At 49.0% G+C, this 135,349-nt stretch overlaps 7 protein-coding genes across 30 annotated transcripts in view; 2 read left to right on the top strand and 5 right to left on the bottom strand.

Annotated features, from left to right (window-relative positions):
- KCNA3 (potassium voltage-gated channel subfamily A member 3) overlaps nucleotides 1–39 on the bottom strand; it is a 4,301-nt gene extending 4,262 nt beyond the window's left edge. The window contains exon 1 of the mRNA XM_023942316.2: nucleotides 1–39. This exon is cut by the window's left edge and continues 4,262 nt beyond it. The gene's annotated coding sequence lies outside the window, so the exon portion shown is untranslated.
- Nucleotides 40–36,262: 36,223 nt separating this feature from the next.
- LOC111939878 (omega-hydroxyceramide transacylase-like) lies at nucleotides 36,263–47,442 on the top strand. 9 transcript variants are annotated; one of them, XM_086861810.1, is made up of 9 exons: nucleotides 36,284–37,039; nucleotides 37,857–37,970; nucleotides 41,939–42,035; nucleotides 42,680–42,900; nucleotides 43,564–43,629; nucleotides 44,118–44,327; nucleotides 44,399–44,459; nucleotides 44,898–45,110; nucleotides 46,988–47,442. In XM_086861810.1, the coding sequence occupies exons 3-9, from the start codon at nucleotides 41,957–41,959 to the stop codon at nucleotides 47,107–47,109; spliced, it is 972 nt and encodes a 323-aa protein (XP_086717936.1). In that variant the 5' UTR covers nucleotides 36,284–37,039; nucleotides 37,857–37,970; nucleotides 41,939–41,956; the 3' UTR covers nucleotides 47,110–47,442. The 9 variants fall into 9 exon arrangements, with proteins under 9 accessions (XP_023798094.2, XP_023798096.2, XP_086717937.1 ...); XM_086861809.1 differs by having other exon boundaries at nucleotides 36,300–37,039; nucleotides 37,780–37,984; XM_023942326.2 differs by having other exon boundaries at nucleotides 36,263–37,970.
- Nucleotides 47,443–47,530: 88 nt separating this feature from the next.
- On the bottom strand, nucleotides 47,531–57,800 carry PNPLA1 (patatin like domain 1, omega-hydroxyceramide transacylase). Its single transcript, XM_023942323.2, has 9 exons — nucleotides 57,296–57,800; nucleotides 54,255–54,487; nucleotides 53,148–53,213; nucleotides 51,606–51,818; nucleotides 51,134–51,194; nucleotides 50,914–51,054; nucleotides 50,584–50,677; nucleotides 50,194–50,307; nucleotides 47,531–49,671 (listed from the first exon to the last, which is right to left on the bottom strand). Exons 1-9 carry the CDS (start codon nucleotides 57,495–57,497, stop codon nucleotides 49,668–49,670), a joined length of 1,128 nt encoding a protein of 375 aa, XP_023798091.1. The 5' UTR covers nucleotides 57,498–57,800; the 3' UTR covers nucleotides 47,531–49,667.
- A 3,786-nt stretch (nucleotides 57,801–61,586) lies between these two features.
- On the bottom strand, nucleotides 61,587–66,022 carry BNIP5 (BCL2 interacting protein 5). Of its 2 annotated transcripts, none has more exons than XM_023942321.2 (6): nucleotides 65,802–66,022; nucleotides 64,038–64,774; nucleotides 63,323–63,457; nucleotides 62,793–62,854; nucleotides 62,283–62,540; nucleotides 61,587–62,080 (listed from the first exon to the last, which is right to left on the bottom strand). In XM_023942321.2, the coding sequence occupies exons 1-6, from the start codon at nucleotides 65,831–65,833 to the stop codon at nucleotides 62,036–62,038; spliced, it is 1,269 nt and encodes a 422-aa protein (XP_023798089.2). In that variant the 5' UTR covers nucleotides 65,834–66,022; the 3' UTR covers nucleotides 61,587–62,035. The 2 variants fall into 2 exon arrangements, with proteins under 2 accessions (XP_023798089.2, XP_023798088.2); XM_023942320.2 differs by having other exon boundaries at nucleotides 61,587–62,083; nucleotides 65,802–65,866.
- A 3,864-nt stretch (nucleotides 66,023–69,886) lies between these two features.
- Nucleotides 69,887–75,975, bottom strand: ETV7 (ETS variant transcription factor 7). Its single transcript, XM_086861998.1, has 8 exons — nucleotides 75,888–75,975; nucleotides 74,026–74,143; nucleotides 73,592–73,756; nucleotides 73,233–73,340; nucleotides 72,165–72,353; nucleotides 71,760–71,902; nucleotides 71,306–71,406; nucleotides 69,887–70,863 (listed from the first exon to the last, which is right to left on the bottom strand). The coding sequence occupies exons 1-8, from the start codon at nucleotides 75,891–75,893 to the stop codon at nucleotides 70,749–70,751; spliced, it is 945 nt and encodes a 314-aa protein (XP_086718124.1). The 5' UTR covers nucleotides 75,894–75,975; the 3' UTR covers nucleotides 69,887–70,748.
- Nucleotides 75,976–77,660: 1,685 nt separating this feature from the next.
- Nucleotides 77,661–107,344, top strand: KCTD20 (potassium channel tetramerization domain containing 20). 15 transcript variants are annotated; one of them, XM_086862250.1, is made up of 11 exons: nucleotides 77,721–77,801; nucleotides 82,251–82,322; nucleotides 97,904–98,000; nucleotides 98,296–98,492; nucleotides 99,140–99,174; nucleotides 99,277–99,419; nucleotides 100,425–100,527; nucleotides 101,025–101,145; nucleotides 102,075–102,272; nucleotides 102,704–102,814; nucleotides 104,210–107,344. In XM_086862250.1, exons 4-11 carry the CDS (start codon nucleotides 98,345–98,347, stop codon nucleotides 104,500–104,502), a joined length of 1,152 nt encoding a protein of 383 aa, XP_086718376.1. In that variant the 5' UTR covers nucleotides 77,721–77,801; nucleotides 82,251–82,322; nucleotides 97,904–98,000; nucleotides 98,296–98,344; the 3' UTR covers nucleotides 104,503–107,344. The 15 variants fall into 15 exon arrangements, with proteins under 15 accessions (XP_086718366.1, XP_086718373.1, XP_086718368.1 ...); XM_086862248.1 differs by lacking the exon at nucleotides 97,904–98,000 and having other exon boundaries at nucleotides 77,735–77,801; XM_086862243.1 differs by having other exon boundaries at nucleotides 77,742–77,801; nucleotides 99,140–99,419.
- Nucleotides 107,345–108,181: 837 nt separating this feature from the next.
- STK38 (serine/threonine kinase 38) lies at nucleotides 108,182–123,613 on the bottom strand. Its single transcript, XM_086862254.1, has 14 exons — nucleotides 123,434–123,613; nucleotides 121,507–121,639; nucleotides 118,954–119,005; nucleotides 118,687–118,809; nucleotides 118,075–118,158; nucleotides 117,244–117,367; nucleotides 116,698–116,852; nucleotides 115,012–115,114; nucleotides 114,394–114,455; nucleotides 113,728–113,845; nucleotides 113,246–113,369; nucleotides 112,454–112,549; nucleotides 112,111–112,205; nucleotides 108,182–111,297 (listed from the first exon to the last, which is right to left on the bottom strand). The coding sequence occupies exons 2-14, from the start codon at nucleotides 121,635–121,637 to the stop codon at nucleotides 111,167–111,169; spliced, it is 1,398 nt and encodes a 465-aa protein (XP_086718380.1). The 5' UTR covers nucleotides 121,638–121,639; nucleotides 123,434–123,613; the 3' UTR covers nucleotides 108,182–111,166.
- Between the last annotated feature and the right edge of the window lie 11,736 nt (nucleotides 123,614–135,349).

Raw genomic sequence — 135,349 nt, 5'->3', positions numbered from 1 at the left:
GGAGCAACAGCCGCCCAACTCCTCCAGCGGCTGCCGCTGCTCTGAAGAGCTGAGGCTCTTCTCAAAAAATCCGCCCCCAGCCCTGGCACCGCCTCACTCAGTCACCGCTCCCGGAGACACCCACCAGCCCCCCGGCCCTGCCCCGCAGCCCCCCGCCAGCTGCGGGCACCTCCTGCCCTGCCCTGCCCGGGGGAACCGCATCCATCCATCCCGCAGGCAGCGCCGAGGGGCTCCAGCCTCCTCCCGGGAGCATCCTTCGCTGCTCAGCGGGCTGCAAGCAGGGAGAGGGGGTTTTCCTCACACAACCGCTGCCTAGAAAGACTTTTTCTGCCCTTCCCCAGGTGGAATGCTATTTTGGCTCTGAATTTTGGGGTTTGCCTGTTGGTTTTCAGCCACGGTTTCACACGGTGGGAGGCTGTGGGCAGTGGAAAGCCGACAGCGTGGCCAGAACCAACAGTTGTTTTGAATCAGCGTCTGGGTTAGGCTGGGGATTGTTTTTCTCTGTCTAGGAGAGCGTGTGTGTGTGTGTCCATGAGTGTGTGTGCACACGTGTGTGTGTGTGTGTGTGCTTCCCCCACCAAAATAAACCCAGAAGCGAAGCTGAGCCAGCCTCTACCAAGGAGCTTCCAGGCTGAACCGAAACCTGCATTTCAGACTTTCCATCAAGAAAGCCAAACCCTCTCTATTTCTTTTTCTTTCTTCCTCCCTTCGATTGGTCTTCTTAAGCAAATAGTTCAATTCTGAGCAAAAGGGACTTTTTCAAGCAAAAACCTCCTTTGCAGAAGCCCAGAGCTGGAAAGCATCCCATCCCCAGGAGATGTGCATCAGGGACAGCCTCTGATCTCTGCACTCCCAGCTCTCCCCTGGATCCTCATTTTTCCAACCCCCTGCAATAGCTGAAATGCTTTAACCCCCAGCCAAGGGGGTTTAACCACGTGCCAAGGGGGTTTAGGCAATTCAGGGAGCTCCCAGCTTGGGAAAAACTAATGGAATGGTTTAGATTGAAAAGGACTTTAAAGCTCATCTCACTCCACCTCTCTGCCATGGGCAGGGACACCTTGCACTGGACCAAGAGCTCGACCATGAGGGCTGAGGAGAGGAGAGGAGGGAGCCTGTGTTCCCTTCCAGAGCCAGATGGGTGGTCCCAGCACCACAATGGAGATTAAAAACCATCCACCATCCCCACTTGAGCTCATCATCCCGGTTATTTTTAACCAGCACAGCCTCCAGAAGGTAGGGAGAACAACAGATGAAAAGATCAAACTTATTTATACTTTAAATCAGAAACAAGCTGTCCAAAATACCCAGATCTGGGGAGGGAACAACAATAAATATTGGTGCAAGAGCCGGCTCCAGACTGAACAGCAGATGAAGAGTGAGGATGGAGCCCGGCTGAGCTGAGCCCACCGAACTCTTTGCTGACAGGGGAAACACCCTCTGCCACCAGCAAGCCAGGAGGGTTCCTGAGGGAATCAGCCCCAGCCAGGTGTACATGGAGAGGTGGATGCTCACCCATGCCCCCACACAAGGAGAGTTGTCTCCAGGCCATGTCACCCCACCCCAGACTTGGGCTCAAGTCCTTTGCTGCCACCTCCATCCTTGGCTTTAAGCCCCATTTTTGACACCTGTTTTTCTTGAGGGTGTGGATCTCCTGGAAGTTGCTCCCCCGCCGTTCCTGCAGCAGTTCGTGGTGCTAACCAGCAACTTGCTCCCAGTGAGAGCATCCACTCCTCCCTTCCAACCCACAGAATCTCCCAGCCATCCCCAAACCCAGACAAGGCAGGAAGCAAAGCCCTGGAGCACCATTAACCCTTGAGCTCCCCTTATTGTTTGTAGTTTGGGAAAAATTCCTGTATGCAACAGTTCACATCCAAATCTGAGGCTTTATTTTCATGAGAAAGAAATAAACATCATCTCTCCACCACATATATGTGTGTGTAGCAGCTAAAAACTTGTCTGGCTCATCCCTTTTCCCTGCTAGGATTTCTGCCAATAAATCAGAGTCGTCTGGTCTCAAGCAAACAAATGAGGCTGCCTCAAACCATAAACATTTATTGAGGACACAAGGCTCGAGGCACAAGGTGTAACTTCCATAATTGCAATAATTTACTCTGCATCTGTCAGGGGCAAACCCATCAGGAATTACCGAGAGAGCCACAGACCTTTGGGATACTGCTTGGGAAAGCCTTTCCTTTAAGAGCAGCAGGATGAAGCCCTTACCCCATGGCTGCAGCACAGCAGCAGACATTAACCCTTGAGCTCCTGTGCCCTTGGTCGGGCTTCGCGCTGGGATTTCTCCAGGAGCTGCCGGCCCCAGCACCTCGCCCTGTTTACTCCTCCGCTGCCTCCCTGGAATCCTATCAAAGCCAATTAGGCTGTGCCAGGCGAGCAGCAGCGCTGCAAGCGGAGAGCAGCTGAGGGGCAGATCCTGCCCAGCCCTTCCCCTCAGCTCCTACCTTCCCCTGGGTCTCCAGACGAGCTTTGGATGCAGCAACAGCATCACCTCCCCTGTGAGCCCCCGGCTGCCTCACACGGCTTCCCTGGAGGGGTTTGCATCCAGGAGCTGCAGCAAGCCCAGCATTTGTCAGGCAGAAACAGAGGTGGTCCAGGTCAGGCTTCAAAACCTGGAGGTCTGAGCACAAGGGAAGGGGGATAAAAGCCCAGGGGAAGGGAGATCTCCCTGGTGTCCAACCTGAGCAAAGCTTTCCTGTAAGCTGGGAACTCAGTGCAGCACCAAACTGTCTCCTCTAGGCTGTGGTTTGCTGTCTAATGTGAGATGTCCCCTCTGCAAATTTCCTTCTGCTTTTTCATCCATCTCTTCTGCTGCATCTGGTCTCAACAAATTGAATTTTGTTCCTAACGGCCATTTAAGAAATCCCCCTGTGCAATGATCCACACACAGGCTGCCCTGGAAGAGAGCATGCAGTTTCTATGAGGAAGCAAAGCAAGCATTGCTCTTTTTCTCCCTTAATGGCCTTCTCAGGGCAGATTTCCAAGCAGAGGGGATGAACAACTTCCCTCTTTCCACAGCCAGGCCCAGACCACGAGGAGAATTCCCCCCAGCATCTCTCCCCTGGGGGACACAAGCTGCACAAAACACATGGGAGCTTCACCCCAACTCTCAGTTATTCCCAGCCATGGGGCTGCCTTAGCATCCTGCTTCCCCCTTGGAATTTTCCTTCCTTCTTGATGAATCCCAGTGCCTCTCAAGCAGCGTTTTGGGGTTGTCCTTCTCCCCCTCAAGGCTCCCCTTGGTAGCACCAGCAGCCAGGCAGGGCGTACAGAATCCAGCCTGGCTGTGAGCAGGATCTCACCCACCCTTCCTTCCCTCCCATTTCAATGGGAATTCTGCTTCCATTGATAAATCTGGGACAAATCTGCTCGTCTTTATTTCACAGATCAGAGATCTCTCGGCACACACGCAGTTACAATAATACCTTAATGCACTGCAAATGCATTGTCTGTCCTCCTGCAGCAAAGCCCCAAGTGCTGCAGCCAGGCAGCGCAGCTTTAACTCCCTCCAGGTTCCTCCTGTCGGGAACACGAGCACTCCTGTGCTGCTCAGGATGGACAAACCTCATGGAGAAAGGCTCGAGGTTGTCACTCACTCACCCATCACAGGCAGGACTGCAGGGGCTGTTGGCAGCAAACACAGCTCGGCACCAACCCAGCCTTCTGAGAGAAACTTGGAGCAATTATCACAGAATCATGGACTTGTTTAATTTGGAAAAGCTCTCTAAGGTGATGGAATCCAACTGCCCATGTAACTGCCAAGGCAACCAGTAAACCGTGTCCCCAGGTGCCACATCCATGTGTCCTTTAAATCCCTCCAGGGATGGGGACTCCACCACTGCCCTGCTGACACTATGGTAGTGCCATTTCTCGGGAAAGAAATTTTCCCTAATATCCAACCTGAACCTCACCAGCACAACTTGAGGCCATTTCCCCTTGTCCTGACTCTCAGCAATCAGGGAACAAGTTGAACAATACAACCTCTGGTTCCAAACTGGCCAGTCCTGCCATCCTTGCCTTCTCCCACAGTCCGTGAGCTCACACCCTTCCAGAACTGGGATGCTGTTCCCAGTGAATTCCAGGTTGAGGCCATCTCATTCCCAGAAATCAGGGATCCTATCTCATCTCCTCACTGAGCCACAAAAGCAGCCAGTGAGGGTTCCCTCTCTGGGGTAAGACAAATCCTCCACCAACGCCATCCAGGGAGACAGCAGGAAGGACAGGAACTGAATCTCGATTTCCCAGGATGGATTTAGAGCTCTAACTCTGGAGCACCCCATTCCTATTCCTGTCGCTGTCTTAGTCAGACTCCAGGTATAGCTCATCCATGGAGTGAATCCTTCATTCCCTCCGTGCCTCAGTTTCTCATCTGTACATTGAGGGAGTATTTCTCGCCTCCCACCTGGAGTCTATTTCAATCCTACACCAGCAGCTTTTCTCTGCACTCACAGTTGCAGAGTTGTTTCTGTTTCTCAGTTGAGAAAGATACTGGAAGATGGAAGAGGGGGGAAAATCCAATGCTGCATAAATCCTGCAGCTTGCTCGGCCCTCAGCACAGGTGGGAAGCATCTCTGGGAGCTCCCCTGGGAAAACTGGAGATGCTTCTCTCCCACAGGACATTCAGCACCAGGCACAGCAGGACCCCAAACACCCTGGGATCCTCTCTGACTGCTGGCTGTCTTCAGAGAACAGGCAGAGGGGAGGGAAGTGAAAATTGAACCGATACCCCAGAAAAACCGAGCGTGGACAGCAGCTATTTTTCATGGGTTGTTTCCCACAAAGCCAAGGATTGAGCAAGAGCATTTCTTGGGAACTGAAGAACAAGTTTCAGTGGCTAAAAAAGATCAGCCAAATTACTCAGCATCACCGTCATCCGTCGGCTTTAATGGAGCTAAATCCCATCCAGCCTCTGGGGATCCAAGGGTTACAGCTCAGGATGGAGATAGACCTGTTTCAATATCCTAAAAATGTGATTAACTGGGTGGGATTATGATGGCCAAACAATGTTAATGCAAATTCCACTGGAATGGGGATCACATTCCAAGGCCTCCGCAATGACAGCAAAGCGATACCCAACGACTCCTGTTGCAGGGCATCATTTGGTCATTAAGGTCTAAGATTACATTGACAAAGCAATTTAACCACAAATCCTGGGAGACAACAGTGTTTTCATTACCAGTGTCCACAGCAGGGGAAGATGAGCTGCACTTCAGAGAGGGGAGCAGGAAAATCAGGGACATCTCAGGGTCTCAAGGTGATGCTGGAATAGCACCGGTGCTGAGCCAGACACAGACTCAGCCTAAAGATGTGAAACCACCAATTTCTGCCAGTAAGAAGCATCCTGTGGGCCAGGGAGGACTGTTTGGCCACTGAATAATTTATTCTGTGATGTCACTTCTGGTTGTGATTGGTGACAGTCACTCAGTGAGGGGACAGGAGCTTTCACAGCCCCCCTAAGCAGAGCAATGCCATTCCACAGCAGGGAAAGCTCTTGGTGCCAGCCCCTACCACCAAAAACAGCAACTGATCTCCCTCTAAATCAATGTGGTTGGAAAAACTTTCCCTAAAATGTGGGCACAGTCCCTTTCCAGCAGTATTTTAAGCTGAATTTTCAGAGGGTGTTCAAGACATTCTGGGTGATTTGGTGCCTAAGTCCAGCTGCACAAACAACTCTGTTTTTAAGGAAAAAGGTTCTGCCTTCCATAGAAAACCCAGGGAATCTGTAAGTCACCGCTGTGCCACAAAGCATCCCTTGTGCAGGCTCAGAAGTTTATTTTTGAAACACACCCTCTCCACCTTTTCCCCACTCTTTAGCCAGTTTTATTCAGCAAAATAAATTGCATCAGAGAAATGAAGCAATTTTTCCTGCACTGGGCAGCTGGGCTGGAGCCAGCCTCGACCCTCCTGTCCTGGCAGCAGGCACCAGAGCCCCCAGCAGTGAGATCCGTGGGAGCTGGGTGAGGAGGAGGAGGAGGAGGAGACGTTTGGAGGGCAGGGAGCTGTCTCAGCCAAGCACAGATCCCAGTGACAGCCACGGGGCTGCCTGGAAGCTGTCAAGGACATTCAAAGCGTGTTTTGTCTCTTGGATTTTTCCGCCTTTCCGCAATCCTCCCAATTTTTCTGTGACTTTTCATCTGCTCGTTCGCTGAACATCGTGTTAGAAAGGAGTGAGGGGGAATCTCAGGCTGCAGGAGTTTGACTGACACAGCCCAGGAGCAAATAATGGATGAGGCATTGCCATCATGGTGTGTTCCAGCAGGACTCCTGGCCCATCAGCCATGTGTTGATGGAGAAGAGCCACCATTTATTGAATTATACAATCCCAGCATGGTTTGGGTAGGAAGGGACCTTAAATCCCATCTCATTCCACCCCTGCCATGGGCAGGGACACCTGCCACCATCCCAAGTTGCTCCAAGCCCTGTCCAGCCTGACCTGGATGGGGCAGCCACAGCTTCTCTGGGCAACCTGTGCATCAACACCTTGATCTTGGGGACAAACCAGTCCTTGGAGGGCAAGGCTTGTTCTCCAGAGTGCCCCAGGTCTCCAAGGATGAACAGGGTTGGGCAGCCCAACCCAGCTCTGGGTACCCCCAGCCCCCCTGCAACCATGAAACCCAAAAGTCAAACTGAGGGACCTCTGCCTTGCACCAAAATCACACAGCAGGGTTTGCATGATGTGAAACTGGTGGTGGCTAAAGCAGGAAACACACAGGGAGAAGAAACTGAAAAGGGGGAGAAAATCCTCTTTTGTAGTTCACATTTTTGTGCCTTCTGACACACACGGGAGCAAAGTCACTGTGGTAGAATTACCCTGAAGCCATCAGACTTCCATTAGAGTTTGATGAAATCATGGAAAGAAACAGAGTGACTCTGCCTGGCTGCAGTGAGAGAGCCACAACAGAGGCCAGGATGCTCCTGAGGGCTGGATCCCCCAGCAACTCTGCCCTTGCTTTTGGTCTCAACGGAAGTGACTAAACAGAAAATGAAAATCTGCACAGGTCACCAGGCCAAACACATTAGTGCAGCCCCAGCTTCCTGGCCTCTGTTCATTAGTTAATGTTTGGGCAGTGCTTTGAGAGAAAAAACACACCCTGAATGCAGGTCTAATATTGTCATCATTCCCTTTCCAGCTGGAAATCCAGGGGAAATTCTCTCCTGCCTCAAGACCCTTCTGTCTGTCCTCCCCATCTTCACGGCCAGTTTAACCTTCCATCACCAGTGCTGGGACCTGGTTTGTTATAAACACCCTCCCCTGAGCTGTAAGGTTGTTATTGAAGGGTCATTTTGTGCAGGGGAGGTGAATTTATTTGCAAACACAGGCGGGAACTTCAGCTTTAGCTGCAACATCTGGATGCTGATAGAGCTGCAGAAGCTGCAGGTAAAGCTGGAGCTCCCAAACGCTCCCTTAGCCATTGGCAGAGGCTTCATTTCTAGCTGGAAAACCCAAACCAGCAAGAATTTGGAGCAAAGGAATTTGTCTGCAAAGGGCTTGGAGACCTGAGCTCTGCAGCTCAACCCTGTGATTTATTTTTAATCAGATTTCCTGCTTGTCAGCTGCAGCACTTCTGGGGAAAGCCCCTGAAGCCTCACTCAGAAATCTCCTGTTTGCAAGGCTGCAGATGGGGTGAGGGGGAGCAGAGGAGTCATTTTTTGCCTTCTTAATCATCCTGCCGAGACTGTGGGTGTGATGGGTGACAGTCCAGGCAGAAGGTGACCCATGGGTGCCACAGGTCAGGTTCTCTCTGTTGACCCACGTCCTTTCCAACAAGAACCAGGAACCACACATTGATCCCGAAACAATCACCACAAGATTCTCTCAAATGACTTTTCTTACACAACTTCCAAAATCACCATGTTCCTTTTATTCCTTTTCTCTAAGCCCCAAATGACAACATAACTAATTTAGGGGTGGGGTTTTGGGGGGTTATTTTGGGGCAGAATGAAGGATTTCTGCAGCCTGAATTTTGGTATTGCTTTGATATATTCAGAAAAACATGTCCTGGCTGGGCTTGGGGACACCAGAAAGGCTGATCCGCTCTGTCACCTGTGACAGTCACCCCAGCAACAGCTCTGCTGCCAGCAGAGGCAGGAGAGGATGCTGACTCACTGCCTGCTTCGCCTGTGCAGCTCACCCTTCACACAAAGCATTGCTCAAGTCTTGCTCTTCCTTTCCTTTAAGCCCTGCCTTTATTAAAAAAAAAAAAAAAATCATTAAGAAACCTTAATTATAAATGGACAAGTGAGGGGAAAAAAACAAAGTAGCAGCCACTATCAAAGAGAAGTTTTATTCCACTAAGAAATTGATTTGGGTTCCAAAGGCAGTGCCCACTGTTAATTCACTGGAGTCGTTGCACACAGGAATTACTCTGAGATGGAAGGGTTTGCTGCAAATATAAATCATTGGATAATTTACAGCCTGGAGACAGCAAGGGAGGGGAGGAAACTTGAGGGGCCTTCTTAAAACAGGAACCTTCCCCAAAACGACCAGGTTTCCACTTCCCTTTGACCCTGTTTCTGTCTGCTGCTTGCTTTTCTTTTCAGTGTAAATCTGGTGATTTCTCTGCTGCTTTGTTCCCCTTCTTCTCTTGGGGAAGCACAAAATGAAATCCAGAACAGCCTAAAGAGAGAAAATCACCTGACTTTGCCTTTTTCACACAGCTTGTCCTCCTGGTAAAGTCATTTTGGTCAGCGAGTGATGGGAGCAGAGTGGAGGCAGAGGATGGAGATGCCAGTGGGAGTGGGACCAGGGGTGGCTGGGAGAGGGGATATCATGGAAGTTCCCACCAGGATGTGTTTCTGCAGCTTCCCTCTGGCCAGCAAAGCTCTATGACACCCCTCCTAATAAATGGTCAGTTGGGAGCCGCTTTTATAATTTTTAATTCATTTTAATTATTTTTAATTAATTTTAATTATTTTTAATTTTATTATTTTTAATTTCCAGGACTTATTTCTGCATCTGATTCCTTCATTTGGTCCCTCCTGAGGAGCATCCAGGTACCCCAGACACAGGGTAATGCAGCTATTGCCAGACGTGGCCAAGTGTGGGCTGGGTTCCATCTGTGCTGCCCCCAGTTCCTGTCACCCAGCGGGGATGAAAGACCTTCTCTTTCACTCAAAGGGTGAATTCCCAGCCCTCATGCAGCACAGAGCCAGAGAAAACCCTGCACAAGATATTATCATTGTTATTATCTTCCAAACCCTCAGGAGGTGCCTGAAGATGCCAGGGAGGGGGAGAGGCGGAGGATGAGTTGTGACTCACGGCTGGGAAATGCACGAGGATGGCAGAGCCTGTTAGAGAAAAATGAACCCAAAAATCCCTCCTTGCTCAACAGTTGTCATAAGCCAGAATTCAACAGGGAAATCCTGCTAAATCCTCCTGCTCCTGCAACACACAGAACCACCTCTGGCACCGTGGGAATGCAGCAGAGCCCAGGGCACGTGGATAACGTAGCCTGGGGATGTGCTGGGGTACTGAGGGGTACTGGCCACAGAGACTCTACACACACCCTACACACACCCTACACACATCCTACACACACCTTCCTTCCCCATTCACCCCTTCCAGGTGACAACCACCACCTGCAGGCAAACCTCCACAGGAGCCCCTGTGCCAGAAGGCCAAGTGCCTCCACCCCCAGCAAGGAACCTCCCTGGCATCCCAGACTCACGCTGCTGACACTTGTCCCCAGCCCAGAGCTCCGAGTGCCACCTCCAGGAGTTCACTGAACACTCCAGGCATGGGCACTCCAAACCTCCCTGGACAGCCCCTGCCAAGGCCTGAGCACCCTTTCCATGGGGAAATTCCTGCAGGTGTCCACCCTGAGCCTCCCCTGGCCCAGCTGAGGCCGTTCCCTCTCCTCCTGTCCCTGTTCCCTGGCAGCAGAGCCCGACCCCCCCGGCTGTCCCCTCCTGCCAGGGACTTGTGCAGAGCCACAAGGGCCCCCTGAGCCTCCTTTGCTCCAGGCTGAGCCCCTTCCCAGCTCCCTCAGCTGCTCCTGGGGCTCCAGACCCTTCCCCAGCTCCGTTCCCTTCCCTGGACACACTCCAGCCCCTCCATGTCCTTCTTGTCATGATGAACCCAAAACTGACCCCGGGATTGGAGGTGCGGCCTCAGCAGCACCAAGAACAGAGGGACAATCGCTGCCCTGGGCCTGCTGGAGCCTGTTCCTGGTCCAAGCCAGGATCAGCCATTGGTCTTGTTGCATTTTGTTAGAAACTAATGTCCTCCAGTGATGTTCTTCTTTAGTATCACAGAATCCCAGAATCACTGAGGCTGGAAAAAACCTCCAAGGACAACAACTCCAACCTGTGTCCCTTGTCACCCAGCCCAGAGGACTGAGGGCCACATCCTCTCATTTCTTGGTCACCTCCAGGGATGGAGTTTCCACCAGCTCCCTGTGCAGCCCCTTCTAATGCCCAAACACCCCTTCCATGCAGAAATTCCTCCTGATGTCCAGCCTGAACCTTCCCCAGCATAGCTTGAGGCTGTGCACTGTCATCCTGCTCCTCATTCCCTGGGAGAAGCAGAATCCTTCTTGCTCCCATCTTGCTACAACCTCCTTTCAGGGAGAAATCATCTCCTTTCAGATTGAGATGCTGCCAGCAGATCCACCTCCTGCTCCTGCTCCTGGCACGGGGAATGACTCAGAGAATGTTTTTCACCTGCTGCCTCCTGCACAGGGCTGCAGCTCTACCTGCCTGTGCCCATCGTCTGCTGCCTGTCCTCCACGGGAGCTTCGAGCAGCTCTGCCGTGGCAGCAAAGAGGGTGAGAAGCATCTCTGCAGCTGAGCTGGAAATGCCTTTTAATGAGGATGATTCACGGTGGCTCCCAGGCCTGGTGTCAGCCCCGGCACCGCGGACACGGCGCTGCCGCACGCTGACATTTCATCACGAGGAGCTCGGCAGAAAAGCTTCTGGCTGCTGGAGTCTGCAGCATGGAGGAGACAGGGAACTGGGACCTGAGGCAAATCTCTGCTCATCTGAAGCCAAGACAAGGAGATAAAAGGACGGGTTGAGGCCCAAAGTTTGAGCAATGATGCAACCACCTCCTCCACCCTCCCAACCCAAGGACAGGGATAAAGCCACGGAGCAGGGACAGGAGAAGTCCTGGACCTGGATTTTGGAGGCAGCTTCACCATTTAAAAATACCTGAACTGCAAATCAGGGTCAGGGAAAAGCCAGGATGTTTGACCCAGGGTGCCCAGGGAAGCTGTGGCTGCCCCAGGCCTGGCAGTGCCCAAGGGCAGGTGGGACAGGGCTTGGAGAACCTTGGGATAGTGAGAGGTGTCTCTTCCCATGGCAGGAGATGGGCTTTACGTCCCTTCCAACCCAAACCATTCCATGACTCCATGAGTCAGTGCCCACATCCTGCTCAGCCCATCTCTCCTTATGGCAGGAAACAGATCCATTCAACAGCCATGAAACCATTCCTGAGCCCATGAAACACAAAACAGGGACATTTCCCAGGGCGATGTGGAAAATCTGGGGGGAAAAGGACCAAACCACACGTTTCCCCATCCCTGTCACCAAGGGCCTGCAATGCTCTGTGGTGCCTCAGTGTCCCCATCTGTTAAAAGGGTTGCAGGTATTGACACTTCTTCCTGAAGTACCCTGAAACCTGGGAACGAGTAATCACTCTGGGGTGGCAATTATAATTATTCACACCCTCCTAATGGATCTTTAGAGCCCATCAGGGCTGTGTCTGCATTCTAACATTTGTTAGAAAGAGATAAAAGCTTTCTTCGCTGATGATGTGAAGACTTTCGGGCTCTCTTTGATGTGTTGTGGCTTAATAGCCCCTTGGTTTGATTAATTTTCATTCCTGCCGTCGGTCTTTAAGAGCTGCCACACAGATTTTGTGAATGGACTGGAGGAGATGGAGCAGCGATTCCCCCCGCCCCGAGCTGCTCCCATTCTCATTAATCCCAATCCCTGCAGGGCGAGCTCCCAGCAGCCGAAAATAGCAGCGTTTATAATAACAATAAATAACGGGACAGGCTCTCGCAACCATGAAATGCCTCCGACGGATCTGGGGCGGGGGGGTTGGGGTGTGGATGTGTGCGGGAAGGTCCCAAAACGCAAGTGACAGCAATAATCCAGGTTTTTGTCAGAGTGTGAGAGCTCACAATAATTGAATCGCTGCCTTGTTGGGTACGGACCGATTTAGACCCTCATTATGCGTTTGGCAAGTACTTGGCATAACGAATCAATTTAAAACGGCACATGAGACTCGAGTAATTCATAGTGAAAGTCCAAATCGAGATTACAAGGCAAGACTAAGCCTCCTCAGCAGAAATTACCGGGATGGAGATGAGGGAGGGTGGGAGGAGGCTGGGGGAAGCCTCTGCCACTGCCCCCCGCATGGCCTTGGGTCCAGCATCTCCCCATCCTGGGGGCTCTGCCCCCCACAACTGCACACGTGGAGAAGTATTTCACTCTCCTTTCACAGGAGGGAGGTGAGGTCTGCTCTGTGGTCACTGCTGTGCCTCCCTGGCTCCATCACATCTTCGTCTTTCTACTGAAGAAACAGCCCCAAATTCAACCAGCTCTTCTCCTCAGTACTCCCATGAAAAGCCCCTATTCCACATGGCCTAGGAGCTCTGTCATCCCCTCTCTGCTGATCCCAAATATTTCACACCCCTCAAAAATCAAAAATCAAAAATTAAAAATCACTGTTTCTGGGCTTACAACTGTGAGATGGGACAAGAGGGATCGAGGAGTCATGTGGGAGGGGTGAGGTACCCACAGCAGGATCGGGATGTAAATGAAGCCCAGAAAGGCTTCATAAACATCCTAAAATCATAAATCCATCAGAAAGGACAGGGAAGTAGCGCAAGAGACTTGGAGCAGGGCAGAGCCTGGCATAAACTGTGCTCAAGCCTGGCTTTACACACTGAGGCAGGCAAGGAATGAACCAGCACATTCCCAGAACATCCGTCTGCTCAGGATTTACCTCTGTGCATTTTAGGAATTACCCAGCTGGGATTAAAAATGCCTCCCACCCCTTATTATTTAAATATAGGTTTTCAGGCTAGCAGAAAAAAAAAAAAAAATAAAAAGAAGAAATAAAAAAAAAAAAAAAAAAAGAAGAAAAAAAAAGAAAGCAAGTCAGAGACAAGGCTTTGCTCAAGTAGAGCTGAATAATTAGGGATGACTAATACGATGTCCTGTGGGAAAGCACAGAGGAGACTCTTGCCAGGATGCAGGCCCTGGTTGATAAAACCTGCTGCCTCTACAGGATGGGTCACCTGGGGTTTCTGGGACACTGCTGGCTCGAGCTGACAGCCCTCTGAGGCCTGAGCAGGCTGCTCTGCTCCCACCCTGAGGAGCTGCTGGGCTGGCACTGCCCATTCCATCCTGCTCCTCTCAAGAGCTCCCAAACAAACAGAATCATGCAATCATCCCAGGGTGGGTTGGGAGGGACCTTAAAGCTCATCCCATCCCATCCCCTGCCACAGGCAGGGACACCTTCCACTATCCCAGGTTTCTCCAAGCCCCATCCAACCTGGAAATACACACCAGAGCCAAGTCCTGGGAGCACTGGGAACTCCAGCTTGGCTCAGACACTTGAGTTACTCAGGGAAAGGAAAAAGCTCATCCCAGCAGATTTACACCCAAGTGATGCTCCTAGCAGTAATTCCTGGACTGAGGAATTAGAGCTGCTGTTACAGGGTGACAAAAGGATGTTGCTAAGATCTTGAAATGCAAGCACAATCCTTAATCTGTATTATAACGTAAAGCAGACTAAGAAAAATATTTGGGATCCTCTGATATTCCCGCTGCTGCTGAAGCTGCTACCCAGTGTAGGTATTAGGGATGTGCAGCAGCTTCCATATTTATTTATTTTTTAAGATGTCAGAAAAAAAAATAAAAATAGAGCTTTGTGTACCCAGAACATTTAATGCAAGAGATTGAAAAGAACAGTATCATATCCAATGTCACTGTGGAATAATTTTGGCTGAAAGGCATTTCTGGAGGGATGTTGTGCACAGGAACACTTAAAAAAGGCAAGATTTGTACAGAAATATTCATGGAGACTTGCATGTTGTGATAAATCAATACTTATTGCAGTAAGTTTCATTAGACATATTTGAAGGTCATATTATATGTCATTAGACATATTTGAAGGTCTTAGAGGTTCAGGATTTATTCTCAAAAGTGCAGGGGTGAAGTTACAAGATCCTTTACAAAGTTATTTTACCTATTTTCCAACATAAATACCTAAATATTCCCTGCTCAGTATTGTATCAACAGTGCCATGGCCTATACAGGTCTTGTTATGGACAATATAAAATTTTGGTGGGATGGGATGTCCCTGAAGTCACAGCAACCTCCCAGAATTTTAGCAAAATTAAGGCTTCTCCTGCCCTGGTTCTGTTTACATCTCCCAGCTGGATCCATACGGTTCTATACATCAAATGTGCACAATCAGCTCTTTCCTGTCTTCACATTTTCACAAAATTATTCTTTTTTTTTTTTTTTGCTGAAAACACTTAGCTATATTTCTGTGCTCAAGGCAGGCTTTTTCTGCTTATTCTAAAATCTGCTACAACTCAACAAGAGATGAGAGAAATTCATTCCCCAGAATGTGTTCACAATTCCTCTACCCAAAACACTTCCTAGGACTCAAAATCAGAATGAAGTATTCCAATTTTATCCAAGTTTGCCAATTCTTATAGATTTGTTTAGAAAGCTGTAATCCCCAGGAAACCAACAGAAAATTGGGGAAGAAAAAAATCAAAGAGGGAAATCATGGGAAATGACAAACTTGGGTCACATCGTGCTCTAAGGGAACTATTGCAAATGTGGAGTCTGGACTCAAAGCATCTCTGGTGAGATTGGAGAGTTGGGATAGAGAACAGGGAAGCTGCTGAGCCAGCAAGGGAATGTGAGTGTGCACCCACACGTGTTCACAGGGCTAACTGAGACATGGCGAAGTGTGGACTGTGTTTTATCAGAAATTAATGTGCTCTGGTGGTGTTCTTCATTAATATCACAGAATCTCAGGGTGATTTAGGTTGGAAAACACCTTTGGGGTCATCGAATACAGCCTGGGCCCAATCCTCACTTGGTCCCCAGCCCAGAGCTCCAAGTGCCACCTCCAGGAGTTCACTGAACACTCCAGGCATGGGCACTCCAAACCTCCCTGGACAGCCCCTGCCAAGGCCTGAGCTCCCTTTCCATGGGGAAATTCCTGCAGGTGTCCACCCTGAGCCTCCCCTGGCCCAGCTGAGGCCGTTCCCTCTCCTCCTGTCCCTGTTCCCTGGCAGCAGAGCCCGACCCCCCCGGCTGTCCCCTCCTGCCAGGGACTTGTGCAGAGCCACAAGGGCCCCCTGAGCCTCCTTTGCTCCAGGCTGAGCCCCTTTCCAGCTCCCTCAGCTGCTCCTGGGGCTCCAGACCCTTCCCCAGCTCTGTTCCCTTCCCTGGACATGCTCCAGCCCCCCCATGTCCTTCTTGTCATGATGAACCCAAAACTGACCCCGGGATTGGAAGTGCAGCCTCAGCAGCACCAAGAACAGAGGGACAATCGCTGCCCTGGGCCTGCTGGAGCCTGTTCCTGGTCCAAGCCAGGATCAGCCATTGGTCCCTTGGCCACCTGGGCACACCTGGGCTCGTGTCCAGCCGCTGTCAGCAGCACCCCCAGGTCCTTTTGCAGCTTTCCAGCCACTGTGCCCCTGGCCTGGAGTGTTCCATGGGGATATGCTGCGGTGACGGAAAGCCTGGAGCTTTCCAGAGAAACGGCCCTGAGAAGGGCTGGGCCGGAGCACGTGAGCAGCTTCGAGCAGTCGAGTGATTCCAGCTCAGGCTCAGCAGTAGTTGAGTGATTCCAGCTCAGGCTCAGCAGTAGTTGAGTGATTCCAGCTCAGCTCAGCTCAGCTCAGCGGAGGTGGGCAGGTGACATGGGAAGAAGGGACGAGCAAGCTGGTCCAGCGTTCCACCAAGGCAAAGCCTTTATTCAAGCAGAGGTTTTGCGAAGGGTGCCGGCAACAGCGAATCCGCTGAACAGGGGAAACCCGGGGTATTTATGGGGAAGGAGAGGGGCGGGGGGAGCCTGAGATACATGTATCGGGGTGGGACAGCAGGGGGGAACACCAATGGGGCACAACTGTTTAACATATCTATCTCAAAGAGCCCTGGGAGCGACACATTGTCCCTCTCTGAGTGCAAGGTGTCTTGCTTCCAGGGGAGAGCCAGGATCTCGGGCTCGCTGGGCTCCTCCCAACCCACAGGGTTGTTGTCACCAGACTGAGCTGGTCATTGTGACCATTCTGGAAGCTGCACCCGGGGCCACCACTGTCCCAGACAGCAGGAGCTGGGTCCTCCATAGACACAGAGCTGGTTCCAGAGCCATGGACCCGACAGCAGGTGAAAGCCAAGGCCAGGCCGTGTGGGATCAGTGCCTGAGTCACCCAGAAGGAGAGCAGGTTTATGGGCTGTCACGTACCCTCCTCCTGCCACTCCATGGCTATGTAGGACACACAGCCTCTGGGGAGGCTCCAGTGCTGATAAAGCGTTCCTGATTCACTGAGGGTTGTGCTGCAACGTGTTCCTTGGCAGATGGATAATCTGGGCCGAATCCTGCACCCGGGGATACCCAGCACACCTCTACATGACTTCACTGAGCCTCTGGATCTTGCTGAGCCAGGCAGGCAGCGTGACCATGGAGTCTGTGAGTGCTGGAATGGGCTCCTGAGTGCCCCAGGTGTCTGTGACAAGCCGTGCTGGGCTCTCACACACACACAGGACGTGGGGACAGTGGGGCTTCAGCCACCACTGCACCCCTTCATTGTGACAAGAAGCATGTGGCCATCCCAGCACTGGGAAAGGCACAAGGGAAAGGATGGGATCAGCAGCTCCTCAGTGTGTGGAATTGGGGTTTTTAAGTTAAAGATCGCTGTGCAAGGCAGATTTCAGCTTCTGCTTGTGGCACTGAGCATTTACCATGAATCCGCCCCCAAATCCCATCCTTGAGGGAAGCCACATCCCAGCTGCACGTGTTCAGTGCAAATGAAATGCAAATGATTAAAAACCCTTTCCTAAGGAATCAGAGAATCATTAGGGTTGGAAAAGACCCAAGATCATTGAGTCCAACTGCTAAAGGAGACCCTCCCCTTCCATCCCCCTACCATCTGCACGAATCGATGTCCTGTCCCTTGCTGGGGAAAGGAACTGATCTTATTTCCAGTTCTTCCTCCTGCAGAGCAAGGGGAGAAGGTGACACAGTTTGGAGATCGAGCTGGGGCACAAGGCAGTGCCTTGGGCATTGTTGGAGCACCCTAGAAGATGCTCTAAACCGGGAGGGGTGATGTTTTTTCTGCAATGAGCTGCTCTAAAAATCTGACTTGCTATTAAAATAATAATTAAAAATAATAATTAAAAATAAAAAATAAAACTAAAATAATAATAATAAAAAAATAGTTTAATGCTACAAAGAAATTCTTCACCTGGTAAAAGACTGCTCCGAAACACCAAGAGCCTTGGTTTAGCTATTTTTTGGGAAATGTCCCCCAAACTGTGACCCCTAAGCACTGATTAAATCCATTCATGTGACAGTTCAAGTGCTCTGGGCTTTCCCACTGGTTGGGTGTTGGTACAAAACAGATTTACCAGGAATGTTTCCCTTTGTGTTTAATATGAAAAAGCTTCTTGCCCTGCAATTCCCACATCAAGCCTGGCTTACAGCAGAGCTGGAGGAGCTCTTCAATATTACACCTCATCTCAGTGCAAAATTTCCATTACTTTTTCCATTCTCTCTTTATTCCATGGCTGAGTTTATTTTGCTACATCTTACAAATATTCCCGTAGAGAGACAGACTTTGAACTTTGAATTTTAGGGCTTCAGCTCAAAACATGATGGAAACAGAGCCACAGTTTAAAGGGGAGAAGAGGAGGAGCATCTCCCTGCCAAGTATTTTAGCACTTGAGACTCCTGGGTACAGACACACAGCTTAGCCCAGCTTCGTATTAATTCTTTTTGAGATGCAGAGTTTGACTGAAAAATGCAATTTTGCTTAAGAAGAAAACTTTATCTCCATGAGCCAGCAAGGGAGAGGCTGTACCAGAGCCATTGGCACATCCTGGAGCAGACACAGCCATTCATCTCAGTCACCTGAGGACAAATGTGTCTCTTACCCTATTTTAACACCAGCTGGGCCCAAGTGGCAGAAAGACAGAACAAAGCTGTTGATTTAATTTCTATTTGTCTCCTTCAGTTTTGCTGGATGCTGAGCCCATTACTTTGGATACATCCCATGAAGCTGCTGCTGCTCTTCTTGGGAAGAGCTTCTGTGCATTATCCAAGCAGAGCAAGCTCAGCAGTGACCAAATCCTTTCTGGTTCTTGCACTAATCCCCCCGTCTCTCCATTTTACCTAATAATCTCTGTGTTTCCCTATTTATACTGCTCTGCTGACCTCCACCTAGGCAAAATCTGCTGCTCTCCCCATCTAGGAAAGCAGGGACTAGCTTGTGAATTTTTCAGTTGTGTAGGTGAGTTAAAAAAACTGGTTTCACATTCACAGCCTCATCTGTTCCTTACTTTTTTCCCATTGTTTCGGTTTTCAGGGACTGACAATTGTGTGAGCTGTGAGGTTTGGGGGCAAAACTACTCCTCAGCTCCCAGTCCCATGGGCAGAGGTAGACACCCAGGAGCCATGCCAGGGATGAAATGAAGAGCTGAGGACCCCCTGGGTGACCATTTTGTTCCTTGTCTCAGCCTGACCCAACCATAAATACATGAGGATAAAATGATTAAAAAAAAAAGGCCTGGTTTTAGCCACTGCTGGGAGAGGTGGGAAGGCTCATATCAGAGGATTGAAGAGCAATCCTTGTGAGTCCCTGGAGCTCAGCCAAGAGTCACGAGCTCAGCCAGGAAACCTGCTGCCCGCAGTTATTAGCTCTGCTGAAATACAGATGCTGCAGGATCCAGCTCTGCCTCACTGAGTGGGAATCCTGTCCCTGGGGAGGCTGGGAAAGCACACAGCCACCCAGCCTCCCCCCTTCACCTGCACTTCAGACACCCACGCACAACCCTTCCTCCTCCTCCTCCTCCTCCTCCAGAGCCCAGCGCTCCGCTCCTGCTCATGTGCTGGAAGGGGGTGACGAGCACAGAGGTGTTTTCCACAGGGCAGAAAACCTCCCAGGCTGTGCCAAGTCTTCCCCCAGACACCTTCAGCTGCCAGCCAGACTCTCACAGAGCTGCGTGTATTAAAATCAGATGCAAATCTCTCCACTGCAGAAATATTTGACAGATACAAGCCTTTGTTCTTTCCCAGGCGTAATTGCAATTTGAGGAATGCTCTCATCTAAGAGAAATGTCTGTTTAACCTCTGTGCTATCTAGAGCTGGTTAAACTCCACGTGCCCATCTGCAGTAGCTGATAGGGAAGCACTGAAGGAAGCTGATAGCATCTTTCATTTCTCCTCGGTAACCCCACGGCCAGCCTGCTGCCAGCCAGCTCATTTGCCATTGTACAAGCACCAGCTGCATCCTTCCAAGCCCTAACAACCCACTTTTCTATCTATTCAAAGTCTGTCATTTCCACCAACATCATTAACAACAAGATTTAGGACAAAATGTTTTGCACCTTGTTTTTTTTTGTTCATTTTATAGTCACAGCTGGGAGAAGGAGGTTTGTTTTTAGCTTTGCAAAGGAAGCTGCTAGGAGAATGACAAGCCTTTGTTCTTCCTAGGGTGCTTGGAGAATTGGCACTTCCAGAATTTAAGTCCTTAGGAGGCCATTCAGACTTGAGGCTGTTAAGAAAATTGATTAGAAATTCCATTAAGCAAGTTGAATGAACTGAATCTGGCACCGTTGATTACCAGCCCTGCTTGCCTCAAACTGACATTCCCAAAAGCCTGGCAGATCCAGCCTCCTTTATTTTATTTTTTTTTTTTGAGAAAAACCCTTTCTGCAGAGTTCAGCAATGCAGCTGAAGAGCCCTGACACAGAAACCCAGGGTCAAGCCTCAGATCTGGTCCCCACAGCTGTGATGTGTCTGTGACACTCAGGCAGCATCAGGCTCTGGCTGTGGCACAGCCTCCACCCAAACCCAATCACCCCTTCCCAGGCCCACAGAACATCCTGCAAACTCTCCAGAAATGCTGGAAACGGAAGGGCACTGAACAAACAAACCAACCCACCCTGCAACCCTCAGCAGAGTCTGGCACCAGGATGGACACAAGCCCTGAAGGGCACAAACTGACTCCAGCAGATAGCCCAAGCTCCTGCCATGGATCCCACACCAAGGACAGGCTGTCCCTCCTTGCCATGGTTCCTGCTGAGCACAAGAGGTGCCCATAACTGCTGGAAGCTTTTCTGGAGAGCCTGGAATGCGCTGCATCACCTCCAGCATCCAACATGTGTCTCTGAGGAGACACGAGGGCCTTTCATCAGTCCTGTGTACAGTGGGACAATTCTGGGGGGTGATGCTGGTAACCCCCACCAGGAGAGTGTCCCCTTCTCAACACCCAAAATCCCCACCTGGCTCTGCCACCTCCTGTGTCAGGTCCTGCCTACACACCTACTGAAAGGCCCCTTTTGTCCCAAAAAGCTTCAGCTGGAAGTGCTAACCTTCCTGGAGACATGGGAAATGGAGGCACAGGAGTTCCTGCAGCTCAGGAACTACAACCAGATCCCCCACATCTGACCTCAGTGTCCCTCAGTGACCACTAAACCCACAGCCCCTCCCAGCCCCACAGCTCATTTCAGTATCCTCAGCACAGGGATGGTGGAATTCTCCCCGTTTCCATCACTCATCCTGCAGCAGGATCTATTCCCAACTCCCAGCACCAGGCCAACACCCTCTCCCCAGGTGAGAGATGATGGGGGATGTGTGGCCTCTATTTCAAGGCGCTGCTGTGAGGCTGCTGTTTCACTGTTTTTCCAGCAGCTCAGTGGTGTGAACACAGTGTCAGGGATAAGGTGGGGATGGTTCCCCAGCCACACCCTTGGCTGTGCAGCAGGAGCAGCGCTCACATCTTCCAGCTGAGTCACCACCAACATGGGGAGAAAGCAGCCTTCCCTTCCCATCCACCCCATCCCACCCCATCCCATCCCACCCCATCCCTTGCCATCCCACCCAATGCCATGCTATGCCATCCCATCCATTCCATCCTCTCCATCCCATTGTGTTTCCTCCCTTCCCATCTCTTCCATCCCATCCCTCCCCATCTCATTCTCTTCTATCCCATCACATCCATCCATCCATCCATCCATCCATCCATCCATCCATCCATCCATCCCATCTCTTCCCTTCCCATCTTTCCCATCCCATCCCACCCCATCCCTCCATCTCTTCCTTTCCTATCTCTTCTATCCTCTTCCTTTCCATCCCATCCCACCCCATCCCACCCCATCCCACCCCATCCCACCCCATCCCATCCCATCCCATGGATCCCATGCCATGCCATGCCATGCCATGCCATGCCATGCCATGCCATGCCATGCCATGCCATCCCATCCCATCCCATCCCATCCCATCCCATCCCATCCCATCCCATCCCATCCCATCCCATGGATCCCATGCCATGCCATGCCATGCCATGCCATGCCATGCCATGCCATCCCATCCCATCCCATCCCATCCCATCCCATCCCATCTCTTCCCATCTATCCCACTATCCCATCTCACCCATTCCATCCCATCCCATTCCATTGTGCCCATGGTGTGGAGGAGAGGTTGGGATGGGGGAGCTGATGATGTCCTGGGGCTGAGACATTTGAGTGCCCAGTACGGAGCCAACCTCCGTCCCCTCTCTGTGTCACTGGTGCCTGGTGACAGTGACTTCCAGCACTCCCATGCGCCCACCTGAGAGCACCACGTGCCAGGCTGGAGCAGATCCCAGTGCCCAGCTCAGAGGTGACATCTCCCACCCTCATTCCAGTTTGCCTTCCTGCCCACCCTTCCCAATCCCACACCCGGAGGCGCAGCCGGATCCGCGGAGGGGAGCGACGTGCCCCCGCCAGCTGCCATGAACAGACACTTTGTGCCCAGCTCCTCCTGGAGCCTGTTCCAGTGTGCACTGGAAACACCAGGTATTTGTCTCTGGTGTTTGGGAGGGTTGTTGGTACAGAGGCAAAGCAGACAATGAACCCTCAGTGCTGCTTCAGGAAACTCCAAAATCCCATCCACAGGGACCTGAGCCCTGAGGCCTGAGCGGTGGCTGACGCTGGGCTGTTAAACAGGCTTGTATTTATTTTTTATAGTAATTCCTCCATTAAACCTGCAATGATTTTTGCTTCCAGAGACAGGAAAGTGAAAAAAGGGGATGTTGAACCTGCAAGGCCAGGCAGCCATCTCCACTGTTTTCCTAACCCTCATCAAAATAATCCTAAAAACAAGGAAAAGCTTGTTTTCCTGACAGGGAGGGATATACAAACGATTTGGCCCAGTGGAGAAAGCCCTGCACATTGGCCTGCCCCTGACAGCCAGGTAAAACCACATTTATGGGATTAGATCAGCTAATCCCTGATAAATGCAGTTTTGTTGCACCTTGTTTGGATTGAGAAAAGAACCTAGCATAAAAACCCAGACAAAAAGCAGAGTTGAGGTTATTTGGATCCCAACAGGGAGGATGGGGAATGGTAAACACTAAAATCCAGCAACGGATGGGAACACAAAACTGAGCCCAGGGGAGAATTCAAGGTAGAAGGAGGCAGCTGAGGGAAAGTTCCAGGGCTCCTGCTTTTACATTGGGTATGATTTTATGCTCGACTCTCTGACACCCTCCCCTAGGGAAAGAAAAAAGGATCTGAGTGCTTTGTTTTAGCTTGGGTTGGCCCCAAATCCTACCAGAAATAGGTTCAGATGAGGTTGTGGCATATAGCAAGGGAATTCCCCGCCCCTACATGGAAAACTTGGATGGGGACACCCAGCAGTGCTCAGTAGCTGCTGCTGGTGAGAAGGAAGGCAAGAACTTGTCCAATGCACCAGACACCCCAGGGATGGTTCCAGTCCCCCTCCATCACCTCCTGCTTTCTGCCATATCCCACCCTGCACTTCCCCCATAGGGAAACCCACAGCCAGGGATATTCCTTCCCATCAGAACACTGCAGCTCTCAAACTGGAATGAACCTGACACCATCCAGCACCGCCACAGCCACATGGAGAACATAAATCCCTTTTGCAGGCACGGCTGGACGTGTGTCAAGCCCCACGAGACCTCACCAGACAGTGCTTTCCTCTCAGCCCTGCAGCAGCTGATTCTCTTGCTTTAATGGGACTTGACAGGGTTATTTTTTCCCCCAGGTACACTGTTCTGTCTTTTCTGCTCTCTTCCTGGCTTTTGATGGCTGTGATGCTGTCAGCCTCATCCCATTTCACAGCAGGGGCTGATGTTTGGAAGGGATGCCCTGCTATACCAGGAACTGGGGGAGAGGTGGGGGGGCAGGAATTACATACGAGATGCTGATTTCTTCCTTTTAATTGCAAAAGAGGGATCAGGCTCTGGCTCCCACATTTCCCATAGGGTCAGTTCTTTACGAGGACTATGTATTTCCACAGATCTTTGCATAAGGACACCATGAATCACAATTACATCCACCAAAAAACCCACACCCTCCAGACTTTATTGCAAACCAGGGCGCTGGGTGGCTGCAGGGGACCCTGCGATACCCAGTGTTGTCACTGCAGAGGTTCAGGGTTACACCCAAGACCTGCACAGCTTGAGATTTACTTTGAGCAGAAACACCTCTCCCAGCTCCCATCCCCTTCTCCATGTCCTGTCTGAGCAGCAACAGCCTGGTGAGCTCAGGCTGAGCGTGCCAGATGGACGACCTTGAGGCGAGCAAGCACGGTTGGATTTAATGTGCTGAACAATCCCGTAGAAACCCTGGGCCCAGATCCTACATCTGCTCCAGCAGCCCAGCAGCGCCTGGAGCCGGAGCCTCCACGGGGTTCCCTGCATGGGGAATCCCAGCCTGACACCGATACCCAGCGTGGAGAGAGAAAACAGGAAATCTCACAATTCCTGTAAGAGCACCTTGGGGTTGTACTCTGGTAGCCTTGGAGGTGATGTACGTGACATGTGGAGCCACCAGCCAGCATCAAGGCCTTAAAACAGGGCTGGGCTGCTGCTTCTCGCTGACAGAGGCTCCGTGTTACACAGGAGGTTCACATATTTCTATATAGAATTTTAAAGTTTAATAAAAAGACAATTAGGAGATAAAGTATACAGATACAGCCAGGTGTGTCTGCATTCAGCCAAGGGAGCACACCTTACTAACAAAGGAATGTTCCTTAAAAACAGAACCCTACTACATATCCATAAATTCTCACACATATTCATCCATTATTCTTAAGTTTTTGATGCTCCTTTGTTTAGTTTTTACCTTGCCCCCTTCCCAATAGATCAATCTTCTTGGTGTCATGGGGTTTTCCACCCTCCGATAAGGATGAAATAAATCCTTCTCGTGGAGATCTTGGAGGACAAGATAATTTTTTGAATGCAGGGGGGTCTCTGACTATCTTTTCAGTCTCTGGGTTATATGAACAAAAAGTAGTTTGTGCTTTAATATCATGTTATAGCCTAACATATATGTGTATTATACCACTATTTCTAAATTGCATTATTAACAAAAATAAAAGAAGCTATATTAGTACAACAAAGTTTTCTAACCTTATACATAACATTCATTATAATATTTGCAAAAAGCCAGTAACATAATATGCACTTGTAACACAGGGGACACAGCTGGGCTCAGGTACGGCTGTGCAGCCTTACCCCACCTCACAGCAGCATCTGCAGACTCACAAACCACACCTGCAGCGCCAGGAGCACCCGAGCTCCTTTTCACACTCTGTGTGTACGTTTTCTAGTCCACTGCAGCAGGGCAGGGAAGTCCCAGGAACTCCGTGTCTGGCGTCCTTCCAGCGCGCCGGGGGACCTGTCGCGAAGGGAGGGCGATGGAGCTGCTGAGGCTGCCGAGCGTGGCAGGAGCCTTGATGCAAACCCCAGCGTGCTATCTTTAGAAGGAGCACATGCTCTGCTCAATTCCTTCTGCTCTATTTGCCACGTGAAACCCTTCCCGGTGCACGCTCACAGGACGTGGAGGGAGGAGGGGGCTCCCCGTGTCCCCGTGTCAGTGCTGACAAGTCCGGGAGCACCAAGCAGGTTGGCATTTAAGCTTTGACACCATAATGCCTCTCCTCCTGCTGGGGACTTCGTTGTCACACACCAAAAGGCACAGGAGAAGGTCACCCCAGTGGGGTGTGGAATGGAGCCACGTCCTGCACAGCCACTCTCACCACTTATGGTCAGCTCCAGGAGGGCTGGTGGAAGCCCTGGTGCAATAAGTGTCATGGAATCATGGAATGGTTTGAGTTGGAAAGGACTTAAAGATCATCCAGTGCCATCCCCTGACATGGGCAGGGACACTTTCTACTATCCCAGGTGGCTCCAAGCCCCATCCAACCTGATCTTGGACATTTCCAGGGATGGGGCAGCCACAGCTCCTCTGGGCAACCTGTGCCAGGGCCTCCCACCCTCACAGGGAAGAATTTTTTCCTAATATCCAATCTGACCCTACTCACTGTCAGTTTGAAGCCATTCCCCCTTGTCCTGTCACCCCAGACATCTGTAAATAATCTCTCTCTGCTTCTTCTAGGCTCCCTTCAGGTACTGAAAGGCCACCATTAGGTCACCCCAAAGCCTTTTCTTCTCCAGGATGAATATAAAGGAGAAATCATGGTCCAGCATCCAGACCCATCCAAGTCTGGCAGCTGAGGGCTTCCATCCTGTTAGATACTCACATTTATCAACCTTTTAATAACAGCTACACAAGTGTTCCCTGTGGAAGTCTATAGGGTCCCTGCAGGTAAGAAAGACACTTACCTGGAAAAGCACCTCATCTGCTTGGGGTGGGTGCTGTTATAAGTGAGGTTCTTCCAGCAAGTTTCTCCAGCCTTAATAGAGATGAATTTCAACACCCTCGAGCTGGGGTCCAACCTCCACTTCCTGGTGGGTGGTTTTCGTTGTTACACTCAGCTATAAATGGGTCAAAAAGGTATTGCCTGTCCAGAGTCTGTAGGAAAAGAGCTGATGGTTTCTGTGGGCTTTGGGAACTCAGCCTTCTACCTCACAGTTCTCCTGTGCCTCAGACAGTGGCTGGGTTTGCAAACCCAGAAGAAATCATTGCTCAGAGAAGCTTTGAGTTCAGACCAGCCAAAGGAACATCATTATTCCCCTTAGATTTCAGGAACTGCCAAACTTTATAGGAATCTGACCCCAAACCCCATGTCAGGAGTAAATAGCAATCATTTGCACCACTTGGGAAGGAGGACAGGGGAAAGAAATTCCTCTCTGGAGAGCCAAATTAAACCTTAGTGCAGCCACAAATGAGAAATGGGAGTGAAGAGACTGTCCCCACATGCTCCCATCTCTGAAAGTGTTCTCAGTCTGCCCCCACCTCTGGGGTTACAATCCAGCCAAACCATGTGAAGCAGAAAGAGAAATGTTTGGCAAGGAGTCGAGGCTGCTCTTCCGAGCTGCCAAACCTCATCAGAGCTGCCTGTGGGCAAAGCAGGGCTCTGCCACCTCTGTGCAGCGTTGAGCACAGCCACCCACCAGCCCCACCGTGGCTCCAGGGCAGCAGGAAAATATGCTGCCAGCCGAGGTGAGGAGAAAATGCTGGATACTGCTGGCTCTGGGAGCCAGGAGGCTCTCCCACGGCAGGATTCTGAACAGCAACCCCATTCTCTGTATTAAAACACACCACCATAAATAGAGAATGGGTCATTTATTGTCTTCAGTGAATTTAAGTGCAACTGATACTGCATTGGTGTGTGATTTCTCAAAGGGGTGACAAAGCTGTCACCCGTAATAACCTTGCCCACTGTGTGTGACAGCCACCCAAGGCAGGAGCACAGGGCCGGCCCTGCTTGGTGGGACTGGCGAGACAGCTCCAGCTCTGGGCCATTGCATCAGCACCGGGGATGCAATCACAGAGGTCATTGCTGCTCAGTGGTACTCAGTGCTGCTCATTGCTCCTCAGAGCGGCTCATTGCTGCTCAGTCCTGCACAGCATTCCTCAGAGCTCCTCAGTGTTCCTCAGAGCTCCTCAGTGTTCCTCAGAGCTCCTCAGAGCTCCTCAGTGCTCCTCAGAGCTCCTCAGAGCTCCTCAGTGCTCCTCAGAGCTCCTCAGAGCTCCTCAGTGTTCCCCAGTGCTCCTCAGAGCTCCTCAGTGTTTCTCAGTGTTCCTCAGAGCTCCTCAGTGTTCCTCAGAGCTCCTCAGAGCTCCTCAGTGTTCCTCAGAGCTCCTCAGTGTTCTTCAGAGCTCCTCAGAGCTCCTCAGTGTTCCCCAGTGCTCCTCAGAGCTCCTCAGAGCTCCTCAGTGTTCCCCAGAGCTCCTCAGTGTTCCTCAGTGTTCCTCAGTGTTCCTCAGAGCTCCTCAGTGTTCCTCAGTCTTCCTCAGTCTTCCTCAGAGCTCCTCAGTGTTCCTCAGAGCTCCTCAGTGTTCCTCAGTGTTCCTCAGAGCTCCTCAGAGCTCCTCAGTGTTCCTCAGAGCTCCTCAGTGCTCCTCAGAGCTCCTCAGAGCTCCTCAGTGTTCCCCAGTGTTCCCCAGTGCTCCTCAGTGCTCCTCAGTGTTCTTCAGTGTTCCTCAGAGCTCCTCAGTGTTCCTCAGAGCTGCTCAGTGTTCCTCAGTGCTCTTCAGTGTTCCCCAGTGCTCCTCGGTGTTCTTCAGTGTTCCTCAGAGCTCCTCAGTGTTCCTCAGTATTCCTCAGTGTTCCTCTGTGCTGCTCTGTGCTCCTCAGTGCTGCTCTGCGCACCAAGAGATGCCCAGCAGAGTCCAAATTCCTCTTCTGCAAGACTCCCTGCAAGGCACCAACCCCTGTTTGTTCTGCAGGGTTAAGCAAGGGGACATGGGGACCCTATGGGTGGACGCAGCATCCATCCTCAGTGCTGTCCTCTGCTCCCCCAAGTTGCACAAAGAAGGAGTGCAGGGGGCTGAGCTGTTCTCCTGGTCTTCAGGTACAAACCTGATACACCACATTTCTCACTGGAAGGGATGGGGGAAAGCACAGGGCTCTCTGCAGATATTCCTTTTTCATTTCCAAGAGGAAGAAGAACAAAAGAGCCCCAGCAGGCCCCAGCAGCAGCCAGCCAGCAGAGCCACCGGCCAGGCAGGCAATTAACACATTGTCACTGAACCAGGAGAACAGCCCTGATGGCTGGGACCGCCAGCAGCCTCTGGCCTCTTCTCTTTTGTTTGGGAGCCAAAGGAAAACAGAGGAAGGAGCCACCATCCTGTTGGCCAAGGGTCTGATTCCACTTGGATCAGCACCCACGCTGCCCCCTGCGCCAGGCTGCTGCGGATGGCAGGTGGCAGAGGCCAGGCTGCCAGGGGCTGAAGGAAAGCAAGGAGCTCTCCTCCGCCTCTGCTTTGCCAGGGGATCTTAGAAAAGGCCACTGTCATCCCAAAATGTCCAGATGTGCCTCCAGCCAAGCGGGGTTGCCCTGACATTTCTTGCGGCTTCCTCCACCCACCACAGAAATCCAAAGGGATAAAAATCAAAGTCTGGAGGAAGGAAGAGAAGAATCGCTTCTCAAGGCATTTCTACTAGAAATTGTTTAGGGAGTGCTGGTTTCCAAACTCTCCTGGCATTGAAAAGAGCAGCAGATCTGGGGTTCACCCAGTGCCAGCTGAACCTCTTCTTGTAGAAGACATCTGGACCCACTTTTTTTTTGGCCTTAATGCCACAATTTTGGTCCAACTGATACAGAAACTCAGGTTGGGAATGGGACTTCAAACTGTGATTTTCAGTCTCTGCAGGAATAAAGAGATTTTGGACAGTCTCACAGTGCCTGAGCACCATGTGGAGGCAGCATCAGGAGCAGGATGGGGGAATTCTCACACCAGACTGAGAGCTCTGACACCTTGCACAATAGCAGTAATAAAAATCAAAGAATTAAGAGCCATGAGGGAAGTGTGAAGCCCCTGAGACAGGAGAGGTCACAAGGCAAGGCTGTTTTTCAGATGGCACAGCAGTGAGTTTGGCTTCTTCTGCCAGAACTTGGCTGAAACAAGCAGGAAAATTCGAACAGGGGGGAAGGGGATGCTTCATTAAATATTCATAGGAAAATGCATTTTTCTCCCTCATAAATAACAAAAATGTGTTCCTCCTCAATTAATATGCATCACTACTAACTTGTCTAATGAAGCCAAGCTCAGTCTGAGGAACTCAATGCTAATGCTTTCTGTCAGCTACACGCACCAGCACTCACAGATTATTTTTCAGTCATTTTTTTCATGATTTTCCTCCCAAGGTGGGAGTTCCCAGCTTGTGTCTGTCCTGAAAAATGCGAGCCAAGGATCTAGAGACACAATAAGTAAGAAGGAGCATCACACTAGAGATACAATCGTGCTGTACCAGGCAGTGAAACCCAGCCCTGGTGGGTTGGGGTTTTTCCTTAATTAGAAATATAAGCAATCCCTCTTGCTGGCCTATATTTGGACTAGGATATTTAAAGAATTCCTTTTATTAAAAGAGGAAGACATGGAAATCCCCCGCAGAAGGAGGCTGACACTAGAAAATACAAAGATTATGGGGTGGTAACATGTACTTCATATTTCCCATTTTGCCAGCTATGGGGTGGATGATTAGAGGAAGAGGAGGAGGATGCTGAAGTCCAGATGCAAATCACCCCAAGGCAGAGCTAAGATCCACCTTGCAGCACTTGAGACGTTCCCAGAGAGGGACCCAGGGCACCAGACCTGAATGCAGATGGATTTTGTGGATTACAGGGCTGTTTTCTTGTAGGGAGACCTCAAGACAGATTGAGAGAACAAGGACTTGTAATGACAGACCAAGAGAGAAAGGTTTCAAACTGAAAGAAAGTAGATTTAGATTAGATGTTAGAAATTGTTCCCTGTGAGGGTGGGAGGGCCCTGGCACAGGTCTTCCAGAGAAGCTGTGGCTGTCCCATCCCCAGAAGTGTCAAAGGCCAGGCTGGAGCAACCTGGTCTAGTGGAAGGTGTCCCTGCCTAGTTAGGGGCTGGAATTGGATGATCTTTAAGGTTCCTTCCAACCCAAACCATTCTGGGATTACAGGATTCCATGATTCTATGATTCAGCTGAGACTCCACGTCTCACTACAGGTCCTTCAGAAAGGTCCTTGATCAGTTGCTTGCTTGAATCCTTGCTCTGCATCTTCCCCATGAGCTCCCCTGTCTCTCCCGGAGTCCTTTCTGACTGTCTGGACCTGTCTTGTCACAAAAGGCCAGCTGTCAGTGCTGTCTCTCGCCTCCTGCACGCTGCATGTCACCGCCTGGCTCCAGTCGCTGTCACCCCAGCCCGGGGTGCCGGGCCCGGCTGTGAACCCTGGCAGCGGGGTGCAGACACGTGTGAGCACTGAGCCGTCCCTCCTGCTGGGACAGTCACCTCCAGGCAGCTGGGAAGGTAACTCCTGCCACAGCAACACTCAGCATAGCTGGGCTTTCAGGCTTTTTTAAGCCCTGGAGATTCAGCTGTTCTGCCCAGGGCCACTGATATTTCCTCAGAGCACCCCAAAACCTCCATGAGAGCAACGCACAGGGACAACTGCAGCATCCGTCCTGTCCTGCTGTCCCAAATTCCCTCTGCTTTGGCCACAGGGAGCAAGTGCACTTTGACAGAGATCCAGCTGGCTGGCCATGCCCACCAGCACATCACCAGGGCCACTGCTCTCCCCTCCTGTTGCTGCTTCACACTCTCCAGAAGCCCCTAAGTGGCTGAGATGGGATTTTAATAATATCTCGCTGGTCCCTCTCTGTGCCCAGCTGCAGGCAAGAGGCAGAGAGCAAAATGACAGCACCAGTTTCCTCCAAAGAGGAAATCTGGGGTCTTTGTAGTCAAGAAGCAGATGACGGACCACACACAGCCTGAAACCCATGAGCAACCTCTGGAAATGCCATGCTGGTACCACCCTCCTCCTGTCTCCACACCAGCCCCAGGGAGGAGAGCCATAAAAGGGGAGCAGAGAACTGCAGGAGCCAGCCCAGCACACAGCACCTCTGGAGATGAATATTTGAGTGAATTTCCCCATTTTTTGTTCAGGATGGAGAAAAGATGGCTTTGGGGAGATCTCATTGCAGCTCCCCAGAACCTTGAGAACTTATGAAAAGGAGAGAGAGAGAATTTTTATATGGGCAGATAGTGACAGGACAAGGGACAATGGTTTTAAACTGAGAGGGCAGGTTTAGATTAGATATTACAAAAAAATTCTTATTCAGAGGGTGGAGAGGTCCTGGCACAGGTTTCCCAGAGAAGCTGTGGCTGCCTTATCCCTGGAAGTGTCCGAGGCCAGGTTGGACAGGGCTTGGAGCACCCTGGAACAGTGGAAGGTGTCCCTGCCATGGCAGGGGGGGGTGAAACTGGATGAGTCCAACCCAAATTATTCTGGTATTTAACCCCTCAAAACCAGGCTTACACAGCAAAAGAGTGAAGTATAAATCTAATTCCTACCATCAGTTCACAGTACACAATATTCGTGACACCACAGTGCCAGAGATTGACAAATCAACAAAAAATAATCCCTGGTTTAAAATCACCTTACACAGGTCCCTCTCAGGATGACCTAGAACTGATAGATCATGAATTTTCTTTCACCAGCCCAGCCAAAACCTTGTATCTGCTTGAAAGAGCAGGCGATGCTACACAGGAGGAGAGCCAAGAGCAATACTTCTAACCCCGCGTTAACAAACATGACTCACCCATTTATTTTCACTGGTATGTTCATGGTTATTTTAAGCTTTGTCTAAAGAATGCCAGCTACTGTATAATAACTACAATGAAAGATGGCAGTGTTTTTATTTTGCTTTACAACTAAAGATTTATTTTTAGGTCCTTTTAAATAATGCAAAGTGAAACTGGTTTGTAAATTTCTTTAAAGACTTTGGCACCGATTTCCTAAAGCAGATCCACATGAGCAAGTCCCAGCTCCAGGCCAGTGTCCCCATGAGGGAAGACTGGTGGCTCAGGTGCCACAGGCTTTCCCTGGGATTCAGCCTGGCAGCCAGGACAACCCAGGAAAATTCCACCTCACAGGTGAGGGTTTTTAAGAGGCAAGACTGTGCTTTGCAGGATGTTTAGTTCAAGTCTGAGTCTAAACAGCTGCCATGTTTCCCCAGGCCCTTCCCAGCACTTAGGCAGCATAAGAGGAATTATTGGTGTGTTGGATCCATCCTTGCCCTGCTCCCTGTTGTGCTGGTTTGCAACCTGGAGCATTCCAGGGGTCCTGTGGGGTTACACCATAAGCTCCCATCAGGCATCCATCTGCTCCGTGGTTCTCCATCTGCTCCCACAGTGAGGAGCTGGGTGTTGTCTGGGGAGGATGCAAGTCAGGACTCCTGGGCTCTGCTCCTCCAAACCAAATCAGTGGAGGAGAGAAAAAATATCCATAGCCTGAGGCTGTCCTCCCTCTGTTGGAAATGGGGGAAAAGGAAAACAACACCCAACACCTATTCTCCTGTTCTGGAGAAACTTGGTACTGAGTAGTCAGAGCCCAAGGCTCAAAGAGCTTGTTAGGAAAAGGGGGAAATCAGCACTTCCAGCTTCCTTCTCCTTGTCAGGACTCTCCATGCTGGGAGAAGGGTGCCCAGGGCTCAGCTGTGGAAAAAGACAAGCTGGGCCTGCTGGCTGCTTCTGCCTGTGGTGCCAGACACATGGCACGTCTCCAAAGCCCCTGGGTACAGGAGCTGGAGAAGCAGGGGTTAAGTGCCTGTTCGCATGGGTGATGACTTTAATTTCACACTTACAAATCCCTCTTAAGGATTTCTTGGAGCTGGCAAACTCGGAGCTCCCCGGGGCCGTGCCCGGTCGCTTTGACGTGGCCATGGCAGGGTTTTCCCTAGGCTGGATCTAAGCAAGGCACATGCAGGGTGATGGGTCTCCCTGAACACCACTGTGTACATCCAGTGGTTTGTCTGGCCCAGGCAGAGCTCCCTTCTCCCTCCAGTACACCAATTTCCAGGGATAAATCCCAACTCCTGTTTGGGAAGCAGAAGGAGAAGCATCTTTGGAAGAAGAGCGGCTGAACTTTAGCTGACCAAGGGAATAACCACATCCAACCACCCCTTCTCAAACTTCCCACAACCCTGAGTAAACACCTTCCCATAGCTTCATTTCACCTTCCTGCTCTCCCCACACTTGTATCTGGAGTAAATCCCCTTTGCCATCCCCAGGAGACAGAGGGATGGGGAAGGCTGTAACTGCTCATACAAAATGCAGAGCCGCTCACACAAGGTGCTCTCGGCAGGGACACTGCTCTTGGCTTTGCTCTCTGCTCCATGTTTATTCCAGCTCTGCTGGCAAATCTGCAATATGCTCCTGCCTCCAAGCAGACCCAAGCTTCCCTAAGAATTTTCCATCAGAAATTCACTGTCAGGCTCCCAGAGCCACTCGCTCTTCTGCAGCTGTTTTCTGCCCTCTTGTGAAGCTCTGCAGAAATCCACAACTCTGCTGAGCCACATTCCCTCATTTCCCAAGCAGAGACATGAAGAGATGGTGACTGTCCCCAGCTCACATCACTAAGGATTTCCTGAGAGTGAATAAGGGTTTAAGGGCCATCACCTCTTCCAAAGATGTGCATTGCTCCCACTTCTGCAACAACCCACACTGGGCTCAACCCTGTCTGAGCTGCAATCACCACTTTGCAAACTCCTGAGCAGATCGCCCCTTGCACTACTGGCCTTGGCAGAGACAAAGCTCTCGTTCTCTCCATCCAGCCCAGTGCTTCCCTGAGACCCTGTGGGAATAAAGGCTCAGCAATCTATGGATTCTAAAAGGCTGAGCATCTTCACAGGCTCTTCCTACCAACAGCTCCTCAGGTGCACAGGCCAGCGCATTGTAGAGTTCATCCCTCCCTCCCTTTTTCCTGACCTTATTTTGGGAATTACCTCACTAGGACTTGGTTGTCCCAGGGGACAAGACAGGGATGCAGTAATCAGCCTGAGGCTCAAAGTGTTCCTGCTCACCAAAGACAACAGTTACTTGTCCAGGAGGAGCAGAAACCTTTGACTCTGATTCACATTTGGTGCCAGTGTGGGCTGTACCAGTACAGCCCAAATTTCTATTTCAATCCCAGATCTCCCCACTTGGTTTCACAGAGGGACAGACGGGGTGTGATTCATGCAGACACTGAGAGCAGGGACAGAAGTGGAAGTTGTGCCTTGCTGTGCACATTGCCCTCCAAGCACAACTCCTCCATCTGAACCCTGCCATCTGATCAACAAGTCATCTTGTCCAGGGAAAGCAGGACAGCTTGGACCAATACAGTCCAGCCAGCCAGGTCCCTCCATAAATCCATAGCTGCAATTCCTTTTGCCTAAGACCAGCAGTACTGCCCCCCTAAAGCAGCAGAAGTGAGGCACAACAGTGGCTGTGACTCAAAAACCCTGTCCCTGTTAAGGGCCAGCAGATTCACCCACATGCTCTGGCTACAAAAGCCCCCCAGGTCAAACCCCACACAGCATTCTGTGCTCTCCTCCTTCTCCAAAGTGCCAGTGACAGATGCCAAGGGCTCCCTGGGGTCCTTTTCATCTTGCCCTGGCATGTGCTGCTCTCACACAGATTGTGACTGTTCCCATCAATTCCTTGACTCGGGCAGAATGACGTGGTACAAAGCACCGGCTGCACAGCCCCCTGGCTCCTAAATGCCAGGGACAGAAGGAAAACAAACTCCATTTGGTCAGCTCCAGTCACTTGTCACAGCCATTGCAGGACTGCTCCTTAAATGCAGTGTTTATTCCGGATTGTGATTGTATCCAACAGCCTGACACCACCACACTGAGCCTTTTTCCTTCCAAGAGTTGCTTTTCAGCGCTCGGGCTCTGAGCCCCACAGGTACTGCCAAGGATCTGCTTGTGTCGATGCCGGATCCATTCCCAAAGCCGACAGTTGGATCCAGCATGTCCAGAGCCACTTGCCAGATGGCACAGCCACCCCGCTCCGCTCCCAGACAAACACTCAGCCACGCGCAGCCCAACCCGCTCCGACAAGTGAGACAGGAGGAAGGTCAAACCATCTGTTTGCCGAGGGCTCAGTGCTGTACTTAAGGACAAAGTGTTTAAAGACTGGAAATCGGATCTTAGATTTGCCCATTACACAAGTGCTTTAGTCTTGCTTCTGTCCAGTCTCAGTGAGCCTGGAATCCTTCGGGTGCTAAAGCTGATCAGAAATAGGAAAGCACCCAACAGCAGCACAATTGTCCTCAAACCAGTGCTGCCTCTTGTGCCACATGACAGTCAGACCCAACTGTATTCCCAGAAAAGGAAAAAAATATTCTGTTATTTTTCACAATTTAAGTTTCTGAAGCTTTTACTGCTAAAATATTTTGAATATTTCCAAATATTCAGTTGATATCAGTTTCCATCCCTTCCCAGAGCAGCAGCTGGTGCCTCTCATCACAAGCAGCTGGATTCCATGAGACTGTAACTATTGCCAAGAGTTTGGGGAGCTCTGAGACACATGGGCACACACACTCAGGCTTATTAATTCCTTCTGCAATGAAGGAGACCTTTGAAACCTCTCACTTCTACACAGCTCAAGCATATCTTGAGTGCCCTGGTTTGAACTCCCAGCGCACAGTGCTTTGAACTGGAGAGCTGGACTACAAAACCTCCTTCTGAGCTCTCTGAAGCTGAGTTTTCATGAGTTTTCCGGAGTACTCCAGCCACACCGGCATTCCCAGCACTCCCAGCTGTGCCTGCACCCCACAGGGCTCCCGCTTGGCTCTGCTCTGTGTTTATTTCAAGGCCAGGTTGGACGGGATTTGGAGCAGCCTGGGAGAGTGGAAAGTGTCCCTGCCATGGCAGGGCTGGAACAGGATGAGCTTTGAGGTCCCTTCCAAACCAAACCATTCTGGGATTCTGTGATCTACTTTTCAAATGTCTTTCTGGTATAACAGGGTGATTCTAAGGGTCAGCATTGACTAAAGAATCTCTTCTAGGCTGAAATGAAGTTGTGCCTGGCCAAACGCCTTCCAGCTGAAGGCGATCTGCTCTAACATCTCCTTATCCTCACCGTATGGCAGGAAGTGGAAAGAGATGAGCTTTAAAGCCTCTTCCCACCCAAACCAGTCTGGGACTCTCTAAATGCTCCATGATTTGGGAGCATCAGCACCATCTGCGCTAGTCACGGTCTGATCTTTCCAGAGAGACAGTAACAGCATGAAAATAAAAAAATAAAAAACTTAGAAATTATAAACATCAACCGCCACAAATTATCGAGCCTTCTGTAGCTAAAGGCTTCCATGGCGCATGCGCAGGGCTGCCACTTGCTGCCGCCGCCATGTTGGCAAAGGGCAGGCGTGAGGGCAGGAGGCCCCGCCCCTCGCGCGGGGCTGGAGGCGGGAACGGCCGAGCCCTCAGAGCCCCGGGAGCGGGAACGGCTATGGCCGTACCCTCAGAGCGATGGGAACGGGAACAGCCGAGCCCTCAGAGCCCCGGGAACGGCTATGGCCGTGCCCTCAGAGCCCCGGGAGCGGGAACGGCCGAGCCCTCAGAGCCCCGGGAGCGGTACGGCTATGGCCGTGCCCTCAGAGCGATGGGAACGGGAACGGCCGAGCCCTCAGAGCCCCGGGAGCGGGAACGGCTATGGCCGAGCCCTCAGATCCCCGGGAGCGGGAACGGCTATGGCCGAGCCCTCAGAGCCCCGGGAGCGGGAACGACTGTGGCCGAGCCCTCAGAGCGATGGGAACGGGAACGGCCGAGCCCTCAGAGCCCCGGGAGCGGGAACGGCCGGGCCCTCAGAGCGATGGGAACGGGAACGGCCGAGCCCTGACCAGGGCTCCTGAGCCCAAAGAATAGCGGTTAATCCAGGGAACAGAGATTCACCAGGGGGCACCTGGAGCGCGGCCAGGCTGGATGGGACTTGGAGCAATCTGGTCTAGTGAAATGTGCCCATGGCAGGGGGTGGAATGAGATGAGCTTTAAGGTCCGTCCCAGCCCAAACCATTCCATGGTTCTGTGATTTCAGAATTTTGGAAGTGCATCATCCTCCTGCTGTCACACACCAGCCCCTGCACTGCAGACTCCCAGGCTGTCACTTAGGTATAAATCAACAAGGGTGAGCTTTTTCCCAAGTAACCCAGACATCCCAGCTGTGCCTTTATTGTGCAGGGCTCACACTTGGCTCTGGTGTGTAATTATTTCAAGGCCAGGTTGGACAGGGCTTGGAGCAATCTGGGATAGTGAAGGTGTCCCTGCCATGGCAGAGGTGGAACTTGATACAGTTTAAAGTTTCTTCCAGGTCAAACAATTCCGGGATTCTGTTCTCAACTACCAACATCTCTTAGTGGTATAACAGATCCTAAGGGTCTGACAAGGCTAAGGAATCTCTTCTGGCCTGAAATGAAGCCGTGCCTGCCAGAAGACCTTCCAGCTGGAGGTGATCTGGAAACCACCATTTCCTGGTGCTCTCTGCCCAGGGCTGAGCAGGGCTGTTGTGCAGAGCCCTTGGCTGTGAGCACAGGGCACAGTTCCAGAGCCGGGTGAAGTCACTGTGCTGAAGTCACTGTTTCATCACCATCAGGGCAGCTCACGAGGCTGCCCTGGGCGGTGACATCATCACCTCGTGTTCCCAGATGAGGTGTTTGTCACAGGAACAGGGAAAAGGTTTCTCTCCTTAATGCTGGACATAGGATAGACTGGAGGTTCATGTGCCACAATTCTGGTAGAAGGGAAGATAAATGTGTTGGGGCATGTTCTGGAAGCTGCCAAAGTCACAGAAATACCAATTAGTGAGGCAAGGTCCAGGGTGGATCATTCCCACTCTTTTCTTTCCTGCTTAGAATAAAGGTTGTCTGTGACATCAGCAGCAAAAACATCACTCATGTGGTCAGCTCTTCTAAAATCTGTGTCCTGGCAGGAGGGCAGGGTTGGGAATGTGCTCCCTGGGCCAGTGTCAGCGCTTCCTGCTGAGGAGGCAGCGACTGGGATGTGCTGAAACATCGAGCAGCCAAGAGGCAGCTGAGGGGCCCAGGTGAGCACACACAGGTGAGCAAGGCCCCAGCGTGGGCAAGTTCAGACCCCTGTCCAGGCCACTCCTTTATTCTGCTCCTGTTCCAGTGCACTAAACTGGGGAGGTGCCATGGAAACTCCTTGATTAATCACGGACTGTTTAGACACAAATAATAAAACTCATCTTCCATGAAGGAGAGAGAGGAACACCAACTGGGTTTTGCTAAGATTAGGCTCTTACAGGAGATTTCAACCCAAAATAGAACTGCTTTTTTGGCTTTCTGCATTGGTGTCTTTCTGCCCCTCAGTCCTCCTGTAGCTGTATGGAATGGTCAGATTGCCTGGTTTGGACCCTGCAGCATCACAGGGTGTTTCCAATTATCCACGGGAGCAGGAGGCACTGAGGGTGGGCTGGTGTGTGGGAAGCAGGACTGGTGAATCCTTTGGTGTTGGCACAGTCCTGCTGATGGAAATGTGAAGCCAAAGCACCCTTTTGTTCCAGGAACTGTGGCAGAGGATACAGCTTAAGGTAGTCCCTGCTGACTTGCAGAGGGATACTCTGCCCCTGTGCTGGAAATCTCCCAGGAGCTTTGCTTTCCTGGCCTCCACAAGCCCTCCCCACTTCACCTCCTTGCAGCCAGCAGCTTTTTTTCCTAGTGCCTTTTGCATCAGCAGTGTCAGGGTTCCAAATTCTTCCTGGTCTGTAGCGCTCTTTTCAATTGTCCTGGGGCTTTTACATCGCTGTTGGGCACTGCTACAAGTATGGCTGGAGCAGGGAATTCTGGACAGGGCTCTGTGTGAATGAATGAGCTCTGTGGGAGCTTGAATGAGCTCAGCCCCTCCTGCCTGCTGCCTTGTGTCCCAAACCCTGGCCAGCTAAAGCTCCTTCAGCCAGGGGGGTGCATTTTGAGCAGCCAGCCACTGTCTGCGGGGAGCAAAGCTGTGGCTGTGTGTAAAACCATCTGGGACATGGCTTTTCCTGTATTTCTCAGGTGCAGGAGATAATATTTCTGGTCATGCAGGGGATCTGTGAGGGCAGCAGTGCATCCACAGCTCCCAGCCGTGATCCTGCTCGCACAGCACCAGCTCCTCACTGCCTGTGGAACTGCTGGTCAAGGTCTGTGCCAGTGCTTGAAGTCTGACAGCTGCACATTGGATTCTGGGGTGATTCATTGTCCCAAAGAAACAAATTCCTCCAAGTCTTCCTCTTGAAAGGACTTACACATCAGAAATGAAAGTGGGTTAGAAACACGCTGCATTCCCAGAACGGGGCAGCCCTGAGGTCACAGCTTTGTCATTGCGGCAGATCCGTGGAAGGAGGGAAGCGGTTTGGTGTCAGCTGTGCGTTAAATATTCTACCTTGGGGAGCTGAGAGAACGTCCTGGCAGGTGCCAACCTGTCCCTGCCATGTCCTGGCTGAGCAGCTGAGGTGGCTCCTGGTTCATTTGAATCCCACAGGAGGAATATCCTACTTGGGCTATTGTCCTGTATTGTCAGGCACACAGATTCCTTGGTTCCCTTTGCCTAATGGAGCTTCCAAGTGGCCCACACTGGGTGGTCTCTTTGCCCAAGGCCAAGCTTGGCTCTGTCCCCAAAGCTGGGATGAAGAAATGAGGGACAGGCGAGCAGGATCCCTGGGCACGCAGCACTTTCTGACCCAGTGATGGGGAAATGCCAAATGCCACGAGGGTGTTTGGCCTGGTAAAACAACAGACTTGAAACACAGGGCATCACTCAGGGACACATACAGCCTGTGTCCCATCCAGGGCAGGGCAGAGAGAGGCCAAGAAACAGCCTCTGCATTTCCACAGCAGCATTTCCCAATCACTGTTTATGCCACCTGGGTCACTCCTACTCAGATCACCTGGATTTCTTCTTTCCAAGCCCCACCTTTTTGGAACCCTGGGTACCTCACTCTGACACTATCTGCACCCAACTAAATTTTTTTCTAACTCCTTGCTCCTTTTGGAAGACACCAGGCACAGTGCAAGGCTTTGAAAGCCAGGGAGATGTGGCACTATCTGCTAGGAGGGAATAAGTAGATTCAGTCTTAGCTTCCTTCTGCTTTTCAATGCTAAACACTGTTTATTTCTTGGTGCTGCAAGATTGGGTAAGAAGGTAAAACAAAGGCATTTACAAACAATCTCAATATTACAAAGCTGCAATTAAGAATAAACTATGACTTGTGTGGTGTGATCCATGGGTTTGGTTTGGGATTGGAGTGCCAGAGTTCTCTAGCTGTATTTGGAAAGCAGTGCAATACTGTGTTACATTTCCAGTTCCCTCTTGTGCTGCTATCTGAGGACAGGAGAGCTTGAACCCAAGGATTGAAGCACTGGGAATGCTGGTGCTTCTCTAAGACTGGCTCTGGTTTTTCCCCAAGCTATGGAGTTGTGCATAAAGGTTTTCCTTAAGCTCAAGGGCTTTGTGTGCCTCACCCATGGCTTCCAGATGCCACTTCCCTCCTGCAGCAGAAGCAGCTGCTGAAGTTGACTCTTCTCATTGCAGTTAATTCTTAGGGGATCTTTGCACTAAAGAAGAGATGGAAAGTGATTTCCAGTGCATTTGTCCTCTTGATTAGGCATGGAATATATTTCTTCCTCTTGTCTTGAGTGTTCAGTTTTATTTTGCTGCTCAGCAGCAGGATCAGCAAGGTGTGTGCAAGGAGCTCAGTGCCTTGGCTCCTGGCTAGTGGCAGACACTGCTCCCGTCTGCAGTTGGGGCTGGATTAACCCTGGGCTGATGCTGGGAGTGGAGCCCACAGCCCTGTCAGCCCCAGCACACCCAGCACAGCTGCTCTGTCACCTTCTGGGCTGTTTTGCAGCCCCCTCACAGAGATCATGGCTGTATCCAGCTCCATCCAGCACTGCCCCAGCAAGAGGGAGAGAAGCATTTCCTGGTGGTTTTGGGAGCATTTTGTCTGAAGATGTTGGCTAGATTTCCATGTGTTTCATATGAGGCGTGTCCCAGTTGTTATTGTTTGTGCTGGCCACTTGCTCAGCTCTCAGTGCTGCTTTTCCCACTTGCAGCTTCCCAATGTCTCACCCAGCTGCAAAGCTAACAAGGCTTTGCATTTCTAAGGGGATAACCAAAACATCCCTGCATTTGTCAGCCTTTTTGTCCCTTCTTTCCTTCTTGATTGACCTGTTGCCCTACTGAAACCTTGGCCATGTAGGAGGCAGGTGAAACCACAAGTTGTTACCTGGACTCTGTGTTTTTACCGTTTTGCAAGCAAACTCAGGCCCTGAAATTGTGAAACAAGGAAAACAACTTAGGTTGTAATTTCTTCAGTAACCCGATCACCTTGTCCAAATTCTGTTATGATTTCTCTAGTAATCCAGCCACCTTCTCCACTCCCTGGGATGGGGTTTGGCAACCTGTTGCAAATGGGGCAAGAGAGTTTTGAGCAGCAGCTTGCAAGACTGTTTTGTACTAAGGAATATTTGCAGATTCCTACTGCCCAAGAGGCAGGAATTTTGTGCTGGAACTCCAGGGTATCACTGAAGCAGTTCACCACTTTGGGAAGCAGCTTTTCCCTCTCAAAGCCTCAGTCCTGGGGCCCACTAGAGCCCTGGGCTGCTCTACCAACACATAGGTGTGACATGTGGCTGCCCCCATCGCCTGGGGCTGCCAGTGCTCACCTCAGCCACCCTGCAATGCAGTAATCTTATTTTAATGAGCATTAGGACATCACATCATCTACTTCTGCCCACTGCTGCTGTTTCACTGGACCTTTGTCTCACAGGCTGATGTCAAACAGAGGTATATAAGACACTGAGAGTGTGGTTGGAAAGAGAACCACAGCTGAGGGTTGGCTTGCTGGGGAAAACCCATTGAAGCTGTTGGGCAGCTGTTTTCTTCTTGTTGGGGTCCTTGGAGTTAGCAGAGATGCTGAAAATAAGTGGAAAAGAGGGAAGACCTTACTCTATACTGTTAAGAGGCTGTGGTTTCATGATTCCATACCAAGCTGGAGTGTTATCTGCTTTGCAGGATTTGTCTCCTGACATAATGAAATCTGCATACAGGATCTATGGGTCATCTTCAGGATCAGTTATATCTTCACTTGGACTGTGTGGATGTGATGTGGGTAAGAGCTACAGATTTCTGTATATTTTTTGTCTGAAGAGATGGAATATCTGGGAATTTTACAGTTGCGATTTTTTTTTTCATTATCAGTGGTTAATTCCTCAGATTTTTTACTTTATTGGCTTCTTGAAGAGTGGAAAACATGAGTAAATTAGGCAGCACAGAGAAAACAGCATAGATATAGTCACTGCATCTTATTAACTGGAACTAATGGCAAGCATCTCTAATAAAAAAACAGAGGTGCTCTCCCTGATAAGGCATTTGGGATTGTTGGTAGATTGCCAAAACAACAAGGGGAAAGAAATCCCATTAGCAGGGAAGAGATGCAGAGCTAACAGGAGGAAATGTTATACAAATGCTTCCTGTCAATTTTCTCCCATATGTCCAAAAACTTTTAAGATGCCTTGTGCAGAGAATGGGGAGAAATGGGGAAAGAAAATAAAATGCATCTGCCTCCTGCAATATTGAAAGTGCTTGGAAAAGTTGGGTCCACACATTGGAGCTACAGCCCTAAGGAAAACAGTGGTTCTAAATGAGCATTTAGCAGATAAGATACCCCTTTCCCTGGTGGAAGTGTAGCTTAGAAAGTACATAAATAACAATGTAAGGGATGTAGAATGATTGCTTTCCTTTGCTTTACTTCAGATGAGGTAAAGGAGTATTTACTCAGTCGTCTGAAAACCTCTTTCTGGGGCCTGGTCCCTGGAGGAGGGATACACAAACTATTAAAGGATGCCTTACAAAAATTCCTGCCTCCAAATGCTCACGAGCTGTTGTCTGGAAAGCTGCACATTGTCCTCACCCGTCTGCACGACTGGAGAAATGTGACAGTGTCTGACTTTGCCTCGAATGAGGAGCTGATTCAGGTGGGAGCAGCCACAGCCACCCCGTGAGGGAGGAGCTGGGTGACATTTGCTGCCCAGCCATGTCCCACGGCACAAAATCACAGAATGGTTTGGGTTGGATAGGACCTTAAAGCTCCTCCAGTTCCAGCCCTGTCATGGGCAGGGACACCTTCCACTGTCCCAGGCTGTTCTCAAGTCCCATCCAACCCACCCCTGGGCAACAACTGGGCAGCCACAGCTTCTCTGGGCAGCCTATGCAGGGCCTCAATAGCCTCATGATAAAAACTATCTGCCCAATATCTAAATCTGCCCTTGTAGTTAGAAACCATCACCCCTTGTCATATCCTAAGAGGCCCTAGTCCATTCTTGTCTATGCCATGATTTCTGTCCTTGCCACCCTCTGAATCCACACAACCTGAAATAATTTTAAAATACCAGCTCTTTTGATTGCTGTCTGAGTTATCCTGAACATGCAAGGAGCAAATTGAGGCATTTCACAAGTTCCCTTCCTACTTCTCTGCCCTGGCTGTGGGTATCCCTCATGGTCTGGTGCCCATTTGTCAGTGGTGCCCAATAACCCTGCTGGGGGGGTCGCTTTTTGCATTCACAGATGAGCCACCACCCCCAAAGGACACAGTTTCTGTGGCTCTTTGCTCACCTCTGTCCTTCCCATCTCACCCACAGGCTGTGATGTGCAGCTGCTACGTCCCGGTGTATTTTGGGTTCTCCCCTCCAAAATACCGTGGGGTGGTGAGTAGCTTTGTGGTCTGGAGACCCTGTGCCAGCTCAGGCCCAGGGCCCCTCCAGCATCTTTCCTTTCTCCAGTGGTGGTGTTAAGGATGTTTCTATCTGTGTTTGCCACCAACATAGCTCAGGATGGGTTCCCCCAGTGTCTGCAGAAGGAAGAACAGGGCCCCAAAACATGACCTCACTGCAGACTGAGCTTCTCACAGAATTGTCCGTCTTCCCCTGTCCCTGGAGTTGCTTCAGCTCCCTTGTGCTGCAGTTTCCTCCCAGTTCCATTGTGGGAGTGTTTTGGGGGGAAGGGAGCAGGGCGGGTGTGGACCTGGAGCAGGGGAGCAGTGGGTGGAGCCAATCCCTGGAAGGGGATCCCTGGAGCCCCAGAACCTCAGTCTGGTGTGGGCCTGGCTGGGGAACAAGGCCCACATTTGCCTGTGTGAGCAGCACTGCTCTCTCTGCCAAGGGCAAGGCTCAGGGCTCCCTGCTCTGTCTCCCAGCGCTACGTGGACGGGGAGCTGGCCATGTGGAGAGCCAACTTCGTGTCCCGCTCCACCATCACCATCTCTGCCTTCGCCGGTGAATATGACATCTGCCCCAGGGATGGCCCAGCTGCCTTCTTGACCTTCCAGCTCGCTGATTGTATCATGCAGATCTCAAAAATGAACATCTGCCGATTAAAGAACATTTTATTGGTTCCTAAACGTCAGGTGAGCTGCTCCTCGAGGTAGGCAGAGCCATGAGCCCCTGCAGCTGCCCTGAGTGCCACCTCTCCCCACAGGTCATGGACCGCTTTCTTATCGAGGGCTACCAAGACACGGTCTCCTTCCTAAAGAGACTGAGTAAGTGACTGGGAGTGAGGACAAGTAGGTTGGTGTTTCCCTTATGTTGTTGATTTGCTGACACAAGGTAAGAGATGCTGCCCCGGAGGGACTGGGGCAGAGAAATGCCTGTATTCCTGACACTGCCAGGATTACCTGAGTCCTGGCCTCTCCTGAAGTTCCCTCTGGAGCCACACTCCCCTTTTCTCTGCCATACTGGGCATGCCAGAGCTTTTCCCCAGGGAACACAGGTCCTAGGGCCTCTAGACAGAAGCACATGCTCAGGTGTCCTGTGTGGTGTTTGAAGCCCCTGGTGCACAGAGCAGCAATGTTTGGTGATCTGTGAGCCCTGGGATCATCAGTATCCCAGATTTCCAGTCAGCCCAGGTTGTGCCTCACTCTGCTGCAGACCTGGCAGTTTAGCAACAAGCAGTGAGAGCTGGAATCTCTTCCCACCAGGGGATTTCCAGGTGAATTACTTTGAGGGCTTCACACTTTCCTTGGCCAATGAATCCATTCAGAAAGGTGAGGAGACCCTGCTCCTGAAGCCACAAATGAGGGTTCTTCACTCAAGAGCCACCGATCATGAGGATGACACCACAGAGAACTCAGGGATCAGCCAGCAAAAGATGAAGAAGAGGAAGCCCACACCCCTTCTCCACCCCCAGCAAGGTAAAGTACCAGCTTCCTTTACCCCATCAGTTTTCAAGTGACACTTGCCCAGGGCTGTCAGTGCCAGAGGCTCTGTGGCAGCTGAGAACATCAGGAATGGGAGAAAGTTCCCTCTCAGGTCAGGGGTTACAAGTGGGGCCTCACACTGAGCCCTCGCCCTCAACATGGGTGAGCACTGGGGACTTCATTTGTGGCTGGGTCAGAGCTCTTTCCATGGAGAAGGCCATGTATTCACTCACCTTGTGAGGTAAGAACAGGTTCTGCCCACACATCCCTTCGTTAGGGGTGTCTCAAGGGTTTAAGCTGCCTTTGCTATGCCAGCCAAATCCAAACATCTCCTTAGGAACTCTGGCTGCAGCCACAGAAATAGTGCAAGGAAAGCATATCACAGCTGTAGGTAAACCTCTTGCTGTATCATTTTCAAGCAACACAAGGCAGGTTTAAATCCAAAACTTACCGTTTTCTGCAATCCTATACAAAATAATGCCCACTTCCATTTTAGTTTTGCATGGAAAACCAGTGAATCCTCTGCATTTCACTTTGCAGTTTGTTACTAAAAATTACAAAGAAGCAGCTGATGAAATGCAAAATTTCTTTCCATTTTACTCTTTATTTTCTTCTTCTTTCTAAGTCTTTCAACATTTCAGAATTTATCAGCTTAAGAAAAATTACACAGCTTTTTCAACATGATGATTATTTAAAATGTAGCCAGATAAATTAAATGTGAAAAATGACACAATCTGCTAAATCACAACAAATGAGCAACATAGAGGGGAAAGAATAGGACTGTTACCATTCCAGATCTAAAAAGAAAAGCTTGTAAAACATAAAATAGGAGCAAGAAAGATATTTCCTTTGAAAACAAACCGACTCTAGACCCACTAAGAAATGCAGGACACAGTGTTAGGCTGTAGAAGTTGATTCCCTGGTTGCTTTTCTAAAGGCTCCATCAGTCTGAGCTATGTGGAGCTTTTGGTAGCAACAAGGTGGGAATGAGGTTTCTTTGGATGTTGGGCAGCTCTGGGCTATCAGGGATCTCTGTCTCTGGTTTGCAGCTGGACTGCAACATTTTTGAACAACCTCAGGTGAAAAATTCCTCCTGTGGAAGGAATCAAGACTCATCTGTTAGGCCAGAGACCAATCCAGGGGTGAGTCCAGGCTCTTGTTCTCCAGAGGAGAAGCACATCAGATTTTCCACTTCTGGCAAGGAAAAGCCCTACTGATGAAGGGCAGGCAAAGGCTCTTTCACTGTCTGTGCAATGCTAGAATGTCATTGATGCCACCAAAGCACCAGGGGGATAAACTCGTGAACAATTTGTACCTGATTTCTTGAACAAGTGACATTTCCAGAGGACAAGTGTCTGGAGCTGCAATCCCACGAGGCTCAGGCTGCATTAGCAGGTTATCCACAAGCACTTGCCTCTTATCCATGTGCCCAGCAGGACAATTGCACAAGGAATTGCACCCTCCTCAGTACCCAGACTGGAAACCGAGTCTGGCATGAGGGACCTGCAGCCAACAGCCAGGGCCACGAGCAGGACTGGGCCCATGCTTGGCTTTGTTGGCTCAGGTTCATGCATCACTCAAGGACTCTTCCCTCTAGACCTGCAGTGGGATCCAGCTCCAGAGGGAGCTCTGCTGTCTTGGGTTGTCTCCAGACTCTCATCCCATCCACCTCAGGCTTCACATTTCTGCTGAGCTCAAAGCAGAATGAAGACAGGGGTATGAGGGTGATATTCTGAGGATACCAAAACCTGCTGCCCTTTAGACAACAGGAGGAAGGGAAGTGCTCTGAGCAGGCACTTGAATCCAGTTTGTCCTACAGGAACTGCCTGAGGTGTCTGTCAGACTGACCAATGTGGTTTTATTCCCTTTAGGGCCAGCTCAGCCACAGAAGAGCATTTCTGAGCCCGCTGCTGCCTTTGGTCCCAGGTTACGCTTTAAAGAGGCAATGAGCAACTTTGAACCCAGCCTGAAGGCTGAGCCTGACCTGCCCTGAGGAGCACATGGACTGTGCCAGCAATGCCACAGCACAGGCAGGGCCACAGCCCCTGGATGATTCCCATGATCCACCTCTAGAGGAGGCATTCCAGGCTGCTTCTATCCCCACTGGTGCAGCTGGGCTTCCCACTTTGCTTCCTTAGGGTGAAACAAGCTCCTGCACAAGATGATTCCAATCAACGCCAAACTTTGCGTCTATCTATTGCCTCTGGCAAAACCTCCATTGCCATTAGCTCCAAGCTCATGTCTCCAAGAGGAGACAGCATCAGCCCTGCTTGCTTGAAAAGATGAGGGATTAATAAAGCAAAACCCAGCTGATTTGAATACTGAATTGTTAAATTGTTAAGTACTCATTTCTTGCTCATTCCTGCAGGTTTGGAGCAGGAGAGTTCTGTGCTGAGACCATTTTAGTTTGGGAGTTCCTTGCAGAATGATTGTTGTTAAAGTTCTCCAAGTTTTACTAATTGTTTTTGATCAAGCTCTGCATGGGGCAGGTGGGATACACTGGGCAGTTCAAACTGTGCTCCTGTTTGTGGCTGAACTTTGCAGATGCATTTAGTGGATTGGGAAGTCCAATTCCTAGATGAGAATTTTCTTGGGGGGATTTTAATGCCCGTTTCAATAGGGTAACTATTGAACTTCAGGCTGACTGAAATGGCAAATTCCTGCCTGGAGGTGGGGATGGTGCTTGCAGCAGCCTGGAGAATGAGCTGTTGGATAAGTGGGAGGGAGCAGAGGTGCAAAAGCAAATGATGGGCTGATTGTACCTGCCTGGGGAGGGCTGGCTGTCTCTGAGCCTTCCACTTTGCCCTGTGGCAGGAACAGCTGAGCAGCCTGGCTTTGTCTGCAGGGCTTGAGAGCAGTAAATCCATCCAGGATGGATGGAAGACAGGAGCAGACAGGATCCAATACAAACGGGATCCATCAAAATGGGCCAGGAAGTTCTAAGGGGACTGGAGCACCTTCCCTAAGGAGACAGGCTGAGAAAGCTGGGCCTGTTCAGCCAGGAGAGGAGAGGGTTGTCTGGAGGCCTCACAGCCCCACCAAGGATCTGAAGGGGCTACAGAGAAAGCTGGAGAGGGACCCCTCATCAGGAACTGGAGGGACAGGCCAAGGCTCCATGGCTTCCCACTGCCAGAGGGCAGGGGTGGATGGGATACTGGGAAGGTATTTTCTCTGGGAGGGTGGGCAGGCCCTGGCACAGGGTGCCCAGAGCTGCTGTGGCTGCCCCTGAATCCCTTGAAGTGTCCGAGGCCAGGTTTCACGGGACTTAGAGCAACTTGGGAGAGTGGAAAGTGTTCTTCCCATGGCAGGGGTGGAACAGGGTGAGCTTTGAGGTCCCTTTTAACCCAAACCATTTAATGATTCTGTGAAATAAGAATCCAGGTTTCTTTTAGCAAACTCATTCCACAGAAAGTATAACCAGATCACTGATTTCAACAAAAGATGGCAGAATATAGGATATTGTTCTTTCACACAGCACTCCTAATTAACTTTGAGGCTGGTTACATCAAAGCTGCCTTCAGCTACTCCCTACATTCGTTCCTGCAGTCTCCATAGCCCTTTGGATGAAACTGCCCTCTATTCCATTTCCCTTTGTGCAATTAAACAGGCTCTTTACTCTAATAAACAGCTGCTGCTGTTGGGATCCATTTGTTTCCTGTTGAGAACCAACAAACAGGGGAGACACAGCTGGGGCAAAGCTGGGGCCATCCACAGCCTCTGCTATGCAGCACAGGTTTGGGATAATTAAGAGCACTGCTATTAATTCTGTGTGCAGACCAGTGACACAGGGTGTGTTTGCCTGGGCCATGCTCTGTGTGTGGCCCTGAGTTACAGACAACTGCAGAACTCATGCATTTATGAAATGTCAGGAGATGCAGCCTGCAGGACTTGGAAGTAGGGGGAAGCTAATCTTTAGATTTCTCCATCCTTCTGCACAGCTGCAAGTTCCAGGGGGATCCAAATGCACTCCCACCTCCACAGGCAGGAGAAGCAGGGCTGTGGGGAAGTGTGAAGCTCAAGAACTGATAATTGGTAAAAAAAACTTCCGGGAACTGTAGAAAAATTAGTTCCTGCCCAGTATGATGTTCCCTACAGCTTTTCTCTCTCTTTCTCTCTCCTGAGGAATCTCTCTGGAGGTATTTGAGTGGGAGGAAAACACTTAAAACCTGGCATTTCCTGGCAACTGCCTGCCCTGTAATCTGCATTAAAGCAGGGAAGGGGTGCTGCTGGTGGGGAGGAGATGCAGTGGGCAGGGAAAGGGCTGGGCTGTGGGAGCTGCAGGTGAAGCTGCCCCGTGGCTCCTGCAGCCTGGGGTGAGTCCCAGGAGTGGCCCCGGAGCTTTGCCTCAGCCATCATGGAAGAGCAGGTGAGGCCTGAGCAGGGGTACTGCAGTGGCAGCACTGCAGGCAGAACCAGACAGGTTCTGAAGAGAAGAAATACTCCCCAAAAATCCCCTTGGGAACATGCAGCCGTGGTGGTGTGTGCTGGTGTTGCCCACCACATTCCGAGGCAGCACTGGAGACCCCCAGGGCTCCACTGGGACAATCCTTGTTACCTGTGGGAACAAGGTGAGAGTTGAGGCAGGGTCAAGGTACTGACAGGGATGAGCAGCCCCAGGAATGTTTGACTCCAAAGGGCTTTCTCACAGCTGAGGAGCTTGCAGCTGCCTCAGGGCAAAATCATTTCGAGTCTCTTGGGCAGCTGCACAGGAGGGAACTCGCAAGCAGATTTTGGGGGCTATACTTTAAATCCCTGAGAGCTTAGTGCCTGAACATCTCTCAGGATCTTGGTGAATGTGCCTGGTGTCCTGCCAGGACAGAGCCCAGCACATAAATATCTGGGACACAACTGTATTGCCATAGGGAGGTGGCACTAAGCTGGTTTGTAGCTTTTTTGAGATACCAAAATAATATCATAGGGATAAAAAAAATATCTACTTTTAATGTGAGCTACTCCAGGCTTGGCGTTTTTAGCCACACTCAGCATCAGTGACCCAGTGGATGAGGTTCCCAAAGATTTCCCTGCTCTGTACCCTGCTCTCTTTATGCTGAGGGTCTGCAGCCCCCCAGTCCCTCACCTCCTCCTGTCCACGGCTGTCTTAGGCAAACCAGGCACCAAGGTTTGGAGGAGCTTGTGGAGTCGTTGTACCAGGGAGCTGACACCTTCCAGCAGCCCCCACACCTTCTTCACCCTGCAAAAGCAAAGCATGCAGGCTGAGTTTAATGATGGCTAAAGGCAGCAAAATGAGAGGGTGTTCATGGTAAATGCACACTTATGTAATGTAATAATCTTGCAATAACCATGAGATCCTGTGGCATTCCCACCAGCTGTACCCTCTCTTCCTTGGGTCTTGCCTTCAGGAAATACCAAATCTCTCCACATGTCCCTTCAGCTACCCAGCCTCCTCTAAAGGCACAGCCCCTGGTTTGTGTGTCATTCCCTAATGCCTCTGCTGGGATGTTCTTACCCCTTCCTGAATAAGGCTGGGAGCCTGTACGGCTGCAGCAGGACCTTCGCCAGTGGGTCCTGCAGTCCATTCACCTGCTCCTTCTTCCACAAGCCTGCACCCAGGAATGACAGCACACAAGGAAATAAAGACCAGCAATTACAAACAATGAAATGAATGCAATAACTCCTCTTGTCCAGCTCTGAAGCCCATGCCAGAGTCCAGCTGGAGCCACTCTTACAAAGTCTCTTTGCAATAGAAATGTTGAATAAATAACTCTTAAATATAACACAGCCACTCTTGAAGGTTGCAGCTGCCCTAAACCCAAGCTGAGCACCCCAAATCCTCTACCTGGCAGGAAGTAAGGGGTCAGGCACTGAGGGACCCTTTTGTACAGGCCGGGGTGTGTCCCGTTGGGTTTCCCAGAGTCGTTCTTCCCACAGGTGCTGCCAAAGCGGAAATTGCCATCGAAGTAGTTAAAGCCAAAGGCATCTGGGAGACATGGAGAGAAAGGGATGATGTTTGTCTGTGTCACACCCAGGTGCCCCTCAGGTCCTGGGGTGCCACTTACTGTTCCTGTACAGGAAAAGGGCAGTGTCCTGGTACCCCTGGGAGAAAATGTCGTTCAAGACCTGCAAGGAGAAACACTTGAGGTCACTAACGTGCCCTCTCTCCAATACTATAGGATCTATCCAAAGCTGTTTGATTGTGGAGGGTTAGGATGGCCCATTTGGGAAGGCAGCAAGCAGTGGTTCGTTTCCAGCCACCACAGCACCGGTCAGAGAAACACAGAATGCTTTGGGTTGGAAGGGATCACCTGGTTTTGTCTGGTCCTTTGCAGATTGTGCACCCCATCCCAAGCTGGCCACCCACCAGCAGTGCCCCCTCCAAAATGTACTGCAGAAACAGTGGGTGCTGCCCCCTCCCTTTGAAATTCCATTAATTAACAGTGGAGATTGAGCTGACCCTTAAATCTTGACAAGGCAGGAACAGCATTAATCTTTTCACCAAAACTGAGCTGGGAGAAGTGCTGGTGGGCTCACCATGGTGCTGGGTGGAAAGAGAGCGTAGCTGATCCTGCACAGGTTCTCTATGGAGATCTGGATGCTGCCATTGAAGATCTGGAAGCAGAAGAAGATGGCGGGGCAGTCGCGGGGGCAGATGTCCAGCTCTCCGGTGAACGGGGACACGGTGATCACGGGCTCCTCCAGGCTGGACACGGGCTGCAGGCCTGTGAAGCCTCCGTCCACGTAGCGCTGGGGGAGGAGCAGAGGGAGGGTTTGCTTCGGGCACCTTTGCAGTGTCTGCACTGGTGACACTCCTGGCGTGGGCCTGTCGCAGCTCGTCCTCCCTTCCCACTTCAAAAAGCTTCTTGTCCCATCTGTGCTCTTTATCTCTTTGCCAGCTCCTTCCCCTGCCCTGCCTGTGCCACCCAGCCAGCTCCTCAACCAGGTGCTGTGGTAAACCACAGCTGTTATTAAAATGGAAATATAATTATTTTTATTCACAAAGCTTTATACAACAATTTTTGGCAGTCAGGAGCCAAATCAGACATCACCGGATGCACAGTGTTGTGTAACTTTCAAGTCCTCAGCTCGAGCAGTAGGGCCCTCACGTTTAATAGTTGCCTGCAGATTCATGGGGAATTACTCACTGGGCAAGGAAAATGTCAATTGCTCTATTCCAAAAGGAATCTGGATTTACCACCCACCTCAGTGGGACTGGAAGTTGCAGGTGATGGAATTAAACATTGATGAAATAACAGTGCAGAGGGGCCTCACAGAGCAATCACAGCCCTGGGGATGGGTTAGGTGAGAAGGAACCTTAAAGCTCACCCAATGCCACCCCCTGCCATGGGCAGGGACACCTCCCACTATCCCAGGTTACTCCAAACCATGTCCAACCTGGCCTTGAACATTTCCAGGGACCTTAGAGACCCTTCCAGTGCCTGAAGGGACTCCAAGAAAGGCTTTGGACAAGGGATGGAGTGACGGGACAAGGGGGAATGGCTTCCCACTCCCAGTAGGGTCAGATGGGATTTGGGAGGAAATCCTTCCCTGTGAGAGCGGTGAGGCCTTGCACAGGTTGCCCAGAAAAGCTGTGGCTGCCCCAACCCTGGAAGTGGACGCACTGGAAAACACTGCTGAGATCCTCCTTCCCTTCCCTCAGACATGCAAAACATGGAAATGCTCAGGGCTGGGGGAGGATCCTCCCAGAAATCTCAATGTCTCAGCTGTGCAAGTCAGCACCTGAGCCAAGGGATGAACCTGCTGCAGCCAGGCCCTGCCTGGGATAACTGGATTGTGTCTCAATGTTCCCACTCTGGGCGTCCTCTTAAGTCACTCAGAGATCTGCAAGGTCATCCACACTGTCCGTGGGCAGAGCAGGAGAGGGTTCTCCAGATGGCAATTCCACCCAGCTGTCATCTTAGGATGTGGTGAAGAATAAGCTGAAGGGCTTTATCATCCTCCATCAACTAAAGGAAAAGCCTGGACACACCTATCCCTCCCTGGTCAGAGAAATGTCAAGGCCAAACCTGAGAACACCCTGCTGGGAGCATGTGTTTTAGTGGAAGTATCACTCACCACTCCTCGGTAGGATGGAGGGATGAATCCACAGTAAATTGGAAGAAAGCAGCTGCAGAGGAGAGCCTGGTGAGGAGAGGGATTGCAGAAGTCAATGTCCCTGTCAAAGGTCTTCTGGACAAAAGCTGTTGACTTGGTGAAAATTCAGCCTTGACAAAATCTGGCTGTTGGTGCCACCTGGACTTTGCTGGGGACTGTGTCAAGAAAGTCTTCAGAAAGGGAAAATATCTGATTTCATTGAAGGGGAAATACTTCTCTGGAGCAGGGCACAAAATTGCATTTTTTAAATTTTATAGCTGCTGGAATTAATCGTTGTAAATCTACATGTCCATGTCCAATACTGCCCTTTGATGGTGGCAAGCTGAAGCTTTGGGGCCAATTTCCATCTTTGCAGGTTTTTGGACAAAACCAAGACACCCTCATGAGGCATCCTCACTCTGCTGGGATCTGTCAGTGGTAAAGCCACTGCTGGGGTGTTTGCAACCATTTCCCACCAATCTCATCAGCTGGGAGTGAGCACCCCGGGCTCCTGGGCTACCTAGAGGAGGCACCATGGCGTGAACTCCAACATCTCCGTGGAGTTGTCATCTTCTGCTGTCTCCCTGGGGAAAGCTCATGGTCAGCTCTGTTAGGACTTTACCCTGGAATTCTCCCCACAGCAGATAATTTACTGTTTATGAGCTGCTTGTTGTTCAGCAGCTGCTTTGTCCAGCTCTTTCCTCCCAGGAAAGTGCTGAGGCAACAAGGAAAACCATTGCCAGAGGGCTGAAGAGAGACCTATGGGGAGAGCTGAGGGGTCACATCAGCACTGACAGGGCTCTTTGCAAAGTCATTATTAGAGCCCCAACATCATCTGTATAAGGGAGGAAATGAACCTGCTGCTTTTTTAGCATGTTTTGTTCCATCTAATCCTGGAACTCAAGCCTTCCTCCCTGCCCCCAAGCTCATGGAGCCCATTGTTGTGGGACCACAGCTCTGGCAGGGCCTCCTGACCCTCTCCCCGTCTCAGGTAGAAAACAGTGCAGTTTAAGCCACCAGCACCTGGGGTATGTCCATCCCAGGCACTCACTGGAGACCTTCCTAGGCCCCAGAGGAAGGGCTCTGTACCTGAATGAGCTCCTCCTTGGAGCTGAACTCCGAGGCCATGACGTTCTGGCCATCCACCACCCTCGTCAGCGAGATGTGCAGCCGCCCCGAGGCCAGCAGGTAGGAATCCTCCGGCAGCATCCGCTGCAGGACAGCCTTGAGATTGGCCAGCAAGCTGCACTTGGGAGAGAGGGGGCCCAGGATGGTTTTCCTGACTTCCGTTGCCAGTGCAAAGAAAAACTCCTTTAGGTCATCTGAAACAGAAGCAAGGGAAAGATGGAAAGTCAATATCCCTCCTGCACTAATAGTTGTCTTTTAAACCCAGTTTTTAACACTCCTCACAAATAAAGCTTCTCGCAGCCCCTCTGTGCTACCCCAGGATGATACTGCTGCTACAGTGGGGGATGCTGTGGCGGGGCAGGAAGGGGGCCACGACCCCCACAATGTCCTCAGAAGACATCATATCTTTGTGTGACCCCACTGGTGAAATCCTCACCTGCACCAGAGATGGGACCTCAAGATGTTCCTGGTCAGGATTAGAGAAAGGCTCCAGATAGCCCCAGGAAGGGGGAAACTGAGTTATCCGTGACAATGCGACTTGCACAGATGTTCCTGCCTTTCACCTCTGGTTTTCCATGTGAGCAGTCCCAGACTCTACAGGGAGCTGGGCTGGCTCCCATCCAAGGATGAGGGGCACCTCTTCTGCTCAGGGCTGTCCTGCAAGCCAGGTGTCCTGGCAGCACATTGCTGGGATGCCCAGCTCACCTGAGCTAACCTCAGGAGGTGTTAATAGCCATGACATGTGTCTGCACATCCCACGAGCTGGGTTAAAGGAGCAGAGCCCTGGAGCTCTGGCCAAGGGCTCAGGAGACTCCAGGTTTTAAAGGTTTCACAGTGATGGGGAGGAAGAGGAGTGCAGCAAACTCTGCAGGCAGCCTGATGCCACAGAGGGAATTCGGTGCCTTTGCTGGCATGGGGAGCTCACCTGGGGGAATGTCCCACCTGGGGGGTTAAATTATTGCAGTGAGAGCTCATCCAGCACCAAAGCTGCAAGGCGCTGTCCTTGCACCCACGTGAGCTCCCTGGGACCCTGCATGGGCTTGGCTCAGCACCAAGGCTTTGTAGGGGCAGAGGTTTCCGTGCGGTCTCATGGGATTGTGTGGACAGACAGACGGATTAAGTGGAGTGTCCTGAAGGCAACTGGAGCAACACAGGCATTAAGAGGGGTTATGTGTGTTTGAGTGGATGCTGAGGCCACGTGGGGCAATGATTAACCCTGGGCAGGTTTGCACAGAGGGCCAGACCTCCAGGGAGGTGGGGCATGCCCGGGTCACTGTCTGGCTGCTCTGTGTCCTGGAAATGGGGGAAAACATGGAAAAACTGCCCCAAACTGCTGAGTAAGAGGTGGGAGCCGAGCCCAGCTTTGTGGGCTTTGGTTGTGTACGGGGCTGAGCGAGTGAAGGATGAGCCTGGCAGCAATGTGACCATCCCTGCCTGCACCAGCTTGGTGCCAAGCCTGTCCCCACGATGTGACCAGTGGGGTCACAGAGGACAGCCTGGCTCTGGGAGCTCAGAGCTCCTTACCCAGCCCGGGGCAGGGGACAGGCACCTGAATGCAGCCACCCCATGGGACACCAAACACACCTTTCACCTTCTTTTTGCCCCTGTCGCCCCCAGGACGAATATGACAGAGCTTGTGCCATATTCATTTTCATTGTTAGAAAACTGACCAGAGTCATCACTATCCAAAGTGTCTTTTTTCCTCTGGGGAAGATATTTTGGGCATAAGATCATCTCAGCTCCTCTAAGTGGATGGTGCCTTCCACCCTTCCACCTCCAGGCAAGCAGATGCCCAGTTCAGGACTGCCTCCCCCAGCAAGAGCAGTTGCCAAATGTATTTTTACTGCTGGACAGCCCCAGCTCCACCCATTACAGCAGCAGGAGGAATCAGAAATTTTGGGGCCCTTGCTTATTTATGGAGGAGTTTGTCCCCATGTGGGCAGAAATGTTCCTTTCTGCCTTGTCTAAACATATCTGCCAATGTTTTGAATTATTTTTAGCTGCAGAAGAACCGTTCCAGCACCCACCAGAGGTTTCAGGAACCATATGTGCCCTCCCAGCTTCCTCCATCATTATTTGGTCCCCAAAACCTTCTGCTCTTCCTAAATGTCCCCATTGCTTGAAGCAGAACTTGGATCAGACTTTAGAGCCTTAAGCCTTGTGTACACTTGTTTACACATGGGCACTAATTGGAAATATGGGAGGATGTGATTATTAAAAGTGGATTAACTACTCTGAATTAATTCTTCACATGGAGGATCTTGTTGCTAGAGGGGCCTGTTTCCACACTGCTGAAAGAGAGTCAGAGGAAAACCCCTTTAGCAGCAATAAGAGAAATCTCAGCCCTGGGCTGGAGCAGACTGCTGTTCCTCCAGGAATTTCCTGCTGACAAGCCCTTGAGCTTTAGCCACAGGAAAAGGTGCACCTGGAGCTGGGAATCACACGACATGTCCCTTTGTTCTGGGAGGTTCAGTGGGACAAGCCAAAGTGACACACAAACAAGGCTGTCAGCTCTGTAGATACCTGTGTGACAGCCACTCCTGTCCCTTCATAGCTACACATCCCAAGAACTGATCCATATGGAGATCCATAGGGAAAAAGGGCTTGGCATGGGCAAATCCAGCCCCTGCAGCTGCAAAGACTTGGCTTTGGCACATCTCAGCACCCCTCAGGCCTCAGAGCAGAAGGGCAGGAGATCTGCTCCTCCAGCAGGGGCAGAAAAAGGAGCCAATGGAATACAGGTACATCCAGATTTCCCCATCATTTCTGCCCACCAGCTGAGCCAGGAACACTCAGGCTGTAAGAACCGGCTTTTTCAGCTTACACCTCCCAAAACTGCACCGCGCTGGCTGCCAAGCGTGGCAACACCTTGGGTTTCTGCACTGCCTCATGAGCCAGGAGAGTTCCAGCAGCCCCACCGCCCCGGCAGCCCCCCGAGGCATCGCCCCCAGCTTCATGGAGCAAAAAATCTCCCAAAGGACTCGAGGCCGTGGTTTTCTTACCGAGGCCGACGCCGCACACGACGGCAGCGGCGATGAGCGACCCGGCCGAGGAGCCGTAGACCTTGCAGGCGGACTTGAGGAGCTCGGGAGCCAACTCCAGCAGGGACTGCACCACCCCAACCTGGTACAGGGCCAGGAAGCCACTGCCCGAAAAGGAGAGCGAGAAAGGGGTGCTGGAAGCCCGGAGATCCTCCACAGCCATCTCGGGATCAAAGCAGCGGATCTGACTTGAGGTCTTGGGTTGTTCTTTTTCACCAGGTGAACCTCAAGCTCTCTTCTCCTCTCCTGCCTCCAGGCTCATCTCTGGCTGCAGAGGAGTCCAGAAGACGGATTTTCTGCCTCCTTTTATGACAGCTCCCCGAGGCGTTGAGATTCGCGAGCTATTTTAATTGCTGCCTGTGCTAAAAACAGAAATTTTCCCCTGATCAAAACAGCTCTTATAATCCTCAACCACAGTCAGCTTGGATGCTCAGGGCTGAATCAGGGCTCCCCTCTCATGCCAACAGGTCTGCAGTGCCCCGGGAGCCCTCCCAGAGACAGTCCTGGTGTTACTGTTCTCGTCACACAGAAACGTCCGTGCAAAAATTCCTCTTTGCTTCATGCTTTCTTCATCAAGGAGTGTTTTCCTAAATTGGATTCTCCATCAATCCCAGCTTAGGCACAGCTCAGTACTGAGTGAGTAAAGGCTTGTATAAGACACTTAAAGCCAGAGGGTGTTACACAAGGGGTGGATGCAGGGCGTTACAATGGGTTAGGTTTGGAAATATTCCTTGTATTTGCTCCCTGTTGGAAGGGTTTTGCCCTTGCCTGACCCTTGGGTATTGTTTGCATGGGGCAAAAACCAAAGACGTGGATTTGTTTTTCTCTCCCCTCTCAATAAAGCCCTACAGCAGCACCACATTACCCAAACTTGTGGTTATTGAACCAGAATCAAATCAATCCACTGCCTTTGGACTGTCTGCATTGCCTGGGGAATAGTTACAAAACCAGGCAGAAATGCAGATTTCTTCTCTTTTTTTAATGATTTCTTAGTGATCCAATGCTGCTGCCAACAAACAGAACAAAAATTGCCATTTTAACAGATGTATTTATTAAGTATTGGTAAATATTATGTCGTTTCTGTTGTCCAAATCCATAGAGCTGCACACTGAGAGGAAACATTCCATGGGTTAGAATTAGGGCTGTGTGTACAACACATGGGCATGTGGGTAAGGAACAAGGCTCTCCTTCCCTGGCCAGGACAGTACAGGGAACCACAGCATGGTCCCAGCTTCCTGATACCACCTCTGCAGTTTTGTTTCACCCCAGATTTTCACACATTTTTCCTTGCCTTCCCCAGCCATGACCGTGTCCCCAAGACAGGAACTGGAGCAGACACGCTGACATGCAAAATGTCCCTGGGCTGAGTTGTCACCAGGAGCTGCTGTCAGCAGGTGGACATTGCCTGGAACCCCCAAGGAAATGTCACAGCATGGCCAGGGCTGGTCTCTGGTGCTCTCTGGATGTCAGGACACACAGGAGGAGTTTGCCAGCTCCAAGATATATCTAATAATGAATGGGATTATCCTGGAAGTGAACAACTGCCTGAATTAGGGCTTTTAGATGCACAGCCTTACTGGAGCCCCTAATTTCTTGTCTTTCTGGTGTCTGATGTTTCTCATGATCCCCTCGCTGGGTGAGTCTCCCACACACCCCAGCCTCTCCACCACCCTGGGAGTTATCAAAGCTCTCATCTGTGTGATTCATGCCACTGGCTCCTCCAGCCTTTGGGAAAGCAAATCCCTTCATTTAAAGGATTTTCTCCAGTTCATGAAGGACAAAACTATCACCTGTTGCCGTGACTGGTCCAGACATGCCAGGGCACTGGAAGTGCAGAGGGTTTATGTGTTGGAATGAGCTGTTCCCATGTTCCCTGTGCGTTGTTCCTATTGTTTGCCTCAGGCCCTCAGGGGCTCCAGCAGGCTCTGGATGAAGAGGTGTAGGATGCTCCTGCTTCACTCAGCCCTTGCACCTCCTCAGCCCAGCCCTGACTGCCAGCATGTGGGAAAGATATAAATGATCCCATGGCAGCTGTGGGAACACACGGCTCTATCCTGCACTCAGTTACAGGGGCTCTCCAGGGGGCAGATTGGTCAAGGTGCCGGATCTCCCCTGCACCCTCCCCAGCTGCCAACACCACAGCCCGGGACAGCATCCAGGAGGCATCATCCTGCCTGGCTCGGTTCCATGCTCCTGTGAGATGAAACCTTGTCATCATCCTCTTAGTGACAGCAAATTTTGCATTAATTGGCTCATCAAGTGCCGGGCTGATATTCTAAGCTGCCCTCCCCCGGGCACTCCAAAGCAGGATTAGTGGGGACTGACGACTTTGGAGACGCAGGATTCCCTCAGCAGCCTGGCACAGTTTGGGGAGAAAGCCCCCAGCTCCCATGAGCACTGGGTGGGCTGGGGGCTGTGCAGGGTTGAGTTTTACCCGGGCAGGATCACAGCCCAGATGGCCGGTGTCCGTGATCCAGGGATTTTCGTGCGAGGCGATTGTCTTCGCTGTGTGATGCCACAACAGGGTGTTTAGGGAAGGATGAAGGTAATGCTGAGAGCTGGAAACGGCTCAAACCCCCAGGACTAAGAACTTGCCCTTCTTTAAAACCTTCTCAATATCTTCAGTGGCCACAGGCGATCAAGTCCCAATTTTATAACCAGGAGATTGATCCAAGGTGTTGGAATTTCTCACGGGAAGGGACCTGGGCTCCAAAAGCCACCAGTCCTGGGGCGCTGCACTCAGGCAGCTGTGGCTGCTCCCAATCTCATCCCACCGTGCCCAGCTGGAGCAGCATCCCCGCACACTGGGTTGGGATTTTTTGGGAGCAGAAGCCTCTTGTGCAAGGGGCTGGGCAAGTTTGGCTCCTTGTTCCCCCAGCACAGCTGCCCCAATGGGTGGGAAAAGGTCCAGTGAGAGAGAAGGAGAGTGTCTGGTGCAGCTGTGGTACTGGCAATAGCACAGGAGAAGGGAATGGGAGTTTTCCTCTCTGATGTTTCACCTGGCAGGTGCATCCCACATGCTGATGGAAGATGATGTCCTCTGGGACAGAGGATATTTGACTTTCCTCTGGGAAGTCAGTGAGGAGACAGAGCCCTTTTCTGCTCCATGCAAATCCCAACCCATCCCTGGCACTGCACGAGCTCAGATGCAAAACAAACTAGGGCATCCTGTGACCCTCTAACCACATCCTGAGCACCAGCTCACCCAGCCCTGGTCCCAGCCCAGCACAGCCCCACGGGCTCTGGGCAGGGAACAGGAATGTCAGGACTGTTGCAAACAGACGAGGGCGGTTTCAGTCTCTCCCACAGTAAAATCTCCTGGGCTGGTTCCCAGCCAAAAGACATCCCGGTACTGACACTGCACATGTTGCCAGGGCCCAGGAGTGGGATTTAATGTTTTCCACACTCCTAATTACCCTAGGCTGAATTAGATGGAGCCCTGCAAGGCGTCCCTCCTCCCTCGGCAGCTGGTGACTCAATCCTGTCTCTGTCAAACACGGTCCTAAAGGCTTTGGGGATGTGGATCTGTCCTGTGCTTCTGTCCTGTGAGGGCTCTGCTTCCCCATTTGCATTAACTTTGGCTTTTACAAGGACCAAGAAGCTCAGATCCTCCAGGAAAGGAGGTGCTGGGCAGACCCGGGCTGTCACCAGTGGCCCGCGGAGGATTGTCCCACCCCAAAAGTGGCAGTGACACAGACCCACGCGTTTGTTTGCCACCACCATCACCTTCAACCCACTAGAACCTCCCTCCTTCACAATGCAAACCCCAAAACTTCATCTCCTTCGCACCAGGCCAGGTCCAACCTTGTAGAGGGGATGCTCTTGCTGGTGCCACCACACCAAGCCCTGGCAAACCCCGCCCAGCCCCAAGCTGCCTTAATCCATGGCCCTACTTAGGGGTCTGGGCAAAGATTAGCTGGAAGCATTCCCAGTGATTAGGGTTTAAATCGCTTTGGCATTTCACATCTTCTTACAGCTCATAGGTGAGACCCCAGCAGCCGTAAATCCCCTCAGTCCTCAGGGATGTTACAGCTCCTGCACCACTGGGGAATGAGCTTTACCCAGTTCTTGGTGTCAGATCAAGCTGCTCTGGGTAGTAAATCTCCTTCTGCTGGAAAGGGAAGGCCTATAAATTGTAAAAATGGCAGGACAACACTGTGCACCTGCTCTCAGAGACCCTTGTGCCACTTGGAATTTGGCTGGAAAGGATCAGCCCACAAAAGCTGGAGCGAAGCAAACAGTATTCCATCTGTAACACAGCTCCCAGCAGACAAGCCTGGCTGGCATTTAGGTACCAATTTATTTGAGTTTTAGATTTTTTTTCAAACTGGATTCTTGGCTGGTAGCAGAAACTACAAAAATTATGTTGTACATTCACAAATACATTTAGAAAAGCAGGTAAATAAATACATGTGCAACAAAGAGCAACAGCCCCTGAGGTTCAACACAAGCACTTGGCAGGAGCTAAAATAGAAATACAGGGTGAAATGTGGGCTCTGATTTACAGACTCTTCAACCCCCGCCAGGTGGGGTTCAAGCATTTCACACTGCTGGCACTGTCCTGAGGGTTTTCCTTAAAAGATTTTAAATCCCCTGTCCAGAAGTTCACCCCACATCCAGGGGGATCCCAGTCACCTCAGGGATTGTCCTCTTCCATGAAATGTTTGTCCAGGCATCACAGGCCCCTCACAGCAGCCGCTCTCAGTCCGGGCTGTCACAGTGGTCTGTCCTCAGCTTTTCTCTCTTCTGCTGAAACAGAACAAAATATTCTTAGAATCATGGAATCCTTTGGATTGGAAGGCACCTTTAAAGGGACACCTTCCACTACCCCAGGTTGCTCCAAGCCCCGTCCAGCCTGTCCTTCCACAGATGGGCAGCCACAGCTTCCTGGGACACTTGCCCTGACTTGCTGCTGGGAGCTCAGCCCCAGGCTTATCCTCCTCCTTACCTGGAGAATTTTGCCGTAGGGCGCGAAGGAATCGTCCAGGTAGCGGGTGCCGAAGCCCATGATCCTGTTCACTGCCTGGCTGCAGATCCCCGCCACCGTGGCGGTGAGATGGACCGTGTAGGCAAACTGGATCTCCTGGGGGTTGACGTTGGGCCTGCTGGCTGTCAGCTCCCTCTGCACGTAGGCGTCGGCCAGGCTCTTGAAGGAGCTGTAGGACATGTCCCTGAAGAAGAGCTGCAGCCGTGCGTCCTCCCTCACCTGGGCGGGAGACAAGCGGGTGCACGTCGGGAACGGCTCCGTGTGCCGCCCCGAGCCTGCACCCCACACCAGGACAGCAGCTGCCAGGCACGATCACACCCAGGCAAGGAATTAAAAGATTCCATTTCCTTGATTCTCCTGAGTGTTTTCCTGCCCCGGGGAAATCAGTGGTGTGGCTGTGTTTATTTTACAGCAGTGCAGAGCTTGGTCCAGATTCCCTCAGCCCCATCCAGCTGTCCACAGCTCCCTCACCTGCCTGTCCAGCTCATCTCCTGCACTCCTGAGCAGGGCAACAATTCTCATGATAGCTTCATCTGTGGAGAGAGACACCAGGTTATCTCCAGCCCTTTCTCCAAGCCTCACACATCCAGATGCTCTTTTTAGTCCACAGGGAAAATTCCTTGAACAAAGTTTATCCACCTCCATCCTTCCAAAACCCATTTTAGCCTATTGCCAAGTGCCTCGTTACCCTCAGCCAGCAAAAATACTCTCTAACCTCTGAATTTTGTCTTGTGTGGTCCAGTGGAAGGTGTCTCTGCCCATGGTAGAGGGGATGGATGAGGTGTTCTTTAAGAACCCTTTCCTACCCAAAAACCATTCTGGGATTCTGTGAATCTCCCTCTCCCCCAGTCAAACCCTGATGCTGTAAATCTCCCACAAAGTCTTCGTCCAGCTCTCGGGGTCACGAAAGCCCCAGCATCAGAACCGAAGCAGGGCTGGATCCCAAGCAGGCCCTGCAGAGGATAAGTCTCGTGCCCATTTGTTTCAGGGCCAGCACTCACCGACCCCGTCGGGTCCGGGGGTCTGTGGGGGCTCCCCATGTCCTCCTGCTCCGTCCACCCGGCTCTCGCTGCCCTGCACGATCAGCCCGATCTCCTGGGACACTTGTGTGTAGTATCCATCGGGCCGCTCCGCCTCTGCCGGGACACAAACGCACATCCAGACGTGAGGATGGGTTTTGTCAGCGTTGGCTGCCGGGGCCGGTGCCCACCCCAGTGCCCACCCCTGGTCAGCACATTCCGAAGGTGAAGGAAGCCACCGAGCAGCTGTGGCCTGCCCCGGATCTGCTGAGGCTCCCCAGAAATCCCCTGGGCAGTGTTTGGGCACAGGATGGGCCAGGCTGGGGATGGGCTGTGCCACGCCAGCTGCCTGCACCTGTCCCCAAGGCCAATCTCAAGCATCTTAGCGATGGCCCTAGAGTGGTTTAGGATCTAATCTCAGGTCTCAAATGCAGGTTTTAGTTAAACCACCATGACCCTTGGCTGCCAGAGGAGGAAAGCTCGTGCTGCTGACAGTTGACTTGGGGTGACTGTGCTCAGGACATCCCTTCCTGGAGCCTGGGATTGGGATTGGGATTGTCTCCAAAACCTATCCCAGCCTGCAGAAAATCCTGTGAGGGGGTTAGAAACAGGCACTAAACACCACGGCTTTCCCCAGGGAAGCCCAGCAGGGCCCTGCTGGCAGCAGGGGTGGGTCAGGGTTGGGGTGGGGTCCCACCTGGCTGGGCTGGCGCCAGGACGTGCCGTAGGGGAAGGCAGCTGGGGCGCTTGCTCCGTGCCCCGGATCCCGGCTCTGCCCTCTCCTCCTCCCCGTGCTTCTTCAGGGAGAAAACCTTCTTGAGGCTGGGTTTCTTCTTCAGGGCTCTGCCCAACGCTGGGGACGTGTTTGAGTCTACTCTGTGCTTTCTGGCTCCTTCTGGTTTGGAGCCCTGAGGAGCTTTGACATCTTTCTCCTTTGCTTTTTGCCCTGTGTTTTCCTTCTGGTCCTCAGGGCTCTTCTTGAAGAAGAGATTTAAGAAACCTTTCAGCCAGCCTTGTTTTGAACCTGAGTGCTGTGTTTTGCCCTGGGAAGAGTTTTTTGTGCTTTTTTTCTTATCCTTCAGCCCCTCTGTAGGCACCTCCTGGGGAGCTTTGCTGCCGTCATCCAAAGCCTCCTCTGGGCCTGGTGTTTTGAGTCTCTCCTCCTGGTCCTTCCTAGGGCTGGGTGTGACACATGGGTACGTGCAGAAATCACTTTCTGACCGTTGTAGCCTGTCCATTTTCCTCCCTCGCCCTCCACCTTTCTCCTGAAGGGTTTTTTTGGCCACCAGTGAGTTTTCATGGCAGCTCAGTGAGCGCTTGACGTAAATCTCCAGCACTTTCTTGGCCTCTCGCCTGTCCAGAGAGAGGATCTTGCCCGACAGCTGCCTGCCCACATCCCACCGAGGCATCTCCTCGGCCGGATCCCGCGTGTTGCTGTGGAGAGAAACAGCATTTTCAGTCTGGTTTTTGCCTTCCCCTGGCCACTGCACAGCAGGGCTGGGCCGGATGGAAACCTCCCCCATGCTGGCACCCAGGGGTGCTGTGGGTGTCTGGGGTTGTTTGTGCTCCTGGTTAATGATCAGTCCGTTTTATAGCCGTTATCTGAGCGCTCCCGATGCAGACGGCCCACGCGGGGTTTTACAACCACAGACTCGTTGATAAAGGAACTGAAACTGTGGAGAGGGGGGAGATGGGCTGGGCATATCCTGGAGGAGGAGCCTGGTCGTCACACAGGGGGTTTTATACAGCAAGGGCAGCACCCAGATACCATGTTCCCACACTACGATGAAAAACAACACCCCAGTGAGCCACAGACCCCAGAATTAAGAGTATTTCCCCTTAGAGTATTGGCTGCTAAAAATCATTCCAGCCCCTGGAGAGGCCAAGGGATGTGGGCTCTTGCAAATGGCTTTGGTCACCTTGTGATGGCAGAGCCCTTCCGTGAGCTCCCACCAGTGTGGGGCTGGGGAAGGAGCTTGGAGCACCAATCCCTGCCCTTCCACCACCCTTTCTCTCTACATTTACAAGCAAAATTCAACCAAAGACGCTGCTTTTGGAAAACCAGAGAGCCATGATGGTGTCTCAAGCTGGACTCCAAAACCAATTTCACCCTTCAAAGAACCAGACCCAAACCAGACTTCTCTCCCCTGAACAGCGCACGGGGAACCAGCACCAAAATCTGGCACACTTGGCTGTACAAAACACTCCAGAGTTGGGAATCAGCCTCTGCTCAGAAGATTATCACCACAACACACAGCACAGACACCCACCCCACCTCAGCCTGCTTTTGGGATCAGAAAGGCAAGTTCCCTTCATCCAAGCCAACACCAAAGCCCAACAAACACTCACTAAAAATCCATTCCGCTAAACGCAATCACGGCAAAGCCACGACCCCCATCCTGCTTTGATTGATTCCAGTACACTGACCACAACATTGGTTATTTGCTGGTTTGGTTTTTACCTTTCCATCAGTATTTCTGTTCCTTTGGACATAGTTCAAGACGAGCTCCTGGGCGCCGAGGGATCGCAGGCTCTCCTGGGAGGTGCCTTTTTATACTCGAGCTGGTGGCTGAGTTAAGTCCTATTTTTAGCAGCCATTCAGGTAGGAGAGCAGCCAAGGTTTCCGCCTGGGATCCCCGCTATCACCGCCCTCGTGGTGGAGATGAATGGGCGTGAGTTTCACTGGAGGAGAAAACAATTTCCTTATGACAAGTAGAAGCAAAACAACATAAAATCACCTGTCACCTGGTGTAAGCACTGCCCTTTGAGACCAGCTATCTCAGGCAGCAGTCTGCCCTTGGGTTTGGTTTGGTTTGTTGTTTTGCACTGGGTGTGATTCCCAAAATGGGCTCTTCTGGGTTGTTCCTGTGAGGGGAAGTCACAGTTTTCTCGGATGAGCGGGGTTTTGGTGCAGGAAGGAGAGTGCCCTGTTCCCATCCCTGGAGCTCCCAGACGGCTCCTGTGGGAGCGCAGCCACTGCTGGACACGGCACTGTCAGGTTCTTTCACAACACTGGGCACAGCACCTGGAACCCACCCTGGGCTCCTTCAGACAGCCTGTGCTTCCACCCTAAAACATCAACCAGCTCTTGCCCCAAATCCTTCCCACTCCCGTAGCTCACGCTCAGCCTCACCCAGCGAGGGGAAATCTCCCACCAGGTGGATCTACCCAACCCAACACCCACAAACTGCACCCAGGCCGAGCAAATCTGACCCCAAAGCTCCGTTTGGCCCCAGTGCCCCCTCCCGTGGCTGTGGCATCCCCCGGCATGTGCTTCCCACTGTTCCCCATCGCTGCTTTGCCATCTGATGGCAAAATCCCGCACTGCAGCTCGCAGGGCTGGACCGGGCGGCAGCTGCAGACACAAGGGCTTTGGAAAACCCGCTTTGGAAAACCCACTTTGGAAAACCGCCTTTGGAAAACCCTCTTTGGAAAACCGCCTTTGGAAAACCCCTCGGGAAGATTTCCGGAGCAGCAGCTCTGTTTTCAGCTGGAATGATGTTCAGCCAAGCTGTCTCCTGGATAAAAATTTTCCTGTTATGGAGCTCAGTTTGCAAGCAGAACACTTCAGGGCTGTTTTATTTCTCTTTCTTTAAACTCTCCATGCTGTAATTTCCTGTGACTGGGAGAGAACCAGACCACGTCCCTGCATTTCTCCTGAGCCCACATGCCTGAATCAGTCTGGTATTGATCAGGAATTACCTGGCTCCGATTTTCAGCACCCCATCTTACTGATAAATGGATGAGGAGCTTGCAGGCTGCTTCCCAGCTCTTGTCCACATCCTTCCACAAACAAGTCAATTCCAGAGGGTGAGGAGGAGTTTCACAATCTATTTTATTCCATAAAATGAAAAGCCACATCCATGGGGGTCAGTTTGGCCAGCTCCAGCTTGGAGATCTTTCTACTGGAGATTGCCCAGGGCTGAGTCCAAGCACCATTCCTGCTCATGATTCACCTGGAATCAGCATTGATGTACGACCTCTTTCAGACACAGCCAGAAGATGGGAAAGCCAAACTCCAGGAAAAATCTTCACATGAAATGTGATTCAGGACTGAGACTTTTATCCAAGTTCAGATCCCTTCTGGGATTTGGGACATGTTCAAACCTAATAGGAAAGAGGTACAAGAAAAAGATGCAGGAAACAGATAAACCAAAATCCCATTACCAGAGTGGGGGCAGGAGATCTGGAACCAAATTTTTCATCCACTTTTCTTATCAGTGCTGGGACAGAAGGAGGAAGCTGGCAGGAAATGCAGTCCTGGGGCAGAGCACCCAGTGCTGGGGTTGTCATCTTCAGGCCAGCAATGCTGGGGGGAAAAAGCAGAACTAAACCCATGGGAACACAGTAGGGGATAAGCAGCTTCTGTGCCAGAAATTGCTTCAGACAGAAAAAACCCGAGAGAGAGGCATTCCCCACATGGAGCCACAAGGTGCAGAGGGCAACAACAGGTTCAGAAGGTGGGGGCCAAAGCACCTGAGTTCCTTGGGAAGACACAGGCTGAGACTGGACATGGGGAAAACTCTCCTCTGCAAGAGGCTGGGACAATCTCAAACACGTGTCCAGGGGGGTTGGGAATCACATCCCTTGGAGGTCTTCTAGGCTTGGCCAGCCAAAGCCACAGCCAACCTGCCCTGGTGTAGGAGGCCACAAAGTCCCTTGGAGCCAACAACCATCCACAAGCCATCAACCAGCCACAAGGGCATGAAAACACAGCAGCTGCAGATCTGATCCATGATGGTGGTGTGGAGGGAAGAATCTGAACCATGGCAGGGGTGTTGAGGGGAACACCTGGATCATGGCAGGGGTGTTGAGGGTAGCACCTGGATCATGGCAGGAGTGTTGAGGGGAACACCTGGATCATGGCAGGAGTGTTAAGGGCAGCCATTGCTCCCTGCCCCAGCCAACACATGGCATCAGTGGAAACCTCTCAGCCCAGTTCTGCAGCTCCTCTGATCCAAGAGGGTGGTGGGCACCAGCCCCCAAAGCAAATCCTCTTTTCCTCCAGCTCTGGGCGTGGTTTTAGCTGCTTCCCCCAGCAGATGAGCAATGTGCAATGCCCCGTCCCAAACACCTGCACATGTGGGGCTGCTAAAGGGTGGCTGATGCTCTTCAGGGAATGAAGCACCTGGAAACCTCTGGGAAAGCCCACATGAGGCACCTGTCTGTGTTTCACAGCCCCTGAGCTCCAGCCATGCCAAAAGTCACTGGCAGCTGTGTGCTGTCCCTCACACCCCACACCAAACTCCCTGGCACAAGCAGTGGTTATTCCATTGTTTACTGACAGGGATGGGTTCCTGTTCCAGGAAAGCTGCAGGTTTACAGCCCTCCTGCCTGTTTGTCACAGGGAAAGACAGGTATTTCTCCAGGAGGTACACAAAAGCTTCCAAGGAGCGTGGACAAAGCTCATCATTCCAACCCATCCTTGCAAAGGTGCCCTTGGATTGTCACCCCCCAGGACCCCTCTGGAGCTGCTCAGGGAGACACAAGGGGTGTTGAGGACTTTTGGCAGCTTCCCAGCCAGGAAAGGAAATCCCCAGCCAAGCCCAGAGTAATCTTTAGTCATCACAGGAAAAACAGGGAAGAGAGGTCACCTCACACACTCCCTGCGAGCACAGCACAAGAACCAGGGCCACCAGCTGTCACCTACTCCAACAAAAAAAAACCCAAGTGGAAGAAGCAGTGGGATCCTCAGGAGCCATCAGGGCTGGTTCTGTTGCAAAAAAGTGGAGTGGAAAGAGGAGATCAAGAAAAATGCACCCATGGGTGCATATCCCAGGAGTGGCACAGGGCCTGGATGTTACAGTTCCCAAGGAAGGAGATCTGCTGTCCCACCAAAGCTGAAGGATTTCACCCTGAGAAAGATTTGGTTTGGCTCTTCCCTGGAATAAAAAGCATTCTTTGTGGAGGGAAGGATGAGGTTTGGGGGCTTCACTGCACCTTCCTACTCTGGAGCATTCCCAGGCTGCAGCTTGCTGGGTGCTGGGTAAGCTTTAACCCCCTCCTCTCTTAGCAGGGATTGTGGCCTCCCTTCCTAGCCAGGATCTCCCCCAGGCTGTGACCTCACACTCCCTAGAGCTCCTCGTTTCCTTCTCCTCCACCACTCAAATTGTCAAGCACCTCTGTTCTGCCAATGAGCTGGTGATTTTTTTGGAAGTGAATCTCTCAGCCGGTTTCCCAGAGATGTTGTACTGCTGAAACTTTGCCATCTAGCCACCACCCATCCCACCACTGTCCCTTCCTGCCTACTGCCCACTAGCATCTCCAGGCTGCAGCTGTTAGGTAGTTGTGCAGGACCAAGACCAGTTACAGCCAAAGGGACTGTAGTTTCAGGCTGCCAGGAGCCAGTTGTTGTGGAAATCTCATGGTGCAACCACGTGTTTGTGCTGTGCTCACCCATCAGCTGCTGAGCAGCTCCGACTGCTGACCTCTTGCTTAGGAGCCAAAAGATGTTGGGGATGAAATCTGGGTGCCCACAGGAGCTGGTTTTAAATGAGGAAAGTTTGGATTTCCCACATTCAGACCATCAAACAGCACGAAGTGAGATTTTCAGTCTTACAGTCAGCATTTTATTTCCTCTGCAGAAAGCCAAGTGAAAATAGCAGTGGGTATTTTCTGTTTTCATACACGCTCTGTTTCTGTTCACACAGACTCTGTTCATTTCAGGTATTCCTGCTTCAAACTCAAAGCAAATAATCACAAATCTGACCATGAGTGAGGTCATATTTGTTACTTTTCACATTATTTAATCACAAAATTAATTACAGAAGTTGTTACCTGGAGGGAAGGGAATTGAAGTGAATACCAGCTATGGGCAACCTTGGAGCCTGGAGCTTCAGCCAGGCCTGATCCAGGCAGGTATTTCAGCACACTCCTAACCTTAATCCCAGGAGCAACCTCACAGGAGACAGTGAGGTTCCAGCATGCACCATATTTGCAGTGCCAGTCCATGTTCAGGCTGGGGAAATGGCTCAGGTCCAGAGCAGGATGCTCACAGCTGGGGACAGCACTCACTGCCAAAGCAGAGCAGCAGATGCTCAGCCTGGAGCTTGTGCTCTGCTCAGCTCAGCACATCTCGCTGGAAGATCAGAGGGATCTTTTACACAAGTTTAGACTTTAAAGACAAGCATCAAAATTTCAGAGCAAAAATATCACATTCCCTCCCGAAGGGCAGGAGAGGAACCAGCAGGAGAGCAGCCCACACATCCACCTGTGCTTTTGGGGCTGGGGGACAGCTTCCAGCTGTGTTTTGCTAATGAAGCCCCAGAGATCTCAGCTTTGATTCACAGCAGGGTTTGAAATCCAGGCCAGCTCTGTGGCCTTCTGTCCAGGAGAGGCAAGAGACACCAGCACTGCCCAGCACAGCATGAGTCTCTCTGCAATGCACTGAAGTGAAGTCGCCAAAGATTTACTGTGGTGAAACCTCCAGTGGGTCTTCCTTCAAATCTTCATGGTCCTCATTCTCTAGCTGCTCCAGTTTTCTGGATTTCTCATGGACAACCTCCCCAGGAGTCTTCAAAAACCTGAAATACGTTTTTGTGATGACTTTAAGGGCATGTCCAAACCCAGCCCCAAAGCAGGCTGTAAATTCCTCTTTGCCCTCAACAAGGCCAGGCTGGACGGGGCTTGGAGCAGCCTGGGAGAGTGGAAGGTGTCCCTGCCCATGGCACGGGGTGGAATGAGATGAGCTTTAAGATCCCTTCCAACCCAAACCATTCCATGATTCTGCAATCAGCTGAGTTCTGGAGCTCAGCGGGGATTTGCCATCTTTGGGCTTTGCTGAGAATCCCAGGAAGCTCTGAGGTCCAGCTGGCACAGGACAGAGCCTGGACACAAACCCACTGGGGTATGTGCACGGGAGGATGTTGCTGGATGAAGCAGCTGCCAACATTGGAGCTCATCACTTTTCCCTGCCCTATCCATGCTGTCCCAGGCAGCTCATCCTTCTGTTCTGATTCACCTCACCTGAACAACAGCTTCTGCCCTGGCTCCTTTTTGATGATGTTCAGTTTGTAGTAGTGTCTGAGTGCTCGTGACATCTTCTCATAGGTCATGTTCATCCGGTTCTGCAAGGAGAAAAGAATTGCGGGGTGTTGAGCAAAAGCGAGCAACAATACTTGGGTTGGGTCTGCGTGCAGCAGGGCCACACGTGGGACATTTAAGGTGGTTCGGGGCATTTGGCACACTGTAGTGTGTGTCCCTAACCCAGACTGGCTTCATGCTTTGCCTTCCAAGGGATGAGAAAGTCCCTCTTTAACCACCAGGCTGGCAGCTCTCACTAAGCCTGCACCCCCTGTGTCCCCCTCCCCAGCCCCTGGGCCATCAGCTCCAGGGAACAGGTCATGAAAGGCACATGCAGAAGCCCAGGGATGACAAATTCATTCTCAGGGATGACAAATTCGCTCTCAGTTGCATTTACCTTGTGGTTGCCCCAGAGCTGGGCAAGCCCATTTGGGTTGACGATGCGGAACACCTTGGCTTCCCTGTCCTCCCACCTGATGTAGGGCTCGTAGCGGCGGTCGGACAGGAGCTGGTACACGTATTCCCACAGCAGCCTGCAGTCTGAGCACGGGGGAACTGCTGGTCACAGAGCTCCCACCGTGCTCAGCAGCAGGATTGCACATTTAGCAGTGACAATAAACATGAGAAGAACCCAGAGCTCACACAGGGCACTTTTACTGTGAAATCTCAGAGCAGTTACAATTTTTCAGGTGGGGAAACTGAGCTGCAAAAACATGGAATGAAGGGAAAGGAGACAGATGGGCAGACAGGACAAAGCACCATCTCATTTCCCCAAGGAGCAAGGCTATAAATTCATAATTACCTGCAATTTTCCCATCTACTGGGGCTGACAAGGTAGCAGGAAAAGAGCAGATGGCACCTGGCCTGCAGCTACTCTCTGAGCTGTGGTGGGAGAGGTTCAGTGGCTGTGTGTGGCTGTGGAACAGGGGCTGCTCTGCACAGCCCAGCCACGAGGAAACAACTGGAGCAGTCTCAGCACTGCAGTCTGCACCTGCAAAAAAAACCCTAATAAACACCCTGTGGCTCGTTTTGCAGGTCCCAGACCTTGCGAAGCCCTGAAATAGGAGGGGAGGGACAGCTCAGGGTGGTTATCAGCCTGGGACCAGCCCAGGCAGAGGAGGAGGAGGGTGCTGAGGAAAGTCTGGGATTTTCCTAAGGCTGGAGCAGCAGAAAGTCCAGGAGGGTTAGAGAAGATGGCAGGTAGGGTAAAGGTCAGATGTAGAAGAAAAACTGGAATAGGAAAATGGCCCGGAGCACAGGAACCCCTGGTAAATTGTTGTGGGGACTTAATGTGTTAATTACCTTGCACATGGAACAGCAGAAGAGCCCAGGAAAGTGCTCCCAGATCCACCTCCACACACATCCAGCCTCTGACACCAATTCAACCCCACTCCTACCTGAGACCCCCAAGGGCACAAAGAAGCCTCACTGGCTCCCACCAACCTCACCTGGGCTCTGTCCCCACCTCACCCTCTGACCCAGAAGCTCTGTGTAAGCTCAGCCCCGGCACCTCAGCCCTATCCCAGTTATGTTGCAGGATTAGTCTCCAGCAGGGCTGTGCCTCAGCCTGGCTTTGACCCCCCCTGATCCAAATCTCAGTCTGCAGGCAGGCTTTTTAGGGAAGTCATAGTCTTGCCAGTTTGCCACAGACCCCCTGGTGCTGCCTAGCACTGGTTCTGACCTGCTGCATCACAACAAACCTCCCAGATGACCTGGACTTTGCTGGGCCTGGTTGACTTTCTCAAGTGGTGTGGGATGGTTTCAGCAGGCTGAGCTCCAAGCCCCAGGGCTGTGCAACCCACTGGGGCTGCAGGCAGGTTCTGCCTGCTGCACACCGCCTTTCTCCCAGGATATTTTTCTCCCATCATACCTTCCTCCGTGCTCCTGGCTGTCCTGAAGGGTGAGTTCAGCAAGGGGCTGCACACTAGAGCTCTTCTCTGGGTCTTAATGAACTGGAGTATTTCATAAAGCACATCCCCTGCAGGGAAGGAAACTCTGCTCAGATGACTTTGGATAATGGTTCCCCTCAGGTAAGGTTGCTGAGAGTCTGAACTACACTATGGGGTTATTCCCCATCCCAGAGTATTTGCAGTTCAGATGCACCAGAGGAAGGAAGAGTTGTCCTCATCTCCAGCACTAAACTTGGTCTGCTGGGACCCACCGAGCCCTCTCAGCAGAGCACACCTTGTGCTGGGATGATGCTCACAGACCCCTTGCCCTGGGTCTAACCTGAGCTCGGAGCTCGGTGTCTGAAGTCATCCTTGGTGAGGATGCACAAGGCTTTGCCATTCATTTCAAACTTGCTCTCGTCAGTGGGCCGCAGGGAATATTCCTCCTCAGCCCATCGTAGCCAGTGGATCACATCATCCTTGCTCCACAGGGAGGGCTGGATTCCTGAAATCAGGAGCAGCCTCTGAAACAACTCTGTTCTCAAAACTGCTGAGTGGCAGGTGGGGCTTCTTCTCCATCACATAACTTTCCCTCTGTATTAAGCACTCACGGGTCAAAAACACCGCAAAGACAGAAAATGAACCCTGACAAAGCCTTGTCCCCCTTGCCAGCAGGGAATGGGCCCTGGGTTGGACACCATGGCTGTACCCACCCTGTCCCGCCCCATGGGAACTCCTTTTTGAGCAGCATTGAATTGCTTAACCTCTACTCACTCAGACTCCCAGGAAGCCTGAAGATCTCCCCAGTGCTGATGGGTGAGGGTCTGGCCTGGGATGGGGCTGGTAACGACACTGCCACCACAGGGCTGGAAGAGCTGATGGGCACTTTGCCCTGGGGAAGAGATCAGATACATCAGTGGGGGGAAATTCCCAGCTCTGGTCCTGACTTTTCTTTGGAGACACCTCCACCTGCTCCAGTATTCCCTAACTGGTTTCTCATAGTTCCTCATGTGCTGTCTGCAGGGTTTTCCTCATGCTTTTCCTCATCCCAGCCCCAGGATGAGTCCCTGGCTGCCCAAGTCAGCACTAATAGACAGAGATCCCTCTCTTTTTCCAGCTCTTTAGCAGAGGAACCTGCCCTCAGTCAGGCTCTGGAGGGGTTTATCCATCCCCACTCCCCATGGCTGCAGGGAAATGGGAGATGGAGTTAAGATTGGCAGAGCCTGCAGTTTCTGTGCTGGCTCCCTGTTCCTGCAGGATCCTCTGATGCTCAATGGATGCTCAAGGTTTTAGGAGAGCACTTCAGTTCTTTAGAGCTGTGAAAATAAAGCTGGCAGTAGGACTTTGATTTTGTCTTGAAAACACCACAGAGAGAGAGATCTTACTCCATCCCCGGTGATCATTTGGGCATAAGTGGAAATGGCCACCCCATGGTTTAGGGAGATGCAAGCTCCTCTTGCTCACTGTCCATGGAGTTCTGGCCCCTCAAGAATTACTTTTCCCCCTCAGCCAGGGCATGTGAGCCAGACAGGAGCTCAGATCCTGCTTCCAGCCACATCTAGATCTTGAAATATTACTGGCAGCCAAGCAGATAATGTTTCCCCTTAAAAACCTATTAACGTGAATCCCAGCAATTTCCCAGCTTCACTCACTGGAAAATAACAATTTTGCTGTCAAATGGTATTTTCTGAAGCAGTTACCAGCTCTGAGCACTTCAGGCTCAGGCAGGCTTTTGCAGGTGATTTAGAGCAGCCACCCCTCCACTGTGTGTGCAGGCAGAGGAGCTGAGCTCTCCGAAAATGAGGGGTGAGGAGATGGGACTTGGACACAAATGCAAAGCTGAAGCTCCCAAAATCAGGAGAACAGGAGACAGGAGCAATAGTGCACCACTCCAGGGAAAAATGCTTCCCTGGGAGTTACAGCAGGAGGAAGGTAGCAGACTGGTGAGGGGCTTTCTTTGGCAGAAGGACAATTTGGTGGCCACTGGCTGTCACTGGGTTGGATTTAGCAAAGCAGGCAGCTGCATGACACTGAATGAGAACAGTGAGACTCCAAAATAAACTCTGAGCAGGCTTGGCAGCAATATGAACCATCTTTCAGATTCACTCTAAGCATTAAGCTATGGGGAAAATAAAAGTGAAAGAAATTAGCAGTGTATTTTGTCTAGAACTATCTAAAAGCTATTTTAATTTTCTCCCTTCGGTGTGACTCTTTAACCAATGAGATTTATAGTAAAATCAGAACAAATTTGGTATTTTTTTGCTCCTAAAGATTTCTAGGCTTTGAGATACGTTCTTAATTTTTATTACACTAATTTTATGTTCTTGTTTTTACTCCTGCTTAGCTGCTTTCAAACTTTTCTGAAAATCTGAGATGGCTTTTCTTTGCTTCAAGAGGAAATACTGTCCTTGGGGGCGTTCGGGTGGGAATGTGAGAAAAAGGGGGGCGAAAAGGAAAAGGAACCCGCAGATGTGTGACAGCAGCTTTTTGCCCAGAACCAAACGAGGGGCACAGAGGCTCCCGGCTGCTTTGGGAGGCGTTTGGAGGTGGGGAATGGGGTCACCCCCCAGGGCATGAACTGAGGAGGGCAGATCCCCAGGGGACGCGGAGGGAGGGCGAGCCCGGCCGGCTCCTACCTGCATGGCCGCTGGCCGGGGGCGGCCGAGCCCCGGAGCGCTCAGGTCCCGTCCCCGCGGCCGCTGCGGCGCGATCCTCGCCAAAAACGAAATCGAAACCAGCCGGAGCCCCGGGAGGCCGGAGAGAGCCGGGACAGCGCCGGGGCCGGCTCGGGCAGGGAACCGTGACCCGCGGCTCGCCCCGCGCCGGGACAGCACCGGGATAGCACCGGTACGGCACCGGGACATCACCGGGACAGCACCGGTACAGCACCGGTACGGCACCGGGACAGCACCGGGACATCACCGGTACGGCACCGGTACATCACCGGTAGGGCACCGGGACATCACCGGTACGGCACCGGTACAGCACCGGTACGGCACCGGGACATCACCGGTACAGCACCGGTACAGCACCGGTACATCACCGGGACATCACCGGGACAGCACCGGGACAGCACCGGTACAGCACCGGTACAGCACCGGGACATCACCGGGACATTACCGGGACAGCACCGGGACAGCACCGGGACAGTACCGGGACAGCACCGGGACAGCACCGGGACAGCACCGGGACAGCTCCGGGACAGCACCGGGACAGCACCGGGACAGCACCGGGACAGCACCGGGACAGCGCTCGGAAACCTCCTCCTGCCCGGGTCCCGGGGGCCGACACGCCGCAGGAGGACGGAGGGAGCCCGGGACGCCCGGGAGCAGCTCCAGTTCCGGGCTTCATCCTTTTTCTCCACCGGGAGCGGCCGGGGGAAAGGGAGAAAGGGGAAAGGGGGAAAGGGGGAAAGGGGGATAGGGGAAGGGGGAAGGGGGAAGGGGGAAGGGGGAAGGGGGAAGGGGGAAGGGGGAAAGGGGGAAAGGGGAAAGGGGGAAGGGGGAAGGGGAAAGGGGGAAGGGGGAAGGGGGAAAGGGGGAAAGGGGGAAGGGGGAAGGGGGAAGGGGGAAGGGGGAAGGGGGAAGGGGGAAAGGGGGAAGGGGAAAGGGGGAAAGGGGAAAGGAGAAAGGGGGAAAGGGGGAAAGGGTGAGGGGGGAAAGGGGGAAAGGGGGAAGGGGGAAGGGGGAAGGGGGAAGGGGGAAAGGGGAAGGGGGAAAGGGGAAGGGGGAAAGGGGGAAAGGGGAAGGGGGAAGGGGGAAAGGGGGAAAGGGGGAAGGGGAAGCTGCGCAGCGGTCCCGGAGCAGCGGGAGGTGGGAGCACACCTGGGGGGTGCCCACCTGCCCCGCGCACACCCCGTGAGGTGTGGACACACACGGTGTGGGTGACTGGGAGGGGATTGAATGGGCTTTGACGGGACTGGGAAGGACAAAAATTACACTTCTAGAAACAAAAGAGGCACTGGGAGGGACAAAAAGAACACTTTTACGAACAAAAGGGGCACTGGGAGGGGACTGGGCTAGACTGGGGAGGTAATGGGATGGACTGGGATGGACTGAGAGCGACTGAGGCTTGGAGGGCACTGGGATAGACTGGGATGAGCTGGAAGTGACTGAAAGACTTGGAGGGGATTGAACGGGATTTGGGAGGGATTGGACAGGACTGGGAAGGACTGAGAGGCACTTTTCCGGACAAAAAGGGCACTGGGAGTGGACTGTTAAGGCACTGGGAAGCGCTAGGACAGGATCGGACGGGACTGGGAGGACAAGAAGAGTGTTTTTCCGAACAGCCGGGCAGCGGAAGGGCGGATGGAGCCACTGGGGGGCACTGGCAGAGACTGGGAGGGGACTGGGCTGGACTGGGCGGGCTCCGCTCCCCGCGGTGCTAGCCCCTTTCGCCCCGCCCCCCATGCTCTCTCGTTTCCAATTGGCCAAGTCTAGAAGCCAATCACAGAGTTGGCCCAATCACATGGCTGCGTAGGCGGTGGGTGGGGTTCAGCGGCGGGGCCCCGCCCACTGCCCGCCTGAGGGAGCGGCCGCGGCGGGGACGCGGTGAGTGAGGCCTCGAAGGGCGGGGGGGCGGCCCGGGACCTTGTGGGGCTTATGGGGGCCCTTTCCCGCTCTGCTCTAAGCTTCTGGCGTTCTTCTACACCTTCTCTGTGTTTTGAGGGTGGTTACGGGCCTGGGGGCGCCCGCAGTGCGCTATGTGTCCGGAAAAGGGGGTTGGGGGGGGACTTCCCCGGCCCAGCGGACAGAGAGGAGGGTGCGGGGCCGAGAGGGGCCTGGGGGGGATCACAGGAAACGTGGGGGAGGGGGCTGAGGGGCTCGCTGGGGGTCACAGGGGCTCCGTTGTTGTGAATGGGCTTCGGGAGGCGGCTCGGTGGGTATCTGGGGATCACAGGGGACATGGAAGAGAGTGTGAGGAGATATGGATGAGCGGGCTGGGGGTGTCACAGAGGATGTGGGGCTGAGGGGGTGCCTGGGGGGTCACAGCAGACTCTGCTGACGTGAACGTGTTTTGGAGGGGCCTGGCGGCTGCTCTGAGAGTGTCTGGGGACAGCACGTTGTGTGCACTGGCCAGAGGGGATGGGGGTGCTGCCACCTTTTTAGTGTTTACCTGCAAAGGGGGTCTTTGGAGTGTGTCCTATACTCTGTTTGGCAGGGGGCTGGGACTGTCAACCCTAGGTTAGCACTGCATCCTCGTATCACTGACATGTTCGCCTTTTCCTGGGCTGTGTGTGAGGTCGGGACTGTGGCCAGTATCCTGCGGAGAGGCTGCTGCTGTGCCCACCCCCCCAGAATGGAACCAGCCTTGCCTTGGGGTGCTGGTTGGTCACACACCACCCTCCTACGTGTGTTCTGGGGCTGTAGGCTGGTGCAGCGTTATTCTTAAATACACTTTTAGGCTTGAGCTAGCTTCCATTTCCTCCCTCCTTTCTGGCTCCACTGTGATTTGAAAGGTGCAGGTGTTTCTAAGGGGTTTTCCCCTAAATGGGTGAGTGGGTGAGACCTCAGCCCACCTCTGCTCATAGGCACATTTTTGTGTCAGCTGTGATCCTGCCTGTCTCTGTCCTGCCATCTCAGTGACCCGAGGGTCTTCAGGGAAGGGATGATAATAATGTGAACAGTCTTGGGTATGAGGTTTAATAAGACCAAGGTCCAGGTGCTGCACTGGGCTCAGGTCAACCCCCAGTATCAATCCAGGCTGGGAATGAAGAGCTGGAGAACAGCTGTGGGAGAAGGACTGGGGCATGAGTTGCTTGGACATGCCCTGGTCACATGTGTTGGACCCAGAACTCCTGGAGCCTGGGCTGATCCCCCAGTGTGGGCAGCAGGGGAGGGGGGAATTCTCCCCCTCTGCCCTACTCAGGTGAGACCCCACCTGCAGAGCTGCCTCCAACCCTGGGGTCCAGCACAGGAAGGACATGGAGCTGTTGGAGGAGACCACCAAGATGATTAGAGGGATGGAGCAGCTCTGCTGTGAGGAAAGGCTGAAATTTGAGATTGTTCAGGCTGGAAAAGAGAAGGTTTGGGGTGACTGTACTGTGACCTTCCAGGAGCTGAAGGGAGCCTGCAGAAAGAGAAGCTGTTTACAAGGGCCTGGAGTGACAGGAGAAGGGGGAAGAACTTCACTCTGACAGTACGCTTCGATGGGATATTGGGAAAAAACTCTTCCCTGTGAGGGTGGTGAGACCCTGGCACAGATTGCCCAGATCTGCCCCATCCCTGGAAATGTTCAAGGCCAGGCTGGACAAGCTTGGAGCAACCTGGGATAGTGGGAGGTGTCTCTGCCCATGGCAGGGGGTGGCACTGGATGAGCTTTAAGGTCTCTTCCCACCTAAACCATTCTAGGATTCTATAAACCTGGGAGGCTAAAAACCTGTGTAGGGAGAGTGTTTTGAATTGTTTTGCCAGTGTTGCTACAACCCAAATCATGTTGTAGCTGTAGATTATTGCTTTAAGGCAGAAGGTTCACCTGTGGTCCCTGTGAGAGCATTATCCTCACCTCAGTCCCAATCCTTCCTGCTGGCGTTAGCAGCAGACACAAACGGTTCATTGGAAGGAAGTTGTGTCTGGAAATCAACGGGAAGGCTGAGCTTTCCCTGTTCAGGTGTGTCCTTGTTTATCCTGTGCAGGGGCTGTGAGGCTGCACTGCTCACAGTCACCTGGCTTTGAGGGTTATAAATACCTCAGTGCTCAGTTCTCAGAAGTGTTTTCAGTAATCTGAGCATCAAAACGGTCATTTATTTGGGTCAGGAACTGTGGGTTAATGTGTAGGCAAAACTGCTTGTGACATTTACTATTCTCCAGGCTCAATTTCCATGTGCCTTTATTATTATTCTGTTTAGGGAAGCAGTCATCTTTTGCTAAAATAAATGCACTGTTTATAGCATAACTCTGTATTTACATAATTAACAAATGTTCTTCTGCAAAGCAGCCTGTGCAACAATTGTCTTTATTTTCCATAATAACATTGGTGTTTTGATCTTATGGCTGAAATACAGCACTTTATGTAAACCCAGTGTAGCCTGCGCAGAACATTGTGTCTAGACTTATTTCAGCTTGTCTTAAAGCAAGTAACGACAGGTTAAAGTAAGTTCTGTCATGGAAATAGGCATGTGCTGATTTATTGGTGTTTGTTTCAAGACAGACTAATTTGCAGCACATTAAATGCTTTTTGATATCTTTTGATGCTCTCTTCTGCTGCCAGAATTAAAGGGGATGAGTTTTGTGTTTGATTTGGGCTTGAAAGAAATTATCTTCTTGGTAGGAGTTCATTGCATCATTTTATTTTGGGGAAGCTTTCTGTTTTGTAGTTGCTTTCTATAAATGAGTGGAGTTCAGTGCGCTCAGTCAAGCTGCAAGGGCAGCTAGAAGAAGTTGTAGATGAAAGAACCAAAGTGCTTATTTCTGTCCTTAACAGTGGTGAGAACCAAGTAGCCAAGTCATTTGAGCTGTTTGATGTCAAGTGCATGTAACTACAGGCAGAGAGAGGGAATATGGGGTTTTCTTGGGGTTGTTTATTTTCTGGAAAGGTTTTGACGCAGTTCTTGGAGTGGCAGATAAGAGTAACTCCAGAAGCCTCATCACTGTTTGTGCTAACAGAAATGTATCATGTAAGATCCATCTAGGGTTGCTGGATGTGTCCAGTATAAAATCACTCAAAGTTACACTTTGTTGTCCTGTGCTCCAGAGGTGGCCTTACCTGAGCTCTGCACACCAGTAATCGATATTTGCATCTGCAAAGTATTTTTAACCATCAGACTTGAGAAACTCTCTTACTTCAGCTGATTTGATCTTACTCCAGTCTCTTTGAAGTGCCTTCGTGTTTTGGCATGCTCAGTCCTGCCTTCTCAGAATCCTAGAGGTTTCATAACCAATTGCTTGGAGTTTTCTGTTCAGGATATTGTAACATTTTTTGTGTGGTGACTCACTCTGTCTTCACAGGTCACGAGAAGTAAGAGTTATCGTCACATTTTATTAGTTGATGCTTTCAGCCCTGAGTTTGGGCCATGCCAGGATGTGTTTGTCACTCGACCTCATCTTGAACTCACGCCATGTGCCCATGACAGGCAGTGTTCAGTTCACTGTGTAGCTGTCGGAAGAAGTGTAATACTGTTTAGAAGTCTTGCTTAAATTCTACTTAAACACCTGAAAACCCACAAGTAGAAAATTTGGGTGTAGAGAAAAGTAAATAACCTTTCATCCTGTGTAATGAATTTGCTGAAAGGCTCCAGTGCTGTAGTTAACACCACCTTTGTCCCTCTTTGCCAAAAGCTGTGATCACCAAGGGACATTGGCCAGGCAGTGGGACTGGATTAATAATTGCATCACAGAGTAGCAGAGTCTGTTTGGAAAGTCACTGCACGATGAAAGTCCAACTCAGCAGCCAAATAACTGGGGGAAGGAGCCTTGCAGCAGTCCTGAAGTAGCACCTGTGTGCTCTCTTTGGTGCCTGTGCTTGCCAAAGCCACTGTCAGGAACTCTTCATCCTTCTAGAAAGTCAAATCCTGCCTAATAAATGCAAAGTGAGTCTCCTGAAAGCTTCAGCTTGGGATAGACTCTGGAACTGCTGTGTTCTGCTTGGAGATCACAGAGGAGTTTGTGGATAATGAGCTCTTTTCTTTACAAGAAAAATGCTGAGTTGGTGCCTGCTGATAAAGGTCACTTGAGCTGTCTAAAGGATTTCCTGATTTTTAAATGAGTTTCTTAATAAAAAGTGAATTTAGCTAGAGGATCAGTGCATTACTGGCTAGTTTAACCCACATCCAGACAAGCAGCACAATAAACACCTTTTCTGTGGGGGAAAACATAAAAGAATGGGGAGCCATCAGCATTTTTTTCTTCACTTTATTTATAAATAGCAGAACCAGAGCTAACGTAAAGTTTAGAAATTACCAATTTGGTGTCATTAACATTTTTGTGGAAACATTGTAATTGCAATATCTGTTTTTTGGGGAGACCTGGCCAGGCTGCTGATGAAAGCCACTCTGATTTCAGGTTTCTGATCCCATTGTCCCCTCCAATTCCAACATGACAGTTGGGTAGCGCTGCTGGACTGTCTTTGCCAAGGTTGGTACAATTTTGGGTTTCTGGCTTTTGGATGGCCTTGCCATGTGAATTATTCACTGAACACCCACCCTGCTGTGAGCCATGACCAGTGCAGAGAAGCTGGGACTTGTAATCCAGGCAGTGGGGAGGGGATGTGTTTTGGGAGTGCTACAGCGGGCAATGATTACAGGTACTGAAGTAGCTAAAGTCCTGGGACCTGTGACTATGTTACAGGAGTCCCTGTGTTACTCCATCAGTTTTCAGGACCATTTCTCCTCCTGTGTCTTGCTAGAGTTCTAATTTGCAGTCACAATGTGTTCTCCAGCCTCAGCAGAGACTTCAGACTGGCCCCTGTCGGCTTTGGATCCACTTTTTGGAGCACCAAAGAGGACTAAGGGCTTTTGAAGGGCAGCTGGTCCATAAGCATAGGCCTGAAACTGAGAAGGAAAATTAATGTCTGTTAGTGTTGGAAGCAGCATGAACATTGTAGTTGCTGAAGCTCAGCATTCAGTAATTTCTTCTGCAATTTGCAATTGTTTTTTTCTTGCTGCCCTCAGAACAACCTCAAATGTGTTATGTGCAGCTATTAAAAATGGTGTTAATCCATGGATTGCTCCTGGGAGCATGAATGTTCAGCCATTGCTTTGGTTTTGCTACTAAACACACAAATGTAGAAATACCCCTGTGAACTATAAAATGTAACAGTCGTATGTATCCCACTGTCAGTGTGACTGAGAATTACTCAGCTTTTTACTGCGAGAATAAAAAGCTGTCTGAGATTCAGTACAGAAATAGCCAAATGAAACAATAAGAAGGAGGTGATGGAAATGGACTAAAGATAGAGAAATGAAAGTGCAGCTCTGTGTCAGGTCTGCCTATCTATGCAATTTGTGAACAAATAGTCTAGATTAGAGTGTATTAGTCAGTCCTGCTTTCAGTGGCAACAGCGTGTGTTCCAAGAACTGGGAAATGAATGCATTTCCCAGCCAGCTCCCGTAAAACAGTGCTATGGCCCTGACCTGTGTTGGGTGTCAGAGTTTAGTCCATTGAATCAGGAAGTTTTTCAGAAGGAAGCAGAACTTGGCAGACACAGAACCAGGAGAACTGACCCTTGTGACAGCAGTGAGAGGTGGTGTGCAAGTCTTAATGATTGCTGCTGCCACATGATTTGTATTCAAAGTTTTGGCTAGGTAGCTTTGCAAAACACATGAGGAAGATAAAAGTAACAAGGCCATGTTTAATAAAAGAGGGGGTTTTGATACATGTAATTCCTGGACCAGAAAGCATAGCTGAGTCCCTTAGAGCCCAACCCTGTGGCTCACTGTGCTGGAATAGCAGCTGGTCACATTTCCTTAAATTAATCTGTGAGTCCACGTGATGCCACTGGATGTCCTGTAAACTGTCAGGATTAAGCATTTGCCCCAGTTTGAGTGATATGCTCAGTTTAATAACCGTTCACATTATTTTTCTGTAACTGGTGCCTGTTTTATAACTGAATGACTGCAGTTCTCAGGTTATTTGGGTAACTCAGATAAATTGGAGTGAGAGGTCCACAAAAGATGTGAGTAGGGAAAAGGCAGGAAGAGAGAAACTGATGGCAGCCGCAGCAGAGTTTCTGGATGGTCTGGAGATGAGCAGGGTGGGTTTTCCAAGTCCCTCATTTCATGTGCTCAGTGTCATCTGGTAGTTCAACATGCCTGGAACAAACAGAGGAAAACAGAATAAGGAGGCATTAACATCCATGAAAGTGAGCTCATTTCTTCTTCCTCTGGACAAGTGGATTAAAAATTGTGGTGTTACGTAATCTCTACCCACAGAAAAGCTTCCGTCTGTCTGGAATGTTATCTGCTGTGGCAGTTGGTGGTTATGAATGAGTCCCCTAATCCATTGACAGAAATGTTCCAGCAAGCACTCGCAGACTTCCCTGTAGTCTAATGCTTGCTGAGAAGCCCTTGGTCCGATGTCAGGGGCTGATACAGGCTCAGGAGATGGATGTGTACATAGCAAAGGCCTTTAAACTGACAGGGGTTTTGGAAAACAAGACTTTACTGCCTGTGTTGGGAAAGGAATCCAACTAAGGAATAGAAAAGAAATAGAGATTATTAAAATCTCAGGGTTTGATTTGCTGTTAAAATTCAGTTTCTTAAATCCATGGAGTTTCTCTTGTATATATGAGCACAACCTGGCCTTTTTCTGTAGGATCTAGTTCTTCTTTTCCCTTTCAGACTAAGTTACAAATACGGAAAGTCCTAAGATTATTCAGTCATGTGCAAATCAGATGATTCAGGTAGATTTAAGAAGTGGCTCAGCTTTATCATAAAGTACCGAAAGACCATAAGGTTTGGCCCATATCCAGGCTTTGCTGAGATCCATCCTAAGCATGTGTAAATTAGCTAATGTTTGAGTCACTTGGGACAGGCAGGTTTTAGCTTTTACTCTAAATGCTGCTGATCTCTGGACTCAGCTGTGCTGCCCATCGATTTCAAAGCTCCCTTTGAGTGCGGTCGAAACCACTGATTTGGATGCTTCACTAATGGAGAACAATATTGATCATGAGCATTTCTTGGGCACATGGAAGAGGAGCTTTCTCATTCCCAGCATTCTCTCCTGTTTTACATCCAGTAATGGGGCTGGAGCGTGTCTGCCCCTGTCCCTGCTTGGGGTGGGGCTGTGGTGAGATGGGAAGAGCACTGTGACAGCGGTGCCACTGCTCCCGGTGTTCTGGGGGTGGAAGTCCCCTCGCAGGGCTGAACAAGGTGGCTCTCAGAAAGACCAGAATGGGTGCGTTTGATGCAAGGAGCTGGGCTTATGTGCAGTTTTGCTGTCAGGCCCAAGGAGTGATAAACAGCTGGGTTAGAGGAGGTCAGCTAGGGATTCTCTGCACAAGATACTGAAGTGAAACCAGTCTAAGGATTTCTGTTACCTTGTGCTGGCCAAGCAAAGGGGAAACTGGGTTTGTTTATTGATAATTATAAAGCTGTGGAGAGCTTTGTGCATTAGCACTGTGCTATATTTACCTGGTGTCCCATCTGTCAAATGTCCCTATTACAAAATATTCTTTGCCAAGATCATGGGTCTCTCCTTTTTAAAGTTGGTTTTGAAAATCAATTGTTTTCAGAAAACTGGTTAATATGCCAAGGCTGTGTGTCTTGACTTTGTGCTGTTAAGTCATTCCAAAAGCATTTTAAAGGTGTTATGAACAGCTATGGGAAATACCACTTCACCACTTGGAGAGTGGAATTATTGCATTTCTGAGAGGTGAAACAATTCTTAATGCAGAAAATAGAGTGTTCTCCAGCCTCTCACCCTATGTGCTGCAGACATTTAGTGCTATCTTTAATTAGAAGGCTGTCACAGCTGAAGTAAAAATAACAACTCAAAACAAAACCTCCTGTGAACCAGACTGAGAGCCATGAGCCTTAAAGGCTTTACTTCTGGAGCAGCTGGAGCCCTGACAAGGAGCATTCCAGCCCCTCGTGCTGCCCAGGCTGTGTCTGGCACATGGGGCTGGAGGAAACGTTCCGCTGCTGGGACTTCTGCTTATGGGAGAGGTGCTCCAGGTTTAGCAGTGAGAGGTGATTGATGTCTTGTGTCTTCAGCCAGACTGACAAAAGCCACCTCATTTCAGGCAGGCCATGTTAAGAGCTCTGAAATGTCACAGTGTGGTAACCTCTGGTCAGGACTGAGTTGAAATCCTCAGGTTAGAGGGAGCTGCTTTTGGGACATTTATAAACCCTTTAATTAGCAGCCTCTGCAGGAAAACCTATCTTCTTGTTAAGGATTTATTAAAACCACACATAAGCTCTGCTGCTGGAAGATGCGAATTAATTTGAGAATCTCTTGGATTATTCAGCAGAAGAGTGAATATTCCTCACAAGGACAGGCTTTGAAGACCATTTCCTTGAAATAAGTAACTTGTAAAAAGTCCTGGCATTTCTTTTGCATCTTATCTTTGAGATAGGCACACAACAAGCTACAGTTTTGACTAGAATATTGCTAGGTTCTTGCTTGCCAAGGTAAAAACAAGCCAGAGAGGTCTGTTCTGGAACATACTTCAATTTTAGAACTTTCCTGTTTCAATAGTGACCTTATCCAGTACCCAAATGGGCACCTTCCCTCAGCACAAACACCTCATTATGTGTGTTGAAATAGGCATCTTTGCTTTTTCAATTTTATAATTTTTTCGGTGGTATTTTCCTTTTTTTACTCCCTCAAAATATGGCTCCAGTTCCTGGCTAATTTTGCTGTAACACAGCACTAGCCAAATATTTTTCTAGAAGAAATAATGTAATGGAATATTCTTAGAAAGTGTTATAACTATGCTTGACATGTAAAATATTTATCCAGGCATGTAAACAAAGCAAGAGGTGACTTGCCAATGTCCCCTTGTAAACCTTGGCTGGTTTGAAATCATGAACTGTTTTTCAGTTCTTGAAAATAAGGTATCAGGTTCTCTGCTGACATGAATTGCCAGAGTGCTAATGGTTGGCCTCACCTAGATGAAATTGTAGCCCCTGCTCTTGCCTTCCTCAAAATAAATCAGGAGGTGTTTTCAAAGAGCTGTAATTGTGCTAAATAAAACTCCTGTGTTTATTTTGGTTTCGGATTACTCAGTATTACTAGCAGTTAGTAATGCAGCTGCACCATGAAAGGAGCCTTATGTTTGTTTTGCTTTTTCTTATTGTCTGTATCTTAATGAGAATTAAACCATGTGTCTGGTTTAGAGAACTCGGTTCTTTCTAAGGACAACACTGATAATATTCCCTTTGTGCCTTAGCTCAGAGGAGCATCTCTGTCCTTCCGTAGGAAAATTCAGCTTTATCAGAGCAGGCTTGCAGCACCTGTTGTGGTGAGATAGGGCAGTGCCCGTGGGGATGGCAGATAATGCCCCTGGCAGGGACCCACTGCCAGCCTGAGCCACCCCAGACCTGCTCCGAGATCCCCAGCGCTGCCTGACCACACCTGACTTTTGCCCTTCCACACTGGATAGGACCTGGAGTCTTAACCTCTTTCTCAACGTGACAATATTTCCTTGCAAATGCCACTGTAGCCTCCCTGGATTTGTTTCTTGGGTTTGCTTTGAGTTTTTTCATTGTCATTATTTTGAAAGCTCCTGTGACTGCATCCAACTTTCAAAAACACGTCACCTATTGTTAGTTTTTTGAGCTGCTGCCGTGTAATTGGTTAGAAATGAATGGCAGTTGGAGTTGTAGCTCAGAGTTGTAGCAGATGAACTGGGAATGAGTGAGCAGTTACTTGTTGGGATCCCTTCCAGGGAAGGAAGGTGGAGTTTGGAGCTGCTCGCAGCCTTTCTAAAATAAGAGTCAAAACAAGTTGGTGTTTTTTGACATGGGTGAAATGTCAGGTAACTTTTTGTATCAAACCAAAAGCTCTGTAAATGAGGAGGGGAATTCTGGTTTAGGATATTGTCTCTGCTGAATTTTTAATTTTTACTTAAATTAATCAAAACTTGTGTAGTTCAAAGCACATTGATAACATACAAACGCTCACCTCAAGAGATCCACAATGGACAGTTACTGTGCTAAAAACAGATGGGGTAATCATAAAAGCTAATTTATAAACTATACATATACAAATTATGTAATTTATATATAAAAATATATAATTCTATTATTTCTCCTGATGATGGCCACCAGCCTCACCTGGTATGGGACAATACCTCTTGGTGGTAAGAGGTTCTTGCTGTTTACATTCCCCCAGCCTCTTTACCAGGCCACAGGAGCTTTATTACACCTGCTTCTAGACAGATGAGAGAATTGGACATTAAAGAAATAAAATCCTACCCCTAAACCAAAAGTAATAACAAGTTTTTGCATGCAAAAGTTAGTAAATTAGTCACTTGGATTTGTTTTCTATGTTTTATCACTTGGTTTGTTTTTAATTAAGAGCTCTCCAAAGGCATCTTTCATTCAGACTTGTCAGGACACATGTGCTTTATCACTGGCATGAGTCAGGAGGAAAATAATTTCCTGCCTGTTTAGACTCTTTGCATTAAAAATTATATATTATTGATGATATGTAATCTATTTAATTCTGTTGTTTTATGAAATTGTGTTTGGAGCAGTCTCTGAGCAATCCAGCTGTATCTTAGGGGAAAGCAGTTAGAAATAGAATCGATTGATTTAATGTTTGAGCAGACAGAGGGTAACATTTCCAGGTGATATAAACATGTATTGCTTTGGCCATGGAAGCACTGAGGGAAAGTGGTGGTTCTTACTGAGGCTCTTCAGCAGTGCACTGATGTGTCCAAATAACTCATTTTATCCTCACTTACTGTAAATTTCCTTGGGCCCAAGTCCTAGGGCTCCTGAGCTTGGGAATCCATGTGCACATACTTATGTACATAACCAAAAATTCTGGTGGCTGATTCCTCTCTGCCTGTCTAAGGGGCTTGTGGCAGAAGGGTGTTTTACCTAATGACATCAGGGGTTTAATAAAATTGAGCCTTTTCTACCACACAATTCCTGCAAAAACTATCTGAATGAAGAAGCTGAAGAGAGAAGGAGGTTTTTACTGAAAAGAGACTTAAAGCTCTTATGGCACAGATTATATTCAAACTCTCCATGAATCAGCTGGAAGGACTTTTAACCTGAAATATTTACATGAATCAGCCGCCCGGGCTTTGGGGGAGTGACCACTGCTGCTCAAAGAGTTTAAACTCCGAAGCTTTGCTGTGCCCTGGTGCTTCCCTCTGCTCCGGCAGGATTTCGGCATCGCGGTGCAGGGAGCACCGAGCACGGATGAGCCGGCAGTAAGTGAGGGGTGCTTGGCAGAGGGGTTGCTCCAGAGTTACACCAGGAAATGTGGGTGATCAGTTCTGCTCAGAACTTCTGGTGACTGCAGGTGGATCAGAGTCTCTGTTAGAACTCCCTCAGAAATACCCTTGTCCTTACGCTGTTTGCTGCAGTTTATAATTGAAAAACTGGACTTCTCATAATATAAATGCAGGAATTGAAATCGTGGGAATTTGGAACCAATTTTGATTTAACTGCCTAAGAACAAAAGTTGAGAAATAAAAGCTTTTTTAAATCCAAAGGGATAAGGCAGCTCTTGCTTTTATGCTTTGCTGAAGTGTGTGGGATTTTCTGAAAGCTTTATAAGTACTTTTGCAGCAAATTGTAGAACAGAGATCACAGCCAAACTCTGTTGTCTGCAGCACTTACTCCTGTTGCAGGCTTTCACCAGAGTATTTGTAGCTTAGTTTAACACAGGTGAAGAGAAAGTGTAACTCACAGGTGTCACCTGCCTTAAAACTTTATTTAATTCAATATTGTTTATTTTAGCAGGGAACATTTGTATTTCCTGTCTCTAGACAAAAATATTCTGCTTATCTTTGTAACAGCTCATCTTTTGCCACGGTTTTTTTTCCCTTTTCCCTGAACAGATCTGCATACTCCACCCTTCTGCCAAGGAAGGAGGTTTGTATTCTATATGGGCATGTCAGCTTTATTAAAAGTGCTGAATTTCATCAGATAGCACTGGCAAAGCTGCCACTGCCATAGTGGTAAGAAGGTCTTTATGAGGATCAAATATAATTTTTCAGATGACTGTCTTTATTCCAGTAGTGTGAGGAAATAACCTTTACAGTTTGCTTGGGTTTGCTCTCTAACATGAATATCCTGGGCCTCAGAGGGAAGGAAATAAAAAAGCAGTAACTTGTTGCCATGGTCAGGAATTTTGTTCCCATGGTGGGACATTGCTGGATGCATTTCATCTGTTCTGTTGATGAGGCTGCCACGGTGTGACCTTCCTATTTTGGGAAAGTCTGTAATAGGTTGCATCCAGTTAATAAATCTGTTATTTTACTGCCATATCAGTCTTGGTGATTGTAAATTGGCAAAAGAAAAGCTGCTGTGAGTGTGGGGCACTGATGAGGGTTCAGTTCAGTGCATAAACTGAGTGCTGATGGTGACAGAAGGACCTGGTGACCCCCAGGTCTTAAATCAAGGTATGCAAGTGCAGTGTTGAACCCTTAAACCCATATTGCCAACTGTAGTTTTGAATTGCATTTGTAGAAACAGTGGATTTTTGTTGAGCCTCAAGTAAATGAGTAAGTCAGTAAACTTTGCTAACAGTGCAGCACTATGCACAGAATGCAAGAAACAATCAAGCATTTCATCAGCCTCCTTGCTGTCTCTTGCCAACATTTTCAAGCTGTCCTGCATTGCATCAGGCCTGCTGGACATTATTTTCCATCTATCATTTGAAGCCAGATGGAAAATGAATCCTCTGTATATTGATAGAGTTATTTCATAACAAGGGAAAAGCTTTTTGTCATGTGCCTGTGCTGGTTCAACCTATAAATCAGCTTTTATTGTCTGCTTGTGTTTGGAAAATGAAATGAGGATCACTAGGAGGTTTGTGAAAAGCACGTGAAGGCTGCAGTCAGATGTTTCTCACTCTGGTGCAGACCAGGTGAATGCACTTCCGTGTTGTGCTCCAGGTATATCTATAGGTGCCAGGGAGTGGCAACCCCACACCTGCCAAGTCTCACCTTGCCCTGAGCATCTCCCTTGGTGCAGGTGCACAGCACAGTGCTTGGAGCTCAGCCTGGAAACTCTGATTTCCCTGCCTGGGAGAGAGCTAAGGAGCCAGGCTGGGAGAGTTGGGGATGTCCATCCTGGACAGGAGAAGGCTCCAGGGAGATCTTAGGCCCCCTTCCAGTGCCTAAAGGGACTCTAAGAGAGCTGGAGAGGGGTTTGGGACAAGAGCCTGAAGTGACAGGACACAGGGAATGGCTTCCCACTGCCAGAGGGCAGGGATAGATGGCATATGGGGCAGGACTTTTCACTGTGAGGGTGGGGAGGCCCTGGCACAGGGTGCCCAGAGCAGCTGTGGCTGCCCCTGGGTCCCTGGAAGTGTCCAAAGCCAGGCTGAACAGGACTTGGAGCAGCCTGGGACAGTGGAAGGTGTCCCTGCCCATGGCAGGGGGTGTCTCTGGAGGGTCCTTCATAGTCACAGAATGAGCCACCAGGTCTGGTCTGTTTTTTTTAATAGAGGAGAACATTTCACTTTTTGTCTTTCTTTCTACCAGAGGAGTTCCTGTCACTGCACAGCCCTCTGGAATATCTCCCTGTAACTGGGAAGTTTTTATTGCAGGTGAACTGAGCTGACAGGCAGAATAATTTGTTTTTTCTCTTTTTCTCTCTCTGGGAAAGTCTCCATCTGATGATCAGAAGCAAATAGTTATTATGAAAATTAGAAGTTGGATTGCTACCTACTTGTCAATATTATAACTTTTCATATCAAGTTTGATGGCTGTTTTTTTACTTAACCAATATTACCCAGCCCAGGGGAGATCTGTTATCTCTGTGCTGCATTCCCTGCTGTGGTTTATATCTTAACAGTGATTCCTGTAATCCTTAGGTACAGGAAACACTTCTCCTTATTTATCTTAAACCCATGAGATTGCCCTTTTCCTCTCGAAAGTAGAAAGTCAAACATTGCTAATTTGTTTCTCTGCTTTTATATTTAGAGAAACTTTTGGCATATTCTAAGGAGACCTTTTAAGAATTTATGCTGGTTTTGGCTGATATAAAGTTAGTTTTCTTCCTAGTAGCTTGTAGGGGGCTGCAGTTTAGATTTTAGCTGGAAAAAAAGAGGTTGATAACACAGGTGTGTTTCAGTTATTGCTGAGCAGGGCTCACACAGAGCCAAGGCCTTTTTTGCTCCCCACCCACCAGTGGGTTGGGGGTGCACAGGAGCTGGGATACACAGCCAGGCCAGCTGACCCAGGGATGGATGTTCCATTCCTTAGGGCATCAATCTCAGCATATAGAGCTGGGGGAAGAAAGAACAGGGGGAGATGTTAGTAGTGATGGTGTTTTTCTTCCCAGGTGATGGAGCCCTGCTTTCCTGGGCATGGAACACCTTCCTGCCCATGGAAAGTGGGGAATGAATTCCTTTTTTACATGCACAGTTTTTGTAGAGTCAGAATACCAGACTGGCTTGGGTTAGAAGGAACTGTAAAATTTATCATATTCCACCCCCTGCCATGGCAGGGACACCTTCCACCATCCCAGGCTGCTCCAAGCCCTGTCCAGCCTGGCCTTGGACACTCACAGGGATCCAAGGGCAGCCACAGCTGCTCTGGGCACCTGTGCCGGGGGCTTATCACCCTCACAGGGAAGAATTCCTTCCCAATATCACATCCATCCCTGCCCTCTGGCAGTGGGAAGCCATTCCCCTTGTCCTGTCACTCCAGTTGATTATGAGCAACTCTCTGGCGTCCTTGGAGCCCCTTCATATCCTGGAAGGTGCTGTGAGATCTCCACACAACCTCCTCTTTTCCTTTACCTATTAAAATATCTGGATCTCAACCCACAAGTTACCCTTCCAGTTCTCTTCCCATCCCACCAGGGAACAGTGAGCACGTGGCTGTTTGGGGCTCACTTGCCATCTGGGGTTAAACCAGGACACAAATTAAAACCAGGCTTTAGCTACTGTGGAAGGACGTGCAGTTCCATTAGAAATCCATCTTGTTCTCAGTGTAGGACTGTGGAATTAGGTCAGGCACACCCTGCGTACGCGTGTTTCCTGCTTGCTCATATTTCTGAGAATAATTGTACATGGGAATGTTTTTGTAGACTTAAAGGAGTGTTGTCACCTTAAAAATTAGTTGTTTGGAGTTTTATTTCAGTCATGATGGTTAGGCTGTGGTTTAGGAAGAGGGGAGGATTGTTCACCAGCTGATTCACTCACTGCTGGTCCTTCTTCACCGTTTACAAACCAAATGGTGAAGTAAAGACACTCATTCCCACTATTTTACTCTCTTACATCTTCTCTCTTGCCATGCCAGATGACAGTGAAACCCTGTAAAAGCTGTCAGGTCTTATAGCAAGGGCTTTACTTCTCAATGGATTTTGGCAGCTAGGCTTTTCATGATTTTTCTTTGAAGTTCTTCATACCTAACTCTATAATGGCTCTTTAAAAAAAAATCCAATGATAAGGAATATGTCTTTATAAATATAATAGAATATTGTATTTCTGCAATACAATAAATAAAACCCAGAAACCAGTACATTTGTACTGATGTCCTTGTTTTCTCTTGCTTAATAAATGTGCTGTATCTAAAAGAGTTTTCTCTGCTAGCCACGTTGCAGCGTTTCTTTTCACAGCACACATAACCTTGGTCATGGTGCTCTGTGCAAGTGAAGCCATTCAGCTCTTCCAGTACTGGGGTGAGAGCTGTATGCATTGGGAAGTGGCTTTGGAAGTGCTTTAGATTCCTTAGGGTAGGGAAGAATAACGTGCTGAAAATGTCACAGCCTCTTTACATTCCAGAACACTTCCTTCAGGATTGCAAAGAACAGGGATCAGCCTCTTTATCTCTGCAAAGCATTTGCAGCATGAATTGTTTGTACCAATGGTGCATTGCAAAATTAAAGTGTTTCCGCTTTGTGATTAAAAACAATTTACATACGACTTCCATGATCTTCCCTCAGCAAAAGACAAGGCTCTAGACAATTTCAAATGATGATTTCAGTGGGACCACCAGCACAGGGTCTGGAGAACAGAGATGTTTGTGCAGTTGCACAGCTCATTCTTGACATTATTGTCTTCCAGAGGAAGGAGGGGCCCATATGCTTCAAATCTGGCAAAACCAGCAGGCAGAGCCCGATGGGAATTTTGATTTTTGATTCTGATACCGATTCCTTAAAAAAAATTGAAATTCCAGCCGTTCTTTCACTGGAGGAGTTCTTTCTCTGCTCTTTAGTGCTCAATGTGACATGGGGCTTTTGCTGCTCCTGAGTGCCCAGCTCCCACAATCCAGCTGTGAGGCTTCAGCTCCTCTGTGGACCTGATCCTTCAGAAGCTGAGCATGCTTACAGTCACAGAGAAGAGAGGAAAGACATCATCAGGGTGCCTGTTCACTGCTCCTGAGCCATTCTGTGCTACCAGCCAATTTACACTTCCCAGAGGGTGGAAACGTGCATGGAAGGAGCCCTCTAAGGAGGGTGGTAACCTGGGAGTGTTTGTCCTGCTAGCACAGGGGAGCTGCTGGTGCAGGGCTGGGGAGCTGAGGGTGAACGTGCTCCAAGTCAGAGTAACACCTGAGTAGGCAGTGGGCCTGCTGCTCTCATCCTGAGGATTAGGTCTCTGCCTCTGTGTCCCTGTTTTCTCTCATAAAATGCTTCCCTGCAGTGCTTCCCAGGGCTCTTAGGAGCAATGAGCAGTTAATATTTGTAAAAAAGCTTTGAAGCTGAGTGGTGCTAATTATTATTTATAAGCATTCATTCTCACCACGGGTAGTTCTCCTTGATCCTGGGCATGAAAGGAAAACAGGACATTTGTAAGCTGGTCAGGCAGGAGTTTGGCCTTGAAGTCTTTATGTACTTGTTTCCCCACTGGGTTCTGGGTGTGTTTGCAATATATTTGTCTCGTTAAATGACCAGTTTGGGGATTTGTTGTACCAGCCAGATGTGCCAGAAGATCTTTTCTCATTTCCCTCAATTCTGCTGACACACGACATGCAGAGTTTTGGCATGCCAAGAGGGGCCAGGAGACAGGGAAATGCCATCAGCCTGAGCTGGGTTGGATGATCAGCAGGACTGGATGTTCCACTTCCAGGAAAGCGGAATGTCAGATCTTATGCTTGGGAGAGCCACCACGTTGTAAAGAGCAGCTGTTTTTAGCAGGTTTTGCTAAACTTGCAAACTTGGTGTAACAGAAAAGAAGGGGGAGAAAAGTGTCAAACAGCTGGGGCATTTTTTCCCTGACAATCCTGTTTAGCAGATTAAGTAGCAGAAAGGGGGGAATGATAAGGGGAAATCAGTGTATCATAGATCCTGTGTAACTGGTGATAGTTCTGTAAATAATTTCTGAGCTGCTGTTGTTAAGGACTCCGCTGAAGGATGTGCAGGGTCTCTGCATTTAATTCAGAGCTTGAGGTGATGAACAAAGATTTCGACATATGCCCAACCCAGTTTGGTTGTTGTGAAATTCAGTCTGTTGGTATTTCGTGCTATTTCACATCACTTAAATGGGGCTTGTCAGGCAGTGCTCTGGGGAAGTTATGGAGTCTTAAGTGTCCCTGAACAAAGCTGCTCTTTGCCTTCATATACTCTGCTTATTCATCTGATTTCCTGACTAATTTCTCCTCTCTGCTGAGTAATGCATTAAATAATCAAGAGATTGTTCAGGCACCCCAAGGGGAGGTCGTTGGCAGAGCTGCAGCAATTGAGCACTCCTGGAAGAAAGGGGCCCAAGAAGTAAATTTTATGCTTATCTTGTTTTCTTAATGGCTTTCTTGTCAGCTCAGAGTAAATTCTGTTCCCTGGTGAGTATGGTAGCATCAGCTTTGTCAGGGATATTGTTTCAATATAGGAAAGTTAATGCAGGGGAAGAGAGTTCCTGAGCAGCCCAGTGTGGTGTCTGTTCCTCTGAGCAGCCTGGGCTAGTGGGAGGTATCCCTTGAGATGCTTTAGGGTCCCTCAAACCCAGAGCATTCCAGGGTTACTCCTAACAGCCAGCAAGTCTCAAGAATGACTTCTCTTAAGGGCTTTCCCTTAGAATTAGGGTTATGATTGTATACGTGCTCGACAAGGGTATTCTTTTCCCCCTCTCAAAATACTTTTCCCTAAGTAAATCAAACTGCATTTTAAAGAACATGTTTTGGCTTTTAGTGCAGTTACCAAATTTTAAAGCATTTTGGTTCAGATTACAGATTGCAGAATGTTCTGAGTTGAAAGGGACCCACAAGGATCATTAAGTCCAGCTCTTCAGTGAATGGCCCATACAGGGATTGAATGTACAACCTTGGTGTTATCAGCATCATGCTCCAGCCAATTGAGCTAATCTCAGGGTCAAAGCATACAAAGTAATAATTCAGTGAATGTGTTTGAAATCACAATATTAGCTGTATAAATACTTTAACATTTGCAGTCTTGAAAAATTCCATTTCCTCACAATAATTACAGTGCTATGAAACAGGAGATAGCTAATTTTTTGTTCTACTGGATATTGTCAATTCTGGAATTGATTTAAAGGTTTTGGGGCGGTGCAGTTTGGGCATTTTTCACCTCCCAGGATGTTTTTGAGTATGTGGGTTTTCATATTTAGATTTCCCTCCACACCCACTGCCCAGCACTGCTGGACTTTCTACCACCCCTTTGCTGCTCTGACACACAAGAGAAGAGGGCAGACAATTGCTCAGGTTGTTCACACATAGTTTCTGGGACACAGTGGGATTGTTGGGCTGTCTGTGAGGGGCCAGGAGCTGGACTCAATGATCCCTGTGGGTGCCTTCCCAGGGATGTTCCCTGAATCTCCCTGGAAGATGCTTGGTCATACAGTTTAGTTGTGAGTGGTCCTGTGAGCAGCAGAGAAGTGGATTCTGATGCTCTCCTCTAACTCAAGATATTCCATGAGTCTATTCCCACATACAAGGCAGCACTCAGAGGAGTTTCTGGTGGGACTGCTGAGGAAGGTTTCTCCATGGTCCAGGCAGCCAGGAGAGAAAAGCAGGCTGAAAGGGGAGAAGGAGTTTTCCCCCACGGGGTATTTTGGTAAGAACAGAGGAGGAGGCAGTGTTCTGGGTGCTGTTCAGGTTGCTGGGACTGAGATGACCCTTGGGGGATCCTTGTGTCACTGTGCTGCCAGCCAAAGCCTTTAAAAAAAGAAATGGTTTCGTTGTTGCCAAAAATCTTCCTTTGGATGACCATCACATGATGTGTTTGCAGCAGATTTTCTAAAAATATACAAATATAATAATGCTGACAATTTAGAATTAGGTTTACAGAACAAAAGTAATGAATTGTTACTCTTTTTTTAAATTCTCATTAAGAATGAAATGCTTAATTCAGTAATGCCAGTAAACTTAATGCTAATAACAATGGGCTTGAAACCCAGCACTGAACTGCTCATTAAAGCCTTCATCCTCAGCAGGTGCTGGCCAGAAAACTCAGCAACTCTGATTTGGCATTTGCTGTTTTATTAGTTATGTGTTTTATCTGCTTTGTCTCTGCCATGGCAGAGTTCTGCCAGGCGTCAGAGATGGCACCCGCACGCCCTGCAGTCTCCATTCAGCCAAGGGAAAGACACAGGACAATTGTTCTGCAGGGGTGAAATTGGAAAAATTAATTAATGAGGAAATTGGTGGTTTATGTTCGAGAGAGTGAAAGGAAAACACTAAAAGCCAAGAAAGGAGAGCTGGTTCCTGTCCAGGGCAAAACAAATGCCAGAGGGAATGAGGGAAAGAAACAGCAAAGAGATCTGATCTGTTAGGAGATACAAAGGAGTGAAGTGGGTCTTAAAGATAGAAGGAGGAAGGAATTTTACTCGGAAAAAAAGGAAGCTGTGTCTCTGCTTATGCTGGAAGAGCATTCCAGATCTGAGTGGCAGTGGTTAAAGTATCGTGTGTGAGGCTGCTCCAGCCCTGGCTGTTCTGCACCATCCAAGTGTTTGTTGTGGGACTGTAGTGGGTTAAATACGGGGGGTAGCACTTTGTGACAGCATGGCATAAATCAAGAGGGAAGAACCAAAACCAAGCAATGACTGGGAGCAGGGAACCTCCTGGTAAAACCTCAGAGTGGTTAAGAGGCAATGCCTGAGCTGTTAACTGGGAAAATGTTTTATTTCAGGCTGTACCATATTACAGAGCTCATTTGGCCAGGACTGGGAGTCAAGAACATAAACATTTCTGAAGGGCTGTAGAGGCCTGGAGGAGTTGCCAAGAAGGTATTTGCAGGAGCACACATTTGATCTAAAGATATCAGTGGCTTTAGACTTAGCTTTAAAAAAGTGAAGATGTATTGATTAAATAGATTTAATAGACCCTTCATTACTTTAAAATCTTTTTTCCTCCCAGGTGAGGGTAGGGGCATAACTACTACCATAAGCCTCTGAAACAGTTAAATACCTGAAGAAATGCCTTTTGAGCCTGAGGGACCTTGTTTGTGATACCAGATACAGGGATTTTACTTTATTGCTTGGGAATTTCTCCCAAAACTAACAAACTGGATTCTCTCTCCAGCTCTTCTCTTAGGAAACGCCACCAACTCCTCACAGCACGGAGGCCCAGCATGAATGGGAACTGTGCTGGGGGCACAGAATGGTTGAGAAATCTGGAGTCCAGCTGTCCTGTGGAAAACAGAACTGTAGCAGCCCATGAGTCAGAAGAAAGTTCTGTGGTGTTAGGAGGTCACAGCCCTGCAGCTCCCAGGACTGAGGGTAAGGATAATGCCCCCAGCCTTGTGATCTTTAGGGGAGATTTTTTTTTGGGCTTTAAGGGGTGTTCTGTTTTGGAAAATGTTCCAGTATCACAGGGCAGTTTGCACTGGAGAGTATGTGCCCTGCCTGTGCCAGGCTGCTCTAAAGGACAGAAGTTCACAGCAGAGCTCAGCATCTTGGCAGGACCATGCCACGGGAAGGCCCTGGTCAGCCTGGAGCTGGCCCTGATCAGATTCACTGCAGGCACCTGGGCAGTCCTGTGTGCCCACCACGGACTGGCACTGGGCACTGCTACCTTGCACCACTCTGGTGAGGTGTGTGCTGCTGCTCAGCTTCCTGTGGCAGTGCAGCCAGCAGCCTGGGTCTGTATTTCTGGCCTTGTTTAATTCCTGTGCTCCTGCCTTTCGCACCTGAATTCATCTTGCTTTAGCAAGGAACATTAAGCACCATTGTTCACCAAAACATCCAGCTGCTGGTTCAGTTCAGTAACAGCCTAGTTTTATGTCATATAACATCACCCTGACAGTTATGGCATCCTTAATTATCACATGAGTCAGTTTTCTCATTTCAGTAGGAAGTGTTACTATGAATTGATGTTTTTCAATAAATTCCGTCCTCCCTTTGCAATGTTTGTTTGTGTCCCTCAGGTTTGGATTCTGAATGCCGACACAACACTTGCCCAGTAAGTCCCCAGATCAGTAGCATGCTGTCTGCTCCTGAAGAACCTCACAACTGCCATATCCCAGATGGAAATAAGAGACAGCCGGAATATTTTAATACCCAGGAACGCCATGGATGCTGTGCATTGTCTTCAAGCAGCAGTTCCCAGACAGTAGCTCCAGAGAAAGTGACCCTGGTGGTGGATGGCACCCGCTTTGCAGTGAATCCCCAGATCTTTACTGCTCACCCTGACACCATGCTGGGAAGGTGGGTCACTTCTGTTACCTTCAAGGTACCTCAAGGCAGTCTAAATGTTTTTTTAATGGAATAAACATATCATGTTTACTTTGTGATCTCATCTGTACACATGATGACCTCAGTCTGAATTTGGCTGTGAGTGAGGCCCAGAAGATGTGCAGAGATGGAGAGTTGGTAATTCTCTAGATAAGTCTCCCTTTGGTCCATGTCCATCAAAAAATGCACACTTTTAGCCAAAGGTGGTCTCCTTTTGCCTTCTCCCCAAGTGTGTGCCTGGTCTGTAAGCTGTACATCTGTCCCCAGCTGATAATCTTCCTCCTGAATGGGGAATATGATAATGCTCCATCCTCTCCTGCTGCCACCTCTTGATACTCACCCGAAAGAGAAGTTACTCAGCTCCTGCTGACGGGTTGGAGCCTTGCTGCACCAAGAAATCCTCATGTGCTGTATTGCCAGCATTTTCCCCCTCTCTGACCAAAGGGTTCTGTTGGGTCCTTGCATGGATTAATGTGTAAAACAAGGTATCAAAAGCCATATGGAGTTATCTGGTGTAGGTCAGTGCAAGGGCTTTATTGCCAGGGGATTTTCTGCCCCAGGACGGAAAGATCTTTTCCTTTGGCTTGTTCCTTGGAGTGCAGTAGCCATAGTAACAGAGGCCAGACCTCCCTGAGCCGTCTCTTGTCCTTATTTACTAAGGAAGCGATTGGAGTGGAGGTTTAAGTTACTCTGTCTCTGTGTCACTGCTGGGCTTTATCACAGAACCAAGGAATGGCCTCAGCTGTCATTCTCTGCCATAAGCAGGGACACCTTCCACTATCCCAGGTTACTCAAAGCCCCATTCAGCCTGGCCTGGAACTTCCAGGGCTGGGGCAGCCCCAGCTTCTCTGGGCAGCCTCTGCCAGGGCCTCCCTAGCCTCACAGGAAAGAATCTTTAAACCCCAGTGCACCTGTTTGTCTCTGGAATAAATGCATTTTGATGTTCTTGTGCACTTACATCGTTCTTTACCTCTTCAGAATGTTTGGGCCAGGCAGAGAATACAATTTCACCCGGCCAAATGAGAAGGGCGAGTACGAGATCGCAGAAGGGATCAGCTCAGCCGTGTTCCGCACCGTGCTGGTAAGGGCAGCTCTGCAGGTGGGGAGAAAAGAAAGAAACAATCTCTTTGTCACATGTGCACAGATGAGCCAGCTCCAGGCAGCTGCGCTCCCTGGGACATTCTGGTTTTACATTTTGCATTGTGATTTCTAAAGAAAAAATATAGCAGTCTTTGGTATAAGTCCACATTTCAGATATTTGCTCATGTTGCCTTTTACCTTTTCTGTGTCCTGCTGTTGTAATTCCTGAGCTGTATCCTGACCTTGTGGTTGCATATACAGATGTTATGAAACCCTGTGCCATGGAAAAGTTTTAACTGGAGCTCACTGTTATCAGACCCTAGAGGATGTGCAAAAAGATGTCGATTCTCAGACAAGCAGGGCTGTTTTACTGTACACAGAGCTATAGTTTCAGTATCTCTCCAATATCAACAAAAGAAATAAAGAACTAATTAGGAATTATCGTAGTCCAAGATGTTCTTAGTTTTTTCTCTCCAAAAGCTGTCCTTTTATTCACAGGATTATTACAAAACTGGAATCATTAACTGCCCTGATGGGATTTCCATCCCAGACCTTCGAGACACGTGTGATTACCTCTGCATAAACTTTGATTTCAACACAATCAAATGTCAAGATTTAAGTAAGTATGGAGACAAACCAGCTTTTAGGGGATGATCTGCAGGGCGTTCAGCACTCTGATCCTGATTCAGTGCAGTTCTTAATTTTATGCTTTAGTTTAAGCATGAACAAGTGGATTTCAGTGGAGCTCAAGTTGCATTTAAACAGCTTCCTTTTGTCTGCTTCAATCCAAAGTGGAGTGACTGAATCCTTCAGAACACAGGCTCTTTGCTCAAAAAGCAAATTATAAACATTTTAGTCCCTTTTTTTAACAGGGGCTGAGCAGAGCTTGCTGCTACTGCCAACAAAATGAGGGCTAAAAGCAGGATTATAACCCCTATCCAAAATGTACCAGAGAATCATGAATAATTTAAGCTAAAGGCTGATGGGCAGAGCAGGAACCAAGGATGCCAAATCTGGAAAGTAGTAGAATTCCTGATCATGGAGGGATTTGATTTGGAGCAGCTTTTTTTGGTGGGCATGCTGGCAAAAACAAGTACTTTTAACACAGGCAGGTCTGTGAAACGTACTTTACCGAAATGGGGTGTGTGGTATCATAACAGGCTGTGGGTGGAATTTCCTGCCCTGTTCTCTGGTGAGTGATCACAGAGAAGGCAGCAAAATGTACTTTCAAGGGCAGAGGTTCTTACTGGAAATTCAAGTTAAGTATCATACTGAATTAATTATTCAGTCTGTTACTGTTTCAGTGTATTGATTGGAGCTTGGTGGGTTTTTAATGGGAATGGAATAGTTCTGCAGTGCAATTTGCATCCCATTGGAAATGCAATCTGCACTTCTGACTTTGCCAGTTCTGGATTTGGAGGCTGTCGATGTGTCTGAACATATGTTGAGCATTTTGTCTGAGGAGGAATTCTGGCTGTGCTCTTGGGAAGTTCAGAGCTGAGATATTTTCATGTTGTAACAAAGCTCCTGTGATCTGTGTCTCCTCAGGTGCTCTGTTACATGAGCTCTCCAATGATGGGGCTCACAAGCAGTTTGACAGTTACCTGGAGGAGCTGATCCTGCCCATCATGGTTGACAGCGCGAGGAAGGGGGAGCGCGAGTGTCACATCGTCGTGCTGACCGATGAGGACACCGTGGATTGGGATGAGGATCATCCACCTCCCATGGGAGAGGAGTATTCACAAAGTAAGGGCTCTGCACTCTGTTCCACACACACCCAGCCATAAGGAAAGGACATGTTCCCAAACTGGCTTCCTCCAGGAGGAGATGCTGGCACGTGGAGCCGTTATTTGTGTGCTCTGCATGAGCTGGTGCTGCTGGAGGCAGGATGCCTGGCTAGTTAGAACTGATCCCAGCACTTACTGCACTGTTCCTTCTGTTTCTGCCTCCCCCTCAGCCTTTTCCTGGCTCCTTAGTGAGGGAATATTCTTTGCTTTACACTCCCATCACCACCCAGTCTATCGAGACTGATGTGCATCTCTGCCCTCCCACAAGGAAGTACAATTAATCCCAGTGAGGAAAACAGACACCTGAAGTAATTCTTGGAATCCACACTTGGCACAGCAGGGCATGTCAGAAGCAGGTTCCTATTCTAATCACTCCTTTTATTTCTCAAGTCCTTTACAGTTCCAAGCTGTACAGATTCTTCAAGTACATTGAGAACCGGGATGTGGCAAAAGCTGTGTTAAAGGAACGGGGCCTGAAGAACATTCGCATTGGCATCGAAGGTAAAGTGCTGCTTCAGCAAGGGAAATGCATAACCAGGTGACTCCACAGTCAGTAAAGCCTGATTTCTTTTGGGCTCCAGGCATTTCCTAGTTTACTCTGTGTTTTACATTTATCTTTACGAAACTGGTTAAAACTCAGCATGTTTTTCCTCTACCGTGTTCCACTGAAATTGGCCAGGGGCTTGAAAGTTAAAGGAAAGAAAAAGTACATAACATGTATGAGAAGAACTTGTCTCCTTAGGAATGAGTAAACAGGAAACAGGAGTCAGATGTTTCCACCTGCTGATCCAGTCGTTCCCTTAGGGAGCTTAGAGAATGCTGGGGTCTGTCCTGGGAGACTTATTTTTATAGTAGCTCTGTTTGCTCACAGAATGGCTGGTGCTTTGCAACACCTGCAGACTGACTACACACAGTGCTGCACCCTCTTGTCAGAAAATCATGGAATTATTTAGGTTGGAAAAACCCTCTGAGATGATTGAGTCCAGCCATTAACCCAGCACTGCTAAGCCCACCACATCCCCAGATGCCACATCCACACATCTTTTAAATCCCTCCAGGGATGGTGACTCCACTACTGCCCTGGACAGCCCTGGAAAAGAAATTTTTCCTAATAACCGATCTAAACAGCTCCAGCACAGCTTGAGGCTGTTTCCTCTTGTGCTGTCCCTGTTCCCTGGGAGTAGAGGCCATCCCCCTGTGGCTGCCCCTTCCTGTCCAGGAGTTGTGCAGAGCCAGAGAGTCCCTCCGAGCCTCCATTTCTCCAGGCTGAGCCCCTTTCCCAGCTCCCTCAGCTGCTCCTGGGGCTCCAGACCCTTCCCCAGCTCCATTCCCTTCCCTGGACACACTCCAGCCCCTCCATGTCATTCTTCTTGTGAGGGACCCAAAATTGAACACTGTACTCAAGATGCCTCAGCAGTACCCAGCACATGGGGACAATCACTGCCCTGGGCATGCTGGACAGACCATGGCTGGTACAGCCCAGGTGCCTTTGGCCTTGTTGCCCACTTGGGCTCATGTTCAGCCTTGACTCCTCATTTTCTCCCCACATAACCTCACAACATCCTCATAGTCCTCCTGATTTATCTGCCCCTTTTTCCTTCTCATCCTCACCAGCTCATCTTTTGGCACACGGGGATGACCTACTCTGTAGCTTTAAGATTTCCTTCTTGAAGGATGTCCAGCCTTTCAGAACTCCTTTGCAGGGGAAAAGAGAGCAGTCTTTTGCAAGCCAATAATGCTAAATGTGGAATCTGAGCATTTGTCTACAGAGCTGTGTGTGTGTCCCACCCTGACCCCACAGTCACTCCTACTTGGATGTTCTAGAATCCCATTGTCCCTTTGTGAGTGAGCACAGAAAGGTGCAGTGGAGCTGAGTGGCTGTGTCTGTGTTTCCAGGGTATCCCACCTGCAAGGAGAAGGTGAAGAGGAGGCCTGGTGGCCGCTCTGAGGTGATCTACAACTACGTGCAGCGGCCGTTCATCCAGATGTCCTGGGAGAAGGAGGAGGGCAAGAGCCGCCACGTTGATTTCCAGTGTGTTCGGAGCAAATCCCTAACAAACCTGGTAACGGTGGGGGATGATGTTTCAGAGGACCATGAAGTTATAATGCATCACCCCCCACAAGTAGATGAACTGGACAGGCTGAATGCCCCCTTCTCCCAAATGGTTGTTAACGATCTACCGGATTAGTGTGGCTCAGGGTGGAGAATCCTGCTGGATGTGGGAACCTCTTGCTGCAGTTCCCATCCATCCCAGGTGATGGGACACAGACTCCTGCAAGGTGCTTTATCCTCGTTCATGCTCTTACTACGTTGTCATATTTCAAGCATGTTAATAAAGAGCCACACTCCATAGTCTTAATTGTGCAATCAAAAGCAACGTCTCCTCAGACAAAAAGAAACGACGTGTTGTTTCTACTACAAAGGCTTCCAGATTGTGGGTGCTGAATATTTTATCTAAACTTCTGAAAGAAGAGCACAAGTGCGTAGAAACATTTTGTTTGACATGAGAGACGAAATTCTGGGCCTCTCAAGACAAAGCTTTCTTTTACCATTAGGCACAGCTTTGTGAGTCACAGAGGAGTGAACATCAAAGCAGGACAGATGATACCCTCTATCAACCAGCAGAAATGTAGCACAGTGTGACAGCGAAACCCTGAGCACGGAGGAATCTGTTTGCACTGCCACCTGGCTTTGGATCCAGCGTGGTGTACTGCTGCCCTAGGGAAGGAGGAACCAGTTCCATAGGAGGCATATGCCTGTTCACAGGAGTTCCCCATCTGTACTTCTCCATGAGATGAAATCATTGTTTTTAGGGATGTTTTCTGTTAATTTCAGTAAAATGAGTAGATCATGCTGAAGAAAAACCCAAGAGACTGTAGCTAATATTTTACCAATGAAATAAATCTGTTAATACTGAAATAGATAGAAGAAGCTTTCTAGAGGTGACTGTGCATGCTGAAGTTGAGTTGAGTTGTCTTCTCCATCCCCTTGCTAAGACAAAGCCAGTGGAGGAGCTCTCAGTTTAGTACATGAGTAAAATCCTGGTCTCATCAACCTTAGTCAGTCAGAATTGCTGTAGACTCTCCTAGGAGCTGCTGCTGAAGCTTTAAAAAGCCAGCTACTTTCCTCCCAATTTGGACTGACTGGACCATTTTGCTGTCAGGCAGGTAAGAAATACCAACAGTAAACCAGCCCTCAGTAGAGAAAAATGCATATACCTAGGAACAGCTCTCCTTTGCAGCACTGAATGTATTATCCTGATCTATGTGAGGCTGTGGGAATTTGGGTTCAGGAACAGGCACACTCCAGGCTGGTTTAGCTCAGGTGGATTGGAGCCTCACTGGTCCTGCTCCTGCAGCACTGAGTTCCCTGTGGGAGTTCCCTGTAGGAACTGGATACTCCATTATTGCTTAACCCCTGATGAGCACAGTTCTGCCCTTCCTCAGAATGGGGCTGCCTCAAAAAGCCATCCCTTCTGATGGCTGTGTAAAGGCTTTGTGCACCCAAACCAGAGTTTTTAAACGTGGTGCTGGTGCAAAGAAAAGCTGAAACTATTCAAGAAGAAAGAGAGGGACAGAGCTCCTGACAAAGCTGGGCAGGTCAGTGCTGCTCTGGCAAAGGTGTTGGAACCCGGATTGCCTGGGTGTTGAGTTACGTGGTCAGACTTGGCAAAACTGAGGTGTAGGTATCAGTCTGGCCCTAGAAAGTTTAATCCTGTTTTGGCAGGCCTCCAACATCAAGCAAATTTGTATTGTTCTCCTGACTGCCACATTCATGGTAGATTGAGCAGTGAAGTTTGCTGCTGGTTGCTGCTAACATGTTTGTGGTTTTCAGTGCAAGTAACATAACAGGATCAAGCAGAAATTTTCAGTTGCAAGTAACAAATCTCTGCCACAGCACATTTTAGTTTCCATTAGTATGGATACAAATTCCATTCTCTCAGTGTTTCTGTTCTTAGCTTCTTTTCCAAGTGCAGCAAATAGATCTCTTCTAAAAAGAAGTGCCTATAGGAAGATTTCAGGACCACCTAAGAGTTCCAGGTGTTCAGCTGTCCAGATTCCACTTGACTACTTTAGAACTCCTCTCTGTGTCAGGGTCAGTAGAGAGAAGTGTCCTTTGGTGCCTGCACAGAGCTGGGGTGATGTGCAGATACTCCATTATTGCTCCAGATGAATTGCTATTTATGTGGTAGATAAAGGAAGACACATGGCCCGTGAACCTCCACCAGGGGCCAGAACAACCCCACTCCTTGCCTTGGAGATGAGCTGTTCCTGGAGACAAGCACAAGCACTGGTGAGCCCAGCACTGGTAGAACTTGTCCCTAGGCCCTGAGTGCTCAGCAGTGCTGGCTCCCTCACTCTGTGATTGTTTTCCAGTGTGTATTTATTTCCCCAGCAGTGTCAGGTTTAAGAGTGTTGGTATTGCCCAGCTGAGCTGGAATTGGAGGTTCCCCATGTTCTGCTCTAAGGACTGAAGTGTGGGTGTTGTTCAGAGCTCCTCCTCAGGACTGTGTCAAGGCATCAGGTGCTGAGAGGTACCTCAACGGCACCTTTTGGGATCTGACAGCTGAAGTACCATATCCAGCCAAACCAAATCCCACCCAGTGTGTCCCTGAGCCAAGGGATTCAGGAAATTTATTAAACTGCACCAGGCCCTCTTGGGAGTTCCAGACTGTCAGTGCCTGTACGGGCTTGTGGTTCCCTGTGCAATCCACTGGACGTTCAGCATGGGATGGACATATCCAGCTCCCATGACTTCCACGCAGTTTTTACCACTTAGCCACTCTAGTTTATTGGCTTTCCCAAGTAATTACTCATTTTGGACTTTACATTTTTTTTTCAGTAGAGTGAGTTCCATTGGAACACTGAATCAAATTTTAAAAGCGTTTGCTTTTCCTCCTCTCACAGTCACCTACTTCAAGTACAAGGTCAACTTTTGTCTTACTCTAGATGTACTGAAGTGCTCCTGTGCTGTGTATGAACCCCAGATGTATGGTTTCTTTTCTGTATTAAAATATAAATTATATGTGACTTGTTTGTCTCCTTTAAAAATGGTTTTAAATGTGGAGTAGGAGAACAGGCAGGGCATAGAGAGCTACAAGGTTTTGCTTCCTTGCTTCAGTAAGTAAGCGTAGGTTGTGATTCTGAAGTCTGAGGAGTAGTTTGGCACCAGAGCCAGTAGTTTGGCAGGGAAGTGTTCCCACCATTTGGGCTGAGAGGACCTCAAAGCTCACTTCACCCCCACACCTCATTGCAGTGATGTTCTAAAGGCAGCACAGAGAATGCTCCTTGACCCACAAACTGCAGCATCTCTAACAAGCCCCAGTATTTTTGGTCAGTGCTGTGAAAAGTGATAATTCATCTACTTAACTTCACAAAAAACAGCTTTGGAGCAGGTCTGGCTTTCATTTCCATCTTCAGCTTTGGATGTACTTCCAGGCTTCTCTTGGTGAAGTTTGGGAAGGGCAGTAAGAGTTCAAGCAAGGTGGGATTTGTGTGAAGACCTCAGCACCACCTCTATCTGAAGCAGCTACAAGAAAAGTGGAGAAGGGCTCTTCATCAGAACCTGGACAAGGGGAACGGCTTCCCACTGCCAGAGGGCAGGGATGGATGGGATATTGGGAAGGAATTCTTCCCTGGGAGGGTGGTGATGCCCTGGCACAGGTGCCCAGAGCATCTGGGGCTGCCCCTGGATCCCTGGGAGTGTCCAAGGCCAGGCTGGACAGGGCTTGGAACAACCTGGGATGGTGGAAGGTGTCCCTGCCCAAAGCAGGGCCTGGGAATGGATGAGCTTTAAAGTCCCTTCCAACCCAAACCATTCCAGGATTCCCTGATTCCTATTTGTAGAACATAACATCCCAACAAGAGTGTGTTTACTAAGAGGATTTTATTTACACAACACAATGAGATTGCTCCATTAAAAGTTGACTACACCTGCCAAATTGTACAGTGCAATTTTGTAACAGCTTTTAAATATTTACAGAACACTTTTTCAACTTCAAGGTTAAGGCAGAGTCAGGGCACAGTGATAAGAAACACTTAGTGCAGCTTTGTGCTAGGCATGATACAGAGATGAACTGGCAGCATAAGGTGTTCAGATCCATTGGAAATTCAGATTGGAATTACTTCTACAAATCCAGCAACTGCAGCTTAAAAAAAAAAAAAAGATACTAAAAACCTCAAAACACAAAAAATGTAAAAATATTTGGCTACCATGGGAGATGTAACAGTCATACAAAATCCTTACTGTTAGCAGTGAAGTATGGATCCTGGGAAGGAGACACTATAGATGTTTTTTTCCCTAATGTTGATAAAAAACTGGAACAGGATGCAGGCTTACAATGAACCTGGGATACAGAACCTCCCGCTGCAAAGGTGTGTCCAACAGAACTGGGTTCAAAGACATCCAACTTTTGCTGGAAGACAACAGGAATGAGGTACCCAACTGCTCCTTGTGCCTTTGAAAACTTCACCTTGGACTCCAGTGCCACACCTGAGGGGTCCCACTTCAAACACAGCACTAAAAATTCGCAATACACAGTACTAGAGAGTTGTTTTTTCACAGCAACTTAACTTAAAATTGCTTAGCTTCTTCATCTTTGGTATTTATAAATAAAAATGCTGGTCCCTTTCAGTAAAGGGCTAAGAATGCAGCTATTATCTATAATCATTTGCTCCTAATCCACAGCAGCTTCAAAGGATTTTGACTTTCATTTTTATTTTAAGGCAGTAATTAAGCTGTTAGAAATTGAAAAAAAAAAAAAAAGGTCTTAAATTAATTCCAATGGTTTATAAGGCAACATTTTCAAATGGCTAGAAGAAACTGCAGGATAAGGATGGAACGGTTTGAGAAGTTGGTATCAGTCCTTGCAAAGTCAAAAGGGAGCAGATCTAGGGACGAGCTGATGAAAGCCTGATCCTGTAAGTCATTCCTTCCCTTAGCCCATTCATCCGAGTGAGCCTTTCTGACTACAGAGATCCTGGGACTTCTAATTAAGGCTAGTTTTGCATTTCAGCTTGGTAGGATCCAACTGCTGTCTGAACTGCTTATGGCAAGTCATAAACTCGTAGGACAAGTACAAAAAGCACAGGGGTGGTGAGGGGAGGACCCTGACGAGTTCTGTACAGTACTGGCAGCCCCCCACCAGTCCTTCAGGATGGCACTCGAGTCAAGAGACATCTAGGTAAACATTGCCTAAAAGCACCTATATAAAAAAAAAAGTTCCACTACAAATCCATTTTGTTTCATTTTCTAATCAAGAAAGTCAGGACTAAACAAACCTGGAAGCCTTTTGTTTTCCTGTGAGACATCACTGGAGCTTTGTCTTGTCTGTACTCCGGAGTTAGTGTTCAGCACCAAGAGAAGTTTGCAGGAATCCAAGACAATTTGAATTGAGACACACTTGTAAAAACCTCACTGAATTGTATTTTAATTGTAAATTTAAATATATTAATAAAATTGTAAATTCCAGGACTGGAACCATGCAGGCCCAAGGGTTAATGCCACCTGCCCCTGGAAGTGCAGAGTTAACTACAAACGGGCACAAAGTGGAGCTTGTGGTTAGGAAAATGAAATTAGGAAGAGCTCAGCTGAGGCAGAATCCTCCCTCCCAAAATGTTGTTGTGTTCTGAGAGAGGCTTAGGCAGGGAAAGGCACTTTGGGACTCTCCTGAAGAGACCTTGATCAGAACTGAATGTACTTTTATAAATTAGAGTAGGCAACAATCAACAAGTGGACACGGTGGGTTCCACTGCCCCAAAGGTGACCCCATGAGGCACCATCCGTGGAACCCTCTGGGTACAGATGGTACAGCAAGAGCAGCTCTGTGAGGGAACACCAGGCAGGCCTCCATCAGCAACAGTCTGATCCTGTTCTGCTCAAGATCAACAGCAAAAAGGCCACAGAAGATGGATTTTGGCCTTTAAACCACTGAAGATGCAGCAGAGCTCAGAAGTGGCTAAGAAACAGCAGCAGCCAACCTGGGGAGCCTCAGGGCTGGCTTAACTGTGCTCAACTTGCCCACCAAGGATCAGCTTCCTGGAATTTCCCTCCCTCTGCTCTAATTCCAGACCCACTTGTGTGGCCAGCTGTAGTTTATCTGCATTGTTTATGGATCCATCCTGACATACAGTAACCAAAAACTCAGCACTCAATGGAGGAAATGGCCCGTTTCTCCTCTATTTAGGAAAGAAAAAGTGTTGCAAAATCTTTTAATTTAGAAAAAATATTAAATGGCTTGAGGGTCACTTGGTACCAGAAGTAAAGTGCACCAGAACTGGAGGCCACAGCAACAGAGCTGAGAAATGCTATTGAAGAGGCTTCCAAGGAACATTATAAAAACAGCAATACAAAGTAAGGTTAAGGCAATCCGAGTTGTGTCCTTCTACTAGACAGTTGTCTGTCTCAAGCTTCAATTATTGCTTTGTTTCCTCTCTCCTGGAGTCCTCAACTACTGGGCAAACAGTGCTGGCAGAATTGGCAGAGTGAGTTTGTCACTTAATGCAGGACTGGATGCAGTCATAGAATCCCGTGCTTTGCAATGCCAAAGGGAAAGCTTGCTCTCATCTCCCAAAGGACTGGACAGTCTGGCAAAGAATATAAAAAAACCCCTTGCTCCTGAAGCAGCAAAAGGTGCTGGCAGCAGAGATGATGCAAACATGGAATTTTTCAATGGTGCAGGAAAAAAAATCCTTAGTAACAACCAGGTGTGTAACAAAACAGGGTCCTGAAGTCTTCTCCAAGAATTGATAGCCCTCAAGTTTTCTTTAAAAAAAAACCAAGTTCTTTTATGGGTATAAACCCAAAGTACAGCAACAGAATTCCATGGCTCAGAAGTTCCAGGTAAAGCTGTGTTACTTCCCTCCTTTCATATAGGATGGAATTGCTCCTCGGGCCGTCAGGCCCTCGAAACGCTTGTAGGTATAATTGATAAAAACCCAGTCTTTGTTCTTGTAGTCAGTCTCTGGGTGGTTGCTTGTTGCCACTGGGAAGACATGAAATAAATAGAATTATCCTCTGGAACTGCAGAGTTTATATTCATACAAAACACTGGATGGATGTTTCTAAAGGAAAAAAATATCCTAAATGCAGGATGCAACTTCATGCTTCAAACCCAGGAAAGAACTGCTGGGACACAGGACATGGCACAAGCATTTAAAGCTAAAAGAGGGTAGATTCAGACCACAGAAAGAAATTTTTTACAGCGTGAGCTGTGAAACACTGGCACAGGTTGCCCACAGAGGTGGTGGATGCCCCAATCCCTGGAAGTGTTCCAGGCCAGGCTGGACAGGCTTGGAGCAACCTGGGATAGCAGAAGGTGTCCCTGCCCATGGCAGGGGGTAGAATGGGATGAGCTTTAAGGTCCCTTCCAACCCAAAGCAGGCTGGGATTCTGTTTTTAAACTCGTGGAGCAAATGTGTGACTATGCTGTGATCCTTCAGAGATTCACACCAAAACAACTCCTTCAGTTCCACCTTTCCTTACCCCTCCTCCAAGTGCCAGCAGGAATCAGCACCAAGGGGAACTTGCAGCATTGGGCTCTCCAGCCCTGCTGATGTTTGAACTTTCTGGAAGCTCTGCTGCCTCTGAGAGCTGCCCTTTCTCAGGCAATTCCCACATCATTTACAAGGCTGCATCTCCTGGAACCCAAATTCCAGCTTGCACTCCCTGCACCACAAGGCTTCCCAAGCTATTTGGTCATGATAAAAAAAAAACATCTAGTAAGATCTGACTAACAGGAAGGATTATTCTACAGGAGAAGAAGAAGGTTTACACAGAGAATCAAACAATCACTTACCTGTTGGTTTAAGGATATCAGATTCTGGAAATTCATCAAAGTTTGAGGTATCATCAATGCTTTTAATTTCTATTGAAATCGCAGCAGGTCTCTCTCTGCCAAGAAGAGCAGATGGAGCATTGAGATTTCAAAGGCAGACAAAGCAGGATTCAGCCACCTTCCATTTCTTAACAGAATCAAGACTGAAGGTACCTAAAACCTCAGCAAGCTTCAGGTAGAGAACAAAATGCTCTCACCCACAGCTGGATATGACAAAAGCCAGTCAGCTGCTCTATGCTGCAGACCAGGGCTGGCCTGAGCAGTCCCTAGAGAAGAGCAGATGCTTTTCTGCAGAGCATCTTACCTGATGTGCTCCCAATCAACCCCTTCAAAGAATGGGTTACTCTTTATTTCCTCCACACCAGATGCACCAATTCTGTGCTCCCATTCACAGCAAAATCTGGGATGGAAGGAAGAATGAAAATGAAGGGAGAATGAAAACGAAAGCATTCCATGCAGAAATGGAACAGCTTTCTGAACTGATACTGCTGTCATTTCTTTACATATAAATGGAACAGACTAAGAACTTCCACAGCAAAACCAACACACAAAATTATGTATAGGAATGTCATGTCCAATGCCACAGTTAAGATGTGCTGTTCCTTCACAACAGGATAATGTAACCTTTCTATTTCAGGACCAGAGTAGAGCAGGAGAACATATAAAGCCTAAAAAGCCAGACATTTATATTTCTGTCCTGAGAATAGATACTGAAGTACAAATGAGTCAGCAAGCACTGGGATACATTTGTATGCTCCAGTGCATACAAAGGCAAAATCACTGCTGTTGCAAGAAGTCAGCTCTGTCAAAAGGGTTGTGTCCTTCCATGAGAAGCTTGCAGGCAAAATAAGGAGCGGAAACATTTTGCCAGAGCAGTAGCACTTCCATGGGAGCTCCTTTTTAGCACAGTTTAGTCAGGGAACCACTAAATGGCCTGAGAGACAGAAGTATTTGACAAGGGAGTTCAGCATTTGATGCATGTGTGTAACAGTTTGCAGCATCAGGGTTTTTCCATATGAAACAAGCCATGAGAGGCACAGAATACAGAGACAAGAAAATTAGAACTGTATTAACTGGCAAACTATGGGGCTGGCACCTTAAAATAAGATCCTTTGCTTTATCAGAGATTGGAACCTCTGGAGGAAATGTCAGGGTTTCCTTCCAGTTCATCACTTTCTTATACGTCTCTTGAGGAGTCTCGGAACAGAATGGTGGGTAACCTGAAAAGAAACAAAAATACAGTCTTGGATCAAGCAAAATTAATTCCTGAAATCATAACACACCTCAGAGACCAGGCAAGGAGTGGATGCTCTGAGAACTTGACCCCAATCACAGAAATAAGCTGCCCAGAGCAGCTGTGGCTGCCCTTGGATCCCTGGAAGTATCCAAGGCCAGGTTGGACAGGGCTTGGAGCACCCTGGGACAGTAGAAGCTGACTCTGCTCATGGCAGGGTGGCACTGGATGAGCTTTAAGCTCCCTTCCAACTCAAACCAGTCCAAAATTCTGGGATTCTATGAATACAGCTGATGTCCAGCTCCACCATTCCCACCTACAGCCCTGCCCTGCCTGTTCCTTACCAATCAACATCTCGTACATGATGACCCCCAGCGACCACCAGTCACACAGCTTGTTGTATCCAGTCTGCATAAAAACCTCAGGAGCAATGTAATCTGGAGTTCCCACTGTAGAAAAAGCCTGGAACAATAACATCAGTTATGCATCTGCAGGGAAAACTGCCTGACATAGACATGGGAACTTACACAACAGTGGTTATTTTGAGGAAGACACCAGACTGTCTCTGAGATCCTTTAGCAAAGGTGTTTAAACCCTTTTTTCCAAGATATGTAGAGACAAAATCAACATCTTCATGGGAGAGAGAGTCTTAAAATAACATGAAGAAAACAGGGAAGGGTTTACTGTCCTGGAATGGGTCACCTTGGAATGTGTCAGCAGCCCTTTGTGAGATTGGAAGTGGCAAGAACTGAAAGTTTTGGCTGGGAGACTTCAGATATCCCTGTAAGTAATTATGGCAGCGCTATCACTAGCACATATGGCACCAGCTGTTCAGCAGATGGATGAAGGACAAACTAGAGTAATTCCTCTTCTTTTTAAAAAAAGCCTGAACCTTTTCCTTTCAGGACTGTCCAGAACTCAGATACATTGAAAACTTCCATGTAAATCCACGTTCCATTTGGATGCAACAACGCAGCAGGAACATTTCCAAGCAGGTGGAACCCACTCACCAACTGCCGGCGATTCCTCTTCCAAGTCTCTGCTTTCCTTTTGGAATTCATGTTCTGGAAAGCTGAAGGAGATTCAACACCTGTGACTGAATCCTACTGGTCACCCAATATATTTTAACCCCAAACCATTACACTAAAGATCTCATTTAAGATGTGTGTCAATACCCCAAACCTAAACCTCTCAGCAACTGCCAAACCTATGAAATGTGGACAACATCTAACAGAGCCTTTTATTAGCAAACCAGGATTTCAGGGTTGATGTAAGTCCATGATCCAAGTTATTCACCTCGAGAATAATCCTGGATACTCAGGGACTGTGCTGGTTTATTAATTTCAGTAACACTTGAGATCCAGCCAGCAGCTATTAACTCAGTGTGTTCTCATTCTATTACACATGCAAAGGGCTACAGCAGAGTTTGTTTCAGAGACAAACTTCTGAAAATGAAAATGGGTTGAAAGTAATTTAAATGATTTTAAGTTTACAGAAAATGAAAATCCACCTCAAGATGTAAAGTTGATTATTAGACTCCTCACTGCAGCCACACCCTCACACTGAAAGGACTTGTTTCAGGACCCAAGAGCAACCAACCAGATACCCTTTGGAGCCAAAGAACTTACTGAAGTCACTGGGAAGACTGTGATTCAAGTTCCTGTAAAATTCTGTCCTGTGGGCTTTCTTCAGCCCAGTACACAGACCAAAATCTGACAGTTTCACGTGACCCTAGAAATAAACAAAACAAAAATGCAAAACCAATGTAAAACATTAGCATAGTAAATCACAGCATCAGCAAGGCTGGAAAAGAACCCAGCCGCACCATCAACACCTCTAAATGATGTCCCCAAATGCCACATCCAGATGCCTCTCGAACACTTCCAGACATTGTGACTCCACCACTTCCCTGGGCAACTTACTGCAATGCCTGACCACTCCTGCAGTGAAAAAAAAATTCTAATATCTAATATGAACCTCCCCAGCACAACTTAAGGTCAGTTCCTCTCATTCTTTCACTTGAGACATGGCCGAAGAGCCTGACCCCCACCTGGCTGCACCTTCCTGTCAGGGAGAGCAAGAAGGACCCCCCCTGAGCCTCCTTTTCTCCAGGCTGAGCCCCCTCAGTTCTCTCAGCTGCTCCTGGTGCTCCAAAAACTCTTCATCAGCTCCATTCCCTTCTCTGGACACGCTCCAGCTCCTCAGTATCCTTTGCCTTTCTTGTTTAAACCTAGCACTGCATGTGTACAGGGAATGAAGCCATCAATACTTCCATTGCTACTCCACAGAGAAAGCCCAGGGACAGTTTACTTCAGGAAACCTCTGCTCTGCAAGTTCCCAACTACTTCAGGGTGAAAGGAAACACCTCCAGAGGCAGCTGCAGTCCCTGGGTTGTGTATTGGCCCCAAGAGATAAAAAAACACCCTCAATTCAGTGAGTCAATCTGTCCTGGTGCATAATGTGACCACACTGACTATGTGCAATTTTTAGAAGTGTATATATGTAATATACCTCTTCTTGAAAGTCCTAAATGTATTCATTTCTAGATGTAAACATTCTGAATTGGACACACTGCTTGAAGAAGCTGTGGCTGTTGCAGCCCTGGAAGTGTTCAAGGCAAGGCTGGACAGGGCTTGGAGCAACTTGGCACAGCAGAACGTGTCCCTGCCCATGGCAGGGGGTGGAATAGGGTGAGTTTCCAGGTCCCTTCCAACCCAAACTAGTCTGGGATTCTGCAGTAATTCCAACAGTGCATTACACCATAGTGGGAAGGTCTTTATTTACTGCTGGCAAACTCTTCCCAAGAAATCTTGATTTTAGGCAAACATGGAGTGAGCAATAGGAGGACACTGAAACAATCAAGATTTCTGCAAAGTGCCTGCAATAACCAGGTAGCCTGGCCAGCCCTCAGGAGTACAGCCTGATCCCAAGGGAGATTTTCCATGCTCAGCCTGGCCACTGGAACAGCCACGTCCTCCACATTTGGTACAACCAGAACTGGCAAGTGGGAATGGAACACATGCGAGAGGAAAGGGAAGCAGCTTTTCCTAAGAGGGAACTGAAACCACATGCTTTAAACAGCATCTGAAATAGCCAAAAATAGTTTAAACAGCTGTCAGAAGAGCTCAAGGTCTGAGTGGAGCTGGGGTCTTTCCTGGCTTTTGGGGATTTTCCCTGGCAATTTGGCAGATATGCCCTCAAAAGGGCTAAATAAAGAAGCACCATCTTCTTCCACAACTGTCCACAGCCCTTCAGGTCAGTATGAACAATCACAAGGCCTCTTTGCCCCTCCTCAGCCAGTGGCCAGCCCATACCTTGCTATCCAGGAGGAGGTTGTCCGGTTTTATGTCGCGATGGATGAATCCCAGCTGATGGATGGAGTCAATGGCGAGCACGGTCTCGGCGATGTAGAACTGCGTCTCCTCTTCTGTCAGAGTGTCCTTCTTCATCAACAGCGTCATCATGTCACCTGGAAACCCCCCAGAGGTGAACACACGGGCTCCACTCTCACTAAGTTTGAAGACATTTATAGAAAAAAGCTATTTCTGCTGCATTCAGCTAAAACCAGCAGCTTAGAGGTTGCCTGACCTGGATATGCTGTGGCTCTACAGACAGCCAGGGCATAGCAAGGGTAGGAACTAGAAGAATATTAAAGCCAAGTTTAAACACCTGCAGCTTAAACAGGAAACCTCAAGCCTGCCAAACACCTCAGTGCCCTAAAAAGCAGAAATCTTGGTCCCTCCCAGATGTACAGTACAAACACCACTGCAGGGCAACCACGTACACTCTAGTCCCAGACTCTGTAATGAAGAAATTATTCCCCAAACAACAGGTGAGCAGCCCTTGCATTCCAGAGTTACCTCCAGGCAGGAACTCCATGATCAGGTAGAGGTTTAGCTTGTCCTGGAAACTGTAGAACATCTTCACAACCCACAAGCTGTCTGCCTCCACCAGGATGTCCCGCTCTGCACGGATGTGGCCAACCTGGATAGACACAGTGCATTGGATCAGTTTTATTAAATGCATTTATTTCACAGGCAATTCAATTATTGTTCTGAACAGCATCAAATACTGGAAGACAAAAGTCAAACTTCTGCACAAAGGCAGAAACACTGTCAGAACTTCAACATGTGGTTGATTATATACATATCTTTCATACCTATTATATATACACCTAGTAACCCTATACATTATATAAATCCTATATACAAAAATCTCAGTTCTTTACAAATATACCTAATCATTAAATCTCTTTTTGAAAACACAAGAGCTTCATCCCAGTGCTGAACAGGTGACTGTCCCACATCAGTATATATCCAGAAGTACTGGAAAATGAAAGCCTTTAAAATGTTAAATGCTGCTGCTTTATGTCTCTGAGTCTGAATTCTAGCAGTTGTATCTCTGATATTTATATCTGATCCTGTAAGTCAGAAATGCAGCAAAACCCCGGCCTTGAAGTCTGCATTGAATCATTTGCACAGGAATTTGTGTTGAAAGAGCCCACTAGAAAAGAAGTCCTTGTGAATTCAGAGATTTTTCTGACTTATTTCCTCTATAAGAAAAGATGTAAAAAAAAAAACCCAGAATTTTTAGCTCCTAAACTAAAGCACAGATTTATTCCTCCTATGCACACACCACAGTGACCTCCCAGAGTGATGCACGGTACAATTCCTGCTCAGGGTGTTCCTCACCTGCTCCTTCTCAAGCATATCAGCCTTGCGTAGGATTTTCATGGCATAAACGTGCCCCGTGTCCTTCTTCTGGACCAGGCGCACCTGGGGGCACACAAAGATTGGCTCAAATCCAGCATTCCCAGCACAACTCATGACAAAGTTGGGTATCAAGACCTTGGCTTCCATCTCATGAAATCATCTCAGATTATAAAACACAAGAAGCATTACAGTGCACAGCAATGGCACAAAGTCCTGCTAATTAATGCTAAGAGCAGCAGTTGTTTTAACAGAGAGGATGCTGATTCACACCTAAAGCAGGTGCCAAAGCCCCTTCTCTGAAGAGACTTTGCAAGGACCCTCCGTGTCTCCCTAAGTCCAGCCCCAGAAGTTCACCTTTAAAACCCACTGCAAACCTGTATTTAGCTGTCCATCAGGTCCTTTTCAACATCATTTCATTTCCTTTAAGGCACAGCATGTCTTGAACCAGCATTTAGCAGGTAAAAAGTAGCTGCACATGATTGCTGAGGTGAAGTCCATCTGTGGTTGTTACACTTACCTATTGCTTGTATAAACTCAGCAAGTCTTTAACAAACACCAGAGCCAGTTAAAACATTTTTTTTCTGGACTCACCTCTCCAAATGCTCCTCTGCCTATTACTTTTAGAGACTCGAAGTCCTCCAGTCCAAGCCTGGTTCTCTTCAGGCGAAGGAACTCAGTCTCCTTTTGTGCATGTGCTGACCTCCTGATTCTTTTCTAGAGTTTAAGAGACCCCAGTGAGAGTTCTGCAGGTGGGTTCCACAGGGACCACAGCAATTCCAAGGAAAGATCCCAGATCTCCATTTAGAAAAGAAAATTTCTGGTATTTAACCATTAAGGTAGTTTTTCCATATTCATTACCTCTTCATCTTTTAGGCCTTCTTCTTCCATCATTTGTTCTAGTTTCTTTTGTCTAGACCAGAGACAAATTAGAAAAATAAAGGCTGAATCATTAACCTTGCTTTTTAAATCAAGTTTTAAAAAACCCCAGGTTGAATCATTAACGTTGTTTCTTAACAAGGTGCACATACCCACAACCTCTGGTGTGTGCCAGCAAGTTACAAGTGTAAAGATGTACAGGAGAGACTCCAGAAATTAATTTGTAGAATATACTATCCAGTTTTATAATTCCAACCTTACCCTCTATGATTTTAATAAACTAAACCTGCCTTGAGTTTCACAAGTTTTCCAAGTGTAGATTTTTGCTGTACACAAATACAAATTGAGAGATCTGGGTTCTGTTCTTATCTCTCTGACAGCTGGACAAGTCACTTCAGGTCAGGGCCATAAGAAGCATTTAAACACCAAAATTTCACTTATTCCAGGGAAAACTGGTATTCAAACACATTTAAAATTTCTCTGCATCTCAAACTATTCACATGAAAAATGAGGAAAGTTATTTTAGATTTCCTAATCCCTGAGATACTCAAAATAGTTGGGAAGAGGAAACCTGTCTGTACATGTTCTCCCTCTTAAAGAATCAGACATATTTACAGCCTTATTACAAAAGGATTATTTGGAAGAAAAGAAAGGAGGAAGCAGGACTTTGGAAGGGGAATGACTTCAGGGGACACTTGTAATGATTATCCTCTGGGAACTTTTTCCCAGTGCCAGTCATATTAACAGCTGGCTGAACTGGGACCAGTGGTTTGGGACATTATAAATGTACTAAAAAAATTCTTTCTCTTTCTTCAAGTCATTCTTTGCAAGATCCTCTTCCTGTCTCCTGGGGCTCTCTGCAGCTGCTGTGACATGATAATATTTGAGGTTATCACTTCAGAACTGGTCACAATGAAAATGCTCTTGCTCAAGCACCAGTGAGCCCTGCCCAGTCATCCCAATCCACACTCAAAACAGAAACTCTAGTAGTAAAGTCCGTGCAATAAACAGAATTAAATGGCTCAGCAGGACTCAGTGATGCCAAAGGCACACTGAATTTCCCCCAAATATCTCTAATAGGGTCAAGGTGCACTTCAGGGTACAGTGTCAACACCATTTAAATTCCAAATTACACACACACAGATATCTGTTGTAGCAAAAAACATGTAACTTATAAAGTCCAGTCTGTTTGTTCAGACAAGGCCTTGATCCTAAACAGAAAAAAAAAAACATTGACATTTTGGGAATACACAACAGTGGACATAATAAGTAAATTTTAAAGGCAAGATCTGTGTGAAGAGAAAGAAATTAATTAAATGAGAGGTATTTTCTGCCTAAACTGGACTTCAGTTTCTCTTTACTCATTTGAAGCTTTGAAGAAAATATCTTTGCATGTTAATATTTATTTCTGAATTGCTTCCTCATTTCTGCAGCTCTTGTAGTGAGCAGGCATTGGGGAGCTCCTCAGGGAGCTCGTTACAGGTTTGGTAGTAAAGCCAAACCCACACTGAACCACTTTCCAAATTCTGGTTATAGACTCCATGGCAAGCTGGGAGAACAGCAGAAGTCCCAGTGCTACAGCTTGAGGATATTCAGCAAATTAGAGGGTTCCAGCTGAAGGAAAATCACACAGCTCAGTCCAGTCCTTTGTTCTACTGGACTGAAGAACTTTGAGAGGTGCCCCAGGTGCAGTCAGTCACAGGCAGCACTGACTCCTCACAACACCCCCTCCCAGGCTTCTTGACTGTCTTCCTGTAGGTCCTGCCCATGGAACAGGGCAATCCCAGCACAAACACTGAGCAAGGCTTGGGAGCAGCCCTGGGAGAAGGACTTGGGGGTGCTGGTGAGGCAGAGCTGGACATGCCCCAGTCCAGACCCCACTGAGCCCTGGGTTGAGCCCCCAGTGTGGGCAGCAGGGCAGGGGGGATTCTGCCCCTCAGCCCTGCTCAGGTGAGACCCCCCCTGCAGAGCTGCCTCCAGCACAGGAAGGACCTGGAGCTGCTGGAGACAGTCCAGAGGAGACCACAGATGCTCCGAGGGCTGGAGCCAAGCTGGGAGGGATGGGAATGGTCAGCCTGGAAAGGAAAAGGCTCCAGGAAGAGCTCAGAGCCCCCTCCAGTGCCTAAAGGGACTCCAAGAGAGTCCAGCTCCAAGAGACCTGTAGAGGAACTTTGAACAAGGCCCTGGAAGGAGAGAACAGGAGGGAATGGGGTCCCACTGCCACAGAGCACGGTTAGGAGGGATATTGGGAAGGAATTCTTCCCTGTGAGGGTGATGGGGACCTGGCACAGGGTGCCCAGAGCAGCTGTGGCTGCCCCAGCCCTGGAGTGTCCAAGGCCAGATTGGACAGGGCTTGGAATAAACTGGAATAGTGAAAGGTGTGCCCATGGTAGGGGGTGAAATGGGATGAACTTTAAGGTCCTTTCCAGTACAAACCAGTCTGTGATTTTATTATTTTTGCTTTGAAAACAAAATTCATTCAGTATAAATTTTGGCTCTTATCCAGTATGGAAGGGAAACAAGAAGGATTTTTACCTCATCTCTCGCTCCTCGTGCTGGGCAATGAGGTTGCTGTAGAAGTTTTCCAATGTCACCTTTGTCATGGTGACTCTCTCCTTGGTGTGGTTACTCATGGATGAGCACGGCGTTGGACCTGTCATGGCCATGGCTGGCAGGAAAGAAGGGAGGAACATCAAACATTATAAATTACAAATAATCCTCAAGCACGAGCCCAAACCCATTAACTGATGCTTAATCACAGAGTTCAGATTTTAACAACAAATATCACCAGTCTAAGCTAAGCAGGGAAAAGTCTTACAAAATAAAAGGTACAAGTCAAACTTCCTGTTTTGAACATTTTTGATCTGAAATTAGAGGGAAGGAAACTTAAGAAACTTGGTGCCTCAAAAACCACATTTTCAGCCAGTAGTGCAAATGTTTATTGCTCCCACCCCATTCTATCTTTAATGAATGTTCAAAATTCAGGAGTATCACACTGAAACATCTAATCCAGAAGTTATTCTTCCCATAAACCCTGCAGAAATAATTCCATCAGTTGCCTACTGGCTCTTCTGCTCTGAAATTTATCTAAATCCTGAAAGTCATCCCAATAAGAAAGCAACTGAGGAATGAGTGAAAAGGGCATTTAGTTACCCTTAAACACTTTTACTAGATGTTTTCATGGAAATTTCATGGTAATTTGGCCAAATCCAGAGAATCGCTGCCTTTGAGCAAGTTGTATTTTGAAAATGGCCAAAAACTCAAACCCTAGTGAAAGTATCTGACATATCTATTTCTAAGAAAAATATCTGTATTTTAATATCCTTTCAATTTCTGAGAATACAGGATATAAATATTGGAGTGTGGCATCCCCAACCAGCAGCAGCTTCAGTATATTTAACACCCCATCTCTATTTCCTGATATGCATAAAAAAACCCCAAAGATTTCAAATGTACGACTATGCCTTACCCTGGGCACCACCTAACTCACTGTAAGGTAACAGAGTTTTGCAACTATTACTAGAAATTGCAGACAAAATAGGTGAGCCACTTCCCCTTTTTTACAACCCCGGGTGCTGCCAACACACTCGAATCACTCTTTCTGTTCATTTTTTTGCAGATTTTACGAGGCATCGCCACGGGGCCCCGCAAACCACCTCCCTCCCAGACAGCAGCTACGTGTGTGCTGCCTTTACAAGTTCCTCGTGGCACAGAAGATCTCCAGCTGGGTGACTTTTGAGATGGAATTATGTCTTTGTGTGAGGTGGAATCGTGGCTTTGTGGAAGAGCAGCTCAGTGACACACACGAGTAGGGGTTCACACTCTGTGAGTATCCCTGGTATGGGGTTACAGCCCCAGGGGTGAGTGGTTACACTCCCAGAGATGGAGGGCTGCACCCTGAGCTGGTGAGCAGGAGGTGTAAAAGCCATGGGCGGTTCTCACTTCCTAGAGAACAAACCAGGAAAATTATCTGACAGAATGGGGTGCGGGGAGAAAACGGAAAAGGGAAGAAAAGAGAAAGCATCCGTGCCAAACCACCTGTTGGTGCTCGGGGCCCGTTCCACGGGGATGGGCGCTCAGAGCCCAGCGGCCGCCCCGGGGGCCGCGGACGGAGCGGGGCTGGATGCTCCTGTCCGGGGCTCGTCCGGGGAGCTGGCACCGGCACGGGGGTGGCGGCCCCGCGGCCCGAGCGGCGGAGGGGCCCGGCAGCATCCCCGGGAGCGGACAAAGGGGGCCCGAGGCACCAGGAGAGGAGCGGGGGACCCCCGCCGGCCCCGGGCCCGGCCCGCAGCGCGGCCGCCCTCAGCTCCACCGGACCGGAGAGCTCGGGCTGCCGGGCCCGCTCCGCTCCGCTCCCCCGGGGAGGGCCCGCGGGGAGGGACGGAGGGAAAGAGGAGGGCGGGGAGGGGATGCGGAGCGCTGGGCGGGGGGCGCCCACGCGAACAAGGCGGGAGCGGCTTACCCGGAGCCCCCGGGAGGGGCGGCAGGGGCTGCAGGCGAGGCGGGGTCCCGGCGAGGCGGCTGCGGAGAGGCGGGTGGGGGGCTCGGGACCACCGGAGCCCCCGCGCCGCTACCGCCGCCCCCCGCACCGACAGCGAGCCGGCCGGGCTGGGCGGCCCAGGGACCGCTAGGGCAGCGCAGGCGCCCCGAGCCCGGCCCGCCCCGCCCGGGCGGGGCCCCGAGCCCGGCCCGCCCCCGCCTCAGCGCCTGCGCCCCGCTCCGAGCCGGGCCCGCCCGGGCTGCGGCCACACCGCGGCCGGAGGGCTGCCGGGGACGCGGCTGCCGGGGACACGGCTGCCGGGGACACGGCTGCCGGGGACACGGCTGCCGGGGACACGGCTGCCGGGGACACGGCTCCCGGGACCGCGGGGCACATCAGCCCTTGCTCTCCGCTGGGGCCGGCAGGGGCACCGGCGCCGCGAGCTCTGGGTGCCGGCCGTGCTGCTGGGATGCTCCAGGGGTAACTGCTCCGGGCCTGGGAAGCTCTGCCCTGGCTGCCTTCACAAGTTCCCTCCTCCCCACAGTGGTGCTGTGACCTGCAGCCTCCCGGCACAGAGCCGGGGCTCACCGTCCAGGGGAGGCTGGTTTATCCCATCCCGGTGGAGGTGATACACATCACCCAATGCCCACAGGAGCGGGGCGTGCCCAGGGACAGAGGCCACCGAGCCACCAACCTCTGCCTCCCAGGGATCAAGGAAACAACCCCTCAGTCCCAGAGGAAATTGCATCTAGGAGGACAGAGAGGCTGACCCACAGCGTGCTGGGCAGGACAGGACCATTGCCTAGAGCTGTCACAGTCAGGTCCCCGAGGCTCCATCCTCTGACTCTGATGCAGAGGAGCTCCCACATCCCAGCTCAGCAAACTCATTATACAGCTTGGGCTGTACAACCCAGTTTCATCTTGCTCCTCCCGGGTCATCAGGAATATCGGAAACCATCGGCTTCAATAGTGGTTTGACTGACCTTGGGAACATAATAGGGAGCTGTGAGGAATAACATAACAAAAGAAATGTGATCCTATAATCATCCCAGATGTGTGGAGACATTGGGAAAATGTCATTTTTGCACTTCTTAAAAAAAAAAAAAAAAAAAAAAAAGAAAGCAAATGCAGTTAAGAGGGTGAAAAGGGTTTTTTTTTTAATGACAACATTTTATTCACTGAGAACTGCATTCAGCACAGTTGAAGTCTATCAGCAAGAGAGGAATTTCAGGATTTAAAACAGTATATAGAATCCCTACACAACGGAAATGATGGTATATTTATATATTTTTAACACACATGACAGATTTAATTTCTGAAAGACTGACTTTGCTTTGCTTAGACAGAGGTGGTCAGTTTGTTATCAAAGGTGAACAGCAAAATCCAGCGGTACCTCTCAGAAAACACAGGTGGCCTCATAAATGTTTTTCTAATGCTGTGGGAGCTCTTGGATAGGATTTCACTTGAGGAAAGAAAAGGAAGTGTGGAACAAAAGGCTCAAAGAGGGACCCTGCAAGCTGGTTCTCATCTCTTCCACCAGCAGAACAAGGTGGATGTCTGGGGCTTTGGCTGAATGGGGATCACTGCCAACTTCTACCCGGCAAAACAAAGGAAATCCTGAGGGTCCAGGATGCTTAGAACAGTCTGCAAGCTGAAAAACCTTTTGTAACTATAGTGTAAGAAAAGTGATTACTAGACAGAGTGTGGAATTACTGCAGGCAGGTGTGAATGGAAGAGAACCGGTATTCAGAGGTAAAGTTTTTCCAGAGTCAAAATTTTCATTAGGCTGTGATTGAGCCTGTGAATGTGCAGATTAATGACCCAAACTTCCTGCTACGTGTGAGCTCCAGGAGCCCTAAGACATCCAAGAGAGACAGGGAGGGCCCTGGCGAGGGAAGAGGGGACCCATCTCACAGTCCCAGCGCTCAGATGGGAGAGGACCTGAACACCTGGAGGAGTGGATGCAGTTAAGGGTTTTCATTTTGCTGTTCACCTTTGGCTGATGCTGTTCCCTCCAGCGGTGCACGTGTAAAGCGAGGGACAGACGGCTGGGCTGACACTGGTGGGAATAATTAAAGGGGGTCAAAAAGATGCTGTGGGCTCCAGTGACCCTTTGGGATCTTCCCATCCAGCTGCTTTAGCGGGAGGAAGCCCTGAGCATCCATCGCTTCCAGCAGCTGCTTCATCAGGCTTGAAGCCTCATCTCCGTCGCTGCCGTTGAAATCTGAGGGATCTTGGCTCTTCTGCACATCCCACCTGGCATTTGGGAGTGGGATATTCCTGCTGCTGGCAGTGTGCACAGCACCCAGGGCGTGCTGCAGCCACATCAGGCGCTTCAGCCCTTGGACCTCCCTCCCTTTGTCGTGCATGAGCTGGTGCTCGGTCACTGCCCTGCTGCAAGGGAAGGAACAGAGTCAGGGCACGGAGACACTCATGTGCATCCATGGACCCCAGATGCTCTGTGCACCGAGGAAGAAGCACTGGAGGTGCAGCAGCCTGTCAGGAAGCCTAAAGATTCCTCCAGACGGGAAGCTGAAATGCTGTGCTATTCACAAAGGTGTACCTTGAATCTCCTCTTTTTTTAAGAAAGGTAATCTGGGGAGATCGGCAATTTGGTCTTTCCCAAATTTAGATTATTTTCAGAGATTTCAATATTAGAATAAAGTTCCCTTTCCATCACCTCAGTGTTACAGGACTCAGGTTTGTTTCTTTCCTTCCAGAGTTGTAACTCAGGAGTAATTTACCTGAAATCACTGATGTCCATGAAATAAAAATAATCTCCTGTTTTCTTCAGATACACCAAAATATTTGAGTCAACTGTTGACTGAGGAGGGCAGGCTAAATCTCAGATGGAAATGTTTCAGGATTCAAGGCTGCTTAGGTAAGATCTAACTGCAGCTATAGGCTCCTACTGCAGATTTGGATCTGAATGGGAACCTAAATATGGAATTTTAGCATGTGCCATCTCCATGGCTTCTGTTGAACATCCTTATGTGATTTGCTACACTGTGTTTAAAAGTGACAACTGAAATGTGGTCCATGTTACACATCTAAAAATGCAATTGGTCTAATTTTACACTTCAGAGACAGCAAGGTAAAATGGTGCTGTATCAAATAAATCAAATTTTTCTTCTGCCATGCCTGGAGTAACAAAGAGCAGTGCAGAACACACCCATGAAATCAAAAGTGAGCAGTTTTCTAATTATTAATGAAGTAAAAAGGTAATATTGCTTACTTTTCAAGATCTTGGCACATTGCAAAACAGTCAAAAGAAAGAATTGCCAAAAATGTAACTGTCTGCAGAGATCTCTGGGGCAGGAACATTTTCTCTCTTCTTTAAATCAGCTCCACAGGTCCAGAAGCTGACAGTGTGATCAGAAATCTTTTCTTCTGTGCTTGCTTTCACCTGACAAAATTAATTTCAGCTTTTAAGCAGGAATGAGAGTTTTACCACATTGTGCTGTGGTAAAACACTCCAGGACCTCCCACATCATCCCAGACCCATGGATTTATAACATACACAGGAAAGGATGAATAGGATTCACAGGATATTTCTACATTTCCTTCCTTAGAGTCCTCAATCTCCTTTCCCACTGCTGCCTCTCAATATAACATTTTGATCTCTTCTGCATTTGCAAGCACAGAAAATTATTTCAGGACTTGGAAAAGACACTCCTGATAAAAAAAACTACACAGCAATTTTACACAAAGATCAGAATGGCTGAAAATAATGAAATCCAAAAGGTATTTAAGGCTGGAGCAGGAATGTCAAGTTAAAGTTATTCACAGCCCTGGGGTTTGGGCCTTCAATAACACAACCTTTTCCATGAGCAAGACAAGTGCTGACACCCTAATGTCCAATATTAGACTCATGCTGGATTTCTCCTCTGTGAAGAAGTGGATTTCTGGCTTAGGGAAGGGACAACTAGAAGATGTAATTGTGCCATGATAATTTTAATCTATGTTATAATTCAGCAGCTCTATATCTGCTCATGGCATTGGGAGATCCATACCTACCCATCCCTTCAACCCTGCCACACCTTTATTGCCAGGTTTAGCCCTAAAATTTCTGCATTTTTGGTGCTAATGACTGTACCCTGCTTTAGGATTGGCTCCAGCCTAACCCTTTACTCAATTACCAGCAAATCCTGTACTGATTGTTACATCAAAACCTGGAGGGACAACAAAACAAAAGTTGAAGCATTAAAATTGTTATGTAAGAGAAGTAAAGACAAGTTCCTGTACAATTTTTTCAAGAAATATTTTTTTCTGTGCAGAAGAAATTTGGTATAATAAAAAGCGCAGCATCTCCTCAAACGACTTGTTTTTATACTAACTTGAATATTGTCAATGGCTGGATAAAAAAGCAAATTATACATTAATAGAACATAAATACACATCAATTCTGTATTTGCTTGTAACAAGCTTATTCTTAATAAGCCTTCCCCAGCAATTTGTGAGTAATTTTCTTGGGCAATATGTTGAAATCAAACTAGATGTGAAATAACAAGTGGGTATTAGTTCTGATGAAAAACATGTGTATTAAATGCAGATACATGCACATAAATATACATAAAGATGTGTGTATTAAATGCTGAGGGATATTTTAAGTTATGCTAATGCACAACTGCTCAGACACAATAGAGAAATGACACTTTGATCAACAGTAAACTCTACATTAATTAAAAGCATCTCCCAGTTACAAAAGGAACATTATCCACTCACTGATGGTGGCGTTTGGATCCCAGTGAGTCCTGACCTGCAGAGTCTCCTGCCAGCCCCGTGCTGATGCTCCAGTGCAGTGACACCGAGCGCCCTTGACCGCCTCTTATAGCAGCCCAGAGAGCTCAGGAACAATGGGAATGGGCTCCACAGCACGCCGTGACTAAGACCTTGTGCCAGGGAAATGAGACGGCTCCAGCAATAATAAATCTTGGATTTTAAAATATTCAGCTGTGACTAAGGAAAAGATCACAGCTTTGCTGGCAGTTTCTTCTTCCTTTGCAGTCTCTCCCGTTTTGTGAGAACTTTTGGTTCTAACACAGCTTTCCTGTGCCCCAAGATGATGGACAGGGGATATCCAGTTGTTCCAGGGTTGATCAGGAAAAGTACCTCTGGTACGGAAATAGATTCTCCTCCTTTCCTGTCCTTCTGGCTCAGGTGTGGGACCCTGAGTTAGGTCAGAGGAATCTAAACTAACTGTACTGATGACCCCTGCAATGTACAGTCAGTAAAACCCAGTTACAGAATCACGGAATCACAAAATGAACTAGGTTGGAAAAGACCTTTAAGATCATCTAGTCCAACCTATGACCTAACCTAACACATCCTCATCAACTAAACCATGGCACTGAGTGCCACATCCAGGCTTTTTGTGAACTTATCCAGGGATGGTGACTCCAGCACCTCCCTGGGCAGACCATTCCAGCACACAGTCACTTTTCCAGTTCAGATTTTTTTTCTGATGTCTAACCTAAACATCCCCTGGTGCAGCTTAAGGCTGTGTCCTCTCGTTCTGTCAGTAGTTGTCTGGGAGCAGAGACCAACCCCACCTGACTACAACCACCTTTCAGGAAGCTGTAGAGAGTGATAAGGTCACCTCTGAATCTCCTTTTCTCCAGGCTAAACAACCCCAGCTCCCTCAGCCATTCTTCATCGTGTTCCAAGCCCTTCACCAGCCTTGTTGCCCTCCTCTGGATGTGCTCAAGCAAGTTCAACTTACTGACAGAAAATCTCAGGAGCCGGTAAATAATAAAATCACAGGACAGTTAGATTGTAAAGGACCTTAAACCCACCATCCCAACCCCTGACATGGCAGGGACACCTTCCACCATCCCAGGCTGCTCTGAGCCTCGTCCAGCCTGGCCTTGGGCACATCCACAGCTTCTCTGGGCAACCTAAATAAGATCCCACTGGATTTTAACATTGAGTACAAATTTAATTTAAGTCTGTTGATTGTACAGTAAATAAATTGGTTTGAAATCTTGGAAAATGGGTGAAACTCACTAAACAATAAAGGTGCAAATGGTAGTACAGACAGAAAGCCAAATTCTGATTCATTTGGAACCCTGCAAGCTGACACCACACGAGGTTTGATACTCGTTCCATATGTGATATATTCATATGGTCATATATACCAATTCACATTGTATGATCTCTAAGCAGGCAATTTCAGTAGAATTTGGGTACTCAGGATGTGGCTGGATCATTAGGCTGAAACTGCTTAAGAGGACCAGTTCCTGCTTCTCAAAGTGAAAGACAATAAATGTATTTGTCACCTCTGAGGAACAATTCCCTGGGATGATTGGAAAGATCATTTGCTCAGTGCTTTCCAAAGCCCTGGATTCCTTTCCCATAGGCACAGGGCTGCGTTCCTGATAAAGCCAGGCTCAGGTGGATGCAGACACATTGTCCTGCATAGACAGGCCCCTTGCAGGGCTTCACAGCCTCGCCTGTTCTCACAGCTTCCATGGACATCAAATTGCTTTTCATTATGTTCCTCAAGGCAGCTTGTCTGAGCCCCACTATGCCTGAGATGCCCAATAAACATTCCTGATTTCATTACCTGAGTCCTGATCATTAGGAGTGTCACCCATTAGGGTGCGTCACCAATTAAAGTTGACATTCATTAAATATTGGAAGATCAGGGCCCAGCTTCACGTCTGAGTCTCTGGGGCAGCACTTAACGCTTGCTTTGGTTACACCAAATTATCCGCCTTGGATCCCTTGGTTACATCTTCAAGGATTAATAAGCATTGGCCAAAGTCCTGTGTAAAACATCTGGGACAATTTGTCCATGAACTTTTCAAGTCTCCTGTGTACAATGGGTTTTGTTGGATGCAGTTACAGTTATCGGCATCTCCACTGGAAAAACATCAGATGAGTGAGCACAAGCAGAGATGGCAACGTGGGATTGGGACAAGGACACTTGGAGAGCGTTCTGGTGGTCACACCACACTGCCACAGCTATTCCCTTCCACGGGCCATTTCCTTCCACCCAATGACTCGGTGAAATCGGAATAACCATGGTCATCACTTGGTGACATCTCCCCGAGCTCGGACTTCGCCAGGGTTACCCTGTATCCATGAGAGAAACACTACTTCTAAAGAAAGCATAAAATGTGTCAATTGTACAGTCCAGCCACACACGAGGAGGAAATGTTCCCAGTTCTAATGGGGTCAGTGCTAATGTCACGGGGGGAAATTGTACCCCCAGCACTCCCAGGTGATATTTTTCAGCTGGGATGAGTTAAACCTCCGTGAGAGCCCTGAGCGGTGCAGGGTGGAGCAGGAGCCCGCTCTGCCGGGGAGGTAACGAGGGATTCGGGCTGACCAGACCCTCGGGGCCTCCCTCACAGCATTCTTGGAGCCATCAAAGGTTTTAGCCTGGGCTTCAAAGCCTTCGCTCCCTCCCTCCGGCTTTTCCTGGGCTCTGCATGGGAGGGGCTTTCGCTGTTCCCTCACCTTCAGCGGGAGTTTTGGAGCAGCAGGGTTGTGCCAATTATAGTTTTCCTGGGAGTGATTCTTTTGTTTTGCTTTCCAGTCCTTCCCCCGGGGAGCCAGGTGGGGGAGGAAGGGAATATGGCCTGCTGCAGAGCATGAAAGAAAAGGGGAAGAGAAAGCCTGGAGGCCCAGTTGAGGGGGAAGAAGGAACTGGGGGAGGGAACAGAAAGCAAAGCAAATGTGCAAATAGCCTCGTTAGGGTAAGGGGGATCCTCTGGCCTGGGGTTTGAAACCTTAATTAAACAAAGACTGTGCTGCATCAAAGGAATCCTCTATCTGTAGGGAGACGGGCTGAGAGATCTGAGGGATTTTTTCTGTGTACTGTTCTCTGTTACTCATCGGTAACAGAAGTGTGGGCTCCAGAAGTCTTCCTGCTTCCCTGACGAAAACATCAACTCTTTCTTTTATTATTATTTTTGGGTTGTGGTTTGGTTTGGTTTTTTTTTTTTTTTTTCCTTACTGCTCTTATCCCGACAGACCCGAAACCGTGAGCGGAGAGCCGGGCACCGCCCTGCCCGGAGGAAACGCTCGGAGCACAGAGCCGGGACACGGAGCCGCCGCAGGGCTCCCTGCCCTCCCTCTGTCACAGCGGGGAGGAAATGACAGCACCGCAAACACACCGATTGTGCCATTACCGCACCTGCACTCGAGGTGCTACAGAGTGTCAAAAACACTCCTAAGAATTTCTAAGAATTGAATAAGGGGGTAAAAAGGGACAATGTCCAGCGTGGGATGTTTCTGGCTATCGGCTAAAGAACACGCTGGTAGATTAAGAAAGTGTTACTTATATAATGGTACATTACAGAGGTCCATACATTTTCATGTGTTTCATACATTATTCAAACATTCTTGGGAGCTTTTGATGTTGCAGAAACTCTTTTGTTTGGCTTTACATGCTGATTTATCTGCATGATAACTTGTAGATCAGGTCAATATATTTTATTCCTTCATCCTGTTGTTTCACACTTCTCTGATAAAGAGTTAACAAGTTTTTCTCCGACTCTTCTTGGGTGCTCTGATTTGTGTCACTGTTATCACTTGGAGAAGTCAGTCAGCAGATGTGGGAAAAACCACGTAATTGCTTTGCACCACTCTCTTAGTTACACAGAAGCATTTTAACATTTCATGTTTTGCTGAGGTTTACAACACAATACATTTATCACACCACTAGTTCTATAAGCTATATGGTGTATACACAGATATATTCATCACATGGCTATTTCTGTGAGCTCTACAGTGCAAAACTAATAGATTGTGTTATACTAATGAGCAGCTAACAGGAGTTACAAATTGTACCATATTCAAATACTTAGGATCAATAACAACGTGTAAAGGCTAATACATAAATGTGAAAGCAAATATTATATTGTTGTTTTTAACAAGGGGCATCACCAGCTCTCTGTCCCTGGGGAAGGAGCCAGCAGACCCATGGCTTCCATAACCCTTTCAAGAGGTGAAGTTCAGCTCCCAGGAGTGACTTCCAGGCTTTCCCTCCCTCTGGGTGCTTTTAGCTCTTCTGTGTCACCTCCTTGTTTCTGAGGACAGTCCTGTGCCATCTGCAGAGGTGCCAGCAATCACATTTGGGAGGGGGGCAAACTGTTCCAGGAGCAGTCTGAAATCCTGGCCCCTATGCACTATGTACTGCGTCATTCCTGAGAAAACTCCCATCTTCCAGGAGTTAAAATTAGAGTTGAACAGCAGTGACTCAGGCTCACTGTTTTCATTTTCCATTTTCTGATTTCAAGCCAGATCTACAGAAGCTCCTGGGACTCACAGCTCTGTATGAACATGGCAGCAAGGGTGAGTGTTTCGTCCTCCCAATCATGAAGTCAAGCCCGGGGCTGATTCTCTTTCCTGCCCAAAATAGTCTCCAGATGGAATATTTTATGTGTGCAAAATAAATTCAGGTGAAGTTGAGGCAAAGCCTCATGTCCCTGTTGCTGCTTTTGTAACACCCGCTGGGCTCTCTGAGCTTATCCCAGGTTTCAGAGTGTTGCAGAAGTCTCCTGAGAACCTCATCTGAGTAAAAAAACAAAAGGGGGATGTCTCCCAGTGCCATGAGCCCTGTCTCCATGGAAAGGAACCCTCTGGGATCTGCTCCTGCAAGGGAATGTCACTGTGGTGCCAATAGCTTAGACATGAGACCCCAACAGTGGCAGAAGCCTCACACCAGGAAAGGTGAGGATGAAGGATAAGCAATTAAATGTCATCCAAATAAAGAAACAACACATTAATTAATCCCCAACTGCTGAGTCTTGAGGACAGGCAGTGCACCCTGTGCTGTGGTGCTGTGTCTTACTTAGGTCTATGATATATAAATTACAGTCTGTTGTTTCATTCTCTCTTTACATGAAGTCTGAGCTAGAGATAAAAGCTTTCACAGGGTAAAAATATAGGTTTTAAAAGTGAGGAAATAAGGGACTTGTACCCTGTTAACAGGTGAGTGAGTGGGAATAAGCTCACACACCGAAATATATCTAAAGATCAGGCTTGTCTAAGTCTGCTTCTTCAGAAAACAGCCTTTACCAGGGCTGGTAGATGGGCAGGATGTGAAAATGGAGCAAATCCACAGGAACCTCATGGGAGCAGGCTCAGATGTGCTTGTGTGCAGTCAGTTTCTGACTGAAGATGCATCCCCTCCACCAGTTCCTGTTGTTCAAGCAATGACGTTTCCCAGCAAAAGGCCTCTCTGTGGGCAGAACTGTGCCAGTAAATAACTGGTTTTGCTGGTGTCTGGTTTTGCTTGAGCAGCAGCTCCAAGAGATCATCTTGCAGGTACAAGTATTCTCCAGTAAATATTATCTGTCTCTTGAGGTATCCAGAGCTCCAGGAGCATTTGGACAATGCTCTCAGTCACAGGCTGGGATTTTGGGGTGTCCTGTGAAGGGCCAGGAGTAGATTTTTGACAGTTCTTGTGGGTCCTTTCCAGCTCAGGATATTCTGTGGTTCGGTGATCCCTTAAATTTGGCTCACACAGCTGAGGTTTCTTTGAAATCATAACATCTAGAACATGTTAACTTTCGTCTGTGAGACTGAAATCTCAGAAACCACCTCACTCCAGATCAGTGTGGTCTTGAATCCTGGTCTGGGGGTGTTATAAAACATTCAGCCAATAATATTGGACACAAGTGGTAAAAGCCAGCGAGTGCAATGCAGCAGGGTTTTCCAAACACTCATAAATTTGGGAGAAGGAGGGAAGTAATGTAGCACAAAGCTTCCACATATGTGTGACATCCACAGGGCTGGTTTGGGGGCCAGCTTTGGGAGGATGATCAAACCGCTGACTTTGGAATGACACAAGTGTTGTGTGGCTGTGCTGGCACACCCCAACCCCAGCTCTGGGAATTTGGCTGAACACTCTGACCTCTGCCTTGTATCCCTGTGATGGGCCATGTTTAGTTTCTGAATAATGGCAAAAGCAAACTGGAAACAGATTGTTTGGATGACATGATTTTTGTGGACTGTGATTTATAAGATGTGGTGACAGGCTCAACCCCAGGGAAGAGGCGCTTGAATAGAGCAGGTAACTTGTCCTAGGTGAGTGCTGAGTGCTCTGTTTGCTTTACACCAGGTGAACTGACTTCTGAATAAATCCTTTGTTCCCAAGTCTTCATATATCATGTGTAACTTTGGTATGAAATTAAAAGTTCTGTTAGGATTACAAGGTTATCTAACTTGCTCTCTAATATTCTGATTCTTTCTCTTTTTTTAAATATCCATTATTCCAAAACTTAAATCATGTTTGAAACATAGATTATGTGATGTGAATGAATGCTGTAAACCCCCTTGGAGAAGGAAGGGGAATGCTGGAAATCACTGTCTCAAAGAAGTCACAAAGTGAAATGGCTGAACAGCTCCAACCTTCAAATTATTTCCTTTGTTTGTGTTGCCTCAGGAAATTATCCATAAACTAATTTAGATTACAATGGATTAGATTTCCTTAATTAAAGGCAGGTAACTCTCAGATAACTGTACACAGAATAAAGATACTTCAGAGCATTCATTACCTCAAAATTGTTGTGTCTGTCCCTTGGCCAGTTTTGACCCTTGGAGGATTTTACCGAGAAAAAGCTTTTAAAAATAATGGAGGATACTGCAAAAGATTTTTGGAAATTCCAATTAATTATATCAGCTAGTTGCTTTTAATTCCAATTGGATTTCTGGAATTCTGGTAGACAGAGGATACTCCATCCTCTACACAGCTCCTGCTTGGAGAGCATAGTCAATGAGCATTAATTTGTATTCAAAATGGTTTTTTTTGTGTGATATGATTTAAAGTATTAGTAATTACATTTGTACCAGAAAAATTCATCTTCTTTTGCCCATGGCAAAGAGCTGAAGTCTGGATTAAACCCAGCCTGGCTGCAAAAGGAGGATTTTGGGAGGTTATTGCAG

This window comes from Cyanistes caeruleus, chromosome 24, assembly GCF_971803275.1.
Source record: "Cyanistes caeruleus chromosome 24, bCyaCae1.hap1.1, whole genome shotgun sequence".
NCBI classification, from domain to species: Eukaryota; Metazoa; Chordata; class Aves; order Passeriformes; family Paridae; genus Cyanistes; species Cyanistes caeruleus.
This window is presented reverse-complemented; position numbering and strand designations above follow the sequence as displayed.

What these genes read in the sequence shown, in the direction of transcription:
- LOC111939878 (XM_086861805.1), top strand. Translation starts at nt 41,837, where the DNA reads ATGCTGAAAATAAGTGGAAAAGAGGGAAGACCTTACTCTATACTGTTA. An exon ending in CGAATGAGGAGCTGATTCAG is followed by an intron (nt 42,901 to 43,563) that starts GTGGGAGCAGCC and finishes TCTCACCCACAG; the next exon opens with GCTGTGATGTGCAGCTGCTA. An exon ending in TATTGGTTCCTAAACGTCAG is followed by an intron (nt 44,328 to 44,398) that starts GTGAGCTGCTCC and finishes CTCTCCCCACAG; the next exon opens with GTCATGGACCGCTTTCTTAT.
- PNPLA1 (XM_023942323.2), bottom strand. Translation starts at nt 57,497, where the DNA reads ATGGCTGTGGAGGATCTCCGGGCTTCCAGCACCCCTTTCTCGCTCTCC. An exon ending in CGTGTGCGGCGTCGGCCTCG is followed by an intron (nt 54,488 to 57,295) that starts GTAAGAAAACCA and finishes CTTCTGTTTCAG; the next exon opens with ATGACCTAAAGGAGTTTTTC. An exon ending in CCAGCCTTATTCAGGAAGGG is followed by an intron (nt 50,308 to 50,583) that starts GTAAGAACATCC and finishes TTGCTTTTGCAG; the next exon opens with GGTGAAGAAGGTGTGGGGGC.
- BNIP5 (XM_023942320.2), bottom strand. Translation starts at nt 65,833, where the DNA reads ATGTCCAAAGGAACAGAAATACTGATGGAAAG. An exon ending in ACAGAAATACTGATGGAAAG is followed by an intron (nt 64,775 to 65,801) that starts GTAAAAACCAAA and finishes TTCTCTCCACAG; the next exon opens with CAACACGCGGGATCCGGCCG. An exon ending in CCTACGGCAAAATTCTCCAG is followed by an intron (nt 62,084 to 62,282) that starts GTAAGGAGGAGG and finishes GTTCTGTTTCAG; the next exon opens with CAGAAGAGAGAAAAGCTGAG.
- ETV7 (XM_086861998.1), bottom strand. An exon ending in AGCCAGGAGCACGGAGGAAG is followed by an intron (nt 72,354 to 73,232) that starts GTATGATGGGAG and finishes TTTTTTTTGCAG; the next exon opens with GTGCAGACTGCAGTGCTGAG. An exon ending in GGGCAGAAGCTGTTGTTCAG is followed by an intron (nt 70,864 to 71,305) that starts GTGAGGTGAATC and finishes AACGTATTTCAG; the next exon opens with GTTTTTGAAGACTCCTGGGG.
- KCTD20 (XM_023947638.2), top strand. An exon ending in CCGTGTTCCGCACCGTGCTG is followed by an intron (nt 100,528 to 101,024) that starts GTAAGGGCAGCT and finishes TTTTATTCACAG; the next exon opens with GATTATTACAAAACTGGAAT. An exon ending in CATTCGCATTGGCATCGAAG is followed by an intron (nt 102,815 to 104,209) that starts GTAAAGTGCTGC and finishes CTGTGTTTCCAG; the next exon opens with GGTATCCCACCTGCAAGGAG.
- STK38 (XM_086862254.1), bottom strand. Translation starts at nt 121,637, where the DNA reads ATGGCCATGACAGGTCCAACGCCGTGCTCATCCATGAGTAACCACACC. An exon ending in AAGGCCTAAAAGATGAAGAG is followed by an intron (nt 118,810 to 118,953) that starts GTAATGAATATG and finishes CTTAAACTCTAG; the next exon opens with AAAAGAATCAGGAGGTCAGC. An exon ending in CAGTCTTCCCAGTGACTTCA is followed by an intron (nt 114,456 to 115,011) that starts GTAAGTTCTTTG and finishes AATCTCCTTCAG; the next exon opens with CTTTCCAGAACATGAATTCC.